Source organism: Tamandua tetradactyla, chromosome 10, assembly GCF_023851605.1.
Source record: "Tamandua tetradactyla isolate mTamTet1 chromosome 10, mTamTet1.pri, whole genome shotgun sequence".
NCBI lineage: Eukaryota > Metazoa > Chordata > Mammalia > Pilosa > Myrmecophagidae > Tamandua > Tamandua tetradactyla.
Genome location: NC_135336.1, coordinates 38845093 through 38973696, shown reverse-complemented (window position 1 = coordinate 38973696; position 128604 = coordinate 38845093). Strand labels below are relative to the sequence as shown.

The 128604-nt window shown below is 36.5% G+C and overlaps 1 protein-coding gene across 2 annotated transcripts; it reads right to left on the bottom strand.

The window, feature by feature from the left end:
• Nucleotides 1-53511: 53511 nt before the first annotated feature.
• Nucleotides 53512-113373, bottom strand: IFT57 (intraflagellar transport 57). Of its 2 annotated transcripts, XM_077118472.1 has the most exons (11): nt 113035-113370; nt 110481-110643; nt 109564-109682; nt 104697-104787; nt 98305-98373; nt 80062-80184; nt 60305-60376; nt 59262-59393; nt 57854-57916; nt 54721-54787; nt 53512-53711 (listed from the first exon to the last, which is right to left on the bottom strand). In XM_077118472.1, the coding sequence occupies exons 1-11, from the start codon at nt 113244-113246 to the stop codon at nt 53533-53535; spliced, it is 1290 nt and encodes a 429-aa protein (XP_076974587.1). In that variant the 5' UTR covers nt 113247-113370; the 3' UTR covers nt 53512-53532. The 2 variants fall into 2 exon arrangements, with proteins under 2 accessions (XP_076974587.1, XP_076974588.1); XM_077118473.1 differs by lacking the exon at nt 59262-59393 and having other exon boundaries at nt 113035-113373.
• Nucleotides 113374-128604: the final 15231 nt, after the last annotated feature.

Here is a 128604-nt window from a genome sequence, read left to right as displayed (position 1 = left end):
TGAGGGAGGTGCTATCAACATCCCCGCTTTACACGGGAGGAAACCGAGGCACAGGTAGTGGTAGAGTGACTGCCCATGGGTACTCATGCAGTTGGGAAGTGGCAGAGGAGGGACTCAAAAGCAGGAGATCTGACTCCCCTTCATGCCAGGAACCACCACCCTCTGCTCTTCTCTGTGACATAGAGATTGTTGCTAACATACCTGAGACCTTAGTAATATAACATTTTCAGGATGCTTTCCTAAGCAAAGATGTAGGAAAATGTCCTGGAGATTTAGTGTTGGAGGGAATTTGTCCTAACATAAGAAGATTGTGTAGGGAAGAATTTGTAGGTAAAGGCACCTCTACTCTGAATTTTTATACTTCTTTGGGGCTTTCATCCTAACCTGTAGGAACTTGCTTTACTCTCAAATCTGCATTCCTCAGAGCTCAGTTTTCCTCAGGTGATACCATCCACTGACCACTCCCTCTCTAACAGAAGGAAAGAATATGCACGATACAAAGAACAAAATGAGAGATAGCCTTCTCTTGCCTAAGACAAGAGTTCTTTAAAAACAAAAATTAGGCGGGCCGCGGTGGCTCAGCGGGCAAGAGTGCTTGCCTGCCATGCCGGAGGACCCCGGTTCGATTCCCGGCCCCAGCCCATGTAAAAAACAAACAAACAAACAAAAAATAATAAAATAAAAAAATACTTTAAAAAAAAAAAAAAAAAAACAAAAATTATTGAGAAATCTTCACACACATGCAGCCCATCCACAGTTTACAATCTATGGAAAAGCTGGTTCTTGTTTCTAACCTATTTGACTACACATTCAAGTCACGTAAGGTAGGTCAGACATCCTGGTTAGCATTTATGTAATCTTCTGTATTTAAGATGTGACATTTAAACATCTTCATAAATCTGCAAAGTCAAAAGATCCATTTCTATTGGCACTTTGAAAGAATTACCAAAACCGATGTTGTAATTTAGATTTGGGAAATATTTTCACTTCATCGAATGCGCTCAGGTAAAATGGTAGAGTGGTCAATCCTCCCGTTCTCCCCAGGTCTGAGAGGTTTCCCAGAACACAGGACTTTCATTTATGTAACCAGGAGTGTCCCAGGCAAACTGGGACAGCTGGTCACCAGATACTGGTTACCTTATGACCCAGCCCTGCTACGTTAAAGGAAATGTCTGCCTTTCTCTTGTACATGCTTTCTATTACTTCAAAAAAAAAAATCTATATTTTATTGTTAAACTACAAAATTTAGAAGGTATGGAAGCATACAAGGAAGAAACAAAACCATATGTGAGCAAATAATGCAGAAGTTGCTACTTAACATTTTAACACCTCCATGAGATTTTCTTTGTGTGTAAGTGTGCCAGTTTGAAAGCATTTATGTACCCTAGAAAAGCCATGATTTAATCTTAAACGATCTTGTGGGAGTAACTGTTTCTCTTAATCCCTATTCAGTACTATTTGTTGGAAACTTGACTGGGTTATCTCCATGGAAATGTGACTCAATCAATGTGGGTATCAAACTTGATTGATAGAGATGTGTCTCCACCCATTTGGGTGGGTTTTGATTAGTTTACTAGAATCCTATAAAAGAGGAAACATTTTGGAGAAAACATTCTGAGAGAGCAGAGAGTGACATAGCCACGAGAAGCAGAGAGTCCACAAGCCAGCAGCTTTCAGAGACGAAGAAGGAAAATGCCTCCTGGGGAACTTCATGAAACAGGAAGCCACGAGAGAAAGCTAGTAGATGATGCCCTGTTTGCCAGGTACCTTTCCAGCCAAGAGAGAAACCCTGACTGTGTTCGCCATGTGCCTTCTCACTTGAGAGAGAAACCCTGAACTTCATTGGCCTTCTTGAACCAAGGTATCTTTCCCTGGATGCCTTTGATTGGACCTTTCTATAGACTTGTTTTAATTGGGATATTTTCTTGGCCTTAGAACTGTAAACTAGCAATTTATTAAATTCCCCTTTTTAAAAGCCATTCTGTTTCTGGTATATTGCATTCCAGCAGCCAGCAAACTAGAACAGTATGTATACATATATTTTGCAAATCTAGAGCTATGTAGTATAAACAAATAGGTATTCTGATTGTCACTTAATATGAACATTCTCCCTTATCAATTATTATAGTTTTTGTGAACAGCATTGCTAATGGCTGCATAATTTCCACTGAATGGACGTACCATATTTTATTTATCTATTCTCCTATTGCTCAGCACTTAGGCTGATTTTTTTTTTTTTTGGTTAAAGATAATGTTGTTTTGAACGTCTCTAGGTTTCTAATTATGGAAAGGTTTCCAGGGCCTTAATGGGTGAAAAGGTACAGGCTTAGTTAAAGCAACGGAATCATATTTCCAAAATGTTTCCAAAAAGGCTGGTCTATGCGCATTCTACCGAACTCCTGCCAGCACCGTGTTTTTTGTTTTTAAATCTTTGCCTATGTTATATGCTTTTTTTAAAAGAAAGGTACTCTAAATGAGCTGCCTTTATTTGTTGACTGATGAATTTCAAGCCTCTTTCATATCTTTCTCATTTGAATTTTTCTGAAAATTGTTTACTCCTGTTTTCTTCCAGATTTTATTATTGAGTTTGTGTCTTGCTTCCCATTTTATCCAAATTCTTTACAAACTAACCATAATAACTCCTTGTCATATAGTTTCAAATAATCTTCTCAATTTATTGTTTGAGTTTTCATTTCGTTTAGGATGTTTTAAAAATAATTCTCTTTAAAAATTTTAGATGTTTATGATCTTTCAGCAATATATTGAACTAGGCTCCCACATACACAGCCTATGATGGAGGCCTACACTTTCCTTTAAAAGTATCTTTATCCCTACTCTTAGCTCATCTGCACTGGCTTAAAAATTATTTTGTAATATTTGAAAAGAATAAGTGTAACATATATGTAATTATGAAGAAACATGATAACTCACATGAATCCACCACCCAACCTAAGAACTAGAACCAACCAAATGTGATGTGTTCCTAACCCCAAAGCCCTCCCTCTCCCAAGGATAATGACCATCCTGCTTTTGCCTCTATCATTCCCTTGCTTTTTTTTTTTTTTTTAAAAAAAAGATTTTATCATATATATATGTTTGTGCCTTTAAGCATATGTTTAGTTGTCATCTCTTTGAGCTTTATAAAAATAGATTCATCTTTTATCTCATCTTCTCAGTTGTCTTGTTTGCCAGGGATGCCATAACAAAGTCCTACAGACAAGTTGGCTTCAATGGTAGGAATTTATTACCTCATAGTTTGGGAGGCTAGAAGTCCACAATCAAAGCGTCAGCGGGTCATGTGTGCTCTGAAGTCTCTGGAGTTCTGGTGGCGGCTTTCAGGCGATCGATAGCTTAGCCTCTGCTTCTCTCACATGGTTGTCTTTTCCTGTCTCATCCTGTCTCCTACATCTGTGCCCAAATTTCCTCTGCTTATAAGGACTCCACTCATATTAGATTCAAACCCACTCAAATTTGGGTTGGGCTCACCTTAACTAGTAACATCATCAAACATCCCATTTACAGATGAGTTCACATCCACAGGACTTGGGGTTAGGACTTGAACATGTCATTGTGGGGAACATGATTCAATCTATAACATCAGTTTTGCTTTCTTCAAGTATCATACACCTGAGGTGTTATGGGTTGAATTGTGTCCTCCAAAATATATATCCATGTTCTAACCCCTGGTCCCATGACTGTAACTTTATTTGAAAATAGAATTGTTGTGAGTGGAATTAATTAAGAGGAAATCATACTGGAGAAGGGCACGTCCTTAATCCAATATAACTGGTGTTCTTATAAGAAGAGACAGACAGTGGGAAGAACACCATGTGACAATGGAAGCAGAAATAGAAGTTCTATACTTACAAGCCAAGGAAACACCAAGGAGGAACGCAAGTGAACCACCAGGAGCTAGGAAGAGGCAAGGAAGGATCCTCATCTACAGGTTTCAGAGGGAGCATGGACCTGCCAACATCTTGATTTTGGACTTCTAGGCTCCCAAACCTTGTTTTTCTGTTGTTTTAAGTCACCAAGTTTGGGTGGCTTTGTTACGGTACCTCTAGGAAACTAAGATATAAGGGTTACCCAATGTTTTTCGTGTGTGAAGACATAGTTCATTCATTTTCATTAATGCATAATATTTCATTTTATGAAAAAAGCATATATGTCATGCATATTTAGTTGCTTTCTGTTTTTTTCTATTATGAACATGCTGCTGTGAATTTTTTAAAAACACATCTCCTAATGCACCTGTGCACGAATTTTTCTGGCATACATATGTAGGACTGGAATTTCCAGGTCGAACTCTATATGTGTGTTCAATATTATAAGCCATTACTTAACTGTTTACCAAAGTGGTTGTACTAATTACATTCCCAACAGCAGTGTATAAGATTCCTGTTGCTTGACTTCCTTGCTAGTGCTTTGGTATTTTCAAGTACTGAAATTGATTGAATTCATACCAACTCTTTAGGCTTATTTGTTCAAGTTCTTAATAAGTGAAAAGTAGTTTTCAAATACAAATCAAACCTCTTTTTATTTGGGTTTCTAGTTTCTCCTTGAGTTCAGACCCCTTGGGTGGATGGCTTTCCAGTAAAACACACTTAACAAGCTGTATCGTTCTGGTGTAATAGTCAGCCTTAGAAGAAGAGGCCAGATCAGCTTGAACAAGTGAACAGCACACTGAGTTAGGAACTAGGAACCTTGGCTCTAACCTGCTTCTACTACCAAAGCTTTGCAGGGCACCCATATAAGTCACATCACCTTTCGGCATCCCATCTGCTCCGTAGGCATAATAGAGCTGACCTTCCTCCCAGCCCTGCAGTGAGGATGAACTCCTGTTGTGGAGCACTTTGAAATCATTGGATGAAAAGCACTGTAGAAGCGCCAAGTGAGATTGTTACCTATGCCAGCAACACTATAAGACGGCATAAAAATAGGAAGCAAAGAAAATCTCATTTCACCAAAGCTTCAGGGAGAAAGTTAGCTGGTCAGAATGTCATTCTCTGTTTTTGGTTCACACAGACATTGGCTTTTATAAAATAAATAAATAAATAAATAAATGATCCACATTTCTAGTCTTTGCCGGAAAGAATCCCTTTGATCATCACTATCCCTGTGACACCAGGTGAGCCACTGATTCAGAAGGAAGATTGATATCCAAGGAGACTGTGTGAAATCAGTCCTTTGTAGTTACCTCCCAAATCTTGCCTTTCATCGCAAGGCAACGGAGCTGTAACGTCTGAGGGGCTACAGACAGGTTGAGGTGTGGGGAGGGGCTAAGCCCCAACAGTGTGACACAATAGGATACAGGACTCCTTCAGCTGAAATAGAGTCTGTCATTTCTGACCAACCCACCGTGCGGTCTCCACAAGATGCTCTCAGATACCCCCACGCTGCCTTAATCAGAGTACATGAGAGATGCAGATATAATTCCTTATAGGGAAACTTTGCAACCCCCTTTGACATATTAGGAAATCTCAAAATAAGGCAAAGCATGATCGCTATGTGAAGATTCATTCAAAAATGACTTAGCTGTAATTTTAGTAGCTTATACCCATCTTGATATAATGCTTCAAGTGGGTTGTGATGAGCTGTAATCACCTTTGCTTATAAATTGGATGGGCTGTGGAGACAGTTCCAAACCATAGAAAAGACATTTCAAGCTCTAAGCTGGCTGCCTGATATGACACTCATAGAGTTTAGAATAAGAGCTTTTGTTTTTTTTTGCCATGTCTTTGCTGCCCAAGTTTTTATACTAGGGTTTAAAAAAAAAACCAAGGGTGGTTTGGTTGCTGCACCCCACTGAGAAGCTGAGAAAGTAAAAGGTAAGGGGGTGTAACCAGGGGTGTAAAAGGGGATGTGAGTGACATAAGTCCACCCACAGCAACTGTTCCATGAAGTTATGAATCATATTGTATTTGACTCCTAATTTCCACCCATGAAGGGCAAACTGCTGAGCACTATTGAATTTTTTGTTCAGAAGTTTCTCAGAGAGACTGGGTCCTGATAGTGTTTTGTGGAATAATTTGCATTTTAATTGGCATAATTAAATTATTGCCATAGAATTGGCATGGTGTGATTTTAGTAGGAGTACTTTCTATTAGGAAATGCTCTTTAGGAAAAAAGCATCCACTGTAGAACCCAGGCATATGGCAAACACTATTTATTCTGCTCAGCAACTGCATAAGAAAGGTCATTCTCACTGGATTCCCAATTGCTTAACTGAAAAAATCAGTTGAAAAGTGAAAATCCAACCAGCTGATAGATTCTTTATCTTCCCACACCTAATAATTGGTTTGACTGATTTTTCTCTTTAAATTGACAAATTGTTTATACCTCTTCGAATTACAATGTTGCTAAAGTCTTTTTTTCTCTAAAAATAAAACTTTTTAGGAGGTTAGGATTATTACTTAGGCTAAAATTCAGTTCCCATCTTCATAATTCTTATTTGTCTACTGTGAATGTCTCATCATGAAGGTAGAACAGTCAATTATTATGCAGCTTTGAAATATCATATTAACTAAGACAATAAAAAACCATGAGGAAATGGTGGTACAAGTGAAAAAGAATATGAAATTGCATCTTTTTTTCAGTTTACCAAAGCTACCAGAATGCAATAGACTAGAAATGGGTTGGCTTTTAACAATGGAATTTATTAACTTACACATTTACAATTCTAAGGCCGTGAAAATGTCCAAATTAAGGCATCAAGAGAATGATATCTGGACTCTGGAGAAAGGCTGATGGTGTCTAGGACACCTTTGTCACATCGGAAGGCACATGACTGGTGTCTACTGGTCCTTTGCTCCTGGGTTTCATTGCCTTCAGCTCTGGTTCCAGTGGCTTTGTTGGTTCTCTCTTAGCATCTCTGGGGCTTTTCTCTGTCTGAGCTCTCTCAGCTTTTTCTTCCCTTTTTCCTCTCATAAAGGACTGCAGCAAAAGATTAAGACCCACCTTGAATTGGGTGGGTTACATCTCAATTGAAAAACCTAATAAAAAAGTCCCACCCACAACAGGTCTGTACCCACAGGAATGGATTAAAAGATCATGACCTTTTCTGGGGTACATAATAGCATCAAACCAGCACAGCATCCATACCATAATATCTAATACATGAAATTATTTATATATGGGCATGGATTGAAAAAGGAATATGGAAAAAGGAAACATGATTGGTTAAAATGATGGGATTATGACAATTTCCTCTTTTTTTTCCCATTAAAATTCTCAGAACATTGTTTGCATAATAAATGTAATTGTAAAAGTATTCAGTTAGGTGTAGAAGATATATCGTGAAACTAATAAAATAAGCTTTAGGCTTTCACATGGGCCTGTGAGTGCTGGGGTTGCTAAGAGTTGTTGAGAGTTCCAGGTGGAAAGAGAAAGCCAGGTGACAGTCAGAAACATTTCTATGTCAGCATTTCTGGTAAAACTGCTTAAAGAGATCTCAGAAGAAAGGAACCTAATTCTCCAGCACTCCTGTAATTTGTCATATTTTCTCATTCTAAGTAAATATTCACGTTGGTGCTAATTTTGTATCTGTAATTGTGCATTCTTTTTCTTAAAGAGGGCTTCCATAATTGTATACGTTTCATGGCTTACAAAATCTGAATCTGCCCCTGATTAGATGGGTCATTCGAATACCAACTGAGTATCTATGACGTGTGAAATCTAGCACAGGGTTCCATCCCCGACATTTCCTAAGAATCATTGTGAATGCATCAGACAAACTGCCACAGAACTTGCTGCTTCTCTATCATCATTCGCCCTGAATTTGAGTCTACCTTCTCCTCAGGTGTTTTCCGTTCTTTACCATGCGCAAAGCAGCTCAAAATAGTGGTCCAGCATCTCAAAGGGAGGAAGGGACCTTAAGGGTCATGTTCAGCCACTCTTCTCATGCTCGGCTCTTTCCCCAGGTGGTACCTGGGCTTGAGCCCCTTGCTTGAAGCACCCCATCAGAAAGGTTTTTCCTTGTCTTGAGTCAAAGCCAGTCCCTTGCTGTGGGTGTTGCTCTCTACTTACGGGTTTCGTAGAACAAGTCTGATCTTTCAGAGGATAATGACAGGGGAAGAAGAAAGTGACTTTAGTTGTTTCTCTCCCTCTCTGTCAGGCACTCTGTTAGGACTTTTTAATAAAATATTTGATATTTTGTAACTTCATAATAACCCTCTGAGGTAGATATTATTATTATCTAGGGTCACCAGCTTGAGCAAATAGAAGATGCCCAGGTAAATTTGAATTTTAGAGAAAAACAAATAATTTTTAAATAAAAGAATATTTCTCAAAATGCGAGATTGATTTTTCCTTGGAGAAGAGCTGCTGAGCATCTGGTAACTCTATTATCATACCTATTTTTGAGCTAAAGAAACTAATATTCAGAGTCTAGTAAGTGGCAGGGCTGGGATCCAAGCCCAGGTGTTTGACTTTAAAATTCAGCATTTCCTCACTATTTCATACAGTTATATAATATTTTCCTCCCTCTCACCCTACCAAAAAAGCACAATTAACTTGTCCTTAGAGAAGAGCTATTGAAGGTACCAAAACAAACAAGTGAATGCATGTATTCTCAGCTAAGAGAAGACAGTCCCCAATAAACTACTGATCCATTTGTTTAAAATTGTGGGCAGAGTTCTTGGTGAGAAACCAGCAAGATCTTTAGCTTTGCATGAACACTGGAGGTGTGAATTGTCCCTGAGGAAGAGCCTAGAACAGTGAGCTGAAACTCCCTTCACTGAAGTAGCTGCTTTGAAAGGACTATAGGGAGTGCCCTCCTTTGCTATGGCACTGATGGGGGAGGGGAGGCTGGGCCCCTGATGCATGTTTTTTCACCTGGGCGTCACCAGAACCTGATTTCCTAATCATATTTCCCTGTCACCTCTCAGTGCTGATTTACTTTCTCCTCCCATTCTACATACTGGAGAGCTAATTGCCTGCCTAACTGCCAAAACTAATTGCTGTGACATTCATTGTTCCTCTGCTCTCTACTCTGGCTTGAGCTCAGGCAGGTTGCTCATGTGAAGGCAAGGATGGAATTACTTCTGGTTTGCTTTGGGGACAGGTGCTTCAGAATGGTGTACCAGCAATGGTTTTTCTCATAAAGGTGGGCCAGGGTACCAGCTTCCTCAAGGCAGAGAGAACAATAATTCTTAGCAAGGGTTCACTTTCTTCTGGTTTGAGGAAGGATTGCTTTGACTAGTTTTGAGTCAGTTAAATTGCCCTTCTCTGAGAGTCCCTCTCTTCATTTAGATATTAGAATTAGAACTTGCTGATTAAGAAACTGAGACCCAGAAAACGGACCCTGCCTCTCCTTGTTCACACAGGTTGTTAGTAGCAGAGCTGGAGCTCGGACTCATATTTCTCAATCCACCATCGATGATTTCTATTGCACTTCATTACTATGTTGTAGTTGTACTAGTTACTCTTTTGCATTTTCTTATGAACTTTTACTAAAACACCATCAAGTAGTATTTCCTTACCGGTAGCTAGAATACTAATGGGTAATATTATTTGAGTTATTATCAATATTGCATCCTTTCCATGTGTTGTCACATTTAATCCTCAAAAGAGCCATACAGCGCTAGTGCTATCATTATCCTTATTTTACAGATGGGGAAATTGAGGCAGAGAGGGGTTACTAACTGGACTGCAGCTAATGCCAGAGTCTATCCTTTGAACCATCACAAGGGTATGTACAGAATCCTGTTGACAACTTCTGGATTCTGGTTCATGAAAGAACTTCTGAAGATGGCTTGAAGAAGACTTTGAGAGTGATCAACCAGATCATGCAAATTATTATATAAATTCACGTTATTGAGTCTGGAAATTTACCTCTCTCTATACTGCTGAGAGAGAAAAAAATAGATTGCAATACCAGCTTGGGATGGACCTGGGGGAATTCAGGAAAACTTCCTGGGACTGAGTGGGCAGTAGAAAGACTGCACCAGGAATCAGAGACCACAGGATTTATTTTGGATCTGCTGCTAGCTAGCCTTGTGGCCCTGGAATGAACTGTGAATGACTCTTCATCTGTGAAATGAGGGGATTAAACCCTGTGGTTTCAAAGACCCCTGCCCGTTCTGTTCACCTCAGGATGGCACATCCAAGATGGAAACACACAATGGCAAGGGCTTGTAGTAAGCTTCAGGACAGCTCTCCAGTGGCTGTACACAAAAGTCTTATTGTTTGGTTCTTAGTCTTTTCTCCCTTCCGTGACAGGAAGTATAATAAAAGCAGTGACACTATTGTGTCAAATAAGTGTTTTCTCATTCAGAAGAAAAGTATGACATTTATAATAGCAAACCATTATGGAAGCTAAGAAATATTAATTGTGTAATTCATTGGATTGGATAGGAAAAGTGAGTTATAAGGGAAAAGGACTAAGGGTTAAAATATGAAGATAAAATGTTTGATTTGTGGAAAATGGGAGCATTGAAAGGCGATTAGTGTACACAAGGAACGTGTAAAAAGGGAGGTCTAGAAACAGAAGAACATTAGGGAAAATTAATTTTGTCTGAGGGGGAAAAGCTGCCTTCATAAGAAACAAAGATAGTGAAATTAAAAATTCAGTTGCTCTTTCATTTCTTCTGGATAACTTCAGGGAGGCTGTTTAACCTCACTGTGGGGCTAAAAATGGCATGAGATTTTATACTGAACCTCCTTAGCAGGAAGTACATGGCAGCCTGGTAATGATAGATACCTCTGGAGAACAGTGAAGGTGACAGGGGTTTAAGGCCCTGATCTGCTCCTTCCTGCTGTCTGATCTTGGGCAAGTCCCATGCCCTCTCAGAGCTGTAGGCTCCTCCTACTCCCCTGAGGTGGCTTACCTTGAATCTGGCAGGTGGTCAAGAATACCTGTGAGGCCCTATTGTATACATATGCATTTCTAACTGTAGAGCATGGTCAAGAATTGATAGCCATTGGTTTACAGGCTACTAGACAGTAGGGTAAAATCCAGAAAACCCATTTTAAAAATATGTGCGTTGAAAACTTTCATATTTTGGGCAAAGGGGTTCTGCTAATAGAATCGTTTATAGAGCATCTGCCTTGCTCTCAACTGAAAGAGGAAGTGAATGCAGGCTCTTCTTCCGCATTTGTTTCCTTCTTTGTTCATGGGAGCATGCAAATTTTGGTGGCAACCAAGTGCCAACCATGCAAAGCCTGAAGCTTGGGGCGGGGGTGGTGGTAGGGCTTGGGATTCCTCTCCCATTCAGAATTCCAGGCTGACTTGGCAAGGAAAAGGTGTTGTGTGACCCATTCATTCTCAGAGTCAAATGGCACAGGCACAGCTGTTGCTCTCCACTGGATCCCACTCTCAAGGCAATTGCAAGCAAAACAAGGTTAAGGGCCCCCAAGACAAGACAACCCTCCCATCACCATCTGTTGCTCCGAGTTGAGTCAGCCAGCAATGGTCTCCTTCGTACATGCAAAGAAGAAAACAATTCACCACAGACATTTTTGCTATGGCTGTGGGAAACTGCAGTAGCAAACATTTTAAGAAAGCATCTGCATAATTCACTTGTGGCAGTGACTAAGTTTCCTCCCAACCTTCCCTTGCTAAGCTGCTCTGTGTTGGAGTTACAGTGGGCTCAGCATGGCTATCAAGAGCCAAGTTCAAGCTGCAGCTGCAGGCTGGGAGTGATACATGGACCAACTGCCTTGTGGTGGGAGGCAGAAGGCACCTATCAAAAGCAAACACCTGTTGCAGAGGCTTCACTGGAGCTTGAGAAATAAAGGTCAAAGGCTCTGGGCTATTCCACTTCCAGGTGCCACCTTTGACCTGGAGCTGAATGTATCTCTCAGCTCAAGATGGTGTGATGGAAACCAAGAAAGTTATGGCTTGTGAGCACTATTTCTCAGAAATAATTGACTAGTAAAGTAGTTCTGAGGCAGGAGCCAGGGGAGGTGGGTCCCAGAGGAATTTGGGTGGTGGGCTGGGGAGTTTGGAGGAGGCTGGACACAGTGGTCTGCTGCCTCCTCTCATTTCAGGTATGTGACCTAAGTACTATATGTGTGTGTTTGATTTGGGTTGTTGTTGGTGGTGGGTGTGTTAGATGAGGGGAGGCATGGAGAAAGGGATGGTAAAGAAAGCATCAAAATCATGACAGGATAATAAGCATCTGAAACATTTAATTACTATAATATGCACTGCATTTTTGTCTACAGCCATATTTTCCAAACTGCAGGTCAGGGATCAGTAGTTGTTATGAAATCAATTTAGTCAAGTAGGGGTTTTGAACCTGGGGTCCAATGACACTGCTTCTACTCCTAAAAGGCCCAAGGGTAAGATTGTATTTCATTATAATTGCTTTCCCTTGTAATCTCTGAGTTTTATTTTATGCATTTTAAGAACATTATTCCAAGAAGGGATCTATAGGCTTTGACACATTGGGAAGAAATGGTACAAAAGAGGTTAAAAGTCCCTAGGTCAAGACCAGCATTTAAGAAAAAAAACCCAACCTATTTTAATAGAATAGATTAAAAGGAAATAGAAAAATTAGAGAGTGCACGTCATGTAGTAAGGGGAAGTGTCATTTTGTGAAATTTTTGTTTCAGTTATATGAGTATATATACATATATATATATTCCCATATGGATAAATACATAATAAAACAAGTATACAATGTGAAATATATGTATGAATAGGCATATATACCATGTGCATGGTGTGTATTTATATATGCCTGTGCATTTCTAACTATTGAACATGGTTTATCTAGCGCTATATAAATTTGATGAACTCTGGCCTCCAGACTACTAGACATTAGGGTAAAAATTAAAACATCCATTTTTTTTATAACTGTGGAATGTGGTTAAACATTCATATTTTGGACCAAAAGGCAATGCTTTCATGCAAACATTGTACTCTCAGCAAAGCCACATTGGGCAGCCTCGGGTGGACGGTGACCAGCTGGCATGAACCACAGCCTCTAATGGATGGATCCATCCCTCTTGGCCTTGTTGAGGCCGGAGTTAATTTGAAGGGAAATAGACTGTTAGAGATACATGTTAATATCAGGCTCCAGAAAGTATTAGCATAGGTCTTGTTTCCTCAGTGGTGTGTTTTCCTGTTATCTCTGCCAGGATGTGGGGCCTTTCCTGCCCAAACAATGGGCTACATGAAGAAACAGAGAAACGGCTTCCACTGTGGGTGACAGTTGAGAGAGGAAAGCAAAAATGAAGAAAGGAGAAATAGGGAACCGAGAGGTGAAATGTAGCAAGTGTTCAGGAGAAGGGGGATAGCTTCAGAAAGGAGAGAAGAGCAAAAAAGAAAAATAGCAAGTGTATAAGGCAGGCAGCTGGGCCAGCTGAGCTGTGGGTGTAGTTAGACGCTATTTGTACTAGTCGATTGGTCCCTTACAGGATTTACAGCATTAAGGATGGTGAAACTAAAAGCAAAAAAGGCAGGAAAGATCAATAAAAGCAAATTCTGGGACAAGGCCAAACTGCTAATAGACATGAAGTGAGCCAGAGATGTGGCCTCCCCTGTTAGCAAACAGTTATTAACTTAATGTATTTTATATGAAGCATATTTAGTTGGTTAATTTAGAAAGTGTAAGTTCACTAGGGTGAGGACTTTGCTTACCTCACTATCTAGATCAGCACCAGTGTGGGAGGGGTGTCATATGCATTTATAAAGGGAATGTTAATTGATCAGCTGATAATTGCTATTTATAATTATTTGTAATAAAAATTACTACCAATAATAGAGAAAGCTAAAATTTATACAGTGCTTAATAGTTTATAATAAATTTCATGGACATGATCTCAGTTCATCCTCACTCAACCCTGTCATCTTTATCATCCTCAACTTAAAGGACACTGGTTCAATGCCACTCTATGATAAGCATGTGGGATTATGATCACTATTCTCTGATGCCACAGTCAATATAGCACTTTGTCTCTTTTGGAAGGTTGTATCTTTTCTGTAAATGCTCTTTGAATTCAAGCTGTCATATTCATAGTAGGAATGTGTACAAGTTTGGTTCTTCTGAGAAGTGGGTCCTTCTGAGAACTTCTGATAGAGTTAGGAGTGTGCAAGGAGGATGGGGTAATATAAAAATAAAGTGGAAGGAGGCAGAATGGGCAGAGAAACCTTTCAGACTAGGATGCCAATCTGACACTTATGAAAAGAGAGGTATAAAGAAGTGGAATGGGGCAAAGAGGGCCTCTGACCACAATGCAGCTCTGACAAAGTCCCAGGCCATGCAAGGGAAGTTCCAGAGCAAAGCCTGCCTGTACGGGAGTGCCACATTGGACAGAAGTAGCAGGCCAGGGCCATGCTCTGTCACTGTCTGGCTCTGCCTAGGAGGTGCATGGCCATGGCTGGAAAGTTCAGGCGATTTCTGAAGGCACTGCAACTCCCATCCATTCTTTCTGAATGGGGGAGGTGACAGGTGCACCTTCATGGCTACCCCAACATGTATTAATTTTTTCTTAAGTTATGACATTTTCTATATTATTCCAAATTAAGTATCCTACCAGGATATTCTTTCATCTAGGACACTCTGACTTCCTATTTAGTAAACCGTAGCCCAGATGGGAACTAAATACCCCAGTTTAAAAATACAAATTCCTACGTAAAGGGTTAAGAGAAGGGATGCAATTATACTGGGTTGAGCAATTGAAATTTGAGACACTGGACCAGGTAAAGGGATGCAATTATACTGGGTTGAGCAATTGAAATTTGAGACACTGGACCAGGTAAAGTATCACAAAAGCACTGGTGCTGCCACTGCATGTTTTACATCCATGGTGGACTTGGCCGATTGATCACAACCCTCTTCCTCCATGTGTGGTGTTGCCTCAAAATTATTCTCAACGTAGTGATCCAGGCAGCTACTACCGATCTATCACTGTTGACACATGAGATGAAACCAATTTATCATCCCAACACTAGATAATAGGGGCAAATATAGGTCTCTGAGCAGGATGTGTGGAAGTGCTAGTGGGGCTGTGAGGTTGAGGGAGATATAATGAAAATGAAAACTTGAACTTGCTTATCAGAGGATTATGGTTCAAGTTTTCAAATGTATAAATATGTGTGAACACAGAACACCTTTTTTCCACTGAAGCAATATTATAAATATCAGTTATACAAAAATCTGGCATCTAAATCTCTACTTAATCCACATGAAAGTATTAGCGAGGATGCCTTTGGATTCTAAGAGGAAGGTTTATGTTTTCTTCCATAATAAGAAATTTGTAGGTAGGCAACTGCCAGCATAAGTTTAGGGTCACCACAGTGCATCCCTGGGATCTTATTGTTATTTTCCTCATGGTTGCAGAAGAGCTGTTGCTCTAGGCTTGGCCTTCAATGCCAGAAGGATTTGGAGGTATGGGTGGCCCTATGCATCAGAAAAGTAAAAGCACTCTAGGTAGCCTCCCCCAGAAGGCTTCCATTTATATCTCTTGGTCAGAATAGGGTCAGACCAAGGGTCAGGATTGTCCCTGGCTTCAAGAAAAACAGGGAAAGTGAATTCTCCAGCCTCTGTGATGGAAGGAAGCAAGGGAGAAGGGGTTGGGAGTGGCAGCTCTTGGATAGCTAATCAACAGTGAATACCATGGAGACCTAAAGGATAGTTGTAACAGTATTTAGAGGCTAAAGTGACTCAGATGTTTTGACATTGGTGTATGTGTTTGGAAATTCCTTATGTTCACCTCTTTCACCCATTCCCACTTTCCAATAAAAAATAACTTTGTGAAAATAATTGTGTCTGTACAAGTATATTAAATCAGGTGGAGTTTACATGTATATACTTTAGTAAAATAAATTCTGATATTTCTTTTTGAGCTTTAAGACACAGTGGACTTGTGTCTTAAAACCTAGTGCTTGGCTAATTATAAGCCAAAATGACTGTTAATGCCTTATTGTTCACTGTGGGAGTAACATAACAACCCACCACAAACTAAACTGATAATTCTAAAATCAAGTTAACAATGAACTGTAATTAAAGGCAAGAATGGCAGAAATTGAAAACTCCAACCCACTTATGATAACACTCAAAATGCATAGCATATTTACAAAAATTACAGAGGTCCCAAACTATCTTCACGTGTCTAAGAGGACTAAGACACATGCCAAGTTGACTTCATGTCTCTTTGATTGATTCAATCTTAGTAGAATGCAGAAGCCCTTAGCAAACTCCAATAATGTTTTGATTTTAGACCATTAAACTACATTTTAATTGGTTTACTAGAAAGTAACACCTCATCATATGTTAAAAAAGAAAAACTCAGGCATTGCAGGTCACCTGTTTCCAAGAACTGAAGAACGGAAAACTGGGGGATCAGAAATTGGTCTGTCTATAGGACTGTATGTTGGATCATAATTTAAGAATGATGATGGAGTGAGAGAGAGAACTGATTTGAAATCAAATCTGGGTTTGAATTTTCAGTCTATTAATATGATTTGGGGGCAAATCTAAATTTGTCCAAAGCCCACTTTCCTCATCAGTAAATTGGAAATACTAATATAGAAACTCCTCTAGTTTCAACCAAGTTGTGAAAGAAACCATTTGTTGGAAAGTCCAAAGTGACTAAGCTTGCAGTCCCAAATGTATTTACAGGAATAGAGTATGAATCAGTTTCTTAAAGCTTTTAATCAAGGCATGTGTTTTTCTTGTTCATGCATGTTCTATGCCATGCAAGCCTAGCTGATAGAATAATGCTTAGCGCATACAAGGCACTAAAGATATACTTTTAAATGAGTGAATGACTTTTACAAAAAACATCTGCATTGTCTCTGTTGGAATCTTTGGAATCTGTTGTGGCAGATAACTGCCATCCTGCAGCCTCTCCCTAGTGTACTGAGGTGCTCGTTAGCAGGAATAGTCCCCATCCCCAACCCTTCTGTGAACATAAACCAGATGGAAGAGGCTCTCCCTTTGGCACAAATAGCACTTTCAGGAGCAATGCCCCACCCACTTAGCCTTACAATGCTTCAATGCCTAACCTTCTTTGGATTTAACATAGGCCTCCTAGGAATCTAGTGTCTAGTTGCACACTCAAGTCTTCCATTTTGTCCCTCTTCTATTGTCTTGCTGATATTGTCCATTGCAAAGGCACAGAACTTTTGCACATTGCATGATTTGCTCTTCGTCCTTCAGAATCATCTCTACTCTTGAATAATGCATTCTATATTTACACAAAACATTCTTCCTTTTTCTCACCACTTTTAATTTTTAAAAATCTCTTACTTCCGTTTCCATGGCAATTGTATGTCTGTTCTGAAAAGCACTTTTAATACTCTTACTGCTCTTGGACTTTCTGGACCTGATGTGGTTAATAATGCTTAGTTAATAAAGCCCCTCAAAATAAAAGGAACTACATCAAAGTGCACTGATGATTAACAATGCTGAAGAACAAAAGGTAGAGCATACATTCTAATACCCTCTGTTGGTACCATGAAGACTGTTCTCACAGGATCTTCAAATATCCATAAACAGCCACAGGTTGAAAGTTGGTAAGCAGAAGAGTGTACGTAACTACCCTACTTGTCTCACAGCTTTGTTGCTTGAATAAAGTGAAAGTGCTCTGTAAACTGTAAAATGTTATTCAAATCTTTGTTATTACATCCACGAAGCATGCCCCAATTCCGTGGTTCCATCTCGGAACAACAGGAACATTCCTCCCACAGCAAAAGTGGATATTCTAAGCGGAACCTCCTCTTCATTCCAAACATACGAACACCTCTCTCTCTCTCTCTCTCTCTCTCTCTCTCTCTCTCTCTCTCTCTCTCTCTCTCTCTCTCTCTCTCTCTCTCTTTCACTATCTATACCAGGAGTGGAGGCAGGGATCCTGGTTCACAGAGCTATAGCATCTCTCATAGCAGAGTACAGAGTGGAGATAAAATTCCTAGTTGGGAATAACTTGTCAACTTTCTTCATTTTCACAAGAAAACACCTCCTGTCATTTGCTTAATAGAAGGCACCTTTCTAGTCAATCACTTGCCAAGTGTTCTGAATTGGATAAAAAAAGGACAGGAGTTGAGATTGGGATTAGGGATTTTTGGTGCATTTCCTGAGTACATATATAAATTATACTGTTGCAATTTTCACTTGAAAGCTTTTCTAGATAAAAAGTAGGAAACTCATTTACAGGAGCTCAAATGCTATAGGGATGAGGTGTAGGTGCTGGTAGCATGTTCATGTAATGTAATCAAAGGATGAAAGATCAGTTTTTACATTGAGTTTCATAATCACATACTTATAAACAATGTACACATATGGAGGGGTCACAGAGATTAACCCTAGGGAAATAGAAGATGATATTTTCCAGCCAAACTCGTCTTGGCACACAACTACCTTAGACATATTGTCAGTTTTATATAGATGCTTTTCCCCTTACACTTCACTTTCACTATCTAGACGCCAAGTCGAGTCATTTTCGTTGATCAGGGGGTGTTGTTAAGGACTAGCTCAAGGGTAGAATAGGCTTTAGATGAAACTGTAATGAAGTTGCAATCATCGCTGTAGCCTGCAATTTTAGTATCTTGTGTCTCAGCCCTCCTCCCTCCACCAAGCACCTCAGATATCTGCGGGCACAAAATCCTCTACAGAAGTGGCCCATTCTTCTTTAAACAGAGCCCTGGGCTCAATCTCCCCTTGGCCACCATTTAAAATGTAATAATTCTAATATTTATTTTCTCATGGCCTCAGCTTGTGGAAATTAATCTGAGCTAATGTCCAGACTTCTTATGATCTCAAAGTGTTGCTCTTCTGGATAAGTGTGCATTTTAGCAAGGGTAAATAAATGCCTTAGTTCAAAAGAATGACAGACTAGAACTGTTAGAACATCACTTCCTCCAGGAAGCATCTCTTCACCCCCATGGGTTAGAATTTCCTATTCCCAAGCAAAGTATCCTTTTCTTGTCATAGCACTTAGAACCTATTACTGTGATTGCAGGTTTCATTGTTCCCCTCCCCAGTTAGACTGTCAGCTCTGTGTGTGAACAGCCTCAAGTGTACAACTATGTTCACTTCCCCCATCTAGCTTAGTCATTGAACACTTGTGCAACCTCTGTAAACACTTGTGGACCAAAGAATGCAATGCTAAGAATGCTGGAAGAGTGATGGGGTGAGGGAAAAGAAAACAGTATTTAGAAGCCAAGTGGTTTTCATTAGTGCCCCTTACTTAGCTATTCTTTAAGGTTAGATGGCCCTGCTGACTGAACTCTGAAAATGCTACTCAAGGACGACAAAGATTCTGATATCCTTTTAAGTACTTTAGAAGCCCATTCAGCATTGGATGCCATGATTAAGGAGTGTAGCCTTGATTGCCTGCATCCTTAGATACCTTTAATGTAAAAATTACATGAACATTGCCGTGGCATCCATGTTTTACTCAATGAGGAGATCCTTTGCTCAGGTTGGAACATATGGCAGTTATTCCCCACCAAGCAGAGAATGAAGACAAAAACAAATGCTCCCCTTTTCCAGCGTATGGCACAGAATGTTCAGCTAAGAAAGAGAAAGAGGACTTCAGGAAAGCAAACCTAAGAAAGAGAAGCAATTCAATGCTTTTCCAAGTAAACAGGGGCAAGCATTTTTGCTCATTGTACTGGAGGGCATAAAGCTCTCCTTACCAACAGAACCATAAGGGCTCTTCTCAAAGTAAAGTGAACTTGTAGCAAGTGAATGAGAAAACCCTGAGAACAGGTCCAGCTAGAAGAAAGCACCCTCTCAGAATCTGCAGTGAAGGCTAAGTAGAATTAACACAAGGAGGGAAGAAAAGTTTATTCCAGACCAGAGATTATTCTATTTACATTTCCTGTAGGAATCTTTTCCATTTCTTAGTGAGGAGTAATTATAAGTTTATATCAGAGCTGCACAGTATATAACATATGGCTTTGCCAGTGAAACTGTTCCTACATCATCTAAATAATAAAACTGTATGTAGTTCTTAGTAATATAATATTCCATCATTTTCAATCTTCTCTTTATTTCTTTCCTTCTTTCCTTCCTTCTTCCCGCCCTCCCTTACTCGACTCCCTTCCCTCCTCGCCCCTTTCCTCCTCTCTCTTTTCTTTTTCTCTGTCTTTATGATATTTCAAGTTGAAAGAACTTTAGATGCTATTATAGATAGATATATATGAATCAGATGGCTCAAATAAGTTAGTACATAAAGTGGCTAAAACCCAGTAAAAATCTAACTTCTACAGGTCTACTTTAATCTGTGTGTTACATGTTTTACCTACACACACTCACGCACACACACACACAATCCCACTTAATTCTTCCAACAGCTGTCTATAATAATGTTGTAACCATTTTTTATTTTTATTTTTTGGCATGAGTAAACAGTTCCAGGTAGGTTAAGGAGCTTGGTCATCACTAAATAACTAGAATGTGGAGATGGACTTAAAGGTGAATTGTTGGGCTTCAAAGCCAGAATTCTTCTCCCTGAATGTTTTGAGAGATAATAGATACAAAGAAGGTAAACTCAAAGCTGAAATTATTGTTTAGCTTTGATCAAGATGTAATATCCTCATTGAGAATGGGGTATATTTTCCCACTCCAGAAGAGGACACTGTTTTAAAGCTATGAGATACAACCAAGGACTGAGAAGTTATCTTTGAACAAGGTTTAAAATCCACCAGTTTCATGATTTCCTCCTGGGCCAGTGAACACACTGGCTGTGTTGCTGGCTTGGAGATTTCACCTGTGGTAGGTGTTCCAAATTGGGACCCAAGTATTTTGCTCCAAGGCTTATATGGGTTCCTCCAGGATCCTCTATACCTTATACCTTCCCACAGGGCCTTTCCCCAGGTGAGTGATAAGCTCCCTGATACCATTCCAGGCTCTATTGCATCTCCTTCTCTATCTTTGACTTACCATATTGTAATTTCCTTGGCTGCTCAAGCAAGTGCCGTGAAATGAGCTGGTTGAAACAATGGGAATTTATTGGCTCATGGTTTTGAGGCTAGAAAAAAATCTAAAATGGAGAAGTCATCAAGGCAAAGCTTTCTTCCCAAAGACTAGAGTTCTGGGGGCTGGCTGTCAGTTATTTTTGGTCCTTGGCTCCTCTGTCGCAGTGCAATGCACACATGGCAGCCTCTCCTGGCTCCTCCATTCTCTTCCGGTTTCTGTTGAATTTCAGCTTCTCACTGCTCCCTATGACTATCTCTCTTCTTCCGTTTGAATTGCAATCCCCTTATAACAGACTCCAGTAATAAGATTAAGTAAGACCCATTCTGGGCCACACCTTAACTGCAGCAACTTCCTTAAAAAGTCCTACTTACAATGGGTTCACACCCACTGGAATGGATTAAGTTTAAGAACATATTTCTTCTGGGGGTACATTCACATCTAAACCACTATACTATATAACCTGTGACAAGATCAGAATGTTGATATATTTTAATTTTTTCATATGCTGATTCACAGAGGGTTTATATTTGCAACTCTGAAAATTGATGAGGAGAATAAATAGGTTTAAAATTCATAACACAAACTCTGTGAAGTACTTTGAGCTTCATTAAAAGGGGAGAAATATAAGACATTACATTTAGAAAGTGTTTAGGAGCAGCAAATGGAGAGAAGCAACATTTTACTTTAGAAAAAACAACACAAAAAACACAACCCCTTTATTATGTGCAGCACACAATTTAACAGGTGTGTGATTTATTCATTTATTCACAGACTCATGGACTAACCATTCCATCATGGCACTATTGTCTGTGAAGCAAAACACATTTTCAATAAACTGTACCAGTTTCTTCCGAGAGACTGAATTAGCTGATCTCCAGAAATCCTTCACTTTGAGCTGAAAAAGAGGGTTAATAATCACCAAAATGGTGAACATAAATAATTAAACATCCCATCCTGCAATTTCTGGGCCATTTATAACCAATGTTTGATATGAAAGGGAAAATAAAGTCTGTGTATTATTTCCACTGGAGAAATAATGAAATGCTGTAGTTTTCCCTCATGCATCTAGAATGGTTAGTGACCCTTTTGGGAAAGTTTATAGGAGGTGCCATGGCCCTTCTCTTCCCCACTTACTCATACTTTCTGTGGACAAAAGGTGGATTTTCTGATAGGTGAGACTAGGTAGAGCTTGACACTTAGTTGGGTACATTTTTTTTAGTGGGCAAGTGCTGATAGGTCATTGCTCTTTTTTCTTGGTCTTTTAGACACAAATGCTTTTTGGAGCTATACTTGCCTGTCTCAAGTGTCTATATGGTCAGTTTGCTGCTGGTAGGTTGAGCTAAGTCTATTTCTGCTTTTTGGCTTATAGCTGGGTAATAAGTGATGGACCAATGGGCCCCAGGTATAGATATGGACATTGAGGCAGTAGACTTGATGCTGCATTTCCTGCCTGGTTTAACAAAGAGCCCTGTGCTCTCTGGCCCACCACATAAAGCTGATACTCTGCTTGGAATGTGCAGTGGTATCTAATCCAGCTTTACTGAGAGTAAAGCTGATACTGTACTTTGATCCTCTGTCACTCCTTTTGCCAAGTTCTTCACTGCATGGAACTGGTCAGTGAGGGAGGATTGGGTTGAGTGATTTTGACCCTGTCCCCAAACTTCAATAGAAACCAAGGGTTCCTGGCGAGCAGGAATAGGAGACAGGAAAAGGAAAAAATGAGAGCATTGCTAAAGAGTGTATGTATGCCTGTGGTGTGTGTCAAAAAATATCTACTTTTCACTTTCTGGCTGTCATTAATACATTATAGTGTCCTAATTAATAAAACAACAGCAACAAATAAAAGCTTCATTTGACAATGATCCCAGAGACTATAATGCTGTCTGCATGGTGGGAAACATACGATCAATAAGTAAACAGACAATATAAGCCTGGAGACCTTTTGAAACAGTGTTCCTACTCAGAAAAAAAAAATTTTTTTTTTTTTTAGGGGTAGATTTGGTTTATGTAAATATTTTCCAAGATCTATGCTAAATTTCAGGTAATAACATTTCTTCCTTTGAACAAGCATTGCATATTTGCCTTTGGCTGAGAATAGTCTGGGCTGTAGCGATCATTTGATATTCAGTCTGTGACTATTTTAGTATTGGGGTTGGACCAAAGAAAATTCATGCTCAATGAAATGATTTTCACTTACTGAGATGAATTCACATTTTGCTTCTTTCAGCAATTCATCAACCTAATGGGAGAAATAGAAGCTATCATAATAATGAGAATAGACTTCTTGGAGCATGAGCCAATATCAATACTTTAATAATGTAGATTCTATTGCTATACTTTTGGTCTCAATGCAAATTTGCTTTTAATTAAGTTTTCTTGCTACTGTATGCTCCCAGATCCCTCTCTCTTCACACACATATACATACATACAAACACAAACAAGGATCACCTTTTCCCCAGATCCTGTCGAGCAACACCGATGATAGCATTATTATATTGCTGCCATCATGTAAGAAAACATTTTTGGAATAGTTCAACTACGGATCTAAGTTGTGTTTTGGATAAAGTAACTTCTTCCTGTAACTCTATAATAATATAAAATATATACTTTTAAAAGTAATATATTAGCATAATGTATAAGTATGAAAATCTCATAGCGTCATGACTGAATTTACATAACATAGCACACCCCTGAATCCTGCAAAAAGTGTTGCTACCAAATTCTTTAATTTCATCCCATATATTTAGAATTATTCAAATATTTCTGGGTGATTCTGAGCGGTAGGCATCTATTAAGAATACTTATGGGTAGGTTATGGTCTCCTTGTCTTGAAATCCTATGGTTTCTCCCATTATGGTCCACTCACCCCTATAAGACTTCAAGTATCTGTATGTGAGAAGTAATCTACCAGCCCCTAATCTCCCTGGTTTCTGGCCTGCTTTTATCCTATTGCCAGCTTGTTCTGACCCTGCATTATAGTCCCCCTTTATTCCTTTGGACTAGGACCTTGACTTTGGGCTCTCCTCAAGGACTTTTGGCTACTCTCTCTTCCAACTGGGATAGGAGGGATAATCCACCCCAGCAGGCCCTAGCCACAGCTGCTGACCTAGTTTCTCTGGTGAGCGTATTTGGCCAATACAGATTCAGACTACAAGTCCGTTGTTCTTCATCCTTTATCATCCAGGCATTAAGTGTTAGAATTCCTCAAGGCATAGCACTATGTGCTCTCTAGGAGAAGGAAGGTCCACATTTATCAAGTGTTTAATAGGGTAATTACTAGATACTGAGAACTATTCTATGAGTTTTAAATGCATTTAATATTCCCAACAGTCTTATATACAGTCAGGGATTAGTATTGTCTCTATTTTATAGATTGGGAAAATTTGATTTAGAATATTTGCATGATTTCCTCATGGCTGCACCGCTAGGATATAACAGAGCTATCTATTATATCTCAGGCAGTTTCATTTCAGTACCCCTGCTCTCAATCACTACCCTATAGTGCCTTTGGTTTATCAGAAATTTTCCAGGTGATCACACCTATACAGAGCTTAATTACCACTGAAACACTGATGACACCCAAATTTCAGTTGCCTACTAAAATATCTCCATTTGGGTGTTGTTCTAGTTTGCTAGCTGCCAGAATGTGATATACCAGAAGTGGAATGACTTTTATAAGGGGAATTTATTAAGTTGCAAATTTACAGTTCTAAGGCCATGAGAATGTCCCAATTAAAGCAAGTACATGTCCAAATTAAGGAACCATCAAGAGGTTACCTTCACTCAAGAAAGGCCAGCGAAATTCAGGGTTTCTCTCTCAACTGGAAGGACACATGATGAACATGGCAACATCCGCTAGCTTTCTCTTCAGGCTTGTCATTTCATGAAGCTCCCCCAATGCTGTTTTCCTTCTTCATCTCCAAAGGTCTCTGATTATATGGGCTCTTGTGGTTCTCATGGTTCTCCCGCTTCTGGTGGCGCTCTTCAAAATGTTTCTTCTTTCAAAGGATTCCAGTAAGCTAATCAAGACTGACCTGGAATGGGTGGAGTCACATTTTCCTCTAATAAAAAGTTAATACCCACAATTGGGCAAGCCACATTTCTGTGGAGATAATCTAATCAAGTTTCCCATGAATGGGGTTTAAAAAAAAGGTTGCTGCCGCAAGGTAGGATCAGGATTAAAAAATGGTTTTTCTAGGGTACATAATCCTTTCAAACCTGCACAAATGTCTCAAAAACACTTCAAACCAAAATCATCCAAAAGTGAACGCAAGCATTTCCCCCTCCAAACCCAGTCCCCTTCAGTGTTCTCTCTATCAGTGAAGGAAACCATCATGGAGTTAGTGGTACAAGCCAGAAACCAAGGTATTGTCCTTGACTCCTCTCTTTCCTTCAGTCCCATATCCAATCCATTAGTGGTATAGTCATCAATATATTTGAAACATTTCAAAGCAGTCCTCTTCTCTCTATCTCTATAGCCACAACCCTTGTCCACTTCACCATTATCTCACATTTGCTCTAGTGCCATAGTTTTCTGATTGGTCTCCTCACATCCAGCTCTGGCCCTGTTCCATCTGCTCTTGACACTGCAGGCTCCGTGATCTTTTCAAAATGCAAACCATATGATGTCACCTCCAGTTTAAACTTTTCAATGGTTCCCACTGTTTCACATAAAGAGCAATCTACTTAACCTGATTGACAAGGCCCTGTATAGTCTGGCCTCTTCCTGAGGCTCCAGTCTCATCCAGATACCTCTCTCCACTAGTTCTTTGCACTCAGGCACACTGGCTTATTTAATTTGGCTATCTTCCTCCCATGGTAAGGCCTTTGCACATGCTGTTCCTTCTGTCTGGAATGTTCCCACCCTATTCTCTCCCCCGTCTGGTTAACTTTTCTTACAGATTCTTTACTTCTCAGATCACTTTTCAATCCTTTAGGGACTCCTTCCCTGTCCTTCCTCTCAAATTAAGTCAGGTTCTTCTGTTACATACTCTTATAACCCCAGGAACCTCACTAACATAATACTTAGTATAGTTTGTAATTTTGTTTTTGCTTATGTGAGTATTTATTCAATGGTTATTTTTCCCAGTCTAATGTAAACTCCATTAGGGCAGAGGTCCAGTTGTCTTTTTGTCAACATTGTATCCTCTATAGACATTTGAAAAGTATTCACTAAATAAATACATGAATGACTTGGAAAAAAAAACACAAAAAAACTCTTCTTAAATGTAACAATTAAATAAAAATGATAAAAATTAAATATTGATTGAGGGATATGATATGTTACATTTTCAAGTAGTTAAAAATTTTCTGGCTCACAAATGCTCTCTTCTGTTGTGAGCTTCTTAACACTCTGAATATCTCATTGTATAATCCTTGTACTTTCCTCTGTGGCATTTGGCAAAAGTCTATGATCTGGTGGCTCCCATCCTTGAGTCTTAAACTTGATTCCGCTGAAATGTGCAGCAGGGAGAGAGACTACAGCTCTAGATATTGGCTTGACTGCCCTCTTTTCACCACACTTCCTTGCATCTCTGGTATTCTGGTGTTCCTAGCTACCTTGCTTTAGTTTCAGAACCTACTACTTGCCCTTAGTTGAAATTTTTCTTCAGACTCCTTTTTATGGAATTTATGTCCCTGCAGCCCTGGGGAGTCCCAGGTGGGAATTTGTGAATATATGACTTGTTATAAAAACTTATCAGAAGAAAGAACAGGGAATAATGGAAGATGCTTGAAAGAATGAGATTCTGGTAGGAATCTCTATTTCCAGTACATTTTGGGAAATTGATGAAATGCCAGCTCTACTAACTCTGAAATTCTGGGATTGACCCAGGAATCTGTTTTTAATATGAAGCCCAAGTAACTCTGATGCATTGTGGTCCCTGCACTGCACTTTGAACCAACATTGGCATAAAGATATGCTTTTTTCAGAGCAAGGTTAACACATATTCTCAAATAACACTATATTCTCATGCCTACTAACTCCCTTGGAACAATATACACACATGCTATTATGTGGACAAACCCTCTGGTCTCTTCCATTGAAGAATATTAGTGGGTATCATTGTTTTTATGCTAAGACACATAGAGAAGCCTGTACCTTTTTTCCTTTGTGAATCCCAGAAACATCTGTTAGCTAATACCTAGCATTCTCTATAACAGGTGTATGCTGAAGATAGCAATGTTAAAAAAAATCATATTCTGTTAGCCCAGATCACAATTTGCAACCTGTCACTCCTCCCCGATGGGCCAGTTGAGATGGAGACCACAATCGGAGCAGATGTGTGTTTATGATTCAGGGAAGTGTCACAATTTAATAGAAAGAGTAACAACTATGGGAAGAGTGGGAAAGGCAGTTTTCAACTGTTCAAGATCCTCATTTTCTTTCTCCTCCAGAAGTTCTCATCCTCTCCTTTCTCAATTCCCGAAGTTTTAGTTACTTTCAAAGACTTCACAAAAGAGATGAAAATTCAAAAGTTGTTTGAATAAAGGAAGGCAGTTGTGTGAATGGTGAGGAGACAGACTTTTAAGGACCTCAGTTTATCTGATTCAAATCTTCCAGTATATCGATGAGGGAATGGAGACCCAGGGACATTATGTGACAGAGCCAGGAGATAGGCTACATCACCTTTTATTCTGTTTGGAATCAAAGCAGAGCTAGATCCAAGTGTCAGATGTAGTTATTTATTCTTTCCACACTACTACAACATATTAACTAAACATATTCTAGGCAAGGGAAATGGCCAGAGATATTCTCCCTGCTACAATGGAAGTTGCATAAAAGTGGGCACCCTGCCTGTCTTGTTCTCCACTCTAACCCTAGCATTAAAACAGTGCTGGGTACATAATGAGTATAATTAATACTTCTTAAGAAGTTTCAGAAGCTTCCACTATTCTGTTTCTGGAAACCCCCAGATACTCTGATGGAGAGTCCAGATGTGAGACCTCATGGAGATGCAGCAAGGATTAGCTACCTTGGCATTCCATTTGGTCCTTCAGATGACTCCATCCCAGTTACCACCTGATGACAACAATATGAGTTGAGATCAGCAAAATTACTCACTCAGACATGTAAGTGTCCATGGCATGTGATATCTCAGACACTCCAGCCCAGTAGAGTCCCCAGATAAGTACAGTTCCAGCTCACATAGAATAGAACCACCTGTCTGAGCCTAGTCAACCACTAAATTGTGAGAGATCATGAAATGGTTGTTTTAATCCACTATATTTTGGATAGCTTCACTGCACAGCAACAGATAACCAAAGCATTCAGGATCCCCAGAAGATGACTCTGACACAATGATATGAATTATTAGGAAATGTTCCCAGGAAAAAAATGAAAGGGGACTGGGAAAGTGAGATGGCAAATGGAAGAAAACCAAGCAAAGTCCCATAGAGGTTAATTTTGATTCAGTTCTTCAGGGAGCTCAGGAGACAGTATGTCATAACTCAACATTGTCCCCATCAAGGTCAAGGGCACTGGAGTGCCTGTACTCCTTATCCTTTCATCATTGGTTAAGGACCACCCAAAAGATTGTTGAACTCTCACTCACCCTTGGCTCTCTAGAGAGGTTATGGCAGTCTGAGAATAGGCCTCCAAAAGAAGACACAGGTGTTATCTTTTGGGAGTGAAGGTAATGTAGTAGGTGACAATGGTCAAGTAGGATGCTCAACTTGTATGAGTTTGCCCAGGATTGTCCACTTTTTAAACCTAAAGTCCTGTGTCTTTTAGGAATCACCTTAGTCCAGACTAAGTACAAGTGACCATAATAGAAAGAAGTACCAGGGGAAGGGGCAGAGCCTGCCCATATCTGCCACAGTAGATGCCTGAGCATCCTCACGCAAGTGTGTGGGGGGTCCACAAGGATCCTGCAGAGGTGAATCTTTACGGTGGTCAGGGAAACTGGAGGTAAACAAGAGGAAAGGACACTTTTTAATGATAAGAGTTGTGAGCTATTACAAGCAGAAATGGTTTCCTCCACTGCAGAAGAAATGAGGGTGATTAGAGTAGAAAGATGTCTTTAGTTGGCAGTTAGAGCAAGGATGAAAGAGGGGCAAAAACACATTGGAAAGACTAGCCTGGGCTTAATATGGAAGCTGAACACTGGGCACATAGACACAGCTTTCTCCATAAGTGTGGGTATAAAGGGAATGAGAGACAGGCTGAACACTGGGAGTTTGAGAAGGAGGGTGCACAGTTAGAGATTAACTTACTCTTAGGACTTTTTTTGAAGAGTTACTCTGTTTCAGAATTATTGTTTTAGATATTTTTTTGAGGGAAAGGTGTTTATGGATAAAAATGAAGTTGAGAGGTAGTCCTTGAGATGTTAAAGAGGATGCCTGGTGATTTTAGTAGGAGGGAGGAATGGAGTTTTAGTTAAGAGAAGCTGGCTTACAAGTAGAGGAGCTGGTTTATGACTCTGCTAGATGGAAACATGGACTTCATTAGTAGGAATGAGGACTCTTCGGTAAGAGAAGAGAAAGGTATTGGGAAAATTTGATGAAGGATGGCACATAACTGAATGATTTGAGAACAAAGAACATGATGTTCATTTAATCTCAAAATATTAGATGAAAGGTGTGTTTTGAAGGAAGAAAGAAATGCATCTAGGACAAACAAAAGGAAAAGCTGTATGTAAAAATTTCAAGCAAATATGTAGAGAAAGCTACAACAAAAGGGTTTAATACTTAGTCGAAACAAATAAAGTTCAAGAGAGGTTTTGCTAAAGTCATGAGTACAAATCTATACCTGGTTAATAAGGAAAGGTGTTTAAGACATCTGTCCAGTCCCTGCCTCCTGCTATAGGTAATTGCTGTTGTGGGCATATTTGTGTATCTTTCCAGAAATTTTAAAAAATGAATATATAAGCAAATAAGAATAAGCACTTTGAAGGCAAGGGAGTTTGGTTTGTCTAGTTTTCTGCTCTATCCCCAGGCTAGAACAGTTCCTGGTACATAGGAGATGCTCAATAAATATATATGCACATTTATATTAAATGGTTGAATATATTCATCTCCATGATTTTAAAACAAAGGTAGTATCTGACACATACACACGTGTGTTTGTGTGTGTGTGTGTGTATACATCTTGCTTGATTTTTTCCCCCACAGTATAGCCTCAAGATATTTCCTTACGGGTACAAAAAGAACTTAATCTATTTTTTTAGGACCGAATTATATTCCATTGTATGAAAGTACCAACCAGCTTCTTAATGGCCACTTAGATTGCTTCACAGTTTTTGCTATTACAAGATTGTGCAATAAGTGACTTTTTTGTTTGTGGGATAAGTTTCCAGAAGAGCAATGCAAGTTTTTAAGAGGTCATGTCCTTCCTAAATGTCTCAGATAATAGACAGAATTCTTGATCAAATGGACCACTGATCTGACCCATCATGACATTTCATACATTCTTTGCAGTGGTTATCAAGGGTTGTTAATGCCAGGTATCTTTGACCCGCTTTCCAAAAGGGCAGAGAGATTTGGCAGCATGAAAAATAGTGAGAAACAGCGAAAATGACACATGGATGCTCAAGATCATTCAGAAAGATCAGAACCGCATCAAATCTAAAATCTCAGCCCTTCTGTGACCATTGCTTGGATCTCTCGGCTGGTTGTCTTTACTGTGAGGTAGAGGTTTTAATTGTCATTTCATAATAATACATATCCAAGTTCTTAACATTTTTCTAAGGACATTTGAATGTCCAGGCTGATACATAATTGTTTCCTTGCCAAATTCACTTCATCATATCCTTTCATTTTCATCACAGCCTTAGGGTTTTGATCTTATTATTCTGGTCAGACTGTGGCACCGGGACATCAGGTTGAAATGACAACATCACACTTGATTTATTTCAGTGTTGTTTCTTACAGGGGAGGGCCAAGCTGAATCAGACATGGGTGATGGTGCCCAAGGAAACAAGTCTCTGAATTCTTAACCCAGACACAAATGGTTATGCTTCTTTTAACTTCCATATTTCCATCTGAAGATAATGATATATACCCCTACCTTTTGAGGGTGTGGTGGAGAATTTCAATGAGATAAGCTTGAAAATGCAGTATGAGCTCTTCAGGCCTGAGGTCTTTGATAAAAATTGGGTTATAGAATTAGTGAGATAAAGGATTGTATTCAGACCATGACCATTTTTCATTATAGAGTACCTTGACAACTGCTTTAAGTCTCTAACTTCAGTAGAATACCTAGGAACTTCCACTAGAGCACATATGTTATTTTTAATCTTCTGATTTATCTTCTTAGGTAGTAACTGCCAGGAACTGTGGGTAGTTTATTCATTTAGCAGGCATGCTTTAAGTATTCACTGGATTCTGGTCTAGGTGTCAGTCTCAGAAAGGCCCTGGGCTGCCAGCCAGGAGGTCTGCCTTTCTCTGACTCCAACCCAACCACTTCAATGACCTTTGGCAGATCTGGCCACCTGAACCTCAGTTTCTTTTTCATTAAATCAGATTAATGATTTTTGCCACATGTATCTCTGTGGATGAATGTGAAACTTCAGTGAGAATAGATGTGCAAACTTGTTCAGAAGGATAAGGCCCATTAAAGTGAATATTATCATTAATATCTACACAGGTACGTGCTCAAATTGGAAAGAAAGCCAAGATGTTGGAAAACAAAGCCAGCATTATACAGCTTGAACTGATTGTTGCAGATAAGAATGGGGGCAGACTGCTGTGGCATCTTCTGACCTGCAAACTAAGTCTACAATCTGGACTTTTTACATGAAATCTTAATTTTTGAATGTCAGTGATGTTGGGCAAGTCAAGGACATACTCACTGGCCATGCCCCAGTCTTTGCCTGTCCCCCTCCTTTTCCCCTCCTGCTTTTTTTTTTGTGTGTGCCTGTAGGTGTTTACTATGTTTCCACTCTTGCCTGTTTGCATGAAGGTATTTGGTGTTTCAATTTCACAAGGGACTGCAGGCAGCTAGGGGAGACTGTAAATCTAAACAACCCCAGCTGCTTGCCGGGGCACAAAGGTTGTTCATTGGCAGAGGCCCTTTCCCTGGGGTGTATAAAAGCTCAGCACTCAGTCAGTGCTGAGAAAAGTGGGTGGTGCTGCCAAGCAGTTGGGCTTCCTGGGGGACCAGCCCCAATTGGTCCCTCAACTCTGATGCAAAGAGAGGCATGTGAAGCTGCCTAATCTGAGTAGTTGGCCTCCCCAGGGGACTGCCACAATGGGCTCTCTTCCCCTGCTCTGTTGGATCCCTTGTTTTGTGCAAGCGCTTTATAAAGTGGTCATACGCTGGGACCTTCTGTTGTGCCTGAGCCTGTGTTCCCATGACACAACTTATAACATCTTGCTCTACCGGTATGTATACACACAGATCCACATCTATTCTTCCACACATCATTACATGAGACAAAATGAAGTGGCCTTCTTCTGCATCTCTTGACCCTCTGGTAGTAGAGAGGAGAGTCTGATGCCAACCCAGGAGGGGAAGGCTTGATTATAGCCAGCATTTCAGCACACTGCCTTCAGCTCCTATCTCCTTTTTCTTTCTTTGGAGACCAGCTTAACCTCCAATGGGTGAGTAAAGAGGCTTCTGGGCCATGATGTAAAAATCCACTGCCTTTCTAGGAACTGACAATTGAAAACACTGCTTTCGAATTGTTTTGGATTTCCTATGTGGTTTGTCAAAAATCATGGGTCCTTCTGGTCATAAAGAAGTGAAATGTGTATAATGGAACATGCTTTGAGAGTTGCATGAGTTTTCTAAGGTAAATAATAGGAGCCATATTATAGGAAAGATAGATCCACAAAGTGGAACTAATGGTGATCTCTGTAATCATAAACACTGGCTACTTCTAATAAGGGAAAAAGGTAGCTGCCTAATGATTACCACTTTTGCACTTGTAAAATGGCAGTGCTGAAACATAATAGCTAATCTACAGACCTTCTACAAGGTGATTCCAGGGAATTGGTTTTCTTCGGAATTGGAAGGAGAAGTAATACCAAATGATTCATTGTCTTGCTACTTTCTGCTCCCTGAAATTTCCCAAATGCTAAGCAACAGGTGAGAAAATGTCTGCTAGGGTACAGACTACCAGTATGAATTTGGAAAGGGCACTTCTATTCGGATGATTATTTCAATTTTCTCACTCAAAAAAATAGGCAAAGAGCACATTTTCAATACACTTGGAAAGCTGATTCAGGAACTAAAAGTCTTGATTCTTTTCCCTTCTCTCACTCTTAAGCCACTATGTGGAGATCAACAACAACCAGTTTAATAAAATCTGCTTCTATTTTATTTTGTATTTCTTTTATTAGAGAAGTTGTAGCTTTACATAAAAGTCATGCATAAACCAAATATTCTTGAAGATTGGGAGAAAGAACAATGAGAGGAGGATTTGTAATAGAGAAGATAGGACTTAACAAATGATTATACTGAATCATTATATTGATATTTCTTTTTAGTCTTTACTGTAGTAGAACAGCCAGAAGGAAATATCTGAAATTATGGAACTGTAACCCATACCATAATTTGAAATTTGTTCTATAACAACTTGTTAAACTGTACTTTGAAATTTATCACTTTTCTGTATTCATGCTATATTTTACAATAAAAAATGTTTTTTAAAAATCATGCATAAAATACAGAGATCCCATACACCACCCTATTATTAATACCTTACATTAGTGTGGTACATTTGTTACAGTTCAGGAAAGAAAATGTTTATAATTGTACTATTGATAGCCCCTCATTTAGAATAGGGTTCACTGTATCATACAGTGATGTTGTTTTTTTTTTGTTATTGTTTAAAATTTTCCTTTTGGTAACATATATACAAACTAAAATTTCCCCTTATAACAATATTCAAATTCTAGTTTCTGACTCTATGAGTTTACTTATTCTAGTTATTTCCTATCAATGAGATCATATACTATTTGTCCTTTAATTGTCTAGCTTATTTCACTCAACATGATATCTTCAACATTCATCCATGATCAAGAATGCCTGCACCTCGGCATATAGTCCCTGGGAGAAGGACTCACCTAGCCTGTGCTAGGTGGTGAGAACAAACTTGCATCGAGCACCTAATAAGTGCAGTTGCATGTGTTATCCCAATTAATTCTCACAATTTTCTTATGAGAGACATCATTACCGACATTTTACAGTGAAGGGGGTTTTCTTTTTTATAGGTTTGTTCCAATTACAAATCAAAATTAAAATTAGATGTGAATCAGAGGCAGAGGCAGGACAAGATGGCAGCATAGTGAGGAGAGGAATTTAGTTCATCCTCCAGAGTAGCTAATAGCCAGGAACTGTATGGAACAACGATTAGGGGGAAATTAGTGATCAGACACACATTGCATGCCAGTCTGGAATGTGTGGAATGGCTAAGATCCCACACAAAATTGTAAGTCTTCCAATCCACTGAGGCTGGTGCCCCTCCCACACAGGCACAGCAGGCTGTTTGCCTGCGGGGAAAGGAAACAGAGTTTACTAGTAGCAAGGGCTTAGCTCAACCAAGCTCCAATAGTGGAGTTAATTAACAAATTCTGACTACTGGGAACAGGCCCCAAGCACAGATAAAACTGGAGTAAGCATAAAGGAATCAGGAGCTTTCACCCCAGCAGGAGGCAGTGAGGCTGATGGAAAAAATTAGATGAACATCCAGAGGCTTTTTGAGTTGGACAGCAGAAAATACTGGAAAAGGGCTGGACCCCAAGAAAAGGGAACACATAGAGCCTCATACAAACTTAAGCTTTTGATTGGCAAATCCAGGGAGCTGGGGTCCAGCTCTGAAAGGGATTTTTTTTGTCTCCTTAAGAGCTCATTAGATAGAACTGCAAGCACTCCCAGGCTCCAGCACTGCCCTAGGTAAGGGCAGAATTAAGGCATGTCTGAGGGACAAAGTAACTAGTCAGAAGAAAGGGGTTAATCCCCTAAAGGGCACATCTCTCCAAGAAAAGGGGTGTGTGGCTCAGTTCAAGTAGAGGCCCTCCTTCAGGGAATTCAGGCCCCAAGGGCTGGAAAACAGAAGCAATCAAAGTCACGTACTACCTTAACCTCTATATCAACTACACCACTGGCAGGGAGAGGCTGCTGAAATTAAAGGACCCACAATATTTTACACCAGTGGGGAGCTGTGGGCTGATGGGAGCCACATCCTAGTGCAGAATAGGAATAGCACAGAGTCTAGAGGAGTAATAAGAAAGTCTGACAACCAGCTGAGTCTCACCATTAGGGAAACTTGATACTGGCCACTCTCTCCCTGAGATGTGGGCCTATCTGGTCTGGAAAAATCTGACTGGGGTCAATAATATTTGAGGAGACTCTCCTGACAAAAAAGGCTCCATATAGGTGGGGCAAGAAACAGAAAAACAAATACCGTAAAATTCTGATCAGTTAAGTAGCACTTATACTAGAAATCTAGATTAAGTTTAACTGAATGCCAAAGAACAGATAAAGGACAAAGCCATCCAACAAGAACTCCCTAGGTAAAAGAGTGAAAACAACCTCCAGAATAAACTAATTAAGGAAATCAAATGCCTAGATGCCAGCAAAAAATAACATGTCATACTAGGAAAGATCCAGTCAAAGGAACAAAGCAACACTTCAAAAGATAGAGGAATTGAAACAACTAATTCAGAATGTTTGAACAGACATGCAAAATCTCATCAAAAATCAAATCAATGAGTTGAAGGAGGATATAAAGAAGACAATAGATGAACATAAAGAAGAAATTGAAAGTTTGAAAAAACAAATCATAGAGCTTATAAGAATGAAAGGCATGAGAGAAGAGATGAAAAAACAATGGAGACCTACAAGAATAGATTTGAAGAGGCAGAAAAAAGTATTAATGAACTATAGGACATGACATCTGAAATCTGGCACAGAAAAGAAAATATAGGGAAAAGAATGGAAAAATATGAGCAGGGTCTCAGGGAATTGAATGACAACATGAAGCACATGAATATATGTGTTGTGGGTGACCCAGAAGGAGACAAGAAGGGAAAAGGAGGAAAAAGAGTAATGGAGGAAATAATCACTGAAAATTTCCCATCTCTTATGAAAGACATAAAATTACAGATCCAAAAAGTACAGAATACCCCAAACAGAACAGGTGCAAATAGACTACTCCAAAACACTTACTAATCAGATTGTCAAATGTCAAAGACAAAGAGAGAATTTTGAAAGCAGCAAGAGAAAAGCAACCCATCACAAACAAGGGAAGTGTAATAAGACTACGTATGTATTTCTTAGGAGAAACCATGGAGGTGAGGATGCAGTGGTATGATATATTTAAGATTCTGAAAGAGAAAAACTGCCAACCAAGAATTTTATATCCAGAAAAACTGTCCTTTAAAAATGAGGGGGAGATTAAAATATTTTTAGACAAACAGTTACTGGAGAGAATTTGAGACTTAGAGACTGGTCTTCAAAAATACTAAAGGGAGCACTATAGGCAGGTAGGAAAAGACAGGAGAGAGAGGTCTGGATAAGAGTGTAGAAGTGAAGACAACAGTAAAGGTAAAAAGAGGAAAAAATTACATATGATATATAGAATACAAAAGACAAAATGGTAGAAGGAAGCACCACCTGTACAGTAATAACATTAATGTTAATGGATTGAACTCCCCAATCAAAAGACAGACTGGCAGAATGGATTAAAAAGCAGGACCCATCTATATGCTGTGCACAGGATACTCACTTTAGACCCAAGGACAAAAATAGATTGAAAATGAAAGGTTGGGAAAAGATATTCCATGAAAACAACAACCAGAAGAGAGCAGAAGTAGCTATCCTAATGTCCAACAAATTAGACTTCAAATGTAAAATGATTAAAAGAGACAAAGAAGGACACTATGTATTAATAAAACGAACAATTCAACAAGACATAGCAATCATAAATATTTATGCACTAAGGCAGAATGCTCCAAAAAAAATGAGCCAAAAATGAAAAAATTGAAGTCTCCATAATAGGTGAAGACTTTAATTCCCTGCTCTCATCAATGGATGGAACATCTAGACAGAGGATCAATAAGGAAATAGATTTTGAATAATATGATAAATGAACTAGACTTAACATTTACAGACCATCACACCCCATAATATCAGGATACACATTTTTCTCAAGTGCTCATGGATCATTCCCAATGATAGACCATATCCTGGGTCATAAAGCAGGTCTCAATAAGTTAAAAAAGACTGAAATTATACAAAACACTTTTTGGATTATAATGGAATGAAGTTGGTAATCGAGGCGAGGGCCAGAAATTCACAAATATATGGAGGCATATACTCTTAAACAACCAGTGGGTCAAGGAAGAAATTACAAGAGAAATCAGTAAATATCTTGAGGCAAAAGAAAATAAATACACAACACACGAAAATTTATGGGATGCAGCAAAGGTGGTACTGAGAGGGAAATTTAATGCCCTAGATGCCTGTATCGAAAAAGAAGAACAAAAATTGAGGAATTAACTGTTCACTTGGAGGGATAGAGAAAGAATAGCAAACTAAACCCAAAGCAAATAAAAGGAAAGAAATAATGATGATTCAAACAGAAATAAATGAAATTGAGACTATGAAAACAACCAAGAAAATCAACAAAATCAGAAGTTGATTATTTGAGAAAATCAATAAAATCAATGGACTCTTAGCTAGGCTGACAAAAAAAAAAAAAAAGGAGGATGCAAATAAGTAAAATTATAAATGAAGGGGGACATAACCATTGACCTCACAGAAATAAAGGAGATAATGAGAAAAGACTATGAGCTATATGCTAATAAACTAGACAAATGTAGATGAAACTAGACAATGTAGATGAAATAGACAAGTTCATAGAAAGGCATGAACAACCAAAATTTATTTGAGAATTTGTTGAGATAGATGATCTCAACAAATCAAGGACAAATAAAGAGATTAAATTAGTCATCAAGAAGTTCCCTGAAAAGAAAAGTCCAGGACCAAATTGCTTCACATGTGAATTCTACTAAGCATTCAGAATTAGTGCCAACCTTGCTCAAACTCTTTAAAAAAATTGAAAAGGAGGGAAAGCTACCTAACTCATTCTATGAAGCCTGTATCACCCTCATATCAAAGCCAGACAAAGATACTACAAGAAAAGAAAATTACAGACCAATCTCTCTAATGAATATAGATGCAAAAATCCTCAACAAAATACTTGCAAAACAAATCCAGCAGCACATTAAAAGAATCATGCACCATGACCAAGTGGGACTTATTCCAGGTATGCAAGTCTGGTTCAACACAAGTATCAACTAATGTAATACACCATATCAATAAGTCAAAGCAGAGAAACCACATGGTCCTCTTGATTGATGCAGAAAAGGCATTTGAAAAAATTTAACATCTTTTTTTTTTTGTATGCTGCATGGCAGGGTCACATTTCATTCTCTTTCCATGTGAGTATCCCGTTATTGCAGCAACATTTGTTGATTTTTTTTTTTTGCTTGGTTTTTTGTTTGTTTTTTTGGGGGGAAAGTGCATGGGCTGGGAATCAAACCCGGGTCTCCCACATGTTAGGCAAGAATTCTACCACTGAACTACCCTCACACCCCCCATATCCTTTTTTTTTGAAAACAATTCAAATATATGAATAGAAGGGAAGTTCCCCAACATGATAGAGAATATATGAAAAACCCACAGCTAACATTATCCTCAATGGGGACAGACTGAAAGCTTTTTCTCTAGGACCAGGAAAAAGACCAGGATGTCCACTGTCACCATTATTATTCAACATTGTGCTGGAAGTTTTAGCCATTGCAATTAGACAAGAAAAAGAAATAAAAGGCATCCATATTGCAAAGGAATAAGTAAAACTCTTACTGTTTGCAGATGACCTACGTCAAAAATCCTGAAAAATCTACAGCAAACTCCTGGAGCTAATAAATGAGCACAGCAAAGTGGCAGGTTATAAGATTGACACCCCCAAATCAGTAGTGTTTCTATACACTAGTGTTCTAGTTTGCTAGCTGCCAGAATGTGATATACCAGAAAAAGAACAGCTTTTAAAAGGGGGCATTTATTAAGTTGCAAGTTTACAGTTCTAAGACCCTGAAAATGTCCAAATTAAAGTAAGTCTATAAAAATGTCCACATTAAAGCATCATCAAGAGATTACCTTCATTCAAGAAAAGCCAATGAAGTTCAGGGTTTCTCTCTCAACCAGAAAGTCACATGGTGAACATGGTGACATCTGCTAGCTTTTTTTCCAGCCTTCTTTGTTCATGAAGCTTCCCTGGGGCATATTCCTTCTTCATCTCCAATGGTCTCTGGCTGCGTGTGCTCTGAAGCTTTTTTCAAGGTGTTTCCTCTTTTAAAGGATTCCAGTAAACTAATCAAGACCCACCTAGAATGGGTGGAGTCACATGTCCCTTTAATCAAAAGTTAATACCCACAATTGGGTGTGTCACATCTCTGTGGAGATGTTTCCAAAACCTAAGTGCTGAATAGGGTTGAAAAGAAACAGCTGCCTCCATAAAATGGATCAGGATGAAAATATGGCTTTTCTAGGGTACATGATCCTTTCAAACTGGCACAACTAGTAATGAGCAAACTGAGGAGGAAATTAAAAAAGTTCCATTTACAATAGCAACCAAAAGAATAAAATATTTAGGAATAAATTTCACTAAGGATACAAAAGACCTACACACAGAAAACTACAAGAAATTGCTAAAAGAAATCATGGAAGACCTAAATAAAGGAAGGGCATACCATGTCCATGGATTGGAAGACTAAATATAGTTAACATGTCAAATTACCCAAATTGATTTATAGATTCAATGCAATGCCAATTAAAATCCCAACAACTTACTTTGAAAAATAGAAAAAGCAATAACCAAATTTATTTGGAAGGGTAGCATGCCCCAAACAGAATAAGAAAAATGAGGTGGGAGGTCTCACACTACCTGCCTTTAAAGCACATTACAAAGCTACAGTGGCCAAAACAGCATGGTACTGGCATAAAGATAGATATACTGACCAATGGAATCAAATTAAATGTTCAGGAATAGACCTTCTCATCTATGGACAATTGATCTTTGATAAGGTGGTCAAGCCACCACCTGAAACAGAGCCACCTCTTTAATAAATGGTATTTGGAGAACTGCCCATGCATATGCAAAAGAATGAAAGAGGATCCATTTCTCACAATGTATACAAAAATTAACTCAAATGGATCAAAGATCTAAACATTAGAGTTAAGACCATAAAACTTTTAGAAGAAAATATAGGGAGATATAAATCGTGTGATAGGAGGTGATTTCTAGACTTTATACCCAAAGCATGAGCAATGAAAAAAATAGACAAACAGGATCTCCTTAAACACTTTTGTGCATCAAAGAACTTTGTCAGGAAAGTATAAAGGTAGTCTATGCAATGGGAGACAATATTTGGAAATCACATATTAGATAAGGGTTTAATATCCAGAATATATAAAGAGAGTCTACAACTCAACAACAAAAAGACAACCCAATTAAAAAATGGGCAAGAGACACTTCAAAAAGGAAATACAAATGGTTAAAAGGCACATGAAAAGATGCTCAACTTTCATTGGCTATTAGGGACATGCAAATCAAAGCAATGAGCTATCATCTCACACCCACTAAAATGGCCATTATAAAAAATGTATACAAACAGAAAATGACAAGTGCTGGAGAGGATGTAGAGAAAGAGACACACTTATTCAATGTTGGTGGGAATGTAAAATTGTGCAACCACTCTAGAAGGCAGTTTTTGATGGTTCCTCAGGAAGCTAAGTATAGAATTGTCATATAATCCAGCAATCCCATTACTAGGCATACAATCAGAGGAACTGAAGGCAAGGACACAAATAGACATTTGCATACTTATGTTTATAGCAGTATCATTTACGATTGCCAAGAGACGGAAATAGCCCAAATGTTTGTCAATGGCTGAGTGGCTAAACAAGCTGTGGTATATACATATGATGGAATATTATGCAGCTGTAAAACAGAAGAAAGCCATGAAGCATGTAACATCATGGATGAAGCTTGAGGACATCATGCTGAATGAAATTAGCCAGAAACAAAAGGACAAATACTGTATGGTCTTACTAAAAAGAACTAACATTAATGAGTGAACTTTGAGAGTTAAAGTAAGGACACAGGTTATCAGGAGATAGAAAGAGGGTAGAGATTGGGCATTTGGTGCTGAGGGAATATAAAATGTACAAAAGGACTGATTGTAAAAATTTAGAAATAGATATCACAATACTATCTGATGGTAGTACAATAATATAAGTACACTGAATGAAGCTGAATGTGAGTTTGGTTGAGGGAGGAGGACTGGGGGCATGTATGACACCAGAAGGAAAGATAAAGGATAAAGACTGAGATGGTTGTTCTGGTTTGCTAGCTGCTGGAATGCAATATACCAGAAACGGAATGGCTTTTAAAAAGGGGAATTTAATGAGTTGCTAGTTTACAGTTCTAAGGTCGAGAAAATGTCCCAATTACAACAAGTCTATAGAAATGTCCAATCAAAGGCATCCAGGGAAAGATACCTTGGTTCAAGAAGGTTGATGAAGTTCAGGGTCTCTCTCTCAAGTGAGACAGCACATGGTGAACACAGGGCTTCTCTCTCAGCTGGAAGGGCACATGGCAAATACGGTGTCATCTGCCAGCGTCTTCTCCTGGCTTCCTGTTTCATGAAGCTCCCCAGGAGGCGTCTTCCTTCTTTATCGCCAAAGGTCGCTGGCTGATGGACTCTCTGCTTTGTAGTGTCTCTCTCTCTTAATCTCTCTGAATCCCCAAAATATTTCCTCTTTTATAGGACTCCAATAAACCAATCAAGACCCACTCAAATGGGTGGAGACATGTCATCCCCTAATCCAGTTTAACAACCACTCTTGACTAAATGACATCACCTAGGGAGATTATCTCATTACAGTTTCAAACATACAGTATTGAATAGAGATTATTCTACCTTTATGAAACGGGATTTATATTAAAACATGGCTTTTCTTAGGGGGCATATTTCCTTTCAAACCAGCACAATGGTATAACTTACATATGCCTAGAATGAACAATGATGGTGATTAAATATACTAATATAAGAATGTTTTACATGAGGGAGAACAAGTGAATGTCAACATTGTAAGGTGTTGAAAATGGGATGATATACAGGAAAAAGTACAATCAAATCAAGCTAGTGTCTATAGTCAACAGTGACATTGTAATATGCTTCCACTGAATGTACCAAAGACATGCCAAAACTAAATGTCAACAAGTGGGTGTTATGGGGGAGAGGTATGGATTCTTTGTGGAAGAAAAGAAATGTCTTCATATATATTATGATGATGAAGGCATGGCTATTTACTTAGGTTGGTTTGTATAATGTGCAAATAAAACTGTTTAAAAATGAACAGAGAAAAACAAGTGCTAGAGAAAATGTGGAGAATGAGATGTATCTATTTATTATTGGTAGGGAAGCTAAGAGGTGCAGCCTTTCTGGAGCGCGGCATGACGTTTCCACAGGAGGCTAGGGGTGGGGTTGCCATATGATCCTGCAACCCCATTCCTAGAAGTACACTGGGAGGAACTGAGGTAGGGGACATGAATGGACATTTCCCCATTGGTGTTTATGGTGGCAGTTTTTGTGATTTGTAATGGATGGATGTGGCCTAAGGGTGCAACAACTGAGGGATGGAAGGGGGAACTGTGGTGTATACATCAATAGACTATTGAGTGGCTGCAAGAAGAAATGAAATTGTGAGGCATGTAACTGGGTGAATGAACCTTAAGGACAATATGTTAAATGAAATGGGAGAAACAAAAAGGCAAATATTATCATGTCTCACCCATATGGACTAACTATAATATACAAATTTGGAGAATTGAAATTAAGAACATGGATTATCATGTTGGGGCCTATTGCAAAGGGTCCTAGATTGTAAGCTTTTACAGCAGTCACATATATTCAGGAGTAGTAACTGTGATTTCTAAATTCTGAGATACTGAGCTATTTGTGTATAACCCGATCATTTCCTGAATGATCAAGGAAGTTCCCTGAAACTTTGGGTATTTATGGGACACCTGAGACTCTGAGTTAGAGCACTGAAGCTGTGAAAGTTAGCATTACACCAACAGAAACTGTTAAAAAAAAGTTGAAAAGTGATCAGACTTTGACTAGAGATATGAATGAAGCTGATTTGGATAGAACTAAGATAAATCAGAATACAGGGTAAAGGATGATATGGTCTATATTTTAAAACATCAACTTCTGTGTGAGACCAAAGGGAGAGATGTTTATTTGGGGCAAAATTTTTATATTGGGTAGCACACTATCTAATTTAATTTGTATGGTCAGTTTATTTTTATACCATAATTGAGTAGTGCATGAGATATTGTTGGTTTGTTCAGGTTAGTGTGATGTCCCAATATATCCCAGAGTAATTTGGGCAGAGAATAAAAAAGTATTTGCAAAGTCCCCTCAGAGGACCAGGGAGATAGGAGGAAATATTAAACTTCCCCATCTGGGGGAATTCCTCATATTTTTGCAAGCATTGGGGACAATCAATTCAATAGGCTGACCCTTCAATCTGGAGGTTCTACCCTATGAAACTTATTCCTGCAAAAGGAGAAGCTAAGCCTACTTATAATTATGCCTAAGAGTCACCCCCAGAGAATTTCTTTTGTTGCTCAGATGCATCCTCTCTCTCTTAGCCAACTAGGAAGGTGAACTCACTGCCCTCCTCCCTAAGTGGGACATGATTCCCGATGATTTAAATGTACCTAGCATCGTGGGACAGGACTCCCAGGATGAGCCGGGACCTGGCATCATGGTATTGAGAAAGCCTTCTTGACCAAAAGGGGAAAAGAGAAATGAGACAAAATAAAATTTCAGTGGCTAAGAGATTTCAGAGTGGAGAGGTTATTCTGTAGTTTATTCTCATGCACATATATATATGTGTGTGTGTGTATATATATATGTATACACACATATATATACGTACCTTCCTAATTTATGGTATATTGGAGTGACTAAAGGGAAGCACCTGCAACTGTTCAACTGTGTTCCAGTAGTTTTGTTTCTTGAAGATGATTGTATAACTATATATATAGCTTTTACAATGTGATCATGTGATTGTGAAAACCTTGTGTCTTATGCTCTTTTTATCCAGGGTTTGGACAGATGAGTAAAAAGATAAGGATGATACATAAATAAATAATAAGGGAGGATATATGGTAAAAAAAATTGGGTAGATTGAAAGACTAGTGGTCAATGAGAAGGAGGGCAAGGGGTATGGGATATATGAGTTTTTCTTTTTTCTTTTTATTTCTTTTTCTGGAGTGATGCAAATGTTCTAAATATGATCATGGTGATAAATACACAACTATGTGATGATATCGTGAGCCACTGATTGTATTCTATGGATGGACTATATGTGTGTGAAAATTTCTCAATAAAAATATTTTTAAAAATAGAGGTATACACAGTAAATGAGGGAAGAGAGAAGTGGAACATTAGAAGATATTCTCCTCACTTGATTTAACTTCACTGATTAATCTTCTTCCTTTGAACAATCCTTAATGGTGAACATTTCAAATCCTTGGTCCTTCTCTCAGTCTCCATTCCTGGATGATTTTGGTCACTCCAGAATTGTGGTATAGCCTCCAATCAGACAACTGCATCTCCAGCCCCTGATTCTGTACTAAGTTCTACACTCATGTCAGCTGTCGCCCCCTCCCAGCTAGCCACAGGTACACAAAAGTGAGTGAAGCTGAACCACTCAACAGTTTACTGAAGTCACTCCAGCTCCTGGAATCCTTGTGGGATTAGGACTAAATAGCATCTGCCTAAACCAAGAGAACAGAAATATGACTGAAAGTGGCACTTCTGATGTGTGGCATCTTCTATAAAGTCTGTAGGCTACTGAAAGATCTCCCAGGGCCACACAGAGGGTTCTGGTGTTCTCAACTTTTTTGATCCTTTCCAATGTGTGGACACTCAAGGATATCCCACGCAGTATCCTCACTTGCTCCCTATTTCCCCACCAGCCTCAAATTCTGGGAAGACTAAATCTTAATCTCACTCTCTAGAATTTGGCATTACCCAGTTCAGAACTTGGGATCATATCCACCCTGTCCTGATCCCACACTTGTTGTTCCTGAATTGAAATTCCAGGCCTCCTATGTCCTGGTTTGAAACTGGGCTAAATCATGACACCTGTGGCCAGACTTGATCTTTGGAATATTGGCCTCGCTTCCAGGAAATGGAAGATCTTATTTTCTCATATTCCATTTTTGTTTTTAGTCAGACTACTTCAACCTCTCCCATTATATGCAATGAAGGCATTTGCAGATGTCTGTTTGACCCTATCCACAAGGTGTTTACAACACACTTCAAATTCAACAAGGTTAAAATCAAGTAGGATCTCTCTCCTGACCCCAAATCATTTTTCTTCTAGAAAGGTCAAAGGTAGTAGGCACAGAATAGTGTAGCAGTCATCCATCATTGCTGAAACTTTCTTGCTCGGTCTCCAGTGATACTTCTCTGGAAAAACATCACTATTTTCCTCCCCTTCTGAGCTCCCTCTTCCCTTCTCATGTGGCAAGAATTTCTAGCTTTGTCACTAATTAGGTGACTTTGGTCAAATTTTCTCTACAAGCTGTTGTGACAATTTAATACATACAAAAATTTCCTTGCAAAATAGTAGCTCTCAATAAAGACCAATTATAATTTAAAAAATATTACACTATAAACAACCCGACTATCTGTTGCCTTTAACATGTTATGCCTATTTACATCTTCAAATTGGAGGTTTAATAGCATACTAGTTTCAAATCCTGAATGCATGATTGTGTGCCATTGGCCATGTTACTAACCTCTTTGGATCTCAGTTTCGTATCTATAAAATGGAAATAAAACCACCCTTAATAGTGGAGTGAAATGTGGTAATATATTATAACTTAGCACAGTATCTGGCATACATGATAATAACAATCACTGTTACTGTGCCTTTGCTCACATTGGCTGCTCTTCCAGGAGTGCTACTTTTTTGCTTTTCCATTTAGCAAAATTCTAAAAGTCCTGGTTCAAATATCCTCTCTTCTTAGTGGATTTACATATCCTCAATGCCTTCTACTGCACATAGCTCTATAATTATATTTTATTGTTCTAAGCTTTGTTGCTTTAGGCATGTCTCCTGCTTTCCTCCTTAGCCTGACATTCAAAACCTTCCATTCTTTCTTTATTTTCTAGTATTCCTGTAATAATTCTCCTCTACCATCTGTCCCCTTAATGTTCTTCTATACTTCCATGACTTTATATCCTTTCCTTTGCCTGGAATGTTCCTTCCCATTTTTCTTTGCTACAGGAAGCTCACTCATTTTTCAAGGACCAACTTTGTGAATTTTTTGTTTCCTCCAAGTTAGAATTACTTCTTCATGCCAGCTTCCACAGCTTCCTCTGTTTATGTCTCAATTATGGAATGTACTATTAGAATATTTTAATTAAGCACACATATCTTCCCCATTGGATTGTGGCCTCTTTGAGGGAGGAATTATGTCATTAATATATTTCCTTCAGCACCTAATGCTATTCTCAAAATATAGTTTTGCATCGTGTTTGTTATATTGAATATATAGATGGTTTATGACATATGATCTCTGTATGAAATCAAACATCCAGTCATGATCATGAGCATATGCTAACATTTAATGGGTAAAAAGTCCAGCAAACATAAGAGAAATTAGGTCATAGTCAAGGGAAATAGATCAGTGAAACTAAGAAAAATCTAATGAACCCTGGCTATTATTTTTAGTTTCTCTAAGTTTTATGTAGAATCCTTCCTGAAATTTATGGTTATGGAAAACCAGTTTTAGTTGCAAATAGTCATGTCGGGTACATTTCCTGTTATCAATAGGAAGCTGGTATACAATTAAATGGATCAATGATGCAGTGAGCTGAATTAGGTTTTTTTTTTTTAGTGGTCAAATAATTACACTAGTTGTACATTCTATATTTCAGTTGTACAAGCACAATCTTTTGAGTCTGACCTGTAGGAATATGCTTGTGCTGCTTTAGCATATTGATTTGAAAAGCCATAAAAGGAACTAGTGACAGTTAGGGAGGCAGTAAAATAACATCAATAAAAGGGTGCAGAAGGTGAGCATTTGACATACTGAGTAGCTTTATACACTTAATGATTTTTAGAACAATTTACAAATCTGGTCTAATTCAGTTAGAACTATAATAATATACTTTAAAATATGGTAGGACACTCTGTTACATATTTATTACATTTGGTTCTGGTCTATGGAAAGTTGTAACAGTATCAGTAGTATGCTTGTAAACCGGCTCTCTGTCGTGTATACTTTAAATCTCTGATTTGTAGTGCTTTCCAATCTCCATGGTGAGCTGATTTTAAGCTAATAAGAGTTTAACAACTGGTTTTCAAATTCTAAATACCTGACAATCAGCTCTTAGATTTAGATATTCTTTAAAGACTCCTTCAGATCTAAGATGCTATCTCTTTACTTGTAGCCAGGGGAAATTTGTAGTATTATGGCTCTCTGAAGTCTATTCTTAGATTAGCTGCATCAAAATCACCTGGGGGACTTTTACAAAATTTTGATCCTAAGTCCCACCTAAGGCCTATGAAGAATTGAGCGTGGGGGATGGGGTGCATAGGAAAATTGGATATATTCCATGAGTTGCCCAGTTGATTTTTGTTGTTGTTAGTGCAAGACTTCTTTTTCTTAGCACTACCACAAAGTCTCCATATAAGATGAAGAGTGAACTCTTTCTGAATATTGGAGTCAGACAAGGTCCATCCATCTTCCAGTTACTTGCCAGTGAAGATCAGTCTCTGTTGATCAGAAGGAATTCCTTCCTTATTCTGGATCTTGGCTTTCATCCTATTATATCCGAAGGTTGAATCTTGAGTGATGATTTTTCCTGTTAGACTTTTACCAAATCTGTAACTTGGCAGTGGTTTTACCACAGATGACAAATTAGAAAGATGCCCAGTTGATTGTGATGCACAGCCAGAATTAGGAACTTCAGAGATTGCTAGTCTAGGTGAATTTTTTGCAGGCTCAAAAGGTGGTGTGCTGGGTTGAAACTGTTATGTGCCCCAGAAAAAACATGCTCTTTCAATCCAATCTTGTAAGGGCAGACCTATTGTGGATGGGATCTTTAGATTAGGCTGTTTCCATGGAGATGTGACCCCACCTCTTCAAGGTGGGTCTTAGCTTAGTGAATTTCTTTTTAAGAGGGAAACATTTTGGTGAAAGCTCAGACACAGACGTTTGGAAACGCCAAGAGATGAAATCCAGAGTTTGAACCAGAGAAGCTAAGTGACAACCCACAAACGCTTAGAGAGAAAGCCACTGGAATCAGAAGTTGAAAGCAATGGGAGCAAGGACCAGCAGATGCCAGCCAGATACTGGTGTTCCAGCTGACAGCGGCCTTTTGTCAAAATCAGGGTCTTGCATTAGATGCCTTAATTTGGACATATTTTCATGGCCTTAGAACTGTAAATTTGTAACCTAATAAATCTCCTTTGTAAAAGCCAATCCATTTCTGGAATATTGCATTCCAGCAGCATTAGCAAATCAAAACAGGTGGTAACTAGGTGTTAAGTACTGAAAAGGAACTATGCACAGGATCTTTAAGTCTGCCAAGAAACTTCACAAATAGAAAATGGTAAGAAGCAAGGGATGGGCTGTAGGGTACTAGCAGATGGTCTTTCACAAAGTGTCCTTGTAGTACTTAATATTGCAAGGGCAAAGTACGGAGGGGAACAGGGAGGTCTCTAATAATGTGCTATTGGTGAGTCAGTGGATCATCACAGGTTTGAACTTTGTATGTCTGTATCAAAAGCATGCAATTATGGAAATCTAAAGATTGAGATGTGTTATTTAGGACACATTAAGATGAGCATGGTCCCTAGTCTCCTATATTTTAAATTCTAAAAATCCTTGTCCCTGCTACCCTCACCCCCCCAAAATTCTGGTAAATCCAAAATTGTTTTTACCCTTTAAAATGTCATTTCTCCCTTTCGTAAAGTTTTAGGATTTTTAACTTGGTTGATAGGCACATTAAGCTTTTTTAAAAAAATCAAGAAACTATGATGATTGCTATATGATTGCAAATAGGCAGTATATTCTAACTATAATTACATTGTTATTATGATTGCTTTTTATATATATATATATAAAACTCCTCCTGGTTTGTATATGTGAGTTTCAAGTAGAAAAACATGTAGCCATGTAATGCCAGGTTTTCTACATAGTTTCCCAAGTCCTCAAACTCTATTCACATTCAAAGAGCCCTGCGTGTTTGTTAAGCATCCACACAGTTATGAATCAGAGGGGCATTTATTGCCTTGTCCTCTTACACAGGTCTGCTGGTCCTAATAAAGGGGTGGAAAATGATCTCAGATATGTATGCTGGTTTTCACACTCATTTACTTAAATCTTCAATTTCAAAGTGTGTTCTTGGGAGAAAAGAGGCTGTGATTACATATTTGGGAAAAATAATGGAACTATTTTAGTTGCTTGCAGATTTATAGAATAGAAGACCTGAAGCAAATGAAATTTAACATTTCTCAAAAATAAGATTACAGAAACTTTTGTTTTTGTGTAAACTAATGGGAAATGCTGACCTAGATAAATTAAAGAGCAGTAGAAAGAACTTTCTTATAGAGTCACCAAAAATTGTTCCTATTTGGTCAGTGAATCAAGGATTATAAAATTATAAGCTTAAGACATGTTCAACGGTCCACATAATTTTAATGGGAAGGTCATATGATCTCAAAAAGTTGATTATCTATTTGATTCAGGGAGAGGGCAAATCATCTTCAAGAAATAAGGTTTTCAAAATTTTATATTTTGAAATAATTTTAGACTTATAGTAAATTTGCAAGAGTACAATTAACTTTCTCTATAATTGTCCCCTAGATTCCCCAAATAACAATTTACCACATTTTCTTTCTCATTCTTCTTTACTCTCACAGTACAGATACACATTTTTATATACCAATAAACATTTTTTTCTGAACCATTTGAGAGTAAGTTGCTGACATGATCACCTTTTTATACCTAATACTCCTCTATGTGTACTGCTAAAAACAAGAATAGCCTTTCATAACCATAGTACAAACATCTAGATAAAAAATAACATTGATATAATACTATAATCCAATCTATGGGCTTTTAACATATTTCTCCAGTTGACTCAATCACGTCTTTAATAGAAAAAAAAATTCTGGTCCAGGATTCAATCTGAGATCACTCATTGCATTTGGTTGCTATGTTTCTGTAGTCTCTAACTTTAATCTGGAACAGTTCCTTAGTCTCCTTTTTCATGACCTTATCATTTATGAAGAATATAGGCCATTTATTTTGTAGAATGCCCTTCAATTTGGATTTGTCCAATGTTTCCTCAAGATTTGATTCAGGGTATGCATTTCCAGAAGGATCTACATAAGGTGCACCCTTTTCAATGTATTATGTCAGGAGGCCCAAGGTGCTGGTTTGTCACATTATTTGGATAATTTTGATCTCTTATTAAGGTGATAATTTTGATCTCTTATTAAGGTGGTATCTGCCAGGTTTCTCTATTGTGAAATTTAATTCTTTTCTCTTTGTGGGAGTTTCTTACATAGCTTGAAACTATGTAAATGCCTTATTTCTATTAAGCTTTCACCTACTAGTTTTAGGAAACATTGATGATTCTTACCTAACACAATTATTACTATGGTGGTTGCAGGACAGTGATTTTCTAAACCCAGTATTGTTTTTACATTAGGCGTCATGAGAGGAAGGAAGAACATCCTATTCTCCTATTTTCTTTAATCTATTTATATTTATATAGACTTAAGATTTATTTTGTTCTATATGTTATATGCTGTTATTATAATAATTTATTTTGATGCTCAAATTGCCCCAGATTTGCCAGTGGACTCTCCCTCAAATTGGATGTTCTTTAGATGTTTCTACATCATCCTTTCAGTACTTCTCTCTGGGACAGCAAGGTATTCAAGGCTCATTTGTAGTTTCCTTGCTCCAGCTCAGGAATCAGCCATTTTTCTAAGAAGTTTGGTTTCTTTTATAGAAGAATGATGTATTAGTTAGGGTTCTCTAGAGAAACAGAATCAACAGGGAACACTTGCAAATATAAAATTTATAAAAGTGTCTCACGTGACCATGGGAATGCAGAGTCCAAAATCCGCAGGGCAGGCTGTGAAGCCGACGATTCTGATAGAGGGATTGGATGAATGCCACAGGAGAGAGTCACTAGCCAAAGCAGGAAGAGAGCCTGTCTCTTCTGAATCCTCCTTAAAAGGCTTCCAGTGATTAGACTGAGCATCATTCATTGCAGAAGACACTCCCCTTGGCTGATTACAAATGGAATCAACTGTGGATGCAGCTGACATGATCATGATTTAATTCAATGAAATGTTCTCATTGCAACAGACAGGCCAGCACCTGCCCAACTAGACAAACAGGTACCGCCACTTTGCCAAGTTGACACATGAACCTGACCAAGACAAATGATATTTATAAATCTAGATCTAAGTGCCAGGTATTTTCATTGCTACTTGACTGTCCTACTTCTAGGCCCTCTCAGAGAACAGAGCTAGAAATATATGTATGTATGTGTATCTACTTCTACATTTATAAATTTTTAAATATTTGTATCAACCTACATGTATGAAAAAAATACATTCAAACTGATGCCTTCAATTGCAGTACAATGCCACAGAAAAGAAGCATTCTTAAATTACTATTTTGAAATTGTTCCAAGACTCACCAGCTTAAAGTCAATAAATTCACCACACTGTAGAACTGGAGCTACAAGATATCCCAGAACTGCACAATGCCAGTCACCCATCCATCTACTTGCTAATTCAAAAAATTTACTGGATGCTTTCTATGTACTAGGCACTTGACTAGCAAAATAGAAATGAAAAAGACTTTGTCACTATCTTTAAGCAGCTCAATCTATTAAGCAAGGTAGAAGAAAAAATAACAGTTAAACGTAGCATAACACTGTATTAAAGATGTACACAGTGTTCTATGGGAACAGAGAAGAGGGGTACCCAGTTCAATCAGAGTAAAGTGGATTATTTCAGGAAAGGAAGTAAAGACAGACTGCTCATGCCACTCATTGGAAGAGTTTGTAGATTATTGAGTGTTTGTACAAAATAAAGAGTACACTTTGCTTCTGAGCAAAAGCACATTTTATGGAGAGCTCTGATTTATCTAAAAGGCTTCTCTGAATTGATTCGAATTCATAAAAAAACAAAAAACAAAACTGCTGAGCCATGACAATATATATGCAAATAAATTCTCAGGAAATCAACATTAATTTGTGAGATCAAAGCTTAGGTATCACTCTTCCTACTAAGCCCCTCCCAATGACAATAAAGAAAGAGAAAAAAATGGACACATTTCAACTGCTTATTAGCCTATAGTGGGTTTTGCTCTTTTCTCATCCTCTTGAGGTACAAACTATAGGATATCTTTTTTTGTCACTGTATTGATTACTATTCTCTTGGGTAAGAGAATAGTTTATATAGACTGATTTTCTTATCTAAATTTAATCTTAAATTAGAGAGAATTTGAAAGAAAGAAAAAGATTTTTGTGTGCATATGTGTGGAGTATATATCTATAAAGTAAAGGTTAAAAAAAATAGGGCAGAAAAGTATTAGGCAAAAAAAAAAGACAATTATTTGTTGCCCTCTATATACACATAACATTCTTATAAAATTTTTGCCTCTAGTGCTTTTGCTTTTCTTATTAAAAATAAATGTAGGCTATCTCCTGGTAAGTGCTCTACTTCCCCCCAGCTCAATCTGATCACTCCACTACTGCCGATTTCACCAATTCAGAAACCCCAGTCTAGAAAATTGCCTGGTAAAATGTGGAAGTCAACATCACCAATACCGTGAGGTGGATCTTTGCATGACTTGCCATAATTGCTTCTCCTACAAAATGGTTGTTTAGTATAGTTGATATCATAGAAAAAGGTAAAATTGAGTCATGTACATACTTTTTTCTCACTCTTGAGAGCACAGACGTGACTGAAATGTTTATTAGGTAGTCTAAAGTCCTAAAAAAATATACACCTTATAAAGTCATTTTAGCCATAAAATACTCATGACAAACTTCATATGTACTGAGGACACTGAATTTTTTCCTATACATTTTTTTTTAAATGGTAATATTAGAGAACCATAAAGTTGAGGCAAAGGTGGTTTGGGTTCTAATGAGGAATCTCCAGATGTCCTTAGCCACTTCTGGGAACAGAAGCACTTGTAATTACTGTACAAGTAGGCCAAAACAAAGGGGCCATGTGATGACAGCAGAAAAAGTATTTCCTGATAACATGGGTTATATACATTTTCTTGTGCAAACAACAATAAGAAAAATGAAACAACAATAAGATAAAGGTGGGAGCTTTAACATATGTAATGATTAGTGAAAGCTTCTTTGAAAGTGAGAAATTTTAATTACTTTATTAAGCATTATATTCAATTTAAAGGTTTTAGCCATTTACAATCACCATGATACAATGTGTGCGTACATATGTAAAAAATTCCCCTTTGGACGTGCTTTAAAAAGTATAACTGTGTTTTGCAAATTGTGCAACATGAAGTATAATTTGACATAAACAACTAATGAAAAACATAATAAAATGTTTTAATAAGAGCCTATTGCAGATTCTGGAATAATTGTTGCATGCATGTCCCTGGTCATGTTGGACTTCTCTTTCAGTTTTGACTGGAGTAATGTATGTTCTACCACACCAATTCTAATGTCCATCTGAACGGTTTCTTGCTTCAGTTTTGTTAAGCTTTGTTTAATCTTCACCAAGGGAGCTGTAGAATGAAAACAGCATGTGATAAATATGTCTATTTGTGGTATCAGTCCACTACAGAATTGCATGACATTTTCCTCACTTTCTCTTAAGCCAAAAGAAAAAAAGGGTTAAAAACCCAAACCAGAACTTCAGGACATGCATTGCTTTGCTCTGGCATTTTAATCTTCTGATATTTATAGGATGGGAAGTGATGCAGCATCTGATGTATACTGAAGTTGAACTTTCCTTTTTTAGAAGAAGAGCTGTTAAAGGGGTATTTAAAGATACCCCTCTCATGATTTCATGGGCTTGTATATTTATCTGGAAAATAATAGGGGAAAGGCCAATATATAGATAACGGGCCCATTAAAAAAATATTGCAAAAACAACAACAACAAAACCAGCTTTATGTCTCCTTTTGAAAGATCACTTAGTATATACCATCAGAACACTAGAAAATCTTTCTAGGACATAAGAGAGTTTTAGGTAATTACCAGGGGGCCATGTCAAAGTAACCAGCTCACGATGGAGGCTAATTATTACAAGATTATTAATTCTTCCCTATTTGACCCTTGCCCACTCAGGTCTACTGCGTAAGAGCTAAAAAAAAATAAAAAGGTCATCACTTCCTCCCTTAGTGCCATCTGGCCACATACTTAGTGCCCTTTTGTGCAGAAGATGGAAAAATGAAGCTCATTTGATAAAAACCAAATAAAACATTATTTTTATAATTCACACAATAAAATACTTATCTAAATATTTCTAACTCTATCTCTGAATCAGTACAATTGGAAAGAAAAAAACCTTAATGATAGTAAAAAGAAATTAGTACTCTAGGCTGATTTATAAGGGAAACAGTAAAATGATAATCAGACATCATTTTTACACCATGTACCTCAACTCAAACAAGTAACAAATAGTTCATTTAAAAAGCAGACTCTATATTTATGAACACTGTTTGTCAAGTAGATTTTTAAACAACTATTCTTTTGTTTACTTTTTTCTCCTTAAAACGCGCATGTACTTACCACCATCAGTCATACTGCTGCCTTTTTCTTCCATTTCTTGTTTTACCTTTTCTAATTCTTCTGTAACCTTTCATTAAAAAAAGTTTTTATAATCATTGACTTTAAATAAACTTCCAAAAATTTTGAATGATGTATTGAGAAAAATTAATTTAGATATTAAGTATATATATCCTAATATATAGTATATCCCTATTTGACCCTTGCCCACTCAGGTCTACTGCGTAAGAGCTAATATATATAGTATCAGGGATATTCTGGACATAATTCAAATAACAAGAGAGAATATACAGATAAAGATTTTCATCTTCTGAAAATGTTCTTAACCATAAACTTCACCAAATCGTGTTCTCATTAACATTCGCATGTTGCAATATGGTAGAATAAAAATGATTAAAGTTTCAATTATCTCACAGCATCTATCATGCCATTCTCTAACAATCAAACTATTATTTAAAATAGTATAACTATCTAAAGAGATTTTTTATTTCTAAATGCTTACAAGTATCTTTCTTAATATTATAGCTTCACAAGAGAATATACCACCTTTTCCTCTATAGAACACTAAAAAATGCTTATAGTATATGGTTATATATAACTGTATATACATATGGCTATATATAACTATAGTATATGGCTATATATACTATATATATATATATATATATAGTATACACTATATCCAAACAGTGCACTGTAAAATATATACTATGCTGTCATATTGGTTCTTAAACTGCACTATACATTGAGTTTATTCTACTATAGCTTATGTTATTAGCAAAATCCAAGTTAGCAATAATAAAGGTAGAAAATACCATCTTTTAAAAATTAAAAAATTACTGTAACTTAGTAGGTTTATTTCCATCATATTGGTGAATAAAACTTCCCCTGGGAATAAAGTGCTCATCCAAGTAAAGCAAATTAATTTTTTTCAGGCACCTGAAATGTTACGACTGGGGATAACTACCTACTCCAAAAGAACTTAAATGGTTCCCTGGACTCCCTTCAGATGTTAATTTACCTAACATTAGTGAGGACTTAACTTCTATATAATGTTTTATTTGCCTAGGAGCATCACGGGATTAGATTCCAAATATTTCTAATGTTATATTATTAATATTTGAAAACAACCATTTATTCCTCAAATAATCTCTAGAAAAGAAACTTAATTGTATTATATAATAAAGTTATGACATTTTTACTAGATTGTAACCAAAGATAACCTTGGTGGGTTTTTTAAAAATTTTTTTACTAATTAAAAAAAATTAACAACAAACAAAAATATTAACATATCATTTCATTCTACTACATATATAATCAGTAATTCTTAATATCATCACATAGTTAGTTGCATATTCATCATTTCTTAGAACATTTGCATCAATTTAGAAAAAGAAAAAGACAACAGAAAAAGGAATAAATGATAACAGAAAAAAATAAAAGATTATACATACCATAGCCCTTACCCCTTGCTTTCATTTATCACTAGCATTTCAAACTAAATTTATTTTAACATTTGTTCCCCCTATTATTTATTTTTGTTCCATATGTTCTACTCGTCTGTTGATATGGTAGATAAAAGGAGCATCAGACACAAGGTTTTCACAATCACAGAGTCACATTGTGAAAGCTATATCATTGTTCAATCATCATCAAGAAACATGGCTACTGGAACACAACCTTACATTTTCAGGCAGTTCCGTCCAGCCTCTCCATTACATCTTGAACAACAAGGTGATATCTACTTAATGCATAAGAATAACCTCCAGGATAACCTCTCGACTCTGTTTGGAATCTCTCAGCCATTGACACTTAGTCTCATTTCACTCTTCCCCCTTTTGGTTGAGAAGGTTCTCTCAATCCCTTGATGTTAATTCTCAGCTCATTCTAGGGTTTTTCTCAATCCCTTGATGCTGAGTCTCAGCTCATTCCAGGATCTCTGTCTCACGTTGCCAGGAAGGTCCACACCCCTGGGAGTCATGTCCCATGTAGAGAGGGGGAGGGTGGTGAGACTGCTCGTAGTGTTGGCTGGAGAGAGAGGCCACATCTGAGCAACAAAAGAGGCTCTCTTGGGGATGACTGTTAGGCCTAGATTTTAAGTAGACTTGACCTATCCTTTGTGGGGTTAAGTTTCATATGACAAACCCCAAGACTGGGGGCTCAGCCTATAGCTTTGGTTGTCCACACTGCTTGTGAGGACATCAAGAATTCAACTTGGGGAAGTTGAATTTCTCCCTGTTCTCACCATTCCCCAAAGGGGGCTTTGCAAATACTTTTCTACTAACTGATCGAATCACTCTGGAATTCATCAGGGCATCACTCTGGACAAACCAACAAAATCTCATGTCCTACCTGAGATTCCAAGTACTTATGGTGTTCAATCAAACTATCTACATAAGTTATATTAGGAAATGCACTAGTCAAAATATAAATTTTGTGACAAATAAATATTTTTTGCTTTAGTCTCACACATAAGGTGACATTTTAAAAATATTAATTACCATCTATTTTCAGCACCCTGCAACAATGACATTCCTTTGGATAACCTTGGTTTTAAATCCCAAATTGACTTTCTGACATTACTGCAAGGTTTCTTCCTTTCTTCAGCAACTCAGTAAAAAGTGGGAATACCTCTCATCTTATCTCTCTTGAAAGATCGTGAAAATGAACGCAATATGTGTGGAAGTTCTCAGATGGAAGGGTTATAAGTCGCTCCCAATTTGTGGCCAGAAAAATAAATACTCAGAATCACACAAGTTATCAACAAAAATCACTAAAAACAAAACTGATATCTTGTAGACTAACATTAAAATTTGTTACAGAGTTCTAAGCCAGTGCTTTTCCTACTCTTCTACATAATTATTATAGAAAAAAATCAAGTTAGGAAAGTTTATGAATGTGTTAATATTATGAGTAGGTCTTATGAATTTAAGAGTATGGCAACCTCAAACATTTTACAGAAATAGAAAATGTATAAATAAATAGATTCACTGATAATGTTTTGAAGCTACAGGAAGCAATAATTAAACTAAACAACCCAAGCTTGTAATAGTATTAAGCATCTCATCCCATGGCTTTGCACAGCTGGAGGCCAGCTGACAACGTGAGAAGTAAGGCAAGAACACATGGTGTATACCTCAGACAGGAGTCTGGTCCTTTCCGTTACTCCGCCATTTCCCTGCTGGTATCGTTCCCTTGCCTGAGGGGGGGGGGGGGGGGGGGGGGGAACATTTAATTTAATGAAAATTCAAAAGAGCAACAAAAGATTACTTTAATATGACCTCTCTGTATTTGCAATTTTATGACATGTATTTCATGACAGCACCCCCTCCTCATTTGTGACTACATTTGTGAAAGTGACATTGCACTGTAGCTATTTTATATCCCTAATAAGCATTGTGTATTTAACTATAGCATTACAAAATGATGAACTGCCTTAACTGTCATAAACTAACTTTGTAACTCACATCAGCATGGTTCGTAATAAAAATTGTCCTCAGCCATTACTAAACAGTTTAGGAAAGTGACTCTTGGTCAATCTAATTTGCATATAATGCAGAGAAAACCAGTTCTAAAAAATCAATCAAAATAGAGCATCAGGCTCCAGCAATTTATAAGGATGAATAAACAGAATGCTAGTACAATCAACGGGAATACGTACTTGGGAGCTAATCAACAATCAATTATTTAATATTAATGTCTGACAGATACACAGTGGCTTTAATCAGAATTTCACAGCATTTTTAAAGAAAAAATATTTATGGATTGATACGTATATGAGGGAATAATTAAACATAATATAATAAAGTAAAGATTACTTTCTAATTGGTCTTTGAGAACTGCTGAAAGCACAGAAGTATCTCAAATTTATTTCCATTATTTTCCTTTTTCTAACCTTGTCTGCTGAAAGAAAACCATACACCTTCAACTGATACTTGTAAGTAGTACTCTTATTAGCTTGCTTCAACACTAGGAAATAGGGGCCAAAATCCCCAAAGAGAAGCCTTTAGATCCCTACTGCTGCTTTCAAATGCTAACTTTTTGTGTTGTCAAATATCTAAAACTTTGAAGGGATTCATTTTTTTCCATTTAATTAATTAAGTTGCTTGTCTCTGAATGTGTCTTGCTTTCATACTCCTTATTATGTGGTTATAAGCCATTATGGCAAGGGCTGTCTTTCCCTTCTGACACATGTAAATGCACACTATTCTTCCTCCTACTCATACAGTAAATTAACAGCAGACTTAGAAACAAAACCAGGTGTCCTGACACTCTGTCCCTGTCCTAAGCCATGTTCCCCAACAATATATACCTTCATTTACTTTAATCAAATGAAGAAATGCTTAAAAAAAATCTTCTAGGAGACAATAACTTCTATAGAACTGATGTTGCTTTTGCCTCACTTGGTTTCCTAAAGTGGGCAGGGAATCAATGTGTTGTTGTCCGAAAAACATTTCATGATTCTCAAATGATAGGTGCTATGTCAAGTCTAGGGATTAGAGTCATTAATTGGAATAAATCCCTGGGGATCATTCTTAAGTTACCTCACTTAGCTGAGCTTGAGCTGCACGATATTCTTGAACCAAGTGCTCAAGTTGATTGTTGATGTACTTTTCTCGGCTGCCAATCTTTTCCAGAGTTCTACTAATTTCATTATGGAGTTTGTCCAAATATCCCTAGAAATTCCACTGGATTTTAGTAAGTTAAGAATTCACAAATATGTTTCTTCAAAATTACAGTTAAAAATGAGTTAAACCTCCCTTAATCCCTTCCACAAATGTTCAACCACACGTGAAAAACAAGCTATTGGAAATCTTCAGTGGCAAAAAAAAAATGTCTGTAATAAGAAATCTTTTAGTCATATTTTGCAGAATGTTAAAATAAAAATGCACCTGGTAGTGTTAGTCAATTCATTTGTCCTTATGCACATCTAAAAATGCATGTGACTGGAATTTGCTTTACATGAAGTTCACAATCAAAGGAGGCAAGAGAACAACATGACTTTCCCGTAGCAAAATTCAAAGATGCCAGTGGAAGTAGATCCCTAGCCCTAGAGCTCTAGTCTTTGACCCATAACTTCCTACTCTGGCTTTGCTTCTTTGCAGTTCCTCCAAAAGTCCCTATTTCTGGCTGGGCAGCAAGCCTGGGAGGCTGTAAGTTCTAGGCATTGCTGGCCTGGTACTCTACATCTCTTAGGATCCAGAGGACAGAGTGATGAAATGTTTCTTTTTATATAAAGATAACTTTCTTTATATAAAAAGAAAGTTTTTATATAAAGGATGGTGAATGTAAATCCAGATATCAAAATCACTTTCTTGAAGAGGGAGGGGATTTCTGATCTGATTAGATGGTCTTGTGACTTGTGATGATGAAGAGATGTTACTGGGAGAAGTATCAACTCTTCATTTGATTTAAATGATTTAAATGTTGATTTAAATGTTACGGCTCCTGCAAAATATCATGGTACATTCAACTAGTAACCTCCTGAAAGGCAAGGATCGTGTTGTTTTTTCTTTCATGTTTTCCCATAATAGGTTCTCCTTAGATGAGTAAATGCATATCCATTCATCTGAAGAAATTCACATACCTTGGTCTCTTTTAGAGCAGATTCAATACCACTTTTGTGCTGGTGCATTTGGTCAACATGGATTCTCCAATCCTACAGGCATAAGCACATAGGAACAAGTGAAAAAATAATACATTTCCTTCATTCCTCTACTTTTGTAAAGTTAGGTCCTTTATTTTAATTACTTTGGTTGTGCCCTATTTCAGACAAGAGATTTCTATATATATAGCTTGTAATCAGAGTATAAGGAAATATGTGTAGAGCACTTTAGGATAAAAGGTTCTAAATAAATGTAAATTATTTTATGTGTTCACAGAGTGATATCTGACAATTTGAATATAAATTATTCCTGCACTGTTGGTGGTTAATATTTATGACTACCCATCAAAATGAAAAAAATCTAATTACTAGAAGATAAATACTGGTTTAAACAGTAACAATTATGTTTGCCAGAAGCAACCCTGAACTCAAATGTCATACACCAAAGATCATTTTGTCCCTTAGAAATTAAATGGGGTTCTCTTAAGTAAGATTTTTTTAGTCTCTTTTTTAATAAAGGAAGTCCTTAATGATCACTAGAGTTCATACAGTTTGAGATACTGATTGGTCTGATTTTATGGGCATATTTGAAATCTACACCATTTTGATTTCCTGCAAGATACTTAAAATACTTCAGTTTACATTAATACTATTACCAATTCTTAAAGATTTGAGAAATATCCATTATAAGAGAAAAATATTAAAAATTAAAGTAAGCAATAGGACTAAGATATACCTCAATCACACATATCTGTTTACATACCTTGATGCTCCACTTTGCTATCCACACTATTTTGTGAGGAGTGAAGTATTTCTGAACGGTTCCTTTCTATCTAGCTCTTAACTTTGAAACAGGAGCTAAGGACTCTAGGGTAAAAGAATCTTTGGGTACTTCAAACACATCAATTACAAAATTATAATACATTAAAGCTGTAAAGAATCTCAAACCAGTATGTAGTCCTACCCTTATTATCACAGACAGGCAAACAGAGGCCTGGAGACAGAAAGTAACACACCCAAGGCTACAAAGTTAGTGGTTCACCAGGATCAGAAGCCAAATGTATTGATAACCACACAACACACTGTGGCAGTCTAGAGTTAATAAAAGGGACAAGTGGTTACTTAACATCAATTAAGGTTCAGGAACAGAACAAATCAGCATGTTCCTTTACCTTTAAATATTTTTCTTTCTCATGAGCAAAAGCCATCTCAGAATGTGAGAGCTAAAAAGGACTTCAGAGTCTTCTACTCATTCATTCAACAGTTATCTAGCACAATGTTTTCATTTTACAACTGAAAGGACTGTTCACCTGCCATGAGCCATGGTGACTATGATTGGACAGATTTGCCAAGGGAACAAAGCCCCTCCAACTTACAAGTCAACACTGGAACAGGGAAGAAAAGCAACCACAGGCTGGCCTCCTGCAAATGGACCAATTATGGTCTCAAAACAGAAACCTGTTTAAGCCCAAGTAAACATCTTTATGAACCTAAAAGGTATTACTATATTATTAAATTTTTTCAAGTACATATCCTGTCTGGTTCCATAAAGAATTTCAAAGGATTTAATAAACACTAAGCTCAAGTATTTACATGTCTTCCCTCTCTTCTCATCAGTTTCTCTTTCCCTGCTCAAACACACACTGATAATTACACGTATAGTTATTATTTATTTATATGTTCAGTTATTATAATTGATATATTTAAAATAGTTTGTGTTCTGCTTTTTACTACCCAGAATTATTATGAGTATATTTGTTTTCATGTATAGACATTCAAAACATTTGTATCTTCAATAGAAGCATTAATGCTTGGCTCCTCCATGTATAACTATGATAACTTACATTGATGAAAACTCCACAGATGAGCTGGTATTTCAGTGGAACTTTGAAGCATGAGTAGCATTTCAACAAGCTTGGAAGGAGGGGGAGAGGAAGGGTATTTTAGGCTGAGAGAGCAGCGTTAATAAAGAAAAATAGGAAAATACACAATACACAAGGAATAAGTAGCTATGGCTGGCTAGACTATAAAATGTGATGTTCTGGGGATAAAGCGGAGGATGGATGATGAGGAAACAAAGCTGGAAAGGTAGATTAAATTAGATCAAGGGCTTTGACTATAACAATAAGGAAAGTGGATAATGAATGGGGAGTTATCAAGGAATTTTGGGTTTAATTTTAAAGACAAGTCTGTTTTGAGAAAGTAACAAAATTAAGGAATGATTAGAAAGGTAAAAAACTAAAGATAGGAAGGAACCTAATTAGGAGGCCGTGTAATGGTTCATGAGATAGAATGACAGGGTATGGATGACAGCAATGCTTAAAAGAATAGAAAGGAAGGGATGGATTCAACGGACATCACAGAGGCAGGACAAGCAGGACTTGAAGACAAAGGGGAAGTGTGATTATGAGGAGGGCCAAAGCAGACGAAGAGTAGAAAGTATCTTTAATTTTCCTAGCCTGAAGAACTAAGAGGATAGTAATACCTTGTGACAGGGTACAGAATAGATTTCAGGGAGTCAGAAATACTGAGGAATTTGGTTTTGAATTTGCTAAATTTGATAAGTCACTGGACATTCCTGTATTCTTATAGTTCATTAAAGTGGAAGTTAGTAAGGATTTATAATTATTTGCCAGGAAAATCTGAATGTTTATTTTATTAAAATCTTCTAAACAGACACATTTCTTGTGTAAAGTTATTTTAAAAAGCCTTAAGTGTTCTTACCCTTTAATCCAGCAATTTCACCTCTAGAAATTATTCCCAACTGCATAGCTGGGATACACACAAAGATGAATGTATAAGTTCTTTGTAAAACAGAGGAAATTCTCTATATATTTATTAACAAAGGATAGTTTAATTTTTTAAAATATTTATTCCACCATTTAAAAATAATGCATTATGATACTGTTTTCAGAAAGCTCAAAACCAAGCAAAACTCAGTAACAAACCGTTTGAAGACATGCATAAGCAAAATTACTAAAAAAAAAAAAGCTAATGACAACACATAAACTTGAGGATAGTGGTTATCTGGGTGGGAAGTAGGCAGCAGTGGAGGAGCACACAGATAATTTCAAAGGGATACTGTCTAGTTCTCAAGTTGGATAGTAGGTTTGTGGATGTTTGCTTTAATATTGGGTTTCACAATTACATATGAATCATATATTGCATATTAAAATGTTAAATTCATGTTCTCAAGGAATATTTAATGATCAGCCAAAATGCATGCTCACAAAATATAGAGAAGTAGAAAATACAGTTCCAAAAGAATATATTCATTAGGTGCCCCCTCTAGCAAAAATCAGTATTTTGATTATTAAAATTAATTATTAAATAAGTATAATTATATTCGCATGTCTATTTCTGTATATGTGTATTAAGACAGGTGAATAAGGTGGTTTTAAATTTTTTCTTTACACTCACAATTTTTAATATTTCCTACAAGGGAATTTTATCAATTTATCAGAGGAAAAAAAAAAAACTTTGGGATGCCCAAGAGGCTGCAAGGGGCTTGAGATAGTTGCAGTGGAAAATAAATAAGAATGACTATGCTCGTGGCATTTTTAAAACAAATATACAAAAGTAAAATAAACAGCTATTGAAAAACTACAGCTGAGATAATTAAAAGATCTGCAAAGGTTTGTGGTAAGAATGAAGAAGAGGTGATACGTCTTAATAGGACTTGAAATCCACCTAAATCCCTGAAGTAAGAAATACTGAAAGGAAGTGTTCAACTATCACAGAAATTCTTACATTAATTGAGTCCATTAGGTTAAAATGCACTTTTATAAATATTTCCTTATTTGGGACTCAGAAAGGTTTGCGTAGCTAAGTAGATATTGTCATCCCTTCCTATTCACTTCTATCCTTCCTTACCTATAAGAGATTATGTGACATGCTGGCCTACCATGGAGAAGTATACTTCTTGGCTTAATTGATGCTGGCCATGGCCATGTGCTTATCTTTGGTCAATAGAATGATGGTGGACATGGTGTATGCCAGGATGGAGCAGAAGTTGTAAGGGACATTGAAAATTTCCACCATTTTCTTGCCCTATCTTTCACCTATGATAACAGGTATGCCCCACACAGGAGGTATCCTTTCAGTCTGGGTCTGGAAATAAGGAGATACGTAGAACACAGACAGAGGAGAGCTACAGTTGAGTCACACATTAGTAGAAATGTATATTGGGTGAGAATGCATGTATGTTATTGTAAGTCATTGTGATTGTGATGTGTTTGTTATGCAAAAAAATTGATTCTATATGCCTATTTTGTAGTGAGAAAAACTATAAACTAAAAATTAAATGGGTTAAATGGCCTTTCCATGTGTGGAAAATGGAAACACTTCCACACCAGTGCATTTTCCAAATATTATATGCTACTTCTCATTGGGATAAAATGAAGTATTAAAGAAAATCTACAGTAAACTGAAAAATTTTTTTTGTTATATATCAAGTGAGATCACATGGGCCATTAGGATCTACCATTCACCTATTATGAAGGGATCTAAAGCCTGTTCATTAAGCATCACTTCTCCTCTCTATTGAAGTTCAGCTTTCTGCATTATCTTGTATTTTCTCTCTCAATGGAAACGAGAAGACTAACAATGACACAATATACAATTTCTTTAGCCTTTCTATTTTTCAAAATCCTCATATAAAATCTCATGTATAATTCTATCACTAGTAAAGTCCACAGCAAATGTATTATTGCTACTATAACCCCTTTCCCATCCCCAGTTCCTTAGCACTAATTTATAATATATATTTGCCTTTTTCAGAAACTAAAGAACAAGTGCCTGCAGATTGTGATTCACAGCATACCATGAAATAAAAATATATGAGATATAGTTGTAGCTATTAAGGTGACTGAATGGATACCTGGGTTTCACTTCAAGACTAAATGGATTTCACTTCAACAGAACAACACTTCAGAGATTAACTTTGTATATGAAGAGACACTATTTCTTTGTCTGTATCTTCAACTCACCACTAAATTTCCTTTCTGAAACTTTGTGGGAAAGAGGGAATAGGATCTAGGAATGGTAAATCGAATGCATATCAGTGCATGCATTTCATTAATTTACAACTTGCAAAATGGCAAACTTTTTTTTTCACCCAAGTTTGAGCTATTTTATTTATGCAGAGATAGAGTCCCAAAGGACCCTTGATAGAAAAAAAGCCAAGGAAATTATCCCCATGTGTGTGCTGGGATGCTTTTTTCCTGTGCTCAGGAAAAGTTCAAACCACAGCACAGCTGGTATTAGCAGTTCCCACCACATTATTATCACCTTTAGCTCCTTCCCCAAAGAGCAGCAGTAGGGACCTATGGCTCTGATGTTTTGAATAGTTTTCCATTATAACAATGTTATTTCTGTTCTACCATCTACATTTTACCCTTCTTCTCTAATCATACTGCCCCTCTGCCAAGACTGTTAGGAAGAATTATGAATGCAATATCAATTCAGTGTTCTGTTTTACAGTTTTATTTTAGTGAATATAATGTTTACAAGGGATTTTATGGGGTCCATCTAACGTCCTCAATCCCATTTCTATTGATTAGGCCTTAGGTTCACCTCTGAATTCACTTTCTACAGGGATTTTCTATATTATTCTAATCTATGGGGAGGAAATCCTGTACCTCCTTTTCACTGATTGGAAAAAAATTTGAGGTTGTCTAATTTTACACTGTCAAATCACAAATTAATAGGAAACCAAATGTTCTTTCTCTCTCACTTACAGATTTTCTGTTACATCAAACTGTCTTTCATTTCCTTATTTTATCACCAAATTTCAGTAAGAAACATCAGGAACTCTAACTCCCAATTCAAAGTTTTCATGTTAAGTAGATATTTATTAGCTTGGTTGTTTTGCTAAAGCACAGATGTAATGTAATGTTTGCTGCTTCTATTCTTTAGTAAACAATCTGGATAATCAAACTTGTTAGAAACAACTCTAAAACAAGTGTAATAGGTTCCAAAGAAGAATTTATGTGACTCTCCTATAAATAAAATATATGACCTTTATTATGTATTTGTTTTGTGCTGTCTGTTTTGGCTACTCAGAAACCTTTTCTATGTCCTTGCTTGCTTTGATATAGAGTAGTAGCCCAACATTCACACTCATCCTGAAATCTTTTTAAATCTAATAATGATAACTACAGTGTTAAAGCATCCATGCAATTCTTAATATAGGTCAGGTACTATGTAAAGCACTATCCATACATCATCACATATAATTCTCTTAAAAACCCTACAAAGATGAGGACATTGAGTCACTTTTAAGTAGGCAACCCAAGCTCACACAGGTAATCAGGTAATCACCGGTAGAGCCCAAACTTACAAAGACCACTATATCTTAACATAGCATTTCCTTGATGAAATGCAATAAGATATAATTAAATTTTAAGGGGATAATGGTCATGAGGGACTTTAGGTTTATATGTAACAACTGAGTTTTTAGAAGAATATATTTAGGCATTAGTAGCACAATGAAAAAATTAATTTAAAACAGTTGAAGGATAAACACATGTAATTAAAAACTTTCTCACAAAGAAATTTCCACACCCAGATGACTTCCAAACATTTAAGAAAGAAATAACAACAATCTTACACAAACTACCAGAGAATAGAACAAAAGAGGGAACAATCGCCAACCTGTTTTATGAAGCCTGTATAACATTACACCAAAATCTGACAGGACAGTAAAAAAATGGAAATTATTGATCGAAAATTAAATCTTTTGTAAACATAGACACTAAAATCTTAAATATTAGCAAATGAGCCCAGTGATACATAAAAAGGATAGTATATATGATCAATTTGCATTTATGGAGATGCGAGTTTAGTTTAACACTCAGAAATCAATCAATATAATTTACCACAATAAAAGGGATAAAAAGATGTCATATGATCATCTCAACAGATGAAGAAAAAATCATTTGAAAAAACTTAGGTTCATGATAAAAACTCTTAGTAAAGTAGGAACAAATGGAACTTTCTTAAGTGACTAAAGGGTATTTACAAAAATAATAAAGTTAATATCATACATTATGATGAAATTGGAATATTGGCATTCCCCATGCCAATACCACTTCCATTCAACATAAGATTAGAATTCTTAGCATTATCAGGAAAGACTAAAGAAATAAAAGGTATAAGGCTTGTAAAGAAAGAAATGAGTGATATTATTTGCAGATAAAATAATTATATATACAGAAAATGCAATATAATCTACAGGCCAACTGTTAAAATGAGTAGGTGAAGTCAGCAAGTTTGGTAGATATATTAAAAAAAGAAAAAAGATGATGAAAAAAAGAGAATTATATTTCTATATATATCAGCAACAGATAAAGAGAAAATAAAATCTAAAAGACTCCATTTTCTATAGTGTCAAATAACAACAAATAGACCAATGTAATAAAATAGAAGAAGTCTAGATACACACCCACACATACACACTGACCTGATTTATGAAAAAGCAGTGCTCTGGTGAAAGGGCAATCTTTTCAATAAACTTACTGGGTCAGTTACATATACATATGAAAAACAAATCAATCTTGATTTTTACCTCAGACCATACACAAAAATCAATGCTCAATGGATTGCAGTTCTCAATTTAAAAGGTAAACAATAAAGCTTCAAGAAGAAAATAGAATATCTTCACAATGCTGAGGTACATACAAAGACTTCTTAAACAAAACATAAGAGGTTATGCTGGTTTGAAGCTGTTATGTAGTCCAGAAAAGGTCATTTATCTTTTAATCTATTCCTGTGGAGGCAGACCTATTATAGGTAGGACCTTTTGATTAGGTTGTTTCAATTGAGATATGACCCAGCCCATTCAAGGTAGGTCTAAATTCTTTATTGAAGTCCTTTAAGCGAGGGTAAAAGGCAGAGAAGTTTAGAGAGAGTTTAGAGAGGTGTCTCCAGAGAATCAAGCAAGGACCCATAAGTGTTCTCAGTGAAAGAGCTACTGAAGCCAGAACCAGAAAGCAACAAAACCCAGGAGAGGAGGACCAGCAAATGCCGGCCATGTACCTTCCCAAGTGACAGCAGAATCCTGGATGTTAGCAGCCTTTCTTCAGAGAAGGTATTTACCTCCTGATGCTTTCATTGAAACATTTTCACGGCACTAGAACTATAAATTTGTAAACTGATAAATCCTCGTTGTTAAAAGCCAGTCCATTTCTGGTATTTTGCATTTCAGCAGCTTTAGAAAACCAAAATAGAAGTATTTGCCATAATCCACCCCCCCAAAAAACAAGATAATTTGAAGTATATTAAAATTAAGCCACAGTTTATTATAACACACCAGGAAGATACGAAAATGAAAGTTAGAGTAAGAAAAGATAGTTGCAATACATACATCTGTAAAAGATTCATATCTAGAGTGTATAAAAATTACTTCTACAAATCAATAAGAGAAAGCAGATAACAAAGGACAAAAGAGCACACCCAAATGGTCAAATAAACATATGAAAAGGTGCTCACTCAATCTTATTAGACATCAGGGAAATGCAAATTAAAAATACAGTCAGATATCACAACACACCATGATGACTAAAATAAAAATTAAAAAAGAGTAAAACAATATGGAATGTTGATAAGGATGTAAGGATGCGAAGCAGTAGGAACTTTCACACATTGCTGGGTGGAGCATAAATTTGTACAAAATCTAAAGTTGAACATATACATATATTATGGTCTAGCATTCTGTTTGTAATAGGAATTTCAGTAGAAACATGCATATATGTCTACCAAAGAAATGTACCAGAATGATTATAGTAAGATTATGTCTCAAATTGGAAAGAATTCACATATGCATCCATATAGAATAGGTAAATCAATTGCGGTAGATCCCTAGAAATTTAACAAGGATAACCTATTGCGGCACTCACCATGTGTGGTGGTTTGAAACTATATGTAAACCAGAAAAACATGTTCCTAAATTTCATCCATTCCTGTGGGCCTGAACCCATTGTAAAAAGGATCTTTTGATGAGGTTCCTTTATTTAAGGTGTGGCCCAGCCCAATTTGGATGGGTCCTAATCCTATTACTTAAATCCTTTATAAGTGGAATGAAATTCAAAGGGAGAGAAAAAAGCCACAGGAAGCAAAAGTCTGGTCATCGTTGGAATTTGGAAGAGAAGGGGAGAGACCAAGATATGTCACTATGTGCCTTCAGCCATGTGATAAGCTAAGAACCAAGGATTGCTGGCAGCCAGCCCCAGAATGCCGGTCTTCAGGAAGAAACATCACCTTGATGCTGCCTTGATTTGGACTTTCTCTGAGCCTCATACCTATAAGTAGGTTTAAGCCAAGCCATTGTAAGAAATTTTCTTGAGCAGCCTAAACACCATGGATGAACCTCAAGAACATTCTGCAGGCAGAAAAAGTGAGACAAAGTTAAAAAAAATAATTGATGGAGTTAGAATTCAATAGTAGTGGTAACCAGAGGAATTGAGTTGTGACTACAAGGTAGCATAAGGAGGGGATTTTAGGCTGCCACTAATGTTCTATTTCCTGTTCTGGTGGCTTGTTCCACTGGTGAATTAACTTGGTAAAAATTTATTCAGTTGTATTTACTTAAGAACCTAATTTTCTCTCAATGATATGCCACAATTAGACACATCAACATGACTAATCACTATTATATCAATATTATATCACTATTTATTCTTTATTAAATTATTCTTTAATTTATAAATTGAGCATCTTTTCATATGTACTGACAGTGAGTGGGTGAGTAAAGCATCTGGAAGCTAGTGACGAAACTGCCACTCTTAGTACACATGGCTTAAATGTGTGCTTGACAGAAATGCCACCAATACAAGTCAAAGCCCTTCAGGGCTGTTCATTGGTAAGTGGTTGTTAAATACATGCCATGGTACTATGGTGGTTGGACCATGAGATAGCTGAATAACTGGTCACTGTGATTAGCAAAGTTCTACTACACGGCATCCATATAGTGGCCTCTATAGTACAAGTAAATATTTAACATATGTTAGATGCTGGGGTGGAGGCTTTACACAAAACGAAGTACATGTAAAAATAAGATAGCATTTCTAACACTTAAGGAGCACAAAATCTGATAGGGGAGGAGCATGTTACAGGTTAGGTTCTTCAGATGCCAACAATGAAGGGGAGTTTGAGGTCCAAGATGTTTATAGAGGATCAATACATGTGGAAGGGAGAGGAAGCAAGATTGCACAGGGAGAGATGCTGAACTGAGATGCAAGTCTGAAAAAGCCTTAGCTAGCTAACCTGCAGGTAGCTCTGGAGCAAGTATTTCCCAACAGAGTGTCCTGCTCACGCCAAAATGGCCGGATCTTTATAACTCTCCTTTGCTTGGTCACCAGATGGGGGTTGCCTGGGAAGGGTGCAACCTTGGGCTAGGCAACATTGCCACTTATATAGACCCTGAAGTCTGCTGACCTCATTTCCTTCAGCTGGGCAAGTCTTTACCTCAAAGGGGATCTGGACAGTCCAACTCTGTTTCAAAAGAGAGATTTGCTTATAAAAGTTGTTAACTGTAGCTGTGGTGGTAGAGGTCCAAAAAATGACCTGTCTCAAGCTTTCAGTCTGAAATATCAGTGTTCCCACGATATACTTAAAACCAATCCAGGGTCAATGGCAGAATTCTTTGAAAGTATGACGGCAGGAACAAAGAAAAGGCAACTTAATAGGGAGTGTCTATGTTCACTGTAGCAAATATTTTTGAGGCAAGTCTATAATTCATCATGCTTTCTGCAAAGATATGAGCAATGACTTTCCCTACTCCAGAGACTACTCCCTTCCCTAATAAGAGAACATTATCTCTATTTTCACCACTTTGCACAGTTTTGCAATCACTTCTTGTTCTCATTGTCAGAATTTCCAGCTTCATCACTGCCTACATTTGTGTATGTATTTGTGTTATGCATGTGTATGTGAGTGTGTGTCCATTCAATTAAATTTTTTATGAGATTAAATATAAAAAATGGCCAATAGGTTTACAGAAAAATTACAGAATGTGGCTTTTCTAAATTTTAAAATTGACATTTTTCTTCCATAGGTAGCAACTTAAAGTCTTCTGTGGTACAACATTGTGGTGTGAAAGCATAATTTTTCTTTTTAAGGGTTCAAATAACTAAACATACAACTTAAGAAGTGAGCAAATAAGTGTATGTGTGTGTATTTGTTGCAAGGAGCTGGAGGAATAATCATGATTGCTAGAGATGTGTACTTTCATGGAAGTCCCTGCTTTCTAGATGTTCCTCTTCTTGTATAGAAAACTAAGACAGTGTGCAGAGAGGGTAAGTCACTTGTAGTCTCACACCTGCCTGTAACCGGGCTGAAACTGTAGACCCATAATCTCTAAATAAAAATATCTTGTTAATTATATTCCTAACGAGTGCTCAGAGATTACCTTTACTGACCACTATCTGTTACTAAAGAATTTTCATATGTTTATTAAGACATTATTCATGCTTACCCCATTCACATCCCTTTTACATAGCCATACAAATCTTCTAAGTGAGGAGTTCCAAACTTTAAAAGGAGTTTCCAGCCCAGAGAAAGATTTGGCAAGGGAGAAAGGAAGTGAATGAGGTCCTTCTGAGAATGCAGGAACACTCATAGACCAAATCAGAATTTAATTATTTCACAAGAAGTTGAAAACCATGGTGAATAGCTGGACAAGATGACCTCAACAGTTCCTCTCAACTTCAAGAATCTACTAATCAAAACCTAGATGTGACATGGATACTCAAAAAAATCTAAAAAACAAGTAGAGACATCTTAGCATGTTCGAAGAACTAGGGAACTCAAATAGCTATCCTGGTATAAGGAAAGAGAATCAGATATAATGTGATAAAAATTATGGGGGTAAAATTTATCCAGATATTAGGAAATTTTTAACAGAACAGTGTTGGAATTACTCTTATATGGGTGATTGGAAAAATGAGCCAGTTCAATAAAAAATATATTTTGTAGGGAAGGCCCATATGACAAATGGTTTCTGCTTATATACTAAGTATTTTAAAGGAAACAGGAAATCATACTTTATAATAATGAAATATTTAGGCAGTCTAGAAATTTTAATTATAATCAATATGTATTAATTCACTGCTCTCAATCGCAAATATCTATTTGAGGTAAATCAGCCAGGAGGCAGTATTTATAAAACATGCAGACTTTATTGGTTATTTTCTTAAAACCCAGCTACCACTGTTGATGCACTTTGTTACAGCTGATGGTAATCTCTAAACCAAAACATTTGTTCTCCTATTTCAGCCTGTGATAAATGAAACCTTTAGCCTAACCAGTTGAAACATTTATCATACTCAGGGTAAAAATTCTGGAAGGCATCATCAACTATGTTTAAATACAGAATATTCTGGATGTTCAACAAGACTCTGACGAAAAAAACAAAGTCTTTCCCAGTTGTGTAAGGATGGCGTTTTTTTCTCTACCTCTTCATTGTATTTTTACACGTATAACTTTAACGCAGTATTCTTTCTCACAAACCTTTATCTGTCTATGACCCACAGGGAACAACAAAAAAGCAGTTGATCTTTCAAATGCGACTTTTAAGTCCACAAAGTACTACCATGTTTTAAAAACAAGACAAAACCTCCAAACAATATTTAATTTTGTGTAGTCTTCTATAAGGCAGGCTTGCCCATAAATCCGGTTTTAGAGTCCATCAGTGAATATCTCCCCTTATTCTCTGAGACAGTATGGCAGCTGAGTAATCATCCAGACAGCTCTAAAAAAGTATGTCTAGTTAATTTAGGCAGTTTATTTTGATAGTTTCACCTCTTTCTGAATATAGCAGGTGTTTCAAGGATAAATTTTTGAAAATTGTATTTTGTTTAAACAACAGCAGCATGTACATTTATGGCCTTACTATATTAAGAAGCATTTATTGTCTGGCAGCAATAGATACAATTACAAACATTTGTGACAGTAATTGGAGCTATTACTCCTGCATGGAGCCTCATGGAAACCAACTTATTGCCACCTGTATTTACATTTGTTACTGGTAATTGTAAAAGATGATTTTTTTTCATTTGGTGCTTTATTTTTCTTCAAATTATGTGAATATTTCTTAACAGAAAGTCTGCCTACCAGAAAATCTATAAGAATTATAAATGTAGTCTTTCCATTATTCAAATGACAGGCAGAATTTCATTTTAATATCTAATTGTATATAAAACATATTCCTGTATCTTAGCCCACAGAATATATTATACCTCTTTGTTCATAGATGCAAGAGTCCTATAAATATATACTGTTCAACAACCAGAGTACAAGTCTTATAAAATGCTCTTTGTTCCCAAACTGTAACAACTTATAAATGCTTGCACGTGAGAAATACTAAGAAAAGCTAAATTTTATTAACACCATCTTATACAGTATCCAAACACAATGATGGCAGAAGGTCAAAGCATGCTATTCTCTCCAGTGCTCTGGGATGAGAAAAATAGGCTCTATTGCTTCCAGATACAGATTTGTCTACAATAGTAAAAAGAGAAAGCTTACTACTTTACCTCTCTACAGGATTTGGCTTACAATTCGAAAAGACTTAGATCTAATATAGCAATTCTGAGGTCCCTTAGGTTCTAAGGGAACCTAAATGAAATTTAAATGGAACTCTACCTGATTAATGAAGGTCTCTACCCTCCCTCACAGATTTTAGCTCACAGAGTGACTAGAGAGCCCAAAGGCTCAAGGACTATTATAACAATTCCACCCTTAGCACAATGACTTCCCACTGGTGTGAATCACCCAAGGCAACTCCTGTTTGGCTTATTTACGTTGAAACAAAATCAAATTGCTTGGAGTTCAAATTTAAAGTTTAAGGTTTTTTTTTACAACTGCATCCTGAAAAAGTCAGACACCTGAAGGAGAATAGAGAAGGATGTAAAAAAAAGCAGTTCGTGAATCAAAGGTATAAAATAATTAGAAACACACACTATAGTACTTTCAAAGTCTTAAAAAAAATAATCTCTTTAGCTAAATTCCTTGTAATGGACTTGAAGATTTACATAATTATTAGAGACATTTTGGTGGGATGAAGGGGTAGCTAGCCAACTATCTTTTAAAGTAACAAAGCAGGAAACATTTCATTATAATTTGAAAAAAATCTATTTAAGTCAATCTAAATTTTAATTACAATATCCACAGGGCATTAAAGCATGCTAGAACATTTGTTCATTGCATTAAGTACTTTATATTAAAACATAATGTACAATGTTTTAGAAAGAAGAAAGGGTTTATATAAAGTGTAGTTGAAAACTGATATCATACTTTTCTGTTTTCCCTTATTTCAGGGGAACAGGAATAAATTATTGTTTACTTGGTGTTCTAGTTTGAAAGCTGCCAGAATGTGATATACCAGAAATGGACTGGTTTTTAAAAAGGGGAATTTATTAAGTTGCTAGTTTACAGTTCTAAGGCCATGAAAATGTCCAAATCAAAGCAAGGCTATAGAAATGTCCACCCTAAGGCATCCCAGGGAAAGATTCATTGGTTCAAGATGGCCAATGACATTAGGGTTTCACTCTCAACTGGGAAGGCAAGTGGTGAACATGGCAACTTCTGCTAGCTTTCTCTCCAGACCTCTTGTTTCATGAAGTTCCCCTGGGGGTGTTCTCCTTCTTCATCTCCAAAGGTCTTTGGTTGTGTGGACTCTAATGCTTTTTCCAAAATGGTTCCTTCTTAAAGGGCTCCAGTAAGCAACCCCACCTTGAATGGGTGGAGACACATCTCCATGGGAAACATTTAATCAAAGTTAATTCTCAGGCAGTTGCTCAGTGGCAGAATTCTTGCCTTCCATGCTGGAGACCCAGCTTCGATTCCCAGTGCCTGCCCATGCCCCTCCCCACCCCCCAAAAGTTAACTCCCACAATTGAGTGGGTTGCATCTCCACGGAAACAAAAAAAAAGTTCCTACCCAGCAATACTGAATGAGGATTAAAGAACTTGGCTTTTTGGGGGTTCCCAACAGATTCAAACCAGCATACTTGGTCTCTACTGTGATTAAAAACCCTTGACTTGAAAACAACTTTCTCCCAGTAAATACTAATAAGATCGGTAATTTTAAGAAGTCATTTTCCTTCGGTTTAAATGAATGAAGTAAAAAACCGGCTTGCTTTTTTATCATAAAAAGAAAATCCAAGATAGAATAATTTTTCTCAAGAAATAGCATTAAATACTTATTTATAGATTCAAAATTAATAGAAAATACAGAAAGTGAAAATTTTAATGAATATGCATCCACATTTTCTATTCTCCCAGAAAAAAATAGGATATGTAGAAAGCTTTAGCAGCTCAGCTTTAGCTATTATTCAACCAATTGCCAATTGAGTCACACAAGAATTTTTAAAAAATATTATTATGGAATTAAATTTTTTTCAATCATGTTGGAAAATACTAGCCTTCAATTACTGTCATCAATTGCCCTGGAGGAGAGCCCCTCACAGAAGTTGGAAAAAAGACAGCAGCATAACAGCGACCACAACCAACAGCCATAACCAAAAGCCTGGTCAGACTATGAGTAGTTACAGAAGATTTCTAGCTATAGCTTTCTATTTGATCTTCCTTTCTACTTCCCACTCTCCATGTTCAGCCTTTTAACTGAGCTTCCACCTTTAACAACCATTTGTTTCTCTAAAATGACTCACTGGCATTGGTCCATTTCTGGCTAACTGGTCTGTGTGCTCAGTCCCTATGCTTGCCTATATTCTACTTATATCCTAAATCTGCTGGTCTGAACACTACCTCTTGAGCTTGGCCAAGCCACCTCCCTACCAAGCACTCAGCTAGAGACTGACAGTAATCTTCGGGTATTAACAGACAGCCATTAAAGTTATAGTTTACAATTTTTAAACATGTGTGGAAATACTCACGATATAATAAATGCCATGTTAAAAAAGAAGAATAATCTCAACAGAAAGAGTGTAGAGAGTGTTCAATGGAGTGATTCTTTTGGCTCCATTCTGAATATTTTAGATCTATTAATACATGTAATTTTTTAAACAACTCTTTAAGGTAGGTATTATAAGGAACTCCACTTCATTGATGAGGAAACTGAAGCACAGAGTGGTTCAGCAATTTGCTCACAGGGTTCACAGCTAAATTGTGCTAGAGCTAGGATTTGAACTCAAGTAACCCGGATTCAGGATTTGCGCTTTCAACGAGTGTGTTATATTGTCTCAAACATAGTAAGTAATACCCTGGGTTTTAGGTTCAAATTTCATATCTGTCACTTACTAGACAAAGGCAATTAATTAAGTCTCCATATCTTAGTGCCTTCATCTGTAGTAAAAGGTACCTTTATCTCACAGAGAGGTAGAAAGGTTTAAATGAGTTAAGAATAGTGCTTGACACATAGTAAACAATTAGGAAATGTCACTTCTAAATGATTAACATCATTATATTGTATGTACATTCACTAGCCAAAAAACTGGGAAGATTAACAAAAGTGATAAATATAATTATCCTTGGCTCATAGGATTATGGGAGATTATTTTCCTTTTTTATTCTTTGCTGAAGGCAAAGATATACTGTTTGGGGACCTAGGCCCCACTGAGGATTTTTTTCTCCCCACAAAAGGATATAATCTGCCAATATAAAATTGATTCAAGAACAAGAAGCTGATGTTTATAAATATTTCTTTAAATGATAGAAGCTTTAGTGCAAAATTTTTTTGTAAATCTTCCTGAATATTGATATAAGCATCAAATACAAAAGGGGTAAAATAGAATAATAATAGTAATTATTATTATTGTTATGCAATAATTAACATTTACTAGATACAACTTTGTGTTAGACACTGTTCCACTTACTCTACAACACCTCTATAACGAAAGTGGTATAATCAGCTCCATTTTACAGATGAGGGAATGGAGGAACAGAGAGGTATAGTAGCTTACTCTGGGTCACACAGCTAATAAGTGGTACATACCTGAACTCTGGGGGCCACAGGAAGATGTGTGGGATAGGTTCCATCTGCTCTGGGTCTTTATGGCTACCACAGTTTCACCAAATTTCTAGACTTATGGCTTAATAAATCAGGAACTGACAGTGGGACTGAATCTGTGATATCTAGCTTCTAATTCACAACATACCACTCTTCTGCCCCACCCCTTGAAACACTGTCTTTGTATTACTTTTATAATTAAAAACAAAATTGCATTTTAAAAAGACTCCAAGGTTATGATGATTTTTAACTAGTTGTATATTTAAGTCTAGCATGAGTATAATCATATTGTTTTCTCTAATTCAGCTTTAAATTCCACCAGAGCAGTTACATAACACTTGTGTGCCTTAGTCTAAGAACGACTAAGAAAAAGCAGAAGAGAAAAAAAGCAGCAGAAGGGGAAGGGGTAAGAGAAATAAAGATGAGAAAAAAATAAGGGAGAAAAAAAAGCACAAGATACAGACTTGCAGTATAACAATGATATTCTTAGGCAATTTTAGGTGGCACTTATGTCTAATTTAGGTGTCCTTAGACTGTCCTTCCAAGGAATTGACTACTGAGACTCAAATTTGGTTATAACTGATCACATTAACTAGCATGGAATGGCCTACAATTTGGCTGGATTCATTAATCCAGAACTTCTGACTGTCTCTTTAGATATATTATTCCAAGTTGGGGCAAATGTGAGTTTGTCTCTGGGTCTATAACTACCCTAGAAGTAATCACTAGGAACATCTTCTATAACCAACTCTGAAAAAAAGGGAACTTCTAATATAGTCCATTCAAAACAGCATTTAATAAAAATAGTTTCTCTCCAGTTGTGGAACATATTATTTGTATCTTTTGGCAACATCTTTAATTTCCTAATTGTATTTTGTTTAAGCTAATACTGAATTAGTTTGCATTCTTTCTGGACTGGCAACAGTAGCAAGTGGTGCCAGGCAACATGGAAATGCTAGCTTAGCAATAAAAACCTGATTGCCATAGAAGAGAAGGCAGTTGACTCGTGGGTCTATAAGTAATATTACTATATTGAAAGTGAACATGATTGAAAGGGGTTATATAGATCCATGTGTTCCACTGAATAACACTGCAAATATAAATAAGTTCTTGCATGAACTACTTTAAAGGTATGAATCTTGTACAATTAATTTGGCACACTATAACCTCATAAGGACAAGGCTGATAATGTACGACATGAGACTAAAAGTCCAACATTCAATTAGTTAATTCTTCCCCAATTTAGGAGACTGCTAATTCTCCAAGGATTTTGAAATTTTGATTACTACAAAATTGGTTGGTAAAAGAGTTTGAACTGCAGTTAGTTTTGTAAAACTGAACATGTTAACCATTTAATGTATATTCTTCCTTTTTTTTATTAAGTTACTTCTATTATGTGTAAATCTATGACTGTGCTTTAAAAAAAATCCTCATGTGATCCTCTTGGTTGTTCTAAATGAGATGTTTAACTTTAAGAGTTTACTTAGCTTGAAAGTAAACAAATTAAACTTGCTTCCTGCGGGATTAAGCTGTACTCGAGAGTCCCCAAATACATTTGTTTTAATGTATCCCTCTAACTAGAATAACAATAGTAATAATTTTTAATTTTATGAAGAGAATTTGCTCTGATGAAACCAAAGAATCAAAATTACATTTTCGCAAATTAAGACTTCCAGCAGAGATCTAATCAGTGAAGAAGAAATTCTTATTAATATATATTTATATAGAAGAGAAATGCAAACACAGACTTCACCCCCCATATAGTTGAACAATAGCTGTCTTCCATAATGACTGATTAAATACATGGTAAACGGGCTGCAGGGTTTGCCAACTCACCTTGGGTAAAGTTTGTTCTATAGCTGTTCATAGTCCAATAAGACCACTAGTGTTCTTAGCCTATTCTGAGACTGCCCTAAGAGCCTAGGTTACTTCATCTCTTCTCTAGAATACAGTTCTACAAGCCCAAACCTAGACTTTCTCAGAATGAATTAGTTTCCAAGGCACTTCAAAAATGGTAATCTTTGTAGGGCCTTCTACTTTGGAGCAGACAAAGGACCAAACTGGATTTCTAGGGTAACAAGCTTCCTTTGAACTTTGTTCCATAATGTTGGAACCTCCAGGGGTGGAAACAAGAAGAATAGTTTAACTTTCTTTACTTAGATGTTTGTCTCCCTTTTGTAGTGATTTTATTACAGTACTAATGAAAATAGCATTTTTCAGTCATCTATGAGATTATCTTGAAATCATTATTTACAAAATTGTACGCAAAAAGGAAGCAGAAACTTGATAACAGGCCACTTCATGTGCTCAAATCCCTAATCTTATCACGTATGATTTTTTTAATTAACTTTCAAACACAGGTACGAAACAGATTATCTAAGGCAACTTCCAGGATAATCTTGTTTTGCCATCCAGCAGAGTTCTAAACCATCCTCTAACTCTAAGCAGTGGGCATTTGGTCATGGAATTACAATTTTATTCACTATCCCCTAAATAAATAAGATCTCCAAGAAAAATACATTTCTGCACATACTCTTCAATTCCCAGGAAACATGGTGTATTCCAAATCATCCTTTTAAAGATTTACTCCTTGTTTTTTTTGACTGCATTGTATTATTTACTTATTCAGCAATTTGCTAAATACCTAATAAGACAAAATGATGGAAACTGAATCCTATCATCCTTCTTAAATAGTTTGTATAATAGGGAATACCCTGTTCCTAAAATTGCTTTACAAAAAATTATTTGAACAAAATGTGTTCTCTCTTCTATACCTTATTGTCAGTTCTAATCGTGACTTTCAGTTGTGGTAATACACGTTCCACTTCTAGATTCCATTCTGCAGCATCTGTTGTAGATTCCAAAATATCTTCTTGTTTGGCAGATTCGTTCATATCCTAAGAAAGGAAAGATATCACAAGATTGGGAGTTTATAAAAAGAAATGGTAAAATTTTGAGGCATTTTAGCAGCACTGCACATTTAAATCAAGCATGGGAGTATTAAAATTATAGTAGCAGCAGAAATTCTTTTCTGTCTTACCATCCATGTTGAAAGAAAAAAATGTACCAACTTCGTAGAATAGCAACATAATTATTTAAAAAAGATGCAAATATGTGATTTCACTATTTTTTTTTTCTTTTTGCATGAGCAGGTATGGGGAAATGAACCTGGGTCTCTGGCACAATAGGCGAGAACTCTGCCACTGAGCCACCGTTGCCTGCCCTGATTCTACTATTTTTACATAAAAGAATAATGCTTTTGGGATTTAAGATTGAATTCAATTGGAATACTACCAAATGGACAAGCCATTTAAGTATATTAGTTGGTTACAGTAAAGATACAAACATTCCCAAATGATTGTTAAGGAAACACTGGCTTAGTGTGAATTTATTATAATAAAATACAAACCTAAAATCTCAAAAAAGAAAAAATCCAACATATAAAAGTCTCATTATTTTAAAATTTTGTATTTGTAAAATAAGTGATAGCTTGGTTGGGTCAAACTATAATGTAACTTAGAAATGTGAATTGATACAGACCTACTTGAACTTAAGTAGAGTGAGGGCCAAATACCTGCATTTAGTTTCTGCTCTTATAAAAGTGATTCATTAATATTTTTGAATCATAAAAGGAAAACATTTTTTTTCTTTTTAGGCCACCCTTCACATTTCAGCAATAAGTATATATGGATCTGAAAACATAAAGCATATACAAATTAATGATTTAGATAAAATCTAAGGCATTATTTTGGTAACAATTTTTTTCCTTTAACCTACCTTGGTAAATTATAAGAAAATGTAAAAAAAAAAAAAATTAAAAATATTTATTTACATAGAGTAAAAGATGTCGGAGAGGCAAACAACAAATATGTGTATTCTAATTTGAACAATCTGTAAAGACATTTTTGAGGCAATCAGAAATTTGAATATAGAAGAGCAGTAAATGATTTTAACAGATTATTAATTTTATAGATGTGATAATAGAACAGTGGTTAAAAGACCTTCTAAGATAGAAAAAAATACTTAAACTAATCAGGTGAATTGACATGATGTCTAATATTTACTTTGTAATACTATGGGAAAGAAAAAAAGGACTTGCTTCTGCCAGGGTCATAGATCCTCACACCCTGTCTTACAGAACCAGGCTGAGCTACGGGGGCACATCTTCTCAGCAGTGTACAGTCCTTAACAGAATGTAGATGCTTTGCTCACTGATTGAAAAATAAGTTTGATTTATGGACTCACCATTTGGATGAACTGAAGCTGGATGCTACTGACTAAATCTCAGAGCCAGTAATCCCCACACCATTCCTTCATTCCCATCTCCCCTTTTTCTCCTCCTAATAGGAGGATGAACTACAGAATCACAAATCAAGGCTAAAGGGGCACTCATCCATATTCCTACTTTCTTCAGGCGTGGATATTAAGTTGTCCAAGGTGTGAATAATATACTCAAATAATTTTTCTCAAGGCATGTTTTTCTAATTTTCACAAAAGCAAATGGATTTGTAGTGGCTCTGTTTGAATCAGAAGCAGAAACTAAGAGTTAGAAAGTGCATGCTCATAAAACATTATTGAATTAGGATATTCCAGTGGGTTAGCTACTCTTTGTTTTTATATTGAGCTCTTCATTAAGTTGCATTTACCTTTACAAGCTTATTATTTGGTTCCCTAAAGCAATGATTTGTTAATCACTACTTCCAATACCCTGAAATAATTTTAATGTAGCAACTTAAAGATTTTCACCCACTCCTGGGCCACAGCCAATGTACTGGGGGAAATGGCCCAAGTGCTAAATGAAGGGGCAAGAAAAGAACATTAGCCTTGGTAGGGGAGCATTAACTTATTCAGACTATACAGACTCTTTCCCATCCATGCATGCACATCTCTTTCATAACATCATTCCTCACTCAAAATTTCCTAATCCCTAAAAACTGGATAACAACTAAATAAGCTCTGCATATAAAATATAAATCATTTTAAAACTGCATGCTTTACTTTAGTTATAATACTTTAAGAAAATCTTTCCTTCCCAGTTGTCTCCATTTAATAAATAGTATTTTATGTGGAGCTATTAGTAAAAGAAAAATAAACTGCTGTTTCCATTCATTCAAAATTTTACATCAACTTAACAAAGTACCTCTCTAGAAGAACATTAACTGAGATACAGCAGTTTTGGGAAATACAGTTACTGTTGTTACAGAAATAATTAGATGCTCAATAAGACAGACTATCCAGAAGTCTCATTTATAATTAATTAATTTAATCAATAAGCCATTTGTTAAGCTTCTAACACACGCAAAAAGAGAATCCAGGCACCCTGTTGGGTACAGAAAGACAAAAGGATTAATCCCTACCTATAAAGAGTTTAAGGTCTATTAGGAAGATTTTGATACTAGTCAATGAGGTTAAAAATTAGTCCTGGGTAAAAGGGGAAACTGATAAGATGAGAACTGACCCTAATATTGCCAAAAGAAGAACCAAAGATAGCAGGCTAAACTAACCCTTAAATAATTAAGTTCAAAAAGTGGAGCACATCACCAAGGTCAGTTTAAGGATCAAATAAGTAATGTTAATAGCCTTCCCAGAATCCCATTCCTTTAGGTAACCGTCCTCTTTTCTCAGGTAGTATTATGAGATGGTTAGGCATCAGAAGAAAGAATCTCTCTGTAAGCATATATTATGTGATGTGGTTGTTTTTATGGTTACAATGCAAGTCCAGCATATCTGCAAAGGAGGATACTTGAAGGTATATAAAATCTTTTGCAGCCTCTGAGCCATTAGGTAGCCTGCGTAGTGCCACAAAGTTGCTGTTCTGGTCACCTTCAAAATATCTTCATCTCTTAACTCTGGTGACCCAAGAAAACTATGATTAACCAGCAGGAATAGTGATGGACTGATACTAACATAGGGAAACTCATCCATTAACAAATAACTACTAATACAAAGAACTATTATAGGTAACATAATAAACAGTGGGAACATTGGTTGAGTTTTTGGTATACCTGATGAACTGCCTTCTCAAGAAAAGAACTTAAAAATATCCAGGTCTTTGGGATAAAATTATTCCTTATATGTACTACACACTCATTCTTGGAACACGTCTTAAGGAAAAGGGGACTAAAGAGGTTACAAGACAGAGTAATGTTAACTATAATTTTCTGATAGAAGCAGGAGTTACCCTGGAAATTAATTTTAATGCTACTATGTCCATGACAGCAAAAGTCTGTTACTATAAGAGCTTTTTAATTCCAAGGGTCCATGTTAGGTTGGGCAGTTAGCTCTGTTAAAGATTTTCCCACTGGAATAAAACAAGGAGAGAAAGGTAGTAATGGTATAAGGCAGTGTTTGCAAAACTTGACCTACTTGCTTGATTATGATAACCTAGAGTATTTCCCCTGACTGCTGATTGAGAAACAGGAGCACATATGTCTGCATGGGGAGACATAAAAGCAAAGCTCAAGGCTCAGGCATCCATGAGAAGACATTTCCTTGGGAATAGAGACCCCAAGTCAGAATTAACAGTGAGATCTCAAGTTTAACTGAGAACCTGGTCAGGAGAACCTGGATGTGAGGCCTGAACAGAAAGTGGATTCAGAGTTCAAGGTGAAAATAGGAGATGAACAGAGGGCCAGATTTCAATACTGATTTAGTAACAAGAGCAAATGGTGATATGTGGGTCTTCAATTACTAGGCCAAAATTCCTACCTCTTAGGGGGATGAGGCACTGCTAGCCTGGATACTGGTAGATGCTGATGTTTATTAACTGTGATTTAATCTTTTCCTGATGTTTCTCAGTCATTATTGTCACTGTTACTTAATGTACTATTCTGTAGTATAAAGATGTCTCAGAGTTGAGAAAGCAAGATAAGACTGACTCCATACTAAATGATGCCAGGGAGCTGTAAATTTTGTATTCTTATGTCTGCTTTTAAACTGTCCTTGTATACTCTCTTGTTATCAAGATGCCAGTGACCACTTTTCATTGTTGCCTTGAATGTCTGTAGCAACTCTTGGATTTCAAACTGTGATATTCAAGCTTGGTAGAATTTAAGTAAAGAACACAGGAAAAAGTGAGAGCTCAGGAGGCATGGGGACTGCGACCCCCCATAGAAATTTTAATATACCAAAGTGGTTATACCTATTGTGGCTGTTCAGAGGCCTTTTTTGCATTTTTCCTCTTTCAAGGAAACTTGGTTCAACATAGGATAGGTTACAGAGAAGCTAAGTACTAAATATAATATATACAGGATTGCTACAAATTAAACAGGATTTCTCCAAAGGGCATCTAATTTCTGTCTTTTTTTACCATTTATAAATGAAAAGCTATATAGAAGGATAAATAGCTAGTTATTTCAATCAAGAGTGTTCCTTCAACATGCTATGATTGTAAGCAAATTAAATTTAAGGCAGAAAGAGAGCTAAGATCTTTCATATTCTTTCAATTTAACTCTTCTTTATGATATAAGAAGCATAAATCATGAGTTTGATGCAGTTTCTACATTAGGTTTTATTTGACTTATCAGTATATTACCACATAGAAAAATGTTTAATACTATACAAAAACTATTTTCAGATCTGTTATGAATGACTAAATTAAACTCTGGTTATAATCTATTTAAAGAAATAGATAGATAGTGGCCTCTGTCTTTAAATATATGAGGTTCACGTTAGTGAACGCTGCTGAACTCCAATGTAAGGGAATAGATAGGAGTGAAGGCGGTTCTCCAGTGGGTCTGTAAGTAATATTACTATATTGATGATGAATAAGATTGAAAGGGGTTGTATAGATCTACGTGTTCCACTGATTAACACTAGAAATGAACTCTCACAAAAATTACTTCAAAGATAGGATTCTTGTATAAAGTGTTTAAGTCCAGGGTACAGGGGGAAAACTGCTACTGCATGCTATGAGCTATGTTCAAAAGGAAACCACCAGCACCACCACAGCAACAGCAGAGGTAAATAATGGGGGGGGGAGGAACAAGAGTTAAGAGGTTTAGATTTTCTGTTTGGCAAGGGTGTGTTTATTGTTTTTTTCTCTTGGGAAAACTGAAATTATCTAAGATTGAGAATGCTGATGGACTATGGACTTTGGGCCCTCTATGTGATGCCTGATGAATGCAGGTGGCTGAAGGATGCAATGATAGAGAAGTAGATTGGCGAACTATGGTGTATACTTATGAACGAAGATTGTGATGCTACAAAAACAAAGTTGTGAGGCATGCAATGATGTGAATGAACATGTGGGACACTTGGTGAGACAAACTAAGCCAGAAACAGAAGAACAACAATGGTATGGTCACCTTTAGAAAATGCTTTTAAGAAAACAGGGGCCTAGATTGTAAGCTTTTAGAGGAGATACATTAAGTCCGGAATGGTGATTATTATTTCTGGATTTTGAGAGGCTGTTTTATATATATAACCTGATATTTAAAGATCAAACGAAGCCGAACAGGTTGGGGTTAAAGTAATCAGAACATAGGGGTAAGGAAGACAGTGTCTATATTTTAGAACCACATATACTCTTTGAGACCAATGGAAGGAACTTTTATTTGGTCTTCAACTGAAATTTTCTGTACTACATAATCTAAGTCAACCTATCTGTATCGCTCATTTGAACAGTTGAAACATGGGGAGCACAGAATAAGAAAGAGGTTCTTTAATCCTGTATAGATTATTGTAATGCCTGGATACATCCTAGAGTACATAAAGTGGATAATCAAAAAGTATTGTCAAAGTCCCCTGAAAGTAGGGAGAAAAATATGGAACTATTAAACCTTACCATCAGGGAATCCCCTGATAATGTGTCAAACTTTAGGGATATCCAAATCAATAGGCTATGCCCTCGATCAGGAAGGTTACTCTTGTGAAGCTTATGTAGGTAGCAGGGAAGTTTAAACTACCTATAGGCATGCCTAGAGGTACTTCTGGAAGACCTCTGCTGTTGCTCAGATGTGGCCTCAGTCTCTCTCAGCTCAACTCTGCAAGTGAAATCATTGCCCTCCTCCCTACATGGGACATGTCATCCAGGGGTGAAAGTCTCCCTGGAGATAGGGGAGATGACTCCCAGGGATGAATCCAGACCTAGCACTGTGGGATCAACAATTCCATCCTGACCAAAAGGGGGAAAAGAAGTATAATTAATAAAGTGTCAGTGGCAGAGAGAGTTCATAGTTGAGAGGCTACTCTAGAGGTTGCTCTTACAAAAGCTTCAGTTAGACCTTGCTACCTATCATAGCCTGCCAACCCCCAACCAGGACCATTCCAGCCAATCCTAAAGAACACCTAGGGCAATATAAAAGATTCCACAAGGGTTCCATGCACTAGAGTAACTTTCCAGAAATGTACAACCTCCAAATGGGTCCCTGGTCCAGAGAAGTCCTGAAACCTAGCCCAGCCTCTCCAGAACATCAGATAGTTCCATCTCCCTACCCCATATTAGTGACAGACCCTTTCAATACGAGAAATTTAGAATTGCCATAGCCCAAACATCCCTAAAGAGAAGGATGGAAAGATCAAAGGTAATGGTGGAGTTATACAGAGAAGATAGGATTTAACAAATGAATATGAATGCTGAATCATTAAATTGATATCTCTTTTAGTCTTCAGCATTTTAGAGTAGCTAGAAGTAAAAACCTAAAATTGTGAAATTGTAACCCATGTCAAAGTCTGAAATATGTTCTACAACTGACTGTGGTGCGATGAAAATTTTGAAATTTATAGTTTTGTATGTATGTTATTTTTCACACAAAAAAGAAAAAAATTCGATTGTGATGATAAAAAAGTATTTAAGCCCTTTAGCCTCCTATATTCTGGATCAGCGAGAAGGAAAAATATGAGAGGATCATATGGTAGCCCATGACAAATTCTGGGATCTGTCCTATAACTACTTGTTGAAGAGTGCTTTGAAAACTATTGCTTTTTTATTTCTTTTTTTTGTATATATGTTATACTATACAATAAAAAAAGTTAAAAAAATATATATGAGGTTCAAAAGTGTTTTTCAAAAGTTCAACTTTTAAGATTGATCCAAAAAATTTTTATCCTGAGTTATAATGTGAATATTTGAATAAATGATGTGCCTTTAAATTAAAAAGTGTAATAAGAAAACTCCCCAAACTCACACAAATCAATTTATTTTTCCAATAAGAAATCTGAAATTATATTTGAATGAGAATTCAACTTCCAAAACTATTTTTTTAAATATATGAAACACTCATCTTTGTACTACTTTAGCTCCTTTTATCCATGCTAAGTGTTAAGGTAAAAACCATCCTCTGATCACAGTCATCAGTTTTCTCAAAACACAACAAAGCAAAACAGAAACTACCTACGAAGGGTATTTTGGGAAACTATTATGGGTCACATTGTACTTGGTGTTGTAAGGTCTGCAAAATTCTTCATGGCCTGATTTTCTGTAAGGTTTTATGAAGATAACAACCTCATGGATATGTTGGTGCCCAAATAGTTGAAAAGCTCAATTCACATACCTACCCAGTGGGACCTGAAAGTCCTGATTAACTGTCAAGATTGAAATAGTCCAGGACTCAAGGAAATGGGAAAGAGTCACCACAGAATGGTATAATTAAAAGGATGGGTATGGTATAACATTTTGCTCACCTACCACTTCCATCATGTACTGGCACTTTGCCAAATTACTTAACCTCTATAAATCTCAGGGTCCCATTTGTAAAATTGGTGTAATAGTACCTTCCTCATATTAAGGGTCGTTTTATGAGCATTAAATGAGATGATAAATTTAAAAGACTTTCACAGTGTCCCCAATATAGATTAGAAATTATCATTATTATATGCCAAGGATGGTATCAGATGCTTTCATATATGGCTTAAATGCTGAATAACAGCATGAATCAGGGGGATCTTATTCTCATTTTTAGAAATGAGGAAACTAGGCACAGAGAAGTTCAGTAAGTTTCCAGATGTCCTGTCATCATTAAGTGGCCATCATTAAACACCAGAGTCCAAATTCCTAAATGTCTCATCATGCCTCTATCATCACTTTGCCTGTCATAAAGGTGACATATATTTTCTCCCAGTTTATCAATTGTTTTCTTTTAACTTAAAATGGTGGTTTTTTCCTTCTCCCACATGTTTTAATTTTTATGCTTTCAGATTCATCAGCAACCTTTATGGCTTTTGGTTTTCTTGTAATGCTTCATTGGGTTTATTTCAACTGAAGAATACAACACTAGTCAATCGTTTTTTAGTGTGCATGTATGCTTTATTACTTTGTTTTTTTTTTAGAGAAGTTGGTCTACAGAAATACTTTCAGAAAATACAAAGTTCCCATATACTCTCACTCACATGCAGTTTTCTCCACTATTAATATTTTGCATTAGCGTGCTTGGTTTTGTTACAATTGATGAAACAATACTTATTATAATTAAACTATTAAATATAGCCCATAGTTTACATTAGAGTTCACTGTGTGTTGAACAGTCTTATGGTTGTTTAAAACATTTATTATGGTAACATAAATATAACCTAATATTTCCTATTTTAACCACATTCAAATATACAATTCAATGGTGTTAAATAAGCTCACAGTGTGGTGCTACCATCACTGCCATCCATTATCAAAACTTTTCTATCACTCCAAACAAATTCTGTACCAATTAAGTATTAACACCATATTGCCTACGCATACTCTGGGCCCTGGTAACCTGTATTCTAGTTTCTGACTCTATGAATCTCCTTATTCTAGCTATTTCATACCAGTGAGATCATACAATATTTGCCCTTTTCTTTCTGGCTTATTTCATTCAATACATCTTCACAGTTCATTCATGTTGTCACAAGCATCAGAACTTCATTTTTTATGGCTGGATAATATTCCTTTTTGTGTAAATACCACATTTTGTTTATCGATTCATCTATTGATGGACATTTGGACTGCTTCAATCTTTTCGCAACTGTGAATGCCGCTATGAGCACTGGTGTGCCAATATCTGTTTGAGTCCCTACTTTCAAATCTTTTGGGTATATATCTAGAAGCAGCATTGCCAGGTCATGTGGCAATTCTATACTTAACTTTCTGAAACTGCAAAATTATCGTCTACAGCAGCTGGAGCATTTTACAGTCCCATCAAAAAGTATGAGTGGTCCTATTTCTCCATATTCTTTCCAAGGCTTGTGATCTTTTACTGTGTGTGTGTTTTAACAGTAGCCATGCTAGTGGTTGTGAAATGCAATCTCACTGTGGTTTTGATTTGCATTAACCTACTGACTAATGATGTTGAGTATCTTTTCATGTGCTTATTGGCCATGTTTGTATCATCTTCGGAGAAGTTTTTATTCAAGTATCTTTTCCATTTTTTAAATTTGGTTATCCTTTGCGGTTAAATCTTACAATTTCTTTATGCATTCTGGATATTAAACCCTTACTGGATACGTGGTTTCAAAAGATTTTCTTCCATTGTTTACATTGTCATTTTACTTTCAGGATGAAGTCTTTTGATGCCCAAAATTTTTAACTTTAATGAAGTCCCTTTTATCTATTTTTTCTTTTTTTTGCTCATGCTTTTTGATGTAAGAAGCTATTGCTTAAAACAAGGACATGAAGATATTTCTCTACATCTTCTAGGATATTTATGGTTTTTGTTCTTATATTTAGGTTTTTGATCCATTTTGAGTTAGTTTTCGTATAGTGTGTGAGATAGGGGTCCACCTATCTTTTGCATATGGATATCCAGTTTTCCCAGCACCATTTGTTGAAGGGACTATTCTTTCCCTGTTGAGTGGACTTCACAACCTTGTCAAAAATCAAGCACCTATATTTTTGTTCACCGCCACCCTGGTGGGTGTGAGGTGGTATCTTATTGCGTTTTTATTTGCATTTTTCTGATGGCTGGTGATGTTGGGCATCTTTTCATGTATTTATTTGCCACTTGCTTCTTTGGAGAAGTGTCTGTTCAGGTCCTTCGCCCAATATTTAATTGGGTTGTGATTTTGTTACTGGGTTGTAAGAGTTTTTAATATTTTAAGGATACAACTCCTTTGTTGGATGTGATTTGCAAATATTTTATCCTAATCTGTGGGTTGTCTTTTCATTTTCTTCAGGTGCAGTTTGAAGGATGAAAGTTTTAATTTTGATGAGGAAAAAAGAATCAATTGGCCATAGATGTAAGGGTTTATTTCTGAACTTTCAATTTGGTCCCATTAGTTTATATCTGCTCTTGTGCCAATACCACACTGTTTTGATTATTGTAACTTTGCAGTAATTTTAAAAATTCAGGAAGTGTGAGTTCTCTACATTCTTCTTCAAGATGGTTTTGGCTATTCAGGGCCTTTTATCTCTCCATATAATTTTTATGAGTGGCTTTTTCTTATATAAGAAGGCTGTTGAAATTTTCATTTGGATTATGTGGAATCTGTAAATTGCTTTGGGTGGAACAACACCTTAGCAATAATTAAACCAGTCCATGAACATAGGAATACCCTTCCATTTATTTAGGTATGCTTTGATTTCTTTCAGCAACATTCTGTGATTTTCATGTATAAGTCCTTTACATTTCATGTATAAGTCCTTTAGATTTATTCCTATATATTTGATTCTTTGGTTGCTATTTTCTTACTTTCTACTTTTACTGATGCATAGCAGTTTGTGTCTAATATATGAGGGAGGAATCCAGGTTACTTTTCTTCAAATGTATAGCCTATTATCCCATCACCATTTTATTGAGTTGTTCAGGTTTCCCCACTGACTTGCACTGCCTCATATGCTCATACACAATATAGTTCTACTATTTTTGAACTCTACTCTCAGTCTATTTCTGTGTTAGTATCATACTTTATTTTTAAAATACTTACAAAAATTACATAACCTCAGTAATTATGCATAAAGGGGTAGGTATTATGTTTATATCTGGGTGCTGATATCAGGGAAATTTTCATTTTTCTTTGTACTTTTTTGAGCTTTCACTTTTTAAAAACAAGGAACATAATTCATTTTTAAAAAGAATAAAGTTATTCTCAATAAGCAGATAGAAATGTAATTAACTTCCACAAACTAGCTGGTACAGGTGGCAAGTGTTTTAGGAGTTTGAATAACAGAAGAGAGATGCATTTTAATAAATTTGGTGACATTTAAGTTCAGCCTTTCACAGATACATGGATATCAAGAGGTAGTAAGGAGAGAAGCCAAGTGTTAATAGTAAAAAAACAACATATCCAAAATACTGAATATGAATGAATATGGCTTGTGAAAATCATAATGAAGAGAGAGAGTAGGGCCATAAAAAGGTGATGACTGGGGAAAAGATAGTTGAATAAACTGTGAAAGAACTTGAAAGCTAGCCTGAGGAATGAGAATTAGTCCTTTAAGCCAGAGGAGAGGCAAAGAGGATTTACAAGCAAGGTATAACAGCTTCATTTATTTATCTAAAAATATTTATCAAGTGCTTACTATGTACTAGGTACTATTAAAGCCCAGTAAGTGAATAAAATGACAAAAAGAGTCTCAAAAATTCATTCTAGTTATGTTTCATGATAATTTATCTAATGTTGGGTTATAGGATTAAAATGGGGCTTAGGTTATAAGAGAATTATGAGACAGAATTTGAGCTGAACCTTGAACATTTAAGAGTCAGGTAGAGAGAAAGTAGGAAGAATGAAAGGGGAAAAGATAAGCTTTCAACGTGTTTGAAGCCTACAAAAGGACCAACTTAACTGAAATACAGGTTTGTGGAAGAAAATAATGTTGGCTGTATACCGTTGTCAAATTCCTAAGGGCCTTCAAAGCCAGACCAAAAAAATTTACTGTTTTATAATCTATATAAATGTCCTGTAGATAGTGAAAAGCCATCAAAAGTTACAGAACTCAGAATAACCTGATAAAGTTATGCTTTGGTAAGACAATAGAGGACCAAGGCGAAAAGTATTTTGGGAAAGTATGGGGGTAAAATTGAAGGATGAGTGCCAGACACCATTTAGGACATTAGTGTTACATAATCCAGACAACAGATGAAGAGGACCTGGTCTTGAAAGACAGCTAGGTGGACGGACACAAGATATTTCAAAGGCAGTGTCCACAGGACTTAGTAACTAACTGGGTATCTTAGATAAAAGGGAATCATTAGTCAACAGAGACATCAAGAAGTCAGATATTCAAAGCACTAACACTGCCAGGGGTAGGGGAAGTTTTTGTTTTTTGTTTGAAAGAATATAAAGGACTGAAAAAAATGTATATATTTTGGGTACTCATCTAACATACTGAATTACAGAATAAATATCTGATATCAGTGTTGATCCAGGAAATAACCTATTCATTAAAAAACAGACAACTCTTCAGTGATGCCTGAACAAATCATTGATAATTGTCATCAGATTTCTTTAGTCATTTCTATAAAAGAGACCTGTCTGACAACAGATTTAGGCTAGTGGGTCTTCAATAATGATCCACGTGACAGATTATGAAAAATAAGGTCATGAATCACCAGGGCTTCCTAATTACATCCAAATGGAAGGTTCTTTATAACCGACATCCTACATAAACTTCTTACTCAAAAATACTCATGGCAATCCAGATGCTTATTTGTATTAAAGAACTGGGGCTCCTTTCTATTCCTGTATGGCACATAAGAATATTGTTAATGAGTTTCAGTCCCTAGGAAACTGAAAAATTATACAAAATAAGAAATATATCAAGAACCAACTCTATGCCAGCACCATGCTAGGTGCTGTTCACAAGTTGGGTTGTTGAAAACTTCTTTATGTCTCCATTTTACAGATAAGAAATCAGAGTGATGGAAAGGTTAATTAAATTACCATGGTTATTTGGCTAGTGATGTACAGTCAGGATTTTATCTAAGGCTGCTCTTTATGTCATAATACTTGCCTTGAACATATGAACCCAGATCTGGAAGGGACCTTGAAAAGTCCTTGTTTCCTACATCTTACAGACACATAATAAACCAGACAGATGGAAATTAGGGCCTCTCCTATTTCAAGTGTGGACTCAAAAGCTACTAAAAGATCAAGCAAAGCTTTGTCTTTTACACCCAGCAAGAAATGCTGTTTGAGCCTCCTCTGAGCAGTGAGAATAGCTTTTTTCTCTAACCCATATTTTCCGTTCACCTCTAGCTATAAAACTGGTAGGGGTGGTACAGATTAGTTAACAAAAAAATAAGGCATTAATTCACTCATAATGTGTTCCACCACATTCAAAGATGTGACGTTTTAATTATTTTCCATGAAATATCAACCGCAGACTTTTCTCACAACACAGGTAAGATACCTAATGCTCAAATGTTTCAGGAAAGAAGAAGAAATATTTTCCTCAGGTAGGAATCAGAACCAGTGTCATCTATGGGGCAAGCTCTGTTGTAATGTTTTTCCCCCATATTACTCAGAAAGGGCATTTTGTTCAGAAGATAAGTATAAATCATATAAGAAACTTAAAAAATTAAAAGTATTTAATATATATTAACCCAAAAATATACATCTTCTTTCCTCTTGATTACAACATTGCAAACTTGACACAATGACACTAACTAAAACTGAAATGGCATTTTTATTCTAAGCCCCTATTTTTACTTCCTTACAGCTTTTGCTTTTAAATTTAAAAAAATTCTCATTCTTGATACAATGATTTTTTTTTTGCTATATAATTAAAAACTGTGTTTAAACTTTTTGAGATACTTGGTTTTATGCTGTATTACTCAAGATTTGGTTTCTAAAACCTCAAAGTTAGCATTTCAAGGAAGAATGGTTCAATGGCATGTTTGAAAAAAATGTTTTGAAATGGAGTGATGGGCATTTAAAAATAGAATTCATAGAGCACACAGTGCCCTTCCATCTTTTTTCACTAGGGAAGAAGAATGACACATCTGCATTATGCTGCATTATGGTGCCATCATTCTGTTGAGTTTCCCAGTGGAGGAGCTATAAACACCACTCATAATTACGATGGAACTACCATGAACATGCATCAGTTCCCAATTGACACACTCAACTTAGAAATAAGAAAGACCAACACTTCTCCCTAATATTTTGCCACAAGAGCCTTCCTTTCCTGTTCCCTCTACCCCAATCTCTGAACATTCGAGGATACCTCAAATCATCATGGGCTTTATCCAATTGTCAGAGCTTTCATTCAGCACCAGTATTCTCTCCCATAGCTACTCTCAGGGTGGTTTTGACTAAATTTCAGATTTCAAGAATACTCAGGAATCAGAGGAACATAGAAAATGTGGAACTAGTCTTGAAGCCGAATATCCACCCATATATTTTTTTCCTCCTAAGAAAAACTATCCCAAAATTCAAATAAGTATCTTACAAATAAAATTTTGGAAGATGAAGTAATCTCTTATCAATTGCAAGAGTTCCTGAAAAGTATTGTTAAGCAAACAATAGTTGAGGTAACGGATTTGGGGGAGTCAGGGGGTGCGGAAACCACACAATAAGAATGGCTCTAAGTATATTTTAAAACCCTAGAGTAAATAAATGTTCTGAACAGCACCTGCTTCAGAAACAAAGCATTTTTATCAATATAAGCATTCAACATCTATAGGAAGAATGCTTCTCTTAAAACATCTTCAGTGTCCTGTTCCTGAAACACTACTGCTGAATCACAATATGCTTAGGCAGACATTTCAGAGTTTAGTCAATTAGCAGCCATTATTTCTTTACAAAATTTTCTAATTAGTGGTTACAACCTTCAAATACACAGTGGAACAGGAAGAGGGACCTCTCAGGTCCCCTTTCAAGGAAGGACTTGTGGCACATCCTAAAGGACTGTAGCCAGCTGACACCCTCCTGCAGTCAGCTCCTTCAAGGCCTGTCTCTCTTAAGAGAGCCATCTCATCTGCAGGGCAGCCTGCATCAAATGACTGAGCCAAGCAGGCAATACTTGCTCCAGAGCTCTCCACCAGGGTGGCCAAGGCTTTGTTAGGCCTGCATCACAGTTAGACTTCTCCCTCTGCAGAATCCTGCAATCTTTACCCTTCCTTTCCCAGGTGTCTATTTCTAATAAATATTTTGCACTCCAAACTGCTTCAGTATTTGCTTCCAGAGAATACAACCTGGGACATATGTCTTTTTCACTTGTATTCTCCCTTGCTTCATTTCACCACAAATCTCAGGAAAATGTGTGTGTACATCCATCTTCTTGAATTATCACGATACTTAAAAGGATGTTTTTCAGGGTTTAGCCTTCGTTTCATTTAATGAAAGAAAGGAATGCAGGCAATTTCTCCCTGCATTATCCTACATGTTACATGGAAGAGAAAACAATTATTGTTCTTTTCTTTATGAAGATTAACCTATACCTTGCCTATAAGAATACAAATATAAAATAGCATTCATTCATGTATGCATTCACTCAATATTATTGAGTGCCTTCTACATACCAGGCACAGGTGACAGCACAGTGAACAAAGCTCCTGCTCCAGAGGAGTTTACATTCTGGTGGTCGAGACAGACAGTGAGCAAACCAGAAATGAATATAATACAAAACAAGTGAGGGTCTGTGCAGAAAAAATACAGCCAGGTAGGGAGACAGACAATGATTAGATAAATATCATTATTTCAAAACCACAAGTGGGTAGGGATTGCTATAATCCATACATTGCTGGGCTTGAAGTCATGTATACATTTAGTATATTGATTTCCTATCTAGTATATACCATTCTTGGTCTAGGGAAGAATTCATCACATTCAGCTCTACTAAAATAATATTTTTTCTTCATTGTGAATCTACCTGCTGCATGAAATATAAAATCTTAAATCTATGTCACCAACCTATATAGCAATTCTATCTTGGGGAAAGAGCAGTCTGAGCCATCATAAGCTGCAGTCGGACACAGATGTTTCAGGCAGATGGCTTTAGTTGGCAATATTATAAGCTTGCCAGATTTTTTAAAATATGAAAGTGTTTTCTGCCTCATTAGTACTTGATGGCTGACCATTCACAAATACCTGGTTTTCAGATTTCTTCCTCTTGTGAAACTAAACCACATTTAGTCTTAGTTGTAGAGGCTAAACATATAATCTCCTTCAGAAGATCTAATACTTAGATGATTTATAAAGGCAGGGACAGGGGGAAAATATCCTTTCTCATGTAGCTTAAATGAAGTGACAAATTGAAATCAGGACGAATGGAACATAAGAATGTGTAATAGAAGCAAATTAAATGACTGTTCCTCTCCAATATCCAGAAATTGTTTTGTCCAGAGGGAATCCCAGGTAGCATTCACAGGCTTCTATTTATACTATCAATATAAGAACGAATAACACAAGTGACATTCTTCTTTCTGAGAATAACTGTGCATGCATCTCTACTTTTGTTTTTCTTTTCATACTTTAGGAACACCATGTCATCTCCATCATTACTGCACACATTACATGAACACAGTATAGTTGTTCAAGACAGGTATTGAACCATACTTACCTTGTTGAATGCTTGTTATGAGGTAGAGGGAAAAAAAAAAGCACCGGGCTTGGGACTGAGCAGACTGAATTCAAATTCAGGTACTATCATTTATAAGGTCTAAAAGATTAAATGGTCCCAAGGTTATAAATTTCAGCTTTGGTATTTGTATTTTTGGTATTTGTAAAATGTAACATCCACCCAAATACCTTACAAGTTTAACAGAAGTACTCTAAAAACAAAGTGATATGTAAATAAAAGATATTGTTAGAATTGAGGTTTACTTGTATAGATTTAACCTTTTTTTTTTTTTTTGACATGGGCAGGTACTGGGAATCGAACCTGGGTCTCTGGCATGGCCAGTGAGAATTCTGCCACTGAGCCACTGTTGCACTGTCCTAGATTTAAATTTTAATATATTATTCTGAAATAATTTTCAATCTATCAATCAAAAATAGATTCATTCACTTGAGAAGTATTTATTCATATCTTCTGTGCTACACTATGGAGAAGAAAAAAAGGAAAGTTATCCCGTTATCAAGAAGTTTACCACTCAGATTTGAGAGTGGAAATATGGGGGAGGATGTGGCTTTTGTTTTTTCTAATACTTAATAAGCACTTTCTTTGTGCCAGAAACAGTTCTAAGCGATTAATAAGTATTAAGTTTTATAACTTTCAAGACACTTAAGAAATAGTTAATATTTTTATTGTCAGTTACATAGATAAAGAAGCTGAGGCACAAAATGTTTGGAAGTTTGCCCAAAGTCAGACACCTAATAAATGGTAAAGTCAAGTCACAAACACAGGTATTGTAATCACAATGTTATATTACATCTCAAATTGGAGTGAAAACACAAACACATCATTAATAATGATAATAAAAAATAATAACTAACAACATCAAAGCAGGAAAATAATAAATGGGGAGATCATCTTTGGGTGGGGTAGTCAAAGCCTTTATGATATAAAACCCCAAAACTAGATCTAAACTTGTTTGTAGAATTCATTCAAGAAAAATCGAATAAAGGACAAATAAGAAAATTTTATTCCAGATATACTCTTTTGACCATTTAATAGGACTTTATTGAAATATATCATACATATTGCAAAAATGCAAAAATCCAATATGTACCTTTGAAATATCTCATTGAGTATGTACTATAATTCTATAGATTGGCTTTATTTCCTAATTAAAACATAGCAAAAAAGTGACTTAGAGCAATGTCTGACTAACCATATTTCAGTCCATTTTATTTCAAAGAATTACAAGCAATTTATGTACTATTCTATGTCAAGGCTATTCAATATTGGCCTAGTATAATAAAAAATAACTTGGAACAGAATAATTTATGTCTTCCCATAATAAAAATGCCATCAGGCAAATGAATCGTTTATAGTTTGCATGAGAAGTGTTCTGTTGATTTTCTATAACATGGACAAGAGACTGTCCCACTTGTCCCTATGAATCTTTACATTTACTTTAATGATGACATTTTATATATAGAAAAACAATTTTGAGAGCTACTTTCAAATGATAAACAAAACAATGACCAGTAATGGTTTTTCATTTTCTAGTAGTACATATGTATTGATTGCTTGTTGTCTTGTGTGTATTGAATGCACTTACCAAACGATAGGTCTGGGCCTTTAAAACATTGAGATCAATGAAGTTTTCTTCATTGTCTGTTTCTTCTTCCTTAAAAAAGAAAGAAAAGAAAGGCATTTTAAAGTTATTTATAAAAAAGTACAATCTGAAAAGTGTATTCTCAGATTCCACATGTACAATATATGAAGCTTGATAAAAAGACTAACACAGGAAAGGGTATTTAAAAACCTAATGAAAGAATGTCCTAAAGTAGAGCCTAGTATTATTAGTAGCTCATATATGTTTTGAAGTTTTTGATGGTGTCATTTAAATAGAATCTTTTTTGCAGTTGAAGAAATAAAAAAAAAAAAGGATGGGAGGGCAGATGGGAAAAGAGACATTGTTGTAAAACTAGAGATAAATAAACATAACAACAAGAGTGGGAAACAGCACCAAGTTGTATATATGAAAGAGAAAGATAGTGGAAGAAGAGGAAATTTTGAGAAAGATGACTGAAATGAATAAAAACAAGAGGTTGACACACACAGAATATTTTCACCTGTTATAGGGACCAATAATATTGAGTATTTTTAATATCTCATCTTTTCTATGCTCAAGCTTGATAAGTTAATAGTCATCAGAACCCCTTGACCCCTAAATCTATCCAAAAGGATAGCTCAGGTAGATTCTAAGCTGGTCCTGAACCCCAGACCAGTTGTTGGGGGATGGGGAGAATTGGCCCTTTGAGAGGTAACCTTCTCCCTAATATACAGTAAATTTGGAGTCTGAGCTGGTTCCATGAGCATGTAGGCAAAACATGAGTTCCCCTTTCTCTTCAAATGTCTGTGCGGCAGCAAGTGACATAGTGGGAAAACCAAGTTTAACAATATCCCAAGCTCAAGAACACAGGAATAGATCCAATGGAGCTTGGTCCCAAGACATATCACCTTGGAAAGAAAACAAACCAACAATGTGTGCTGGTTGGTAGGCACTTCTATATGTAGAGCTGTACAAATGCTTCAGTGGTAGATTTCAAAGACAATCCTTATCTTCAAGAATTTAGAAGCATATACGGTTCCTAAAGTATGATTCTGAAAACAGCTTCAGCATCACCTTGGAACTTGTTAGAATGCAAATTTTAAGGTTCCTTTCCATACATACTCAGAAAATCTGAGGATAGGACCACTAAGGTACGTGATGAGAAAATAAGCCTTGAAGAACTGGAAAAATTAGTAAAATATGAAATAATATAAATGCAGATTCTATATACTCAAGTGAAGCTTACTTTTTTTCAGGCATGAGGAAGTAGAGCATGGAATTACAGATAAAACCAACCTAACTGCTAATGTCTTTTTTTAAAAAAATATGTTCATTAAGAAATCTTTACACACATACAGTCCACCCATAGTAAACAATCAATGGCTCACAATATCATATAGTTGTGTATTTGTCACCATCATTTTTAGAACATTTGCCTCACTCCAGAAAAAGAAATAAAAAGAAAAAAGAAAAAAACTCGTACATTCCATACCCCTTATCCTTTCCTCTTACTGACCACTAATTTTTCAATCTACTCAATTTTTTACCCTTTATCTCCCCTATTATTTATTTTTTAACCATATTTTTTTTACTCATCTGTCCATACCCTGGATTAAAGGAGCATCAGACATAAGGTTTTCATAATCATACAGTCACATTGTAAAAGCTATATAGTTATACAATCATCTTCAAGAATCAAGGCTACTGGAATACAGTTCAACTGTTTCAGGTACTTCCCTCTAGCCACTCCAGTATACCATAAACTAAAATATAATGCATAAGATTAACCTCCAGGATAACCTCTCAACTCTGTTTGAAATCTCTCAGCCACTGAAACTTTATTTTGTTTCATTTCTTTCTTCCCCATTTTGGTCAAGAAGGCTTTCTCAATACCATGATGCCAGGTCACAGCTCATCCTAGGAGTCCTGTCCCATGTTACCAGGAAGATTTACACCCCTAGGAGTCATGTCCATGTAGAGGGAAGGGCAATGAGTTCACCTGCCAAGTTGGCTTAGAGAAAGAGGCCACATCTAAGTAACAAAAGAGGTTCTCTGAGGGTGACTCTTAGGCATAATTATAAGTAGGCTTAGCTTCTTCTTTGCAGGAATAAGTCTCATAGGGGTGATCCCAAAGATCGAGCACTCAGCCTATTGAATTGGTTGTTCCTACTGCTTACAAGAATATCAGGAATTCCCCAGATAGGGATGTTTAATATTTTCTCCTTTTTCCTCAGTCCCCCAAGGGGACTTAGCAAAATTTTTTTTTTATTCTCTGCCCAAATTACTCTGGGATATCAGGGCATCACATTAACCTATACAAATCAACAAGATCTCACATCCTATTCAAGAGTCAATGTAATTATGGTGTACAACCAAACTGACCACATGAGTTAAATTAGATAATATGCTATCCAAATTATAAATTTTGTACCAAATAAACATCTCTCCCTTTGGTCTCACACAGAAGTTGTAGTTTTAAAATATGGAACATATTATCCTTTATTCTATATTCTGATTTATCTTAATCCTCTCCAGATCAGCTTCATTCATATCTCTAGTTGAAGTCTGACCACTTTTTCAACGATTTTTTAACATCTGCTGTATGGGGTAATGCTGACTTTCATAGCTTCAATGCTCTAACTCAGTCTCAGATGTCCCATAAATACCCAAAGTTTCAGAGAATGGTCAAGTTATACACAAATAGCTCAGTATCTCAGAATTTAGAAATCACAGTTACAACTGCTAAATATATGTGACTGCTATAAGAGCTTATAACCTAAGAGCCTTTACAATAGGCCCCAAACCGATAACCCATGCTCTTGACCTCAATTCTCTATATTTGGATATTATAGTTAGTCCACATAAGTGAGACATGATAATATTTGTCACTGTTTCTGCCATTTCATTCAGCATACTGTCGTTAAAGTACAATCACTTAGTTGCTTACGTCTTAAAGCATAAGCATAGATGCATACCCTCAAAACACAGTACAAGAAGGCATGTAAATTCTGTATTTGTATTAATGATGTTCTATTTGACAACCAGAGTAAATGATTGAAATGACAATTTTATACTTTTACAATAACCTGATCAGTCTGATTACATAAGTGATCAATGAATACTTACTGAATTATATTGAAAGGGATACAAATAGGTAAAAAGCTTTAATAATAGACACTAGAAAAAGAATTTAATAAATATTAAGAGAATATTTAAAAGAAATTAGAATATAAAGAATTAAAAAAAAGTTTTAAAGTAAATTAGAAGGATTCTAATCTCAATACAGAAGGCACTCAAAACGACTTTCACCATTTCTTTGCCTACTATGCACTCTCTTAATTCTTTTAATGACAGTTACTAAGGATGACTACATATAGCAGGTGAGAATATTCTGTATCATGACCAACATTCTTTTACTTCTTTTCTTAACAGCTATCAACATGTTCTATGTTGACTTGGCTAGTGTAAAACTGAAGAATTCTAGTTTCTAGAGCAGAATGTTACTATATCAGACATGATCTTTACCATCCTTGAGACACCCCACAAACTCTGGCAACAAAATCAGTATTCCACCATTCAAAGGCATTTTTTAAGTAGCCTGCGGCAATACCTAGTTCTCCTTAGCAGCAGGAATTGGAAATGTAAGAGAGCAGGACCCCTGAGAATAACTGAAGACATACAATAAAAGTAAGGAAGGAAAGAGAATAATTAAGAGACAGAAGGGAAGGAACAGCCTCAGAGGCAGTCCATTTGTGGAAGGCCTTCAGTTTGGTCTTAGTTACCTCACAGTTGGGAAGAAATGAGCTAGGAGACTGCTTTTTAGTATAGCTTCTCTAAATTACACATCCAATAATGCTGCTTTTCACTCTAAAGGCTTCCCCGGGGGGTGGGGTGGAGGAAATAATTAGCAGAAGTTATTCAATGTGCTGACAGATGGATTTTATGATCAAATATTTAACAAATACCTACCATGGCACCAGGCACTACACAATAAAGCAGAGATACAACAATGAGCAAAACTAGGCCTGGTTTCTGCCCTCGCAGAGTTTTCCTTTTGATTAGCAGATTTTTGTATTCCCCTGCTGCCAGCTACTTTTTAGTTATATTTATCTTTGAAAATAATCTGATGCAGTAAGACATGTTAATAGTAAAGACAATTGGATGAAGGAGATACCTGAATAGAATGAAAGAGATGAACAATTGGAAATGTGTGGACTTAATTTTTCTGAGCTTAAGTGAAAAGTTCTGATATATTACACAGAGAATAAAGTCTAAATGCCTTAAAAATACTGTGAATGATCTTAACATGGTCTCTCTTCCCAGCTAATCTTAAACCACCCTCTTTCTCATGCAGCAGCTCAATGGCCTGTAATGGCATAAAAGAAATTATATTTGGTGTCTCATCATTTTGCCTACTCATAAATTCATCTTTTCAGTGACCACCCCAGCTAGCCCTGCCCTAGGTATAAGTGCAACTGGTAAGGCATGCACCTCCACATGGTGTGGGTGATAAGAGCTGCCCCAGCTTCTCCAAGTGGCCGTTGCCATTTCTGCCCTTCACACGATTTACTAGCAGGGCCCATAATTTCATATTTACTAACAAGATATATATCTCCCTAAGGCTTGGATGATAAGAGCTGCCCTCAGCTTCTCCAAATGGCCTTGCTCTTTCTCCTTTTCATGCTGTGTAGTTTAAAACTGATAATTTCCAGATCCATGGGAAAGCTATACCTTTCCCCTCGGGTTCCATGGGCGTTCCCCAGAGCCTGGGTTAGGTATGCCCTAGAACCCCCACTGCCCTGATGCTCCCTATCCCTCCCTCCAGGGCCTTTGATATAACAAAGCTGTTGTCTCACACATTCTCAGCTGGCTGGCTATGTGGGTTTGCAACTCATCACCCAAAGAACTTCCATATAACATCCAAAATATAACCTTAGTTCCTTAATCATGTTAAACTCCTTCCTGCCTCTGAGCTTTTGCACATGCTATAGTGGCAGGTTCTCATCCACTGCCTACTATGGATCAGTTATTTGATAAATGCATGCAGAATAAACCAATATATAATTTTGATTTTTAAAATTGATCCCACTAAAAAAGGATATCTTGTAAATTGATTAATTCAACAATGGTCTTTTTTCCTTTTGTGAAATGCTAGCATAGAGTCATGTTTTCCATTTAAAAAAATTTAAAAATATTTATATGGCTAATGATAAACAAGTTAAAAGCTTTAAAAATACAAGGAAATGCAGAAAAGAAAAAATAAGCTATAATTGTTCTATCCATATAACTACTGTCAACACATTGATGTTATTTTTTGACATACTTTACATAGTTAAGTTTATGATGATATAAAATTTATAATACTTTTCTGAGTTATTTTTAGAGAATAAAGTATAGAATAAGCACGAATTAAATATCATTCCCATGTCACTAACATTTCTTTGTAACAATTTTTAATGGCTACATACTATATTCTACATTTGGCTATTGTCAAACTAATTTAACCATACCCATATTTTTATTTTCAGCATCTGCAATTAAACTAATGTCACTATATTTTTAAAACACATATTAGCTTAACATATTGTTTTAATGGAAGTATAGAAATCAATACTATTTACTGACTTTAAAAATCACCTGAAAATTCTGATTTGTTAATGAGAGTAGAATACAATAGAGATAAAGTTGTTCTTTTCCTGCATTTGTTTCAAACCACATGTATCCTTCCAGAGGTAAACTAAAACACTGGGTTCAATCCATTTCCAGTCCTGCGAAAGAATAATCTTGAGAAAAAGTTATCTAATCGCTATTATTTTATTAGTTTAATTTGTTGTAGAGACTTGATCATTTAGCTTTACATTATAGATAAGATATTAAGCATGGTTAGAAAGGGCTGCATGCTGCCAAACAACTTAAAAAATGTTTGTTATTTAAAGCATTTTTATGTAGTAAAAGTACTAAAGGTACTACACTTAGGTAGTACTCATCCTAATTTTAGAAGTATAAAGGAGTTCTTGAGAAATAAAATGGCATTTTTATAATGAAGCAGAATGCCTTAATCCTAAATTCTATCGTTCCGTTCCAAATTCTTTGTTACTCCTTACCTACTTACGATTATGAATGGCTGTTAATAAAATATTGACTCATAAAATTCGTAGCATACTATTTCCTGTCTACAGCTAAAGAACCTCAACTAAAATTCATACCTGAATCATTCGAGAATATGAGCATTAACTTAACTAAAGGTCTAAACAATTGATATTTGGTACAATATTTAAGAACTTTTCTCAAAAGCCACGAAATAAAATATATTCCAGAAAATAGAGGCCTGAAGGAATTAAAAGAGGTTGGAACCCAAAGATGAAAATGAATAGAAAGGTCAGTAACACACATACCACAAATTCTTCGTCCATTTTATTTAATGTTAATTCTGCATCATCTTCTGGAACAGTTTCTTCTTCTAATTCTTCCACTGGGTATGTTGGCCTAAAATAATAAGGCTTAACATGAAATGCAAGTTAAAAATATATTTTAGTAGGATAAAAACGTATAATATGAATATTAAGAATACCTTCGTCTAAACCAGATCTTACTTTTTTTTGCTCCTGCTGCCTTCCCTATACCACTATTAAATGCTTCATGTATTCTTCCCCAAATTTTCTCAGTAAAAAGCCAAACATTTATCTCCAAATTTTAAAAACAAGTAAAAAACAGGGGCCCTGAATAACCAAAAGCATCCTTAAGAAGAAGAGTAAAGTTGGAGGACTTACACTTCACAATTTTAAAACTTATTACAAAGTTACAATGATCAATACAGTATGTCACCAGCACAGAGACAGACTTATATGCCAATGGAATCAAATAGAATCCAGAAATAGACGCTATCTATGACCAAATGATTTTTGACAAGGGTGCCAAGTCCACCTCAATGAGGGTAGAATAGTCCCTTCAACAAATAGTGTGGGAAAACCAGATATCCACATGCAAAAGAATGAAGGTGGACGTCCTATCTCACACAATATACAGAAATCAACTAAACATGGATCAAAGAACTACATATAAGAACCAGGACTACAAAATCCTAGATGAAAATGCAGTGACTTGATCAAAATTTAAAACTTTTGTGCAAAAGACTTCATCATGAAAGTAAAAAAACAACCTACAGAATGGGAGAAACTATTTGGAAACCACATATCCAATAAGGAAATAATATCTAGAATTTAAAATAAATCCTACAATTCAACCAAAAAGAAAAACCCATAAACAACCTAATTAAAATATAGGCAAAAGACTTGAACAGACATTTCTCCAAAGAAGATGCACACATGGTCAAAAGCAGACGAAAAGATGTCCAACATCATTAGCCATTAGTGAAATGAAAATCAAAACCACAACGAGATTCCATTTCATACCCACTAGAATGGCTACTATTATAAAAAAAGGGAAAATTACAAGTGTTGGAGAGGATGTGGAGAAATAGGAATACTCATTCACTTTGGTGGGAATGTAAAATGTTACAGTGTGAAAAACAGTTTGGCAGTATCTCATAAAGTTAAATGTAGAGTTACCATATTTCCTGGCAATCCCACTTTTGGGTAATACCCAGAAGAATTGAAAGCAGGATAGATACTTGCACACTAATGTTCTTAGCAGCATTATCTACAACTGCCAAAAGATGGAAGTAACCCAATTGTCTGTCAACTGATGAATGGATAAACAAAACATGAATTATACATAGGACGGAACATTATTCATGTGTAAAAAGGAATGAAATCCTGATGCACATGACAACATGGATGAACCTTGAAGACATTATGTTAAGTGAAATAAGCCAGACACAAAAGTACAAATATTGTACAACCTCACTGATATGAAATGATTAGAATGAGAGTCACAGAGTCAGAAACTAGAATACAGGTTACTAGGAGCCAGAGTCAGGGTAGGAAATGGGCAATTATAAGTTGACTGGTACAGAATTTCAGTTTGGGCCGATAGTAGCACAACACTGTGAATGTAATAAGCACCACTGAATTAAATATCTGAATGTGATTAAAAGTGGAAATTTTAGGTGATATATGTTACTAGAGTAATTAAAACAACCACTACCACCACCACGAGGACTGTACAACACAATGAACCCTAATATAAACTATGGACCACAGTTAATAATAAAATAATAATAAGACTCTCATTAGTTGTAACAAAGGTACCATATACTGCAAAATGTTCATAATGGGGGCAGGAATATGGAAACTGTATTTTCTGCATGATTTTTCTGTGAGCCTAAAACTTCTCTAATTAAAAAAATGCAAGTTTACACAAATGGGATCATGCATAGAGTTATCCAATTTATTTTCCTCTCTAACCAATATACCACATCTCAGTACATATACATTGCAGTAAGTAGAATTATATACTCCAAGAAAAAACATTTTCTTCATCTTAATCCTATTCCTGTGAATGTGAACCCATTGTAAATAGTACCTTTTGAAGATATTATTCTTAATTAAGGTGTGTACAACTAAATTAGAATGGGTCTTAATCCTTATTAAAAAAAAAGCCGTGGGAAGCTAGAAGTTAGTGGAAACCAGAAGAGAAAGGAGAGGAAAACACTATGAGATAGGACCACTGAATGGGACCTCAAGGATTGTCAGCCTTCTAGAACACTACTGACCTTGGAAGGAGGTAAGCTTTCCAGCTTCCAAAACTGTGAGACAATAATGGTTGCTTATGCCAATCCATTGTGTGGTATTTATCATAGCAGTTAAGAAAACTAAGCCATACATATTTCTCATATTTTTTTTAAACATACCTGCATTGTTTTACAGTGCATAGAAGCACCATACTCAGCTTAATTGGCACTAATCAAACATTCAGGTTGTTTCTAGTTTTTCCTAGACAATGTTGTAAAGATCATCTTTATATGCTTACCTTTATCATTTAAAATAAACTGATGCAAATGAAAGAGTTGAGTCAACAGCTTTGTCCATTTTATTGTTTTGCTAAATATCATCAAAATTGTCTTCCAAAATGTTGTCCTACTTTACATTCCCAAGAACAATGATGGACAGTGACTCCTTTTTAATACTTCACCAATATAGAGTATAAACTTTAATTTTTGCCAATCAAAGTGAAAACATCTCATTATTTTAATTTACATTTCTTTCATATGAAAGTAGATGAACATATTTTCAAATTTTAATTGGTTTTCTGTGTCTTTTTTAGTGAATTGACCATTTATGTTCTTTGCTCTTTGACTTCTTGTATATTAAAGAAATTAAGCCGTTATCTAAACAGAGTTAAAAACATTTTACACACTGTTATCTATTTTAATATTTATATATCAGTTATCATTTATTATAATCTTGTCTGTCCAAGACTGTTAAAATTCTTAGATAAACCTAACAATCTTTATTTGCTTTAACCCTCACCTTGATACCATATATAATAAGATTTTCCCTTATAGCACACACCACTCTGATATTTTAGCATATCTATAGCTTCCTTCATATTTTTGATCAATCTAAAATTTATTTTGATATAGGTAATAAGGACTCCAGATTTATTCTTATTTTCAATATCTAATTAGTGATCCCAACATTAAGTATTGAAAATCAATTATTTCTCCACTGAGATTAACAATATGTATTTTGCACATTATAATACCCAAATACATTGGGGTTTATTTCCCACATTATAATACCCAAATATATTGGGGTTTATATAAACTTAGTGTAAAACATCTTTATCTCAATCAGTTTAAAAAAATACAAAAATCAACATTTAACATTAAGGAAGGAAAATACTATGAACCAAGTCAAGCTGATAAATTTCCTAATTTATTGTTAATTAGAGTTGGATAATATTTCAAAAGTTATGCTCTTCTAGAATCTATTCTGTCATATTAAAGTATATAAAAAACTTCCATAAATAGGTAACTTCTATGTAATTTATATTTTCTGATATCTTGACTAATGTTTATTACTTTTCAATGTTTTGCCCTCTTTTTCTCCTTGATGTATATATAGGCTTCATAAATTAACCAAGTTACTATACAACACCAAGAAATAAAATGTGCTTAGGAACAAAAGAAATGTAAAACTGAGCAGTGGTTGAGATACAAATAGCTTTTGTTGAATTTAAGAATATGTTGGACTATAGACATAATAATATGAAAAAGAGAGAAACACATCTTAAAATTATCTTTCCTTGAAATCTTATAAATACTCTGGATCATGTAGTCATTCTTTATATTGCACTAAATGTTTGGGTTGAAGCATATGAAATTGCCATTTTTTAGTTCAAAAATAATTGATACCAGTAATGCCATAAGGTTCAACTTGATGATAACCTAGGTCAATGAAGTTCTAACGTAGGTATTAATAAGAAGTTGTTGTTCACCTGAACGAATGTAATTGAGAATATATTAAAATATTAACAAGGACCTTTCTACAGAAATTAATTCTAATCTACAAGTTACTGCTTGCTCATTTTACCTGTATAATGTGTTCCACATTCTCTAACCTGACGATAATCTCTACCGTCAAAGGACCAAATTCATGTATTTTCAAATTATAATCTATATAAATTGATAATCTAGGATATTTTATTTCCTCATCCATGTGTCTCACATTTACTAAGCAACTGTGATACACCAAGCACTCTGCTAATTGCCATATAGTACATATGAAGACTTTATTATTTCTAGCAAGAAAGCCAGGCCTACAAATTATTTTAATACCAAGATAAATACAATATTATAGAAACATTAACAGAGCACTATCAGACCAGAGAAAGAAGTAATGAACAACATCTAGGAGAGTGTCAGATGGCTACTTCAGTATTATTCTTGCCCAGTCATTGTAAGCAAAGGGGAAAATCCCATTTAAAACACTATATCCATTTCCATTTTTCCCTTAAATCTGCAGCTATCCATTACCCCCATGTATATACTATGCCTATATGTCTAAATAAATACATACACAAGACTTTTTTAAATGTTCCTAAATTGACAAGGGTATACAGTTACAGTTAAATCTTTGATAAGTATACATTTGAACAAGGAAGGAGCACAATAATATACATCGCCAGAACTGGTTTTGAAGACACGGGATATTTCAATTTTGTCTTTGACTTTTCTTAATCACCTGAGGGCATTTTCAATTTAGAACAGTCAAGAGGAAATCACTTTCAATTCAAGTAAAAAGTTCTGAACACTTAGAAGAAGACGCTATTACTATAAGTAGGCTGGGTAGTGTTTACCTTTTCCAGGTGAAACCAATATATTTTAATGTTTCTTCTGCTAAACAGTCAAGAACATAGCATACATGTTCTCCATAACCTGACTTTAATTTTGAAGGAGGAAAATCTGCAGTTCTTCCCTGAAATACAAAAGATAAACAGGGTATTATTTTTATTATATTCTAAATGCCAAAACATTTTAAGCAAAGAACAGCTGAAGAGATACATCCCTTACCATTTTTCAAATATGATTTAAACTGTAATTACATTGTATCTTAAAAATCCACCTATTTGTTCCTTTATTTTTAATCTACAGATAAATTTAAAAACTAAGGAAACAGACATTTTATTGTCAAAGTATCAAATTAAAAGGCAATAACCTCCTGCCTGGCAGAATAAATCACTGATCCTCTTGGGCTGAAAAAAATCAGTGAAACTATTCACTTGGTATCACATCATTAAACAACCACATGAAGGGCAGAGTGATTCACTTGTCAAAAATGAGTAACATATGAGACAAAAATATCTCACTGCCTGTCCTCAGGAAAGTCAGAAATGAAAAGCACAACTTTTATTATGGTCTAGTAAATCACAGTTCTCTTTTAAAATACAGTGTTTCAGCTTCCTAGCTGTTTTTTGTTTTTTTTTTAATTTCTTAAAGGAAGAACTAAGCACCCATTAATTTACTTTAAGACATTTCAAAACTAAGAAAAAACATTATTTTGGGCAATAATGAGTGTATACTGAACAATTTTTAGAAGTGGTATAAAATGAATATCAAGCATTCTGAGAAGGTTTTATCTGAAAGTAAATTAAGATGTAGCTACATATATTCAGAGAGAATTCATCGAAGCATCTAGCATTTATATTGTGGAATCACCAATATTAAAGTTCATAACTTGAGAACGTGCAGAAAGAAAAGAGTTGTTTACACTTACAAATGATCGAAGCTCAGATAATATGTTAGATATTGTTGCATTAGGGTCATCATATTCTTGAGGCTGCTCAAAGGGATGTCCTGCTTTGTTAATCAACCAAGCAGCAAGAGTGCAAAACATGTAGAACTGTTCACCAGGGTTGGTAGGCAGGGCAAAATAGTGTCTGTTTCAAAACAAGGGGGTTGGGGAGAGAAGTAGCATATGAAATAATGCAAACAAGTCTGTGGTACCTAAAGACGCTCAGTCCAAATCTGCCAAAGGACCCTTTCCATTTTTCAAATGGCCTTAAAATCAAAAGACACTAATATTTCACCCCTTAAAGTTTCCAGTAATCCACAGCACTCACATTAAAACTTTTAACAAATAGGATTAGGGCAATTACTACTGTACATAAAATATTACCTCAAAGACCTTATATCTAGAAAATGTAGTGTATGTGGAAGTTTTGCCAAAATCATTTAAGCTGTTAGAAATAATAAGAGAGTGCCTCCTGAAAATGGTAATCTGGAAACAGGAAACTCAGAGTTATTAAAAACACATTAATGACCACTCACAATAAATTTTTACTTTTTAACATGCCATTAATATCTTTGCATGAATCCAGAACTTCTGGGAATGGAGCCCAGTATGAGTCTATTTTAAAAGCTCCCAAGATGGTTCTATGGTATACCGAGGATTTAAAAAACCAGAGTAACACATCTCCATTCTAACAAATATTGTTAACTTTTGTTAAATCATCTAGCCTACTAAAAAAATTCTTATGAGGATCAGTATGATTTATACCTAAACATGTTAAGAATAAAACTTGCAAGCAATAGCATTCAAGTCAGTCTGAACAAAGATCTTATCCTGCTTTTTTCACTTAAAGGTATTACTATTATGTTTATGTTGTATTAATAGCTATTCTCACCATTTGTCATAAGAATTAATGGTTTATTTCTTCATGTTTCCCAAACTTTCTCCTGCAGGATAAATAAATGTTCTTGAAAATAACAAAAAGCTGAGAAAGAAGGAAAGGCCCTGCAGCCCTTTCAGATATAGGCTCAGGACCCTTTCAAAGCACCCACTTACCAATAACTCATCTTTTCCTTTTCAGCCGATTACCCCTCCAGGACAGTAGAAACTGATATACCAACAAAGAGGAAGGATAGTGGTTCTCAAATCTTGAAGTACATAAGAATCACCAAAAAGGCTTTTAAAAACACAAAATGCTAACACCTATTTCTGATACTGTAGATTGGGGAATGGGCCTGAGAAATTGCATTTCCAGTGAGTTTCTAAGTGATGCTGATGCTACTGGTCTGGTGACCACACTTTTAGAACCACTGAGCCAGCATATCTTCATTTGTATTCATGACTCAAAGTATCTTGCTGAACTCCTGAGGAAAGAGTACAGAGCTTGATATCAACAGAACCTTGAGGTCATTTTCATTTAGTTTGAAAAATATATTGGGAAAAAGGTAACGAATTTTTATTAACATAGAAAATGTAAGTTGTCTATATTATCCTGATCAATTCATGCTAACTCCTCATCTAACAGGTTCTATCATGGATCAAGCAATACTACTTTTTCCTCCTCCAATTTTTCTGACATTATGGATTGATTTAGCAATATGGACAGTTTACATAAGTCTACATAGTATGCTATTAAATTATTAGAAAAGAGCAGAGGAATGAAATTAAAACTTCGAGGAAAATTACTTTAACCTAGTTACAAACTTTAAAAGAAAATGCTCAGTCTTCTTAATCTAAATTGCCTCTTATACAAAATAAACAAATGTAGTCCCTATAAAACTCATTTGACTATAGCTGGACTATGTTAATTGGAGGAGAAAGTGCTGCTATCCATTACTCTCAAGCAAGAAATGGTACTATCATCAAGGAAAGATAAACTTTTCCCCAGTAGGAACAAGGGCAGAACCTTAGGTTCTACCAGGAGACAATTTCAATATTTTGTCATTTCTTTCTGCTTCCCACTTCTTAGTTTCTGAGAGTACCTTTATTGCAAAGGCAGAAGAAGTTCTTTTAAACCATAGCAATTAGTCAACAAGTTTACATATAAAGTACTCAGCAAGTCTGAGGTACCTGCAGTTGCCAGTTGTATGGAAAGGTCCTCGCAGAGGAAATTAAAAGACTAGAAATAGAGCTAAATAACAGTGCTCCTTCCTGAGGATAAGATTACGGATGACTTTAGTATTTTTCTGCACAATTTTGTGTTTTTCTAAGCTTTCTACAATGGGTATTTTTATTACTTTTATAATCAGAAAATACAGTCTGTGTTTTGTGACAAGTGTACATTTTAGAGAATAGGCTAGCTGTCTTCTAGTCCCTCTGACATTCCAAAACTTGTTTCCTCTCTCTACAAAAATACCAAGTCTGAACTCTGTGGGCTCCACAACAGTGTCGCTGAGTTTGGGGTAAGCTGCCCTTCCCCGACTAGGAAGATGGAGGAAAGTGCTTTCTAACCCGTGCTCGGCGTTCCCCAGTAGGACGCGGGAAGGCATCTCCCCCAGGATCAGCTAGGACCCAGGCGCTCAGGGACGAGTGGACCCACCTGGACGGGGGCTTCAGGTTGTTCTTCCGGAGGAGCTCCTCCTCATAGTGGAGCAGCTTCAGCTTCTCCACTAGGTCCTCCATCACTACGAACATGTGGTAGGCCGCGCCGGGCCCCCGCTCCACGACCATTTCTCCAGCCCCTTCGCTGCGGGTCCGAGACACTGTATCCTCCAAACCTGTCGGTGTGACGACTGCAGCGGCCGCAGCCATCGCAGAGCAGACAGAAGGACGCCGGCGGGGCCTCCAGCCCACAGACCTCCCGGGCCTCCACCGCCTGCGCTGCCACAACCAAAACACCCGCGACCCGTTACCAGGCGACCCGCCGGGCAACCCGTCACCAAGGAAACTAGGCTCCGCCTCTTTCCTGGGCCCTCTGTTTCCCTTCTAAATTCCCTCCAATCACAGAGGGCCTCCGAATGACGTCACCGTGAACCCCGCCCCTCACCTTGCGGAGGATGTGGCTGGGAGGCTGGCCCGCCCTTCTTGGAGGCGTGGCTTCCGCTCCCGGCTTCAGCCTGCTCAGCCTCCAGCAGCCGCTTAAAAGCAAAGGAGGGGGATGCTAGCAATCTGCTTAGCTTCTCTCGCTGGACGGGGTTGCAGGGTTGGTGTATGGATCTGTTGGTAGCTAAGTTAAAAACATTGAAGGGAAATGAAGACATGCAGTAGTGAAGGCTACGCTAATCCACTGAAACCTAGTTTTTTCTTCTTAAAATTGAAAATTTTCAGTTATAAAGATAGTCAATAGCGTGGATTTTACTTTACCTCAGAAACTACAACAAGGAGTTTTTGTTTGTTGTAACCTAATCTTTTCTCCCTCTCGTTGGTAGTGCTTTACTTATTTAACACTATATTATAAAGCGTGAAGAATTCCAATTCCTTTCTCTTGTTCAGTGCTAGGAAAGGGATTGGTTGGGGAACAGGTAGGGAAGTAGAAACTGAAAAGCAAAAAGGAGGCCCCTCAGGCAGGATTTGCTCCATTTCAAAAAAGAACATTTAGCTCCTATCTTGCTCCTTAATGTATTTCAAACCCGTCTCACATAGTATAAAGTTCTGGGAAGCCCTGTTAAAACGAACAAAATGAAGGAGACAATTAGCTTGAAAGGAATTCCAAACGCCTGAGTGTGCTTAAAGACCAGGTGTTATTCAATAATGTATTTTGCTGCTATTGTCTTAGAAAATGCAAAAAGGGGACATCACTGACCACAGCTGTGGCCCAGATCTACGGTTCTCAAGACTGTGAATCAAGCAGCTTTCCTAACAACTGCGTAAGAGGGAGGTAGCTGGGAGAAGAAAAATTAAGACAAATGCTCAAATATATGTTTTGTCTTTAATGTGATTTTTGAGGCTCTCTTATCTCTTATATATGCCACTAAAGAATATAGAAATCACATTTTTTGACATAACTGAAGTTTGCGATGGGCCTGTAGTATCTTTGTATTTTTGTTTAAAAAATGGGCAAAAGTCTGTTCTCATTTTAATATCTGTCTAGAACTAACTTATTTTTGGTAGCTATAAAGGTATCAGTAAAATTAGAAAGCAAATCTCATCAAAAAGGGGAAACACACATCATTGTAGACTAATCCAAAAGGGAAAGGCATTGAGAAATGTTTTTTAATTAAACAGCATTGCCTCCCTGCTATAAGTCATTAACCAGTTGTCTTCAATAAAGATAAGTGGGAAAATTGTGTTTGGCTCCACACCATTGTCAAATTAATATTTCCTTTTCATAACCTTCACAAACAGTGATTTCCCCCCTTTTCCTTAAGTCTCCACTCCACCTTCTGTGAGTGTGTGGGTGTATGTATGTTTGGGGAAGAGACATCTGCATAACTTTCTGAGTACAAGATAGCTTGTTAGGATGGAAAATAAACTCCAAAGCTCAGATGATTTGGGGTGCTTGCTTAATCAACAAGCAACCTGTAGCTTTTTTTAATACGTAAGTATCAGACTTTGTAGGGTAAATTGGTTATGCCCAAGAAGATCGTCATTGATGCAGGGCACCCTGCTTACTTAAAAAGTTCTGACATTTCCAGGATCTTATATAGTATGCAGTGTGAAATATAATCAAGTGTTGCTTTTTTGGGGTGACAAGAAATCCTCCAAAAATGATGTATTTTGGGGGAAAAACTTGTAAAACCTAGCCATCCCCTTCCCATGTCTGACTCAGCCTAACCTGGAATCATTGTGAAGAATTATCTTGTAACTGTTGTGGAAAAGAAAGGATAGAGGTGAGGGGAAAACGAATGAAATATAGTGTCCTCAGTAATTGTGGCAGAGAGAAAGAAGTGAAGCTTAGCTTTTCAACACTGCATGTTTTCTCACAGCAAAAAGATTGGAAAGCAACACTGAAATGTCAATTCCTTTTCATAAGACCCACAAATTATTTTTACTGATTCCTTGGTTACCCTCAATAGTTGGTAACACTGAGAGGTCTTTTCCTTGACGTAATTACTTTCCTTCATTGGAGAGAATGCACTCAAATCCCCTTCTAGCTGTCAGCCTCTTAGAAACTTTGGGATACATTTGTGTTAACTTTTGCAGGACTAGCTGATTTGTGGAGGAAGGAATTAGGTGGGGCTTGATGAGAATGAATATGTTGACACTACTTTTAAAGAATCTTAAGGGAGATCTATCCCTGGCTCTACTCTGTTGATCTCAATTAATAGCAGGCTTCTGATTTTGACTTTATCTCTTGCAAACTATCTATTAAATAAACAGAGATAGTTTTTGAGACCCTTAAGGTCTTTTTGTGAATTGGTTAATCTCTGAAAACTGAGTAGCGTTACATTCAAAGCTGTTTTAAGCCAAGTGGATTTCCCTGAAAGCTAGGGGTGAAGAGGAGGCAGGTTCAAAGATGGAGGAAGGCTATCAAGCTGCATCTCCAAATGTTCGAAAAAGTCTTCAAGAAGATCGGGCGGCCGTAAAGGACAAAGCAGCTTTGTCATAAAGTGGCTCAGTACCACCCATTCATGATTTTTAAAAATTTAGAAAGCCACATAGAATAAAATTCCTTACACTAATAGATTCATAAAGCTAAGTGTTTGACTAAAAATCCTAGGGGGAAAAATCATTTAAATGTGAAGGATTAGAAGTGAATCCTTCTAAAACCAACTGAGGATGAAGACATCTACTCTTCAGAACTGTACTAGAAATCAGTCAGTACCTTGAGACAAGAAAACTGGAGCAAGTATTGCAAAATGTAGAAACCATTACAGGTGATGGATTGACAAAGTAAAAAATCCGAGAATCTACAGAAACCTATTAAAAGACAACTTAGCAAGTTTACTATAGATGAGATCCGAACAGAAAAAGCTGATGGAAATAGCAGTTAGCAAGCAAACAAACAAAACCTTCAATAAAAAAAATGACATCATACCCCAGGAGTAAATTTATCATTATCTTTATGGAGAAATCAATAAACTTCTACATTCATGGAAAAATCTAAAGAACCTAATGCTCAAAGATAGGAAATGAGTCACCATATCAAATTGCAAGATTCCAATAAAAGTAGAACCTAAAATAAAGATCCTGGAAACAGTATCTGACAGTTGGTGTTGCCAAATAATAGAGAAAGATGAACTACTTGATAGATGTTGAAGCCTTGTTATGGACTATCCGTATGGAAACAATTATCTCTGATTCTTATCACACAAATTACAGATGGATTAAAGGTATAAATGTAAAATACTTGTAGAATATTTAGAAGAAAACATATTAAAACATTTTTAACCCTAGGGTAGGAAAGGATCTTTTGAAAGAAATAAAGAACAAATTTTAAAGAATAGAGAAACTCATGCACATCAATTTAAGAACTTAGGTACAACAAAGAACTCTAAACAGTGAAGATATTTATAACCCATATAATGTCAGTGGATTAGTTTCTAGGATGCACAAAGGTCATAGGTTGCTCAAAGCCTTTGTGCTAAGCTGAGGGGTTTAGTTGTATTCTTTCAGATCAGAGTTTCTCAACTTCTGCACTATTGAAATTTTAGGCTAATAAGTTTAGGGAGTCTGTTTTTTGCATTTTAGATGTTTAGCAGCACCCCTGGCCTTTACCCACTAGATGCCAGTTATGAGAACCCCCAAAATACCTCTAAACATTGCCAAATGGCTCCTTGTAGGGCCAATAACCACTGTTTGAGTATCACTGTTTTGGATGAATGGGTCAAAATCTCAAGTGTCTTTATAAGGTCTGAGTATGTAAATGTGACATGTGAAGGGGACTATGGTGAACTAGAAAGGTCATGTACCATCTCAAGGAGGGGACCATCATTTCAGGCAGCAATGCAGTCCAATTTTGCCATGTATTCTGATTTTACAAGGATCTGAATCTGGATTTTTGTGACAGTGTGACATCCTAATGCTCTTGAGGGTGGCTTTGCACAGAAAACACTATTTCAGGCGCTTAGTTGTTAAAGGTATTTGATTAAAACATTAAAGTTTAAAACTAAGAAGCCTAGTTCTTTAGTTTGATATTAAAATCTTATTCAATTTATAAATGTGTTTGCTACAGTCAATTTTTTTTTTTTTTACATTGTTTATAAAATTATTTTAAGCATTCTGTCTGACAAACCATTCCAGGTACGAAGTCTAAAAGCTTAAAAAAGGACAGGGTGTTGTGTGTGTGTGTGTATATGCGTGCATGCATATGCTAGGTTCTATTGTGTATTTCAATACTATGTATAAACCTAGCTTCAATTTAAAACAAAATCTATGTCAATTACTCAATTACACATTATAAATCGGAGTTATAAGTTGGTCTTTTTCTCTAATAGGCCAAATTTTCAACCATGGATATTTAAATATCAAACTCATTCTTTAACATATTGTATCTTTTTATGAATTCATCATTGCTGTACTTAGTGTTGCAACTTTGAGGGTTAAAATATACTCACCCACCTAAGGAATCAATGATCATGAAAACTTCAGTGAAGTTTTCCATCCAATGTATAGAAAGATTCCTGGGCCAGATGTAGAATAATTCTTGTTCAAAACACCAATGGAACATCCTAAGACCTAACTTAGAAAAGGAAGTGGTTTTGCAGTTCATGCCCTGGACTTCTGATTCCTAGTTCTTTTCTACTAGAAAAAAAGTTGTTTAATCCCACCAAGATTATAGTTGACTGCTTCAGCTAACTTTGGCTCTCATGGCAAGTACCATTCAATGATATTCTATATATCTCAAAGCTTTGCCTGGCTCCATGGGTTTGTTTTCTTGATGAGCAAAAGGTGTGGGAGAAATAAAATGTATGTGTGAACTGCCTTCAGTTTACTGCCTCCGTGTAGGTGATGGGATGACTATTAACAGACTTTAAGTAGGTATGTATATTCTGGGAGGATGTGATCAAATTTGTATCTTTGAGTGTTCTGGCAATATTGTAGAGGAGGGACTATGGGAAGGTGAAAAGTGATGGAAAAGCTATTTGAATAGTCAGGTGAAAGAAAGTCCTGAACAGAGATGGGTGGCAATGGGAATGACAAGAAACTGCTAGCTCTAGGAAGTAGATCAGCATAAATTAGTAACTGGCCCCATAACAAGTGCTCCGGAGCATGCATGGCACCTGTTCTAGTTTGTTAGCTGCTGGAAAGTGATATACCAGAAACAGAATGGCTTTTTAAAAGGAGTAATTTATTAAGTTGCTAGTTGACAGTTCTAAGACTGAAAAAATGTCCCAATTAAAGAAAGTCTATAAAAATGTTCAATCTAAGGCATCAGGAAAAGATACCTTAGTTCAAGAAGGCTGATGAAATTCAGGGTTTCTCTCAACTGGAAAGGTGCATGGCGAACATGGTGGCATCTCCTTGCTTTCTCTCCAGGCTTCTTATTTCATGACACTCTCCCGGGGGCATATTCCTTCTTCATCTCCAAAGGTCTCTGGTTGCCTGCATTCTGGCTCTTGTCATTCTTGTTACCGTGTCATGGCTCTGTTCTCTCAGAATCTTGTTATTCTGAAGGTTTCTCCAAAATGCTTCCACTTTTAAAGGATTCCAATAAACTAATCAAGACCAATGCGGAATGGGTGGAGCCACATCTTCATGGAGATAATCTAATCAAACTCATCCTCTCCAAGTACTTGGGGGGGGTCAGTTCTCGTGGCTGAGGTTTTTTGACTTTAAACTTTAGTTTCCATACTTCTGCTTCTGAAGTTATTTTACCAAGACATTATTCCTTTTCTGAGCCCCCCAGGCCGGACTGGCAGTGGCTCCATTTATACAGGTCCCACAACACTCTTTTTTGGCTTCCTAAGTAGTAAGCAAGGATTGTGCCCAGCAGACAGCAGGAGTTTCCACAAATCCTTCCTGGATAACTCCATTTGCAATCCTGGCTTTCTCTGAAATGGCTGACTAGGTCCACATTTGATTAAATCCTCAGGTGCAGCACCAATTTCTTGGGTCTCCCTTCCTGGAACCCCAGAATTTTCCAGAACATCAATTTCTGGTTTCTCTGTACCCAAGAGTTCAGTTCTTGGCTTATCTCTTTTCTGTCACATTTAACTATAAGCTGCAAGAAGAAACCAGGCTGCACTTTCCACATTTAATTTGGAGATCTCTTTCTGCTAAATATCCAAGTTCATAGCTTTTAAAATCTACCTTTCAGCCAAAGCCACTAGTCAATTTTGCCAGATTATCTGACATTTTAAAACAACGATCACCTTCATTCCAGTTTGCAATAACACACTCCTCATTTCTGTCTAAAGCCTTGGCAGAGGTATCTTCAGAGTTCACATTTCTACCAACAGTCTCTTCAAAGCATTCTGGGCCTTTTCTATCAAGCCTCTCACAATTCCACCAGAATCTTCCCCTTAACCATTTAAAAAGCTGTTCTAACATGGTTGATATTTGCAAACTGCAGCAGTACCCCACTCCTGGTACCAAAATCTGTTCTGGCTTGCTAGCTGCCAGAATGCGATATACCAGAAATGGAATGGCTTTTTAAAAATGGAGAGTTTAAATTATGAGTTTATAGTTCTAAGGCCAAGGAAATGTCCCAATTAATACAAATATATAAAAATGTCCAATCTAAGACATCAGGTAAAGATACCTTGGTTCAAGAAGGCTGATGAAATTCAGGGTTTCCTCTCAACTGAAAAGGCAAACATAGTGGGATCTCCTTGCTTTTGCTCCAGACTTCTTGTTTTATGACCCTCTCCTAGAGGCATGTTCCTTCTTTACCTCCAAAGTCTCTGGTTGCATGGGCTCAGGCTCTCGTCATTCTCGTTAGCCTGTCATGGCTCTGCTCTCTCAGAATCTCGTCATTCTGAAGCTTTCTCCAAAACACTTCCTCTTTTAAAAGACCCATGTGGAATGGGTGAAATTACATCTCTATGGAGATAATGTACCAAGTTTCCAATATGTAGTGCTGAACAAGGTTTAAAAGAAATTGCTGCCTCCACAAGATGGATTAAGATTAAAACATGGCTTTTCCAGGGTACATAATTCTTTTAAACCACACAGCATCACAAAGGTACACCACTTTGGGGCAAGAGAGCTGGCCTTCATAACCCCGTCTTACTTGGTCAATGGCAGTGGGCTGCCTCAGACATCTCTTTGTGAGGTGGCTTGTGTTGGTCAAGGAAAATTTTCTAGAGAAGAATTTGGTTGTGAACAATGAGAGCAATAATCATAGCACCTGGGGGATGCATATGTCAGCCTGGTAAATAGGAATCTGGGCAGATGCCAGCTGCTGTTACTACAATAGTTGATGTTAAAATGCAACACTTCTGAATCTCTATATGTGAAGTGTGTACTGTTGTAGTGAATATAGTCTTAAGCTTATATTTCTTTCACACACAAAAAAGTAAGGCTGTTAAAGGTATAAACCATGTACTGACAGATGGGAAACATAGCAGATAAGTAATTCTGCAAATATTGAACATTCAGCCTAGCTTCTTGATAAGAGTTCTATTTCATCCAGTATGTTTGTAGCACTTTGATTTGATATCCATTGGGTGCTAACAAGAAGGATTGCTCTAATTCATCCAATTTGAAGGTTAAATAGTAATAGATTTATTCTTCAAGGGCAAGATTAAAAAGACTGAATTTATTTTACTATGTGGGACAGCTTTTTCTCACCAGGGAAAAATTGAATTCAAGACAGATTGTAGAGTTAACAATAAATGTCATCTGAGAAAGCTCTCTTAATGGGGCTCCCTAGAGCCTAAGAAAAGCAAAATCTGTTAGATGCTACCACCTGTGGAGTTATCACACTTTCATGGTACAATCCTAAATCTCCATGTACAATAATGCCAGATTAAAAAAAAATTCTTATTGATAAAACAACGTACAAGCTCATACATTCTTAACATACAAACATTCCATACATGGCTTTACAATCACTGACTCACAATATCATCACATAGTTGTATATTCATCACCATGATCATTTTTTAGAACATTTGCATCACTCAAGAAAAAGAAAAAAGAAAAATCTCATACATACCATATCCCTTACCCTTCCATCTCATTGACCACTAGTGTTTCCATCTACCCAATATATATATATTTAATTTTAACATTTGTTCCCCTATTATTTATTTTTAATCCATATGTTTTACTCATCTTTCCATACGGTAGATAAAAGGAGCATCAGACACAAGGTTTTCATAATCACACAGTCATATTATGAAAGCTTTATCATTACACAATCATTTTCAAGAAACATAGCTACTGGAACACAGCTCTACAGTTTCAGGCACTTCTCTCTAGGTTTAATACACCTTGAACTAAAATGGGAATATCTATGAAATATGCAAAAATAACCTCCAGGATAACCTCTCAACTCTGAAATCTCTCAGCCATTGACACTTTATTTTGTTTCATTTCTCTCTTTCCCTTTTCAGTCAAGAAGGTTTGCTCAATCCCTTGATGCTGAGTCCCAACTCATTCTAGAATTTCTGTCCCACATTGTCAGGAAGGTCCACACCCCTGGGAGTCATGTTCCATGTAGAGTGGGGGAGGGCAGTGAGTTTGCTTACTGTGTTGGCTGACAAAGAGATAGGCCACATCTGAGCAGCAGAAGAGGTTCTTTGAGGGTGACTCTTAGGCTAGGCCTAATTTTAAGAAGACTTAGTCTATCCCTTACAGGGATAAGTTTCGTATGAACAAACCCCAAGATTGAGGGCTTGACCTACTGATTTGGTTGTTCCCACTGCTTGCGAGAATATCAGGAATTTCTCCAAAGGGGAAGTTGAATTTTCCCCCTTTCTCCTCATTCTCCCAAAGGGAATTTTATGCCAGATTTTTTGACTGTCTGTTTCAAAAATGTTTATTTGTACCTGTCCTGAGGTTCTAGAATCTGTTTCCTAAACCATCAGCTAGTAATAAAATGTTAAATCCAAATGCCTTATTTTATTCCTAGCCCTTTAATGGAGATGAATTCCTTATTCCACACCTGTAATTTTTCTTCATGAATTAAAAAAAAAAAAGGCTATTCTTCCTTTTCATCTAGTGAAATGTTAAGTTTTTTTCCTGAAGGTGTGAGTGAAAACCCAAACTAAAAGATGTGGGTGTCAGCATTTTAATTTTGACTGCTACAGCAAATATTTCCTAAAACTTTTTTGTACAACTACTTGAATGCATATAATGTGCTAGGCACTGTGCATGGGAATGGTAATACAAAGACTCATAAGCCTGGTCTTTGAGCTTAATAGACTGTACTGTAAAGTGAGAGACACATGTAAATTGGCAATTGTAACATGATATGATAAAGAAGTACCCACTCTGTATCCCTATAACCTTTGATATTTCCTCTATCTGGAATTCCATTTTTTCTCCTAGATTATGAAGAGTCAGGAGGAATTAGGCAGGAGAAATTAGTCAGAAAATCTGCATATTTGAGGAAGATCTCTCGTTTGGAGAGCTAAACTTCAGAGTAAAGGTGATGCCTCCTCTCCTGTGTGTCTAGTATGGCGACTAACCTTGAGCCCCTTGCTTAGATGTGAGAGGGTCCCTTTGCCTAGGAACTTTAGCAAGAGGTCTGTCATATATAGTCAGATGTTTCCAGAATCTGGAGACAGAACATATTCCTAAGAATAAGTGCATTCAAAGAACTCACCCCAAAATAACCCCAAATCAAGAACATAAACTAAATCTCTATGATTTTCTAATAACTTACCACTTTGACTAGGTTTTTTTGCTTGATGTACATGCCAAGTACACATTTTTAAAAATTAAACACAAGTTTGGTTTAAGACTTTTATCCTTTTCTACAGTACCATAAGGCAGAGTATGGATTTGTCATAGCAACTTTCTGAGGAAGAGTAGACAATTGATGTATATGGATTGTGTGCTTGTCTAAGCCTACAGAAAGAAAGGGAAACTTTCTCCACAGTTCACCCATGGAGGAGGGATAGATTATTTCCCCTTTATCCAAGAGTGTTGTGAAAAAATGGCTAACCATCTACCAGCCTATTTTTTCCCTAATAATATGAAATATTTGCATTTGGTCCATTTCTAGACTTCAAACTTTTAATAGACTTCTATGGATTAGAAACTGTCTTATTTTCCATTTTAAACTGTCAGTATTGAAATAAGAATACTTGCTATTTTCTTTATGCTAGTCAAGTTAGTGCTGTTGAATATGAACTTCATATTTTACTTTCTGAAGGCAAGAACAGATTACTACTACATTGCAAAAGATTTGAATCTCATATGCTTCTTGAAATAAGCATAAAACTTTTGAAATAGGAGGCGGGGGGAAATCTTTTATAAGTGAAATTAGAAATGTCCTAGAGAATGAGTCTTGTTCTTTCAAAGGAAACACCAAATCTCTTTTTAAATAGAAAGCAAGAGAACCTATATTTCTTGCTTGGAACAAAATTATGGCTTCCTTATTGCTTTCCCTAAAGATGTGACCTTTTGAGCTTGTGTCCATATTATTCTCAGAGTAAACTTTCTAAAATTCAAATAAGGACATCTCTCTGTTTTACTTATTCTTATGTGGTCTCCACCATTCAGGATAACATCCAAATCTCTTAAACTTGCTATATAGTCTCCAGGGACTAATGCAAGCTTTTGGAGGGCCTGAAGCTTATAATTTGGGGGCCCTATTCAATAAATGCAAAATTTCAACTCAAAATCAGTTACAGGATCTTAGAAAGAGGCTATGCAAGTGAGGCAAGCTGAAGCATAAAATTCGCTTACTTCTGGTGAATCTGCTTCTACAATCTTTTTTGAGGGTGGTCTCTGGTTGTTCATCTTGCTTTCCATTGGTACACTCTGAGATGTTATACCAAGTCCAATCACTAAGAACTACATCCTTCTTAGTTCCAAGTCTGCACCCAAACTCCCTCCAGCTAGAACTACATCTCTAACCCCATATATCCTATGTCATGTGCTAAAAAAACAATCCAAACTGCTTACAGCGCTTTAATGGAAACCATAACTACTTGGATTCGGCCTCAAGTCATGACAAGTGTGGACAACAATAGTTTACAAAATTTTTTTTTAATTTACTTAAAACAGGAAGGTTTGGAGGTAGTTGATTTCTGTTTTAAAGGTATTTTAAAGGCTTGCAAGTTTGCTCTTCAAGACTTTCCCTCCTGCATGCAGCTTCATCATTCCAAAATGGTTGCATTATCTCTAACATAATTTCTGCCTTTAGATAGAAAGTGAGAGAAGTACAGTCAACCCAGAGCTTTTGTTAAAAGAGCAAAATATTTTCCAGAATCACCTCCAAACCATACAGACATACATTTGGATTGTGTGACTTCCCCTAGCTGGGGAGAAGTCTGGGAAACTTGGGGAAAAGAATTTTTCATGATTGACTTAGACCGGTGGTTCTCAGTGTGATTTGTAGACCAGCAATATCAATATCATCTTGGTACTTATTAGAAATGTAAATTATCAGAACCTACTCCAGACCCTCTGAATCAGAAACCCTGAATGTAGGGCCAAATTTATGTTAACAAATCCTCCAGGTGATTCTGAGGTACTAAAAATTGAGTTTAGGTCAATCGTCATCAACCTGACACATCACTTCTCCAATGTTCAAGTTGCCTAAATTAAGGAAAATCAGGACAGGTTGGAGGTGGAGCAAGGGAATGAAGTAGTTTAGCAGTCTACCACAGAACTGGAAGAAAGAAACTGACAATTTAAATGAGTGGAGAAGACCTTTTCTAAGTATCACAGGAAAATCAAAATTGTGGAGAAAAAAGATTGATTTAATTTAATTTTCTGTGGTCTGAACATGAAATAAAAGGCACTTGATAGGGACAATATAATCCATTTATTAACAATTTGAACAAGGAAGAAAAACATCATTGCTCAATCTATTAGTAATCAGTGAAGATTAATAGGAGATGAAAATGTTAAATATTAGAAACATATGGGGAAATATAGTGTTTGAGGGTTGGCATAAGGACACTAGTATTAGGCACCAGCAGTGTTCTTTTATTCAGTATATGTGCTGAGTGCTTACCATGCTTAGGTTGGAAGGTAATTCTCAAAAACATAGTAAAAATTTAAAAGCCAGGTGGAACATTGTACACCTCCTAATGGAACTCTTTTTCAGTCTGTTTCAAGACTAATTCTAGCTGTTTATCATATCATAAGCATACCAAAAGAAAACATGGCGGAGATTTTTTTTCTAAATGAAGGCAGAGGAAGGCCTTTCTAAACAAGATCTAAAACTGAGAACCTGAAAGGGAGATCTGTGCAGTTGAAAAAATTTCCACATGACAAAAATCAAAGTAAAGAAAACTGGAAGAATACTTGCAGTAAATGACAGAAAACCATTTCCTAAACAATTTTAATCTGTATTGTTAGAAATTAGTAACAGCAAAACCCAATAGAGAAATGAGCAAAGGACATAAACAGGCAATTTACACAAAATACAAACAATATACAAAGAAGATATCGGACCTCTCATTTATAGAAAGACAAGTTAAGATGTTTCCAGAATCTGGAGACAGAAGTTAGTATATTCTAGTTCGTTAGTAGAAGCATATATTTGTACCTTCTGAGAGCAGCTTTGCCACATGTAAAAACTATAACTGCACATACCTTTTTAGTCCAGCAACTTTATTTGAAAAGTTTTTTCTTTTTGTACAAATCCCTCACACAGAAAAACCGAATATATGGGGCTATTTATTACCGTGATATTTAAGAAAATGAGAAAACAAAGTAAATGTCTGTTGGAAGGGTTTTAATTAAATTACTTCTGGCTCATCCACACTACTGAATAACATGCAGCCCCCAAATGAGAAAGGCCTGTATATGCTCCAAGATCTCCAAGATGTATGTGTCTGAAAAATGAAAGTGCTAAACAATGTGGAGAGCATGCTCTGTTGTGGGGGACAAAACTATATGTTTAGATATGCATGGAAAACTTTTGAAAGGATAGACAAGTGCACTATATGTAATGCAATTTAAAACCCTGAGTTAAAGAATCGGGAGTAATCTTAACTCTAACTTTGCCAGTCCCCTTTCCATCTGTCTGTTATCTTTCTTAGAAACTGTGTTCTTGCATTCTCACTTGAGAATGTAGAATTGTAGTCTTTCAAATTTCTTCCCAGATTATTGGCATATATTTCAAATTATATTTCTCCTCTAGCTTTTAAACTCATTTCACACTGCCCAACTTTTGACTGTTCTTTTTCTTTTATTTTTAGCCTCAAATTGAAGCAGGCCTCATCAGGTCTGTTACTTGTCAAAAAAGGACAGGCAAATTTCTCTTTGGATCCCTTCTTAGAGTATCACATACTGTTCGACTCCTCCTCATAGAAAATGCCAGATCACTCCTTCTTAGACTTAGGAGGGTGCTGAAGGAGCCAAAATTGTGAGCAGATCCAGTAGGAGAGACTTTACCTACAGACCATGGTTTAGTTAAAACTATTGCACTATGTGTAGTCACATTTCCATTTTGAGCTTGGTTCTTCCTTGGTCTCTGTTTGCCAGATGCACAGTTGGGTTATATTCTGGAGTTCCTAACTGTTACATTTCAGGTGCATCCAGTTCTGTGATGGGGTGGAATAGGGAGGACTTCCTTTGTGGTTCCAGAAACTGATTCCCCAACTTCAGCAGACCATTTTGAGACATTTGGCTGAGGAAAACTTCCTGCAGTTACAACTCGACTTTTGTATAGGGAGCACTTGAATATACAGCCCCCTCTCAGTCATAAGGAGGTATCAAAAATGACTCCACTAAAATGGGTCTCAGAACTACATTGCCTCCAGAACTCCATCCTCTAGTGTCCAAGTGAACCCATGCCATGAAACAAAAGTTGCTGGGGAAAAGCCACTTGTCTGTGCAGATGGTTATCTTCTTCACCTACCCTTCATCTTCCAAGAAAGACTGAGCCACATCAAAGGAAAGAGTTCAACATGAGAACTCCTGTCTCCCTCATCTCCTCATTAGAGATTGTGTGCTGGTTTGAAAGGATGTATGTCCCCTAGAAAATCCATGTTTTAATCTAAATCCCATTTCGTAAAGACAGAATAATCCCTATACAATACTGTATGTTTGAAACTGTAATCAGATCATCTCCCTGGAGATGTGATTAAATCAAAAGTGGTTGTTAAACTGGATTAGGTAATGACATGTCTCCACCCATTTATGTGGGTCTTGATAAGTTTCTGGAGTCCTCTAAAAGAAGAAACATTTTGGAGAAGGGAGATTCAGAGAGAGCAGAGAATGCTGCAGCACCATGAAGCTGAGAGTCCATCAGCCAGCGCTTTGGAGATGAAGAAGGAAAATGCCTCCTGGGGAGCTTCATGAAACAGGAAACCAGGAGAGAAAGCTAGCAGATGATGTCTTGCTCACTATCTGCCCTTCCAGCCGAAAGAGAAACTGTGACTGTGTTCACCATGTGCCTTCTCACTTAAGAAAGAAACCCTGAACTTCATCGGCCTTCTTGGACCAAGGTATCTTTCCCTGGATGCCTTTGATTGGACATATCTATAGACTTCTTTTAATTGGGACATTTTCTCGACCTTAGAACTGTAAATTAGAAACTTATTAAATTCCCCTTTTTAAAAGCCACTCTGTTTCTGGTATATTGCATTCTGGCAGCTAGCAAACTAGAACAGATTGTTTAGTGGCTTTTACAAAACTCCCTGTGCTTCCTGCTGGCCCCACGGGATTCTTAGGAGAAAAACTGTCTACCCTGCTTGTTTTCATTCAGTTTGTTATGAACGTCTAGCAAGATTTTCTCATTAAAGTCTTATGGCTTATGCCATCAGGTTCCAGGTTTTATCTTTTCTTCACTTTGATATGTTTGAATTTTCTAGGAGAGAGATTTGGAAAGTTAAGCTGAATATCATCTTGAAAGAACACATGTGTCAGGAAGAACCTGATGCTCTACTATGTAAGGAGGTCAAGGGGCTAGGTCATTTAGGAACTGGGTTATTCTCTGGAAAACTGGACCTATCCGACCTTTCATAACTGAACAGAGCTGCAGCTTCATCTTCTCTCATCCATTTTAATTAGTTTTTTTGTTTGTGTTTGAATGGGGACAAAAGCTTCACGGAGAGGGTTGGGGAGATGAGAAATCTATTTTCCTATAAGGAAAGCAGACCACAATTTTTTATGGGCTAAAGTTTGTGGCAATAGCTAAAGAAGATTTTTCCCT

Coding starts and splice junctions, on each gene's coding strand:
- IFT57 (XM_077118472.1), bottom strand. CDS start 113,246: ATGGCTGCGGCCGCTGCAGTCGTCACACCGACAGGTTTGGAGGATACA. Junction 110,644..113,034: donor AACCTGAAGCCCCCGTCCAG/GTGGGTCCACTC, acceptor GTTTTGAAACAG/ACACTATTTTGCCCTGCCTA. Junction 80,185..98,304: donor AGGCCCAGACCTATCGTTTG/GTAAGTGCATTC, acceptor TTCCTTTCTTAG/GATATGAACGAATCTGCCAA.